General features: G+C 41.3%; 1 protein-coding gene and 1 long non-coding RNA gene across 3 annotated transcripts; one reads left to right on the forward strand and one right to left on the reverse strand.

Annotated features, from left to right (window-relative positions):
- Window positions 1-7,242: 7,242 nt before the first annotated feature.
- Window positions 7,243-13,467, reverse strand: spry2 (sprouty RTK signaling antagonist 2). Of its 2 annotated transcripts, none has more exons than XM_048533399.2 (2): window positions 13,279-13,467; window positions 7,243-9,212 (listed from the first exon to the last, which is right to left on the reverse strand). In XM_048533399.2, the coding sequence occupies exons 1-2, from the start codon at window positions 13,422-13,424 to the stop codon at window positions 8,240-8,242; spliced, it is 1,119 nt and encodes a 372-aa protein (XP_048389356.2). In that variant the 5' UTR covers window positions 13,425-13,467; the 3' UTR covers window positions 7,243-8,239. The 2 variants fall into 2 exon arrangements, with proteins under 2 accessions (XP_048389356.2, XP_048389357.2); XM_048533400.2 differs by having other exon boundaries at window positions 7,243-9,256; window positions 13,279-13,392.
- LOC132209764 (uncharacterized) lies at window positions 10,232-110,973 on the forward strand. Its single transcript, XR_009445827.1, has 3 exons — window positions 10,232-10,337; window positions 98,166-98,273; window positions 110,825-110,973. It is a non-coding gene; the product is annotated as an uncharacterized LOC132209764 (long non-coding RNA).
- Window positions 110,974-144,179: the final 33,206 nt, after the last annotated feature.

Below are 144,179 nucleotides of genomic sequence, written 5' to 3' on the forward strand. Positions count from 1 at the left end.
GTGGTCAGACAATAGGAACAGAAAGAATGGCTGTTTCCTTCCTTCCTTCCTGTTCAATGTTCTGCCTCAGTGAGCAGATTCAATGCCACTCCTGCTCCACGGCAACACGGGACTCCACCACGGCTAAGATCAACAAAGAGACTTTCTAGGGTATTTCCAATTGCACCTCGGGCAAATTGTTCAACGCGGGAGGGAGAGAAACAGGAAATCTGAGCACTTCTTGTGGGTGGGTAGGAGAGACTCTGAACAGCTGTGTTTTTTTTGTGAAAAGGAGACAGCATTTTAGAGGAGGGTTAAATTCAAGCAAGGCAGAATTGTTAAGGAATTTCACCCAAATAACAGGACCCGCGGGGGCAATAAAACATTTGCTTACCCTGGAAACAATTGGAATACCAAATAGTTAAGACAACAGAAGGGATCAAAGTGATAAAGAGACTGTTTAAATAAACTTAAGGTTTTCTTTTGTGAAACACCAGTTGTGATCATTCTCGCCAGTTCTTTTGAATGGGTGCTTGCTGCTGGTATTAATAAATTCTTGCTGTACGGTTAGTAGCTAATGGAGTTAGGAGAGGGGGTACATTTGCACATGCTGGACTTTATTTTGCATGTAGTTGAGAGAGGCAGAAAGTTAACAAACGCGCCAACCCTGCATTGATGCCAAAACTCTTCTTCCTTACTTCCTCTGTGTGCTCCCACTCTCCCACATCTTTCACAGTTCTTGGCATAATCATGTAAGCTGTCCGGAGCCCTGGCTTTCAGAGATTTGCTAATTCTGTTTGCTCAAAGGTGTGTATAAACAGGCAGCCATTCACAGGGAGTCATTTTCCCATATAATCAGGAGGGCTTTGTGAAAAAAAAGCTGCATGAAGGCATTCATCACTGAAATGCAGCGCGACTCCCTCCCCATTCACAGCTTCCTGTTCCCTTCAGCAGGCAACTCATCCCCTATTAACACACAAATACGAAACATACAAACTAAGGCAGCTTCTTGGGAATACTAATTAGAGGCATGTAGCTTGAGGAAAGCTTAAGAAAATAAAAGCAAAAAAACAGAAAAGACAACCCAAAAAAATGCTTGCAGCTTAACAAAAAAATGCGAGGGGGGAAATCACTTTAGGACCTTGGGTTTTCAGAGTCGAAAAGTTTCTTGCGGTAAATACAGTCCCTCCCAATTTTATCAGCTTACATGGTGCTGGTACATTAAGGATTGGTTAATTCGTGCTCAGCAATGTTTTCAAACTCGCAGTGGGTTCATGTGGGAATTATTATTCTAATTTCCTGAATGTAACCTCAAACTAATATGGTTTTACAGATTCGAATGTCCTATTTATGTTATGTGTAAACTAATTGTCCCCCATGCAAATTGCGGTTGTCCGGCTGTGATGGAAACCGAAAGCCTACGCGTTCTCGTACACGTCTGGCCTCCAAAAGCATTCCCGCGAACCATCCAACGCCTTCCTGATCTAATGGAGGTTTTCTTGCGAGTGTGCAGAAATAATGTACTTCACGACCCACATTCGCTCTCATTGAGAATCTGTGCATTGAAATAAACTTCAAAGAATCTGAGAGGGTGTTGCAGTTGTTTACATTTTGCAGAAGCTACTGTCATTTCAGCGAGTTATCAGTAACCTGGAATTAATGTTCAGAAACTCAGATCTTCAGATTCTCTTCCACTCGCTTTTAATGGCTTGCTCTTTATTGAAATCTGAAGACACATCATTTCTTATCTGTGGAGACATTTGAAAACATAGTTGCTTCGTAGCCCATTTCCAACAGTTAACTTGTTGCAAGCAATTTGTACGTTGAAATTTAGTATTGATTTCCCTGCCAGAGCTGACGAGTGCTCTGAGACAACGAAGAGTTTGAGTTCAATCAATGAATCTCTTGCCATTTTTCATTTGATCTTGTAGAGATTACAAGAGACCACGATAAAGGGGTTTTCCATACGGTGCAAGCTTCAGTCAAGTACACTGTCATTGAATGCTGTCACAGTGGCATCTTTCAAAGGGCTTATTTCCAATTAAGCTAATGGAGCCAATACCAGAAGGAAAAGCCAGCATGAATTAACGACACAAATCAACAAGTCCAACCAGTTGGGAATTACTACCTGTACTGTAACTGCCAAGTAACATCAGAGGAGCAGGAAAGCTGACGTTTTGGAAAGGTCTAGGCCCGAAAGGTCAGCCTTCCTGCTCCTCTGATGCTGCTTGGCCTGCTGTGTTCCTCCAGCTCTACACCTTGTTATATCACATTCTCGGGCATCTGCAGTTCCTACTATCCCTGGATGACAATTCTGCTAGTTTAACATTCTTCCCAGCTATGGAGAGTCAAGGACTAATAGAACTAGACAGGGTAAGTGAAGGAACGATGTTCCTGATGACTGGGCAGTCCAGACCAGGGCTCACAGCCTAAGGATAGAGTGTAGGCTTTGTGAAAAGAGAAATTTCTTTACCCAGATGCTGCTGAGCCTTTGGAATTCTCTGCCACAGAAAGTGTTAGGGTTAAAACATTGAAATGTTTTCAAGAAGGAATTAGATATGATACATAGGGCTAAAGGGAGCAAAAGGTATGAAGAGAGCAGAAATGGATGATCAGTCATGATCATACTGAATAGTGGAGCAGGCTCTACCAGCTGAGTGGCCTCCTCTGACATTTATTTTCTATGTTCCTAGAAACAGCAAAAGGTTTCATCATTTTGGACTTTAAATAAATGCTACTTTTTTTCCTTGTATATATGCACACAAATCTTAACTTTCCCACAGGCAAATGATGCTAGAATATGAAAATATGGAAACTCTTAAGCTGTTTTGTGTGATGGCTAGAATTTGGGGTAAACACATTTTTGCACCTTCTTGAGCTCCTATCCCCTCATGTCATATTTGCAGTGGGATCTAGCAAGGATGTCAGGCTTCACTCGGGAATTCCCATTAGTTCTGCAGAATGACTGGGATATCTCACTGAGTTCATCGATTCAAAGGTGGCACACTTTCTGCAACTGGGTCCCACAACAGCACATCAAATAATGATCAATCTGAAAGAGGCAGAGCATCACAAGCAAAATAAAATTACTCAACTTTACAAGAGAGACCACACCAGCCTGCCATGAACACAATATGTAACTGCAGTAGGCTATTCAATCTAGAGTTTCAGCTCCATTTTCCTGCCTGCCTTCCACCATGGCCTCAAACATCCTCAATGACAGACCATTTGCAGTCAAGAATTCCAAATATTCACAACTCAAGTGGAAAAGTTTCACCTTTAAAAGGCCCATGTAAACAGTCTGGACCCTCTCTGCATCATACAAATGATCCTGAGATTTGGAATGAGATTAGGGTAAAAGCAGATGGCAAAATGGAATTTCCTTCCACCTGCACTTGCAGCAACACAAGCAAACTCTTGGAAGTTATTAGCAAAGGTTTTTCAACAGTTGAAACAATGTTGGAGACCTCAGTATCTCACTCTACGGAGCCACTTAGTACGCAATGGTTATGTAGCAATTGATACACGTCAAATTGCATAGGAAACACTGACTGATTATATGGGTGTTGATGCAAATAACTAGCCAAAACATATTATAATCCAATGCAAGGATTGTGGACAGGAAGTGAATTTTCAATGAAAAAAATTGCATCTAAAGATATGCACTCGATTATGAAAGCAAAGTGCAGCAGTTACAGTAGCACTTAATTTCCCAGAGGATTGCCTCTGTTCCTTCACAAGCAGCCATGTGGAAATACTGCTAAAATTAAAAGTCATGGAGAAGTACACAGCCTATAAATAAATAAAAGATGATTTGAGAGATATTAGTAATAATGAATTATAATTGCCAAAATTCATGCAAGATACAGTGGGGGAAAAAATGTATGAAGTATATCAGAGAATGACAGCCAGATTGTGTTAACATAAAACATTCCAACTTCAGTGACATATATCTGGTTAAGCTCACATTGCTGGGATAAGCTACAATGCTTGGCATACCATGACACTTCCAGATTATCTTTTGGTTTCATAACTTGAAAAATGGCTTTAAAAGAAAAACTGCCATTACGTGCAAAGATTTTCAGACAATGATGATTTGTGGTAGTGCAGCATTCCAGAATGAACTTGTCGGGTTTGCCTGTGTGCAGAAGGAACATCTGGTATACAGTACTGCGAGTTCAGTCATGGCACACAATCCAAGTGAAACATATGGTGCCCCTGTATTCAAATCTATTCCATGCAAGCCTGCAAAATCATTCAGCATTCTACAACTTCCAGATGTGAGGCTGGCTGTTTTTTTCCAGAGATTTATGCAATTCACCGGAGTGCGAGAGGGAGGGAGGGAGGAAAGTGACTTTGGTTCAGTAATCGCACAAGGCATAAAGAAACCTTACAATTCCAAACTGCCAAAACAAAAAGCTGACAAGAGCATCCATCACAAGGTTAAAACTCATTCTAAAATGGTGAGCATCCACATTCTTTTGTAATACTTTACTATCACACTCACTAGATCAGATAGTTGGCAGTGTAAAAATTATAATAAATATTCTACGCATATTAATACAGGACATTTGTTTTTAAAAAGTTACAAGGAGCTCTGCTTGACCAGTCTGAAAGTAAACAAACTTCTCGTCGAAATGCAGAATTAGATCCTTAATTAAACAAGGAGTTTCAACAACGGGACCCTTGTGCACTGATCAAAATAGTGCAGAAGAATTTTTCGTTCAGTTTAAGCAGCGAGGACAAGTAACACCATCAGCTGACTGGCTTATAAAATTAGGAGCTTGAACACATGAAACAGCTACATTTTAACATTTATATTGTCTCTGATTTAATGAAGTTGCCACTGGACAGTGGGAACTGCTTATGCCCACTTCCCCAGTTAGTTATGTAGAAAACAAAAAAATACTTCAGAAGTTGGAAATGTGATCCTGCAATTGCAGAGGAGCTTAGTAACATCTTTCATGAAAAAATAAAGGTTGATGTTTTGTGCAGAACTTAAGCAATTCCAGTACTGCTCAAAACATTAACATGTATTTTCTTTTTACAGCTGTTCACGGACCAATTGTATCATTCTGCATGTTCATTTTCTGCTCTCCACAAGGCTATTAGTTGCTAAAGCATAATATCTGATCTCTCCAAATTATTAAAGTAACATTCATTATAAATTGTAACACATTGATATGCACTCTTTACTGAAAACTGCACTATTTCAAATTGTAGACACAGTCTGATGATTCCAATTAAATTCTTTTTAGTGTACAGTTTATCTAAAATCTAAGGAGACATTCATTTATTGCAAATAAAGAATTATCAGCAGCAACTGTTACTTCAGCATGAGTTGATTATTCCAACTGGAGGTCACAACATCCAATATTTTGATTTTACCACCAAAGAGTATTTCCTGTCACATTACCATATATGTTTAATGAAGGAAAGTTTGCATCTGTAAATTGAAAATATTTGATCGATGCACATATTTAGCAGTGATAACAGTTAGAGATTTGAAAACAGCTTTATCCAAAGGGCATTTGTTCAGTAGTAATTGCAACAGTCTACCCATTTTAAATCATTTTCTACCATCACATTGAAACACAAATCGTGTCCCCCACCACTTGATAATCAGGAAAACGCACAATGGTGACTGTGATTCCAATACCCAGGTCTAATTATTCATCTTCCTGTGCTGGAACTGTGGTAAGCAGTGTCTTGAAGGACAGGTCTGAAATGTTTCAGAAATGTTTTCAGCGCAGTACTTTACAGATAAAGACCATTGCTAGAACTTTATACAGAAGACTATACCTAAAATTTCCTTTATGTTACACATATATGCTATGACTATATGAACATCACATTAGTTCAGCCAGTTCTGGAGGTTAAAATTCAAAGTTATAATGAAGGCTACTAATTTTTGATACTTGATATTTTTGGTATTTCAATTTCACTAATAGCTTTCACATTAATGAAAACATTCATTGAGATAGGGGTTTAACTAATATTTTAGGAAATGTACTAACCACTGGAAAGTTGACAACTTGAAATAGAGCCAACAGCTGGACTTACTTTAAACACAAAAATCTAAAACTCATGATTTTACTTATCCTTTTATATAAAAAAGTGTAGAGAATATATCATAGTTGGTAGTGAGGTATAATAGGTTTCAACACATGCAACTGTGAATAGATGCCACAGCAAACAAATCAGTGGGATTTAAAGTTCATCTCAAGTGCTGATTTTTAAAAAAAATGTCTTATTATTGACTGATTTACTGGATGAATGCTACAATATTAAAATAATATTTCAAACATAGTTTTAAATGTGGGATTGTGAAGCATTTTGTCAGATACCATATGACCTAATGTGGCATGAGGAAATATCCAAAACTATTAATTAAATTTCAGTAAAATTCAAAATATATTTTGTAAAAATTCAGCTAGCAACAGTATCAATTAGAAAATAAGTGAATTCTCTTTTTTAGCATTTTACTTATGATGATCCAGTGATGCTGAGTTACATAGGTACAGTCTGATTCTGAATCGCAGGTCAGGTAGCACAGGTCAGTCTCTCAACTGTGGATCATGCAAAGTTAACTCAATCATCTTCCTGACCCATATTCATTGTTCAGTGATGAATTTTGGAATATGCACATACCTATGTGAGGGCTGGAATCCCACAGCTGTGATGTAATCCTACAGTGAAAGACAGCACTGACACTTATAGTTCATCAGCTCACTAAGTATAGTCACAAGCAAAGTACCAGAAGGCAGTTGATTCTGGAACAGTAACCAGCATAGGTCACCTTTTCAGGAAAGGAGTAAGAAGAAAAACAACAGCAAGATAAAAAAATAAAATTGGGGGTTGGTAGAGGTGAGGTGTTAAAGAGGATGCCAGTTTTACAATTTCAATGTCATGGAATTCCTCATGTTCTGCTGTTAAGGAGTTATGGTATCCAACCTTGTCATATCTCATCTAGCCAAAGAAACTCCGTGCAACTTTTCTTAGACAAAATAGTTTATGTATCACAGTAGATGGAGCATGGCAATTGAAACACCCTATAAAGTAATGCAGCTTTTCCTTAATGTACCGACATATACCAAGGACATGCCTGAAAAGTCTTTTCGTTATTGATTACCCGAATTGGAAACCTACTCAAACTAAGGGGAATTAACTTGATTATGGCAGAGGATCTGAATACATTTAAGAACAATTTTCGCTGGTACCATGGGAATAAAAGAAGACCAGAAAAGACAAAATAGAACACAGTTTGATTTCAAAACGTTAATATATTTTCTATTTTATAGTGAACATATGCATCTGATTTGTATCACCCTTATTTTCAGTATCTATGATGTTCCCATTTTTATATATAAAAAAAGGTGAACTTGTAAGATGCTTTTTAAAATAAATATTTTATAAAATAATAAAACTTCAAATAAATATTCTTTACACTAAACAATATGTTGAAAAATTAGAAAATAAAGACTGAATTTATGGTAACTGTACAATATACATGATGTCAGGGAATATCAAGCGTGACATAATGGTGAACTTTAAGGTGGAATATAACCTAAACATATTGATTGACTGATTCACATTTGTCTGAATGTACAACATATTAGTATAATATTTGTAAATCTGCCATTTATATGGCACCATTTTCACAGTCTTAATATTATTGTATATACAAAAATATAACAAATTAACTCTGGCAGCAAAAAAAGTGAGCAATTTGCTAATGTACATATTCTGCAAGAAGTATTCACATACAATACAGAGAAGCCAAGGAGTGTCATTGTGTTACCTGTAGGTCTAGCTTATGCTGTTTCAAAAATAATGGTTATTGTGCATCCTGTTTGATCTCACTGAGTGAATGGTTTCCATCCTCATGTGTAATTAGAGAGAGATGGAGAATACAGGGTCAACAGCATTATCACCGCAAGCCTCAAGTCCTCCCAAACTCTAGGCAATTGCAGTGCCACTATTACACAAACATAGATGGGGTATACCACGCTGGTCAACCAGAAGCCAACGTAACCACAATGGGAGACACCTTTTCTCTTCGTTTCTGAAAAAAAAGACCATCTGAATGGCCGTCGATTGTGTGGTTTTTGTGTATTAAGGTTGTCAGAAATAAAGGTGTCCTGCATTGTGCTCAGTTGCTAGTGTCGTAAATACATTTCTTCTTCCACAATATGAAAATGTACAGAATAACAGTGTTGAGAACTAACACTGAAAACAATGGTGCCCCATTCCTTTCCAGCTAGGAAGCCTTCTCAAGGTTCCGAGGTGGTAAACTGGGAACCTTGCAGCAGACCGTATTTGAATTTTTGCAACGGCACCCAGGACGGTTAATCCTATTGTAGCACCCCTGACACAACTTGAGGCAGCCCTTGGCAGGCAGGTAACACCACAGGCAGGGCATAAAGAGCGACATGAAGCCAATGGCTGACCATCGGACACAGCAATGTGACTGGCTGCAGGAGCACGGATTATCTGCGCAGTTGTCTTCATCATCATAATTTGAGCAGTGGTAAAAGACACCTTTCACAAAGCAGAAGCAAGTCCCATACTCCACCGCATTCTGTGCAGAGCAGAGACACCGTTTATCACAGAGCCAACAGGAAGGTAGAGTCCTTGGATGAGTGCATTCCTCACACTTACACTTCCCACAGTCTTCACATCGGTAGATGTGTTTGCCCAATTCTTCTTTTCCCAGAGGCTTCAGCTCATCAGATTTCAATTCCGATTTGGGCTGTACCCTGATGATGTGAGCAGAGACACGGTCCACGGGAGACCATGAAGGTCCCAGAAGCCTCTGTTCGGAAGATGTACTGCTTGTACTTGTCCTTGTGCTATTCCGAGAACCAGTACTCACAGTGCTAGTTGACCGAGTTAAATGCATCCTCGATGAAGAATGTATATGGGATTGCTGACTGTGGCTGTTAAGCCACTGATGCTCATGGTCGTTACTTAATCCAGACATTCTCTCATTTTTGTGCTGTGAAGGTGGCCGGTGCACAGATTTGCTCCCAGGCCTTGGAGCAACAGTAGGTCCCTCTGTGTACTCATTAGTGGCCCTTATAATTCGGATCTGATCGAGTGACAACACTTGAACCCGTTGTGGCTGTACATCCCTGGAGTCAAGTTCCACATGTTGTCTTCCACTGTCACGCAGCAACTGTAGCAGGGCTGCTGAACCACTGCCATTTTGAGTTCGCGTATCCATCTGTACACTGGAAAGTGATCACCCCACAAGGCTTAGAACACATCTGAAATCCTGTTACAAAACAGGAAAAATATTCACACTGTTACGCTAAAATATTCAAAACTTTATGCAAACATGAAAAGCAAAGTATGAAATAACCTCCTTGGTTTTAATCTTACTGCACGATAATAAGCAAGTGGTGTTTTCATCCTTGCATGCAGCAGAGTCAAATGTACGAGGCTGGGCATGTCCTGACATTTATGCATATTCCCTTTAGCAAGTTCAAAATTCTGTGTTCCCTCCTCTTCTGAGCAACAAGTCCCATTGAATTACAAGGTTTTGGGTTCTTAAAAATTATTGACATTCACTAATGAAGGCAGGGAGAAACAGATAGAAACAAGCAAATCAAATTCAGATAATAAATGTCAAAAAATGAGGTGGTGCCCTTCCAACTTAAAAGATATTACAAATTATCGGTTTACACTTTTATAAGTTTCAAATGGGTAGTTGATGACGTGTATTTTGAGATGGAGTGCAACTACCGAAAAAACAAATTTCACGTGCTTTGCAACTTTTCATTTTGATTTTTGATAGGTTGTTGGACAATTCTCACTCTGAAGTGCCAAACAGGGTAGCAATTTGGCTTCTCACTCGCAAAGCAACTGACCAAAATATTTTTTCATGCCTAATGCAATTTCAGTGTGCAGTATCTGGAACTCTACCAGAACTAATTAAAAACAACTCCTACACAGAACAAAAACTTGACAGTACCACTGTAGTGCAGGATCCAGCATAACATATCTCTATTTAATAGTTTGGAGAATTTATTTTAGAAAGGTAGAATCTAGCTTACAATGCAGAATAACCTGAGGAAAGCAAGTGAAGTTATTTATCCTAGGAGTCGCACGATTATTGAAAAGAAACAGTGTCTCTGTCTTTAAGATTTTAATAATGCTGAAAAATTCTGCCTTCTTCTTAGCGCCTCCTCCTGTCAAAATGGTTACAATGAACAGCCAAGCTCCAACCTCATACTTGCTCTGTGCCTCACTGCAAACTTCAGGAGTTCCTCTGCAGGCGTCAAACTATATAATGGATTATGTGAAGTTATCCCCAGACAAAATCACCACTACCATCTGGATGTTGTCCTTTACAGGTATGTGCACCAGTTTCCAGTTCAAAATACAGGAAAACCATCTCAAAGGGGCAGTATGCATGCTCAATCAAACATTTAGGGGAATAAAATCCACAAAGGAAACAAACAGTTTCCTTTCATAGATACATCAAGTTAAACAACTGGGGAAATTAGGTATAACTGGAGTTAAATGTAACTGCTAAGATCTTCATGTTGTCATTGATAAAGCCACTGCTTCATTTTCTTGGGAAGTTAGTGCACATTTTACTGCTCATTAGAATATCAGTTTCTAGTTTCTATCAAGAATTTACAGTCACTCTATTAAAATTACAATGTTTAGCTTCATACTCTCCGTAAGTAAATAATTTGAAATGGGTGCCTTAAAACTTCTAAAGGAGTAAAAAAAGTGCAAGAAAAACTGAATTCCATTCAAGTTAAGCGACAAAATAAACTACAAGGGGGTGAAATGGCAAAATAAGCTTGGACTGGGCTCCTTATACTAAATGTTAATTGTGACTTTCAGAAATCTGGGAAACTGTGGACTCTTAAAGCACTTGGCCACGTCCAAAAAAGCTGGGAGAGCCACAGGCACAATTCACATTGTGCTGCTTTTTGCTGAATGTTTTATTCCAAATGACTACATTCAGAAATGGCACTTTTTCAAAATATTCAAGTGCTGTTTGGTTTAACAATACCCTCACTTTAGGGATTAGCAGTGGGGGCACAAGGAACAAGTTTCGTGTCTCCAGATTTAACTTGGGAGACCGTCCCCAAGTAATGCATGCTTATCACCCTCATCTTTATCAAAATCTGCCAGCAATGTCAAACTCAGAACAATATACATATTGTGGGTGAGGTTTTATGCACGGATCATTCACCATGAAAAGAAAATCGTGACAACTTCCATATGCAACTACTGCAGAGAGGAGGCTGCAAATGGGATTACAATCCACCACTTGCGCCAATTCAATTCAGTTCTCTTGACTTGAAGTGAAGTTTTTGCGAAAAAGGCTCTTGAAACAAGGTTTTTTTTTGGTTCTGCCCGACTTCCTTTCCTCTTCATAATAAATAACATCAAACACGTGGAAAGTTGGAGCAGGACCCACTCCTTTCACAAACAAGCAACCGGATAAGGGTCTGGTTAAAGGGGTGGGGGTAATGAGGGAAAGACTGTGGTATGGAACCGGGCTCCAGTCCTCAGCGAAACCGCTGAGGGAGCCCCTTACATCACACCCAGTGACTAATGGTCTGGAGGAGGCTAACAGAGACGGGGTAGGCATAAAAGCGCAAAGCAAGACAGAGGAAGAGTGCAAGGCAAGGCAAGGAAGGGACACAATACGGAGCAAAACAAGGGTGGTTGGGGGGGGGGGGGGGAAGAGGCGTCATAAAAAAGACAAGCAAAGACCAGGGGACAGAAAGAGGGCTAGGAAATGGGGGGGCACGGGGGGGGGGGGGTAAAAGAGGGCTAGGAAATGGGGGGCGGGGGGTAACAGAGGGCTAGCAAACCCGGGGTGGGGGGGGGTGCTAACAGAGAGCTAGCAAACCCGGGGGGGGGGGGGGGGGGGGCTAACAGAGGGCTAGCAAACCCGGGGGGGGGGGGGGGCTAACAGAGGGCTAGCAAACCCGGGGGGGGGGGGGGGGGGGCTAACAGAGGGCTAGCAAACCCGGGGGGGGGGGGGGGGGGCTAACAGAGGGCTAGCAAACCCGGGGGGGGGGGGGGTGGCTAACAGAGGGCTAGCAAACCCGGGGGGGGGGGGGTGGCTAACAGAGGGCTAGCAAACCCGGGGGGGGGGGGTGGCTAACAGAGGGCTAGCAAACCCGGGGGGGGGGGGGGGTGGCTAACAGAGGGCTAGCAAACCCGGGGGGGGGGGGGGTGGCTAACAGAGGGCTAGCAAACCCGGGGGGGGGGGGGGGGGGGGGTGGCTAACAGAGGGCTAGCAAACCCGGGGGGGGGGGGGTGGCTAACAGAGGGCTAGCAAACCCGGGGGGCTAACAGAGGGCTAGCAAACCCGGGGTGGGGGGCTAACAGAGGGCTAGCAAACCCGGGGGACTAACAGAGGTCAGACGGGGTGGCAGAAAATTGCGCGGTGAACGGGCAGAAGTGGGCAAGGAAGACGGGCTAAAACGAGGACGCCTTACGACAGCATAGAGGGGTCGGTGCAATATTCACTCTCCCTCTCAATATCATCTCCGGGCGGAATGTCGCATATCCAAAACCGCTTCCTAAACCAGTTTTTGTTAATGAATCCCTTATTAAAACAGAACACGAACTCGACTTTTTCCAGACATTTGCACCCGTAGCCAAACCCTGTCTAAATGCAGTAGCATCAACTCAGAGCGCCTTTCCCAACTTCACCAGCCCCACAACCCACCCACTCACCTAGAGAGGCGCATCGTCCCGTCAAAAGGTTATTATTCGAACAAACCTGGAACTCACCTAAGTGGGCTGAATCCCAATATCCCACCTGGTCAAGGTTTTCAGCGTATTTCCTTTGCAGCTTCCCCTCCAGTACAGCTCAACCAAACGGATTGCAAAGTTGAGTCAAGTATGTTTTCAAAGTGAGGACTGAGTTTTTTTTAAAGCCCTTCCTAACATAATCCGGCTCTACGCTTGCCTGACCTATTCGGTACAACTGCGAGGGGTCGGTGCTATCATTCAGAATGTTTCTTATTTTACATTGTTGTCCCGGAATTTTAAAAAAATGTTGACGCGTTAAACAATCTAACTCACTCAATGCTTTAAGTGTGTATTTGCCTTTGACATGCAGGCAAAAAGATTAAAATGATTGCCTGCAAATGCATTTTTGTTTAAAAAAAGCCCCAAACGCCTATTAAAAACTTCTCCAAATGCCTTTCGAGAGTTCTACTTCCAATTTTGTTGAAAATTTATCCCAGCGCTATTTGAAAAGTGAGCTGAGTTTACTCCATGCAAGTTAAAAGATGTTTTTTAAAAAAAACTTACCGTGGTTGCGGCGCTCCACGAACTCCTCTCCGTCGGTTTATGACTGCGGATAGAAGCACATATGCTCCGCCAGAAGCAAAGGAGAGAGACAGCCGCCGATACAGACTCCAGCGAAGATCTGCCCCGGCCACTATCTGTAAAAGCATCCAACAGAGGCGGGGAGAGGGTTGGGGGGAAATGGGAGAAGAGACGGTTGGGGGGGGGGGGGGAGAGAGAGAGAGAGAGAGAGAGAGAGAGGATAATGCAGGGGGAAAGGCAACAGGACCTGTCCGATCGCTGATCACAGCCAGCGACCGATCGATCACCGCTTGTTGTGTGTGTGTGCGCTTTTTTTTAACAAGCAGAGAGCGAGAGAGCAAGCAAAATCCTTTTTTTTCCTGAATGAAGCCAGCAGAAGCAGACACGAGGGCGGACGCGCGCACACACGCACTCACTCCACTCAGCTTTTTGGGAAAAAAAATTGTCAATGTTGCAACTTTGCAGAAGGGAATTCTAGGCGCTCGGACTTCATTCACAAGTGGCTGTTTCCTTTACAAGCGGTTTACAGTTGTTCCCCCTGCTACTCCGGCGCCCCGATCCTTCCCACAGATGTGAAGTTTGCAAAGTGCTTTAAAGAAGCAGATTTACGCGAACTGCTATTAAGTTTTCCAAAGGTAGCTGATGGGTAAATGGCGTCATGGGATCGAATAGAGCATTTGTTGTCCCAGAGGATATATTGCATCCGGTCTCTGCTGATTGGTTCTGGGCTCAAATTCATTAGAGTTGAGTGAGTGAGAAATGGGGCGGGGGATGGGGAGGAGACGGAGAGAATATTCAATTTGTGCCAGTAATAAAAGTCTAGTGCTGCTTGAACATGCAGTGCAAAACAGACGTCTTTTAAACTGCAATCTGCATATCAGACTCCAGCTTTTCGACCGGCTCACACACCGCCCCCCCCCCCCCCCCCACCCCGCACGACCCCGGTTATTGTTGAAGCTTTCGATTTTTTTAAAAAGGTTCACTGTCTCTGAATATCAATAATCTGTTGCAGAAACCAGATCGGATCTAAAAATTAATAAACACACGGTAGAATTTTCCAGCAATCAATCCGTACATTTGATCTTCTGTGCCCTTGCAATTGTTAACCCTTCAAGTGTTAGTCAAAACAGTTCCCCAATAAACGTGCCCACACTTATCACTGCAATAAACTGAGCAAACTGTGCAAATTCATTGATATTGATCCCTTTACATGCCAAGGTTTCTAAACTGCCATTAAATATCCCTGTTACTGGAAACCATGCGTGAAACCCACGATCATTTATTTGGGTTCAAAAAAACACGCATTAAAATCCCTTCTCAGGTAAAAGAGAAAATATACACAACAAGAGGAAATGAGCAGATAAAATGAGGCGAATTCAGTTTTGGAGGCTGGTGGAGAGAGAAACGTGGAGACGGTCAAAGAAGAAGGGGTTTTAATAGGGCTTTTCGAGGAGGCTAGAAAACAACTGACAAATAGTTTTGTAGAAAACCCTAAAATATAGGTGTATACTATTGAGTCACAGCACTCTGAGGGTGGAGTGGATGGAATGGAAAACAACCAGCAATCTGGAGTGACAATTCTGGATTCTGGAAAGCAAATAGTTTGCTAAATGACTGGAAACCATCGTGAAGGTTAAGGTAGACAAAGACATATAGATGACATACCGGAGTGAATCCTGTTTTGGATGTCAATCAAGCAGTTTGATCATTTAGCAATAGTGTAGGAAATGAGCAGGGTAATGGTGAGATAGTGCTGGATGTTATCAGCACACATGTGAAAAATAAGAGATATGTTTTCAGATGATGCCACCAAGGGGTAGCATGTAGATAAGAAATAGGAGAGAAGCAAGAATAGTTCCATGGGAGCAAAAGCAGGGGTCATGGAGCAGAAGCAGGAAGAGAGGCCATTACAAGTGATCCTTTGTTGACAATGAACTAGCAAAGTTTGGAACAGATGAGTAGAGCTGGATGATCACAGAGAGTTCTTGAAGATGTAGCCAACTATGTTAAAACCTACTGACAGGTCAAAAAAAGATGAGAATGCTAGTTGACCTTTGCTGCAGTTACATAGGATGTCATTTGTGATTTTATGGTGAAAAAAGCAGCAGTGAATTACTGCTAAGTCAGTGGAAGCCATTTACCGCATATATAACCATAAAAATAACAATTGGTTTAAACAAATAGCTTCCATTATTATAAAGTGTGAAGCTGTATGAACACAGCAGGCCAAGCAGCATCTCAGGAGCACAAGATGCTGCTGGGCCTGCTGTGTTCATCCAGCTTCACACTTTATTATCTTGGATTCTCCAGCATCTGCAGTTCCCATTATCACAGCTTCCATTATTATTTTGGTTTGACAAGGGCAAATGAACGGTTATAAGCCATTTGTTCAGATTTTATTGAGGAACTTCCCTCTTTCACTCTTAGCACTTAACAAAATGCTGTTTCCTGCAGCCAGGAGCTAAACAGGACATATCGATTATCAATAATCAGTAGAGGATTTCCTTAACAGGGTGAGCCAAATAGGTCAGTTCTGTCTGCGAGATGAATCATCACATGTTAATAATAGGCCATTCACTATTGATCCTAAAAATAATGAAAAAAGTAATTTAGTTTCCCGAATACTTGTGGATGTTTTGTTCTCAACAAATTCAATGTTGATCTTTTGATTTAATATTAACAAACCTCATTGTATGTAGGATATGCAGTATAATATGTAATACTTAGCAAGATACTATGAACATATAGACTAATTTAAGGCAACCAATCATGATGCCAAATTCCTAAAATACATTCCTAATGAGACTTGAAGTGAAAACAATATATGTAGCTATGTAACATGGGAAAACAAGCTTAAATTGAGGAGATAACAAGGTGTAGAGTTGGATGAACACAGCAGGCCAAGCAGCATCAGAGGAGCAGGAGTTCCATATTTATGCTTGAGACCTACATCATTTAAGTTGACTAATGGCATTGGTTATTTATTCCAGTGCCTCTGTTAAAATGCCCTAACTAAAAAAATAAACTTCTCTTCCTGTATACTACAGGATATACTGATGCTGCTTGGCCTGCTGTGTTCATCCAGTTCTACACCTTGTTATCTCATATTCTCCAGCATCGGCAGTTCCTACCATCTCTTAAATTGAGGAGAGCTGACAGAAGTAGGACAAGTCATGGCCAAAAATAAAAGATGACAGACAATTTCACGTTAAAGGTTGACTACAACCCATTAAGGTCTCCATCAATATCTACTGTTAGTCATCATAACTGTATTTAGATCCATTTCAAATGTAACCAATTCATTATCTAAATGCTCTCAATTGCTGTCTTAAAGTTTTTGTGGATTGGTGGATTTAGTTTTTATTAGTAATAATTTTAATTCTTCTGTGGAGTACATTAAGTATTGCTAAATAAACTGTGAGCATAAAATATAAGACATTGATTTTTTAAATGTTGTTGCAGTATGTCAATTCTGCTGCCCATCATTAAAATTGATGACAACTATTGTATGTAGATTGGAATGACAAACATACCGAAGACTGATATATACTAACCAGTGTTGTAGATAGGCATGTACTTGGCTGCCTGTACTTGCAGGCTGTTCGTAATTTGAGATCTTTGGTTTATATTTTTGTTTGAGGGAAATGTGTACAGCATGCGCTCTGGTCATGACATTTGCACAAATACATTACTTGGATGACCCATGCATAATTAATGTAATATCTAATGTAATATCTGATTGAAATGGTCAATCAGTTTTAGGATTTGTAACCTTACTTTTGATTGAATCTGCCCGACTCAACCAAATGATACTTTCAATTCAAAGGAGAAGCTAATTTACATTTGGCCCAGATTCAGTGCCACTTGCAATAATTCCATATTTATGCTTGAGACCGAGATCATTTAAGATGACTAATGGTATTGGTTATTTATTCCAGTGCCTCTTGTAAAATGTTCAAACTAAAATAATAAACTTCTCTTCCTGTATACTACAGATGGGCATATTATACTATATATTGTCTGCTGTGGAGATTTCAAAACAGATTTTTTTTGGGCAATGGTGAGCCGAAAAATTAAGATGCAAGTCAAGGACATTTTTATGGGGGTGTTAAACATTTATGAAGAGTATAACTCGTTTGATAAGTTGGGTTGTGATTAGTCCTCAGCTGGTTTATATGATATCATGGAGTACAGTTGTGAACATAACTGATACAGATATTGCACTTGGAAGTTTATAAATACTAGAAAGGATAGTAAAACCTCTGAAAGGTTTTGACCAAGTGGATACAGAGAGAGTATTTCCCTTTGTTGGCACGGGCATGACTATAAGCCATTAATAAAAGATCATTAAGCTGACAGACCAATTATGGTTCAAAGAGTGCAGGAGGGCTTGACAGGAGCAACGCCAAACGTATCTGAAAATAAAATTTCAGCCTGGTGAAGCTACAATGCAGGACCACTTGTATGCCAAGTAGTACAAGCACTATAAAATAGACAGGATTAAACAATTCCATAACAAACACATCAGATCTAGGATCTGAAGTACTGTCACACCCAGTCATTAACAGTGGCGGGCAACTAAACAATTAACAGAGAGGTAAGGGTCCAAAAATATCCCAGTTTCATTTACGGGTGAACCCAACGCATCAGGGAATAAAGACAAAACTAATGCACTTGCAATAAACTTCGTACTGATGTCCAGTCGATGATCCATCTGAGTCATCGCTGCAGGAATTCTTCAGAGCAGTGTGTTAGATCCAACCATTCTCAGCTGTGTCATCAGTGACATTTCCTCTGTCATAACCTTTCACGTGGGAATGTTCACTGATAATTATCACATGTTCATGTTCTACCACTCGTGGCTTCTTAGGTACTGAAGCTGTATGTGTATATATGCAGCAAGGTCTGGATATGATCTAGGCTTGAGCAAACAAATTAAGATTAACACTTGCTCCACACCAGTGCTAGCCAATGACTATCTCCAACAGGACAAGATGTAACAATCTGACCATTATATTCAACGACATTACCTTCAATGAATCCACGACTACTAATACTCTGGCAATTACTATTGACCAGAAGCTGAGCTGGGCAGCTACAAAAATACTGTGGCCGCAAGAGCATGCCAGAGACTGGCAACTGTCAGATGAGTAACTTGCTTACAGAATTCCCAAAGCCTGTCTATGAATCACAAATCAAGAACATCATGGAATACCAAGATAATAAAGTGTGAAGCTAGATGAACACAGCAGGCCAAGCAGCATCTCAGGAGCACAAAAGCTGACGTTTCGGGCCTAGACCCTTCATCAGAGAGGGGGATGGGGTGAGGGTTCTGGAATAAATAGGGAGAGAGGGGGAGGCGGACCGAAGATGGAGAGAAAAGAAGATAGGTGGAGAGGAGAGTGTACGTGGGGAGGTAGGAAGGGGATAGGTCAGTGCAGGGAAGACGGACAGGTCAAGAAGGTGGGATGAGGTTAGTGGGTAGGAAATGGAGGTGCAGCTTGGGGTGGGAGGAAGGGATGGGTGAGAGGAAGAACAGGTTAGGGAGGCAGAGACAGGCTGGGCTGGTTTTGGGATCCAGTGAGTGGAGGGGAAGAGCTGGGCTGGTCGTGTGGTGCAGTGGTGGGAAGGGACGAAATGGGCTGGTTTTGGGATGCGGTGGGGGAAGGGGAGATTTTGAAGCTGGTGAAGTCCACATTGATACCATTGGGCTGCAGGGTTCCCAAGTGGAATATGAGTTGCTGTTCCTGCAACCTTCGGGTGGCATCATTGTGGCACTGCAGGAGGCCCATGATGGACATGTCGTCTGAGGAATGGGAGGGGGAGTTGAAATGGTTCACGACTGGGAGGTGCAGTTGTTTAGTGTGAACCAAGCGGAGGTGTTCTGCAAAGCGGTCCCCAAGCCTCTGCTTGGTTTCCCCAATGTAGAGACCACTCTCTCTGTGACTCCCTTGTTCGCTCCACACTGCCCTCCAACCCCACCACACCCGGCACCTTCCCCTGCAACCACAGGAAATGCTACACTTGCCCCCACACCTCCTCCCTCACCTCTATCCCAGGCCCCGAGATGACTTTCCAAATTGAGCAGAGGTTCACCTGCACATCTGCCAATGTGGTATACTGTATCCATTGTACCCGGTGTGGCTTCCTCTACATTGGGGAGACCAAGCGGAGGCTTAGGGACCGCTTTTGCAGAACACCTCCGCTCGGTTCGCAATAAACAACTGCACCTCCCAGTCGCGAACCATTTCAATGCCCCCTCCCATTCTTTAGATGACATGTCCATCTTGGGCCTCCTGCAGTGCCACAATGATGCCACCTGAAGGTTGCAGGAACAGCAACTCATATTCCGCTTGGGAACCCTGCAGCCCATTGGAATCAATGTGGACTTCACCAGCTTCAAAATCTTCCCTTCCTCCACTGCATCCCAAAACCAGCCCAGTTTGTCCTCTCCCCCCACTGCATCCCAAAACCAGCCCAGCCTGTCTCTGCCTCCCTAACCTGTTCTTCCTCTCACCCATCCCTTCCTCCCACCCCAGGCCGCACCTCCATTTCCTACCCACTAACCTCATCCCACCTTCTTGACCTGTCCGTCTTCCCTGGACTGACCTATCCCCTCCCTACCTCCCCACCTATACTCTCCTCTCCACCTATCTTCTTTTCTCTCCATCTTCGGTCCGCTTCCCCCTCTCTCCCTATTTATTCCAGAACCCTCTCCCCATCCCCCTCTCTGATGAAGGGTCTAGGCCCGAAACGTCAGATTTTGTGCTCCTGAGATGCTGCTTGGCCTGCTGTGTTCATCCAGCTTCTCACTTTATTATCTTGGATTCTCCAGCATCTGCAGTTCCCGTTATCACATAATGGAATGCCCCTCACTTGCCTGGGTGAATGCAACTCCACCAACAGTCAAGAAGCTCGACACCCTTTAGAACAAAGAGTCACATTTGACTGGCGCCCATCCACCACCTTAGACATTCGCTCATTCACCACCGACATTAATGGAAAAGTGCGTAACCTCAAAAGATGCACAATAGCAATTCTCTAAGGCTCCTTCAATGGTTCCTTCCAAATCCTTGACTTGTACCACTTAGAAAAACAAGAGCAGCAAATGCCTGGGAAAACTGCCCAAAAACATCCCCTCACTTTATTTGAACTAAGCTTTATTTTAACCATTGCTGGGTCTAAGTCTTGGAACTCCCTTCTTAACAGCACTTTGGATGCACTTCTACATAACAGTTTAAGAAGTCATTTCAAGGCCTGTTAGGAATGGGCAAAAAATCCTGGCTTGGTCAGCAATGCCCACATTTTATGAATGAATATATTTAAATTAATATATGCCTGAGCAAGTCACCATGAAATGCAAATGGCTATTCAGAAGAAGTCTCTTTCGCCAAAGAATGTGGAGCTTTCTACAACAGGAGGTGCTTGAAGGGATTAATATGGAAGTACTTAGAGGGAAGGTAGATAATGATGCTAAACGTGATGCCATTTTTTTTGATACAGATAAAGTGAGAACTGGATCAGAGTCAAATAAGGTATGAAGCACATTCCTATAACTTACATTGTTTACTTATTTCAGAAAATCTTTGATGGAAGCTCCTAACAATTTAGTTAATTATTAAGTTATCCGAAAGACAGAGTTGGAAGATACTACAAGATTGTCCCTTGCTCTGATTGAGGCAATAGATTTCATTTGAAGCAGTAATGGCGATACTATAACTTCAGAAGCCTGTTGGTGATTGGAAAATAAAATGCATTTACTTTCCAGTGACCCTGTTAATTTTAGAATGTCTGTGAGATAATTGGAAGTTACTTTCCTTATTGGGAGAAAAGAAACTTCCAAAGCTAACATTTCTTTGTAGGTTCATTGAGTTGCAATGCAAGTATACACATGCAAAATTAAATTTACATGAACAAGGAAATTGATGACTAAGTAAAACCACAATAAACAAACTCTAGCTTTAGTTCTAAAAGTAATTATGTGCACAATTTTTATATAACTACCTGAAATTGACTTGAATAAATCATAACTCATGTTATGAAGATTTTTGTATCTTTCACAATTAAAAAAATACCTGATTAAATCTCTTAGTCGCCTTTTCTGCTGTAGTGGAAATAATCCTACCATATCAGCTCTCTCCTTATAACTATACTTTGCACCATTTTGTTTATTTGTGTGGTCTTCTTTATAATTGGTATTCCAATGCTATAACAGTTCTTTAATTGCAACTTAACCATTGCGTTACGTTAATTCCTAATTTCATTTTTTTTTGCAATCTATAGTCCTAATGTTAAACTCCAAATAATATTTAGGGCTTTATCTCTCAGTACTTTCAGGAAATTATAAGACCATAAGACCATAAGACATAGGAGTGGAAGTAAGGCCATTCGGCCCATCAAGTCCACTCTGCCATTTAAATCATGGCTGATGGGCATTTCAGCACCACTTCCCTGCACTCTGTCCGTAGCCCTTGATTCCTTTTGAGATCAAGAATTTGCCGATCTCTGCCTTGAAGGCATCCAACGTCCCGGCCTCCACTGCACTCTGTGGCAATGAATTCCACAAGCCCACCACTCTCTGGCTGAAGAAATGTCATCTTATTTCAGTTTTAAATTTAACTCCTCTAATTTTAAGGCCGTGCCCATTTGAACTATTATGTTTCTCTGTTCATTGACAGTTTCACTGTGTTTTACATGAGTTGCTTAACTTCAAAAAATGTATTACATCACAACATACCACTTTAAGTAGCATCTGGCTTGGACTGCCCATTCCAGAATCCTGTCAAAGAATTTCTGAAGTATATATTTCTTCATGTTGTTTGCCAAAACTCTTATGTTTATTTTAAAATCAAAACATGTATATTCGTTATGAATAAAAGTGTTTGATGACTGGGGTACAAAATTTCAAATTTCTTTCTAATATAAGCAACATGCATCTTATCCTAAAACATTGAAGTTAACTTAAAATTGTGTGTTAGTCCTAAACAGGTGACATCAGATCAGCCACTCAATGTACACCTTCCAGAGAAATGAAAATCATTGGTCTCTTTAAACCTAATGGTTAAAGATATAATGGCCTCCTTTGTTTCCCATTTGTCAGCCAACTTTCCATTAATTTTGCCTCACTTCCTCTTCGAACCTGAGCTTTTCTATTCTGTCTCTTGTGGAAGACCTTATGGAATGCTTTCTTATAGTCTGTGAATTTATCAGATTTTCTTTACCTATCCAACTGATTACTTCGTCAGGAGAACTCTATTAGCTTGCCAGATGCAACTCCAGAAATGCATGCTGTCTGGCCCTAACAGACTTATGTATATCTAAATAAAAACCAGAAGAACTGTGGATGCTGTAAGTCAGAAACAAAAATAGAAATTGCTGGGGAAGCTCGGCAGGTCTAGCAGCATCTATGGAGAGAAATTTCTGCCAGACCTGCTGACCTTTTCCAGCATTTCCTATTTTTGTTTCTTGCATTTCTCAATGTTTACTGATTTTCTGTCAGTGTATCAGTTCCTGCTAATCTGCACTACGTTTGGTGAAAGAGACATGTAAACTTTGAAAATTTCCAATGTTTCTGCAGAGTTTGTGCTGAATCTATAGTGATTGAGCAGGTGACAAGCCATGGAAATTCACACCTTTAAAAGTTTATCTACATCTGACAGAACAGATAAAATTACCTTGGGTTTCTCCCTATGTATGATGGTAGTTTCAGTGAAAATGTCATTTGTGCAATAAAGTTCTCAATGCACATCATTTTTAGTGTTGCCATGATAAATAAAATTTAATGTTTGCAGTTCTGAACTATTTCAGAAATCAAGAAGCTTGGGGTTAAGTAATTTACAATCATCATAGTGGTTTTAAATCATCATGTTACATCAATTGCAGTTCATAATCTGGCCAAAGGTATTGCAAACATTACAAAAGTTACACCATTATAGCGAGAAAACTCCTTGTATAATGAGAAATCTGAGCATTTACAATTAAATGGAATGACATTGCTCCTGTTTTATGGTCTTAAAATGGCAACCCTAAAGGGTTCACTGTGGTAGGAGGCATGCACATGTTCCTTCTGTGCTGGAAATGCATTGACATGAATTGGGAATATTCATTTGGACTGAGTTTTGCAGTAGGTACCTCGTGTATTTGAAAGAAATCACCAATAGAATCCAGCTCCAGGTATTGTAATGGGGGGAAACATTTCCCTTTAAGAACAAACAAACTTTAATACGCACAACTTACCATCTTGCTACCTTCATTTAGATGAGTAGGTCTACCAAAATATTAGCCCAGAATTAAATTTTAGCTGGCATTGCAGTAAGGCCATTTCTCTTCTAGTTTGAAGAGTACATTTATACACCATTTTTAGCAGTACAGCAGTTCTCAATTTGCCACAATGATATAGATGATACAAGAATAGGTTTGATGTAATTGAGTTGTAGAATCAAAACCTAAACACTGTGGATTTTGTACCCCTGTCCACGATAACACTGAAAAGGTTCAGATTTTAGAAGGCAATGTTGAGATGAGTTAGTGGGGGTAGAAAAAAGAAATTATATCTGAAATCTTCTCTCAATTGATCATCCTTCTTAGGATTAATGGGTATGTATAGTTTTCTTGAATCCAAAAATAACAAATTTTTGCACATGTATTGATATCCTTATTATGTGATGCTGTGGTCTTCAAAGCTTGGGAGTAGAGTTGCAGTCTTAGGAAGCACATGTGCACATTGATCCTCTAAACCTGAACAAAACTTGCGAATAATTTATGCCCAATTCATTAAGTGGAATGTAAATTCCCAGCGATAAACATGAACCAATCCTCAATCCCCAAACCTGCCTTGATTAATAATAAATTGATACAAAACTTCCTAATTTTAGAGGATCACTTGAAATGTTTCTTTTACACATTAGACAACACACTTCCATTTTACTAGACCCGAGTAATGATGCAAAATATAAAAGTACTTTTTTCAGTTGTTCATAAAAATATTAATCACCCAGTCAATCAAACCACCAAATTAAAATAGAGTTTTTAAATAGTGCACTCGACAAACTTGCTAAACTGGATTCTATGCACTGTTTAAAGGTGTCTGATCTTATTTGAAAGAAGGAAATATGCAACAGGAACAAAAGAATCCAACAAAATATAAAGCTGTAATATCCCTTCCAGCATGGCCCCAAAGCTGAAATGCACCCTGCATCCTGCACACATAAATCTTTCAAGTTTCAAACAGTGTTTAAAATACTTTTTTTAATAAAGTAATTTTTCATCCCCCAGGACAAAAACAAGCATTGCGAAGGTCACATGTTTTGGAATTTGTTCTTGCTGTCATCAGGATTTCATTTACAATGAATTATGTGGAGCATTGCATGTGGGAGGTGGAGTTTCAGCTCAACGTGTTTGAGAGACAATGCAGTATTAAAACATCAATTGATGTTGTTAAAATAACAAGTAGGAATTGGACTGCAGGGGACAGAGAATAATTTAAAAGTATATGCACATAATTCGTTGTGAGGCTTGCTTTGTACTTGATAAAAAGCCCACTTGATAACTTAACCAATAAATGTAGACTGAATGTTGTAGACTCACATTGTCCAGTGGTACCATTTTGTTAGTTGTCACTGGCACATGTTTTAAACTAGAGTCTTCTTTTAACATAAGTTTTAATAGTTTTTTTTTCTATGACATATCCTTACTATTTCCACATACATTTGTTGGTGGTTCAAACCAGAAATTTATCAAATGCTGAATCTTTGCAGCATGTTATGTTTACATGAAGATTTATCAACAAATCAACTTACTGGCCAGATTCAGTGCAACTGTGACGCAGGACTGGCAGTTCTTGAGTTCTTATATGTAATGATCTGACTGTGATGCATTGAGTTCTTTACACTGTGAATTGCTAAGTTGTTATTATACACATGTCCATGGGATGGAGCCCAATCTGCCCCTGTAATTCTTCTGTTTATTAATGGCTAACTAAGTCAGGAGCAGAAATATTCACAAGCCTACTAGCATATGGCTGGAAAGTAAAAGGAAATGCATTACTTACGACATTGTGTATTAGAGGGCTACTAGTTGGCAAAGGACTAATAACATAAATTAGATAATGAATCCAATTATAATACATTACAAGACCATAAGACTATAGTAAAAAAGGAAATTCAATTTGGCCAATGTAAGTCCTTCCTAGGCCTGTAGAGATGACTTGGTGTGTGAATGGGTGACACTATAATCCCCTTTTTCCTCCCCTCCAATCTTCCATTGAAATTATTAATTCTTCCTAGATTCATCTCTGCCACTCTATCTTTAAAACCATTCCAAGAGATCATTGCTGTCAGTTTGAACAATTACTCTTGTCATCAGTGCTAAGGTTACAACTAACTTATGAGCTTGCCTACATTACCTTGTTCTACTTTCATAATCTGACTGAAAGTAATATCTTTGGTTCATTTTTCTATTCATTTAGTCACTTTTAAAGGTAATTTCAGGGTAATTTTAAAAAGACAATTATGTCAAAAGGAGTAAATTGCAAGTGAAAAAGCTGGGATATGGGAACAGCTCCTTGATAGAGCAAATGGTCTCCTTTATGTGTGTAATTTTCTATTAATGTATGATCAACTTTCCTTTGTGTTACCTTAATCATTTCCCGACTGAAATCCCATAGTTACTCAAATCTTTTCTCAAAACTTAGACATAAAGAACAAGAGAAGAACAAAGAAAATTATGGCGCAGGAACAGGCCCTTCAGCCCGCCAAACTTTCATCAATCCAGATACTCTATCTAAGCCTGTCACCTATTTTCCAAGGATCTGTATCCCTCTGCTCCCTGCCCATTCATGTATCTGCCTAGATACATCTTAAATGATGCTACTTTGTCTGCCTCTACCACCTCTGCTGGCAGCGTGTTCCAGGCACCCAACACCCTCTGCATAAAGAACTTTCCATGCATATCTCCCTTAAACCTTTCCCCTCTTACCTTGAAATCATGACCCCTAGTAATTGAGTCCCCCACTCTGGGTAAAAGCTTCTTGCTATCTAGCCTGTCTATGTCTCTCATGATTTTGCAGACCTCAATCAGGTCTCCCCTCAACCTCTGCCTTTCTAATCTAAATAATCCTAATCTACTCAACCTCTCTTTGTAGCTAGCACCCTCCATACCAGGCAACATCCTGGTGAACTTCCTCTGCACCCTCTCCAAAGCATCCACATCCTTTTGGTAATGTGTTGACCAGAACCGTACACATTCTCTAAATGTGGCCGAACCAAAGTCCTATACAACTATAACATGACATGCCAACTCTTGTACTCAATACCCCATCCGATGGATGAAAACATGCTGTATGCCTTCTTGAACACCCTATTGTCTTGCGTTGCAACCTTCAAGGTATAATGAACCTGAACACCCAGATCTCTCTGTGCATCAATTTTCCCCAGGTCTTTTCCATTTAACACATATTTTGCTCTTGAATTGGATCTTCCAAAATGCATCACCTCGCATTTGCCCAGATTGAACTCCATCTGCTATTTCTCCGCCCAACTCTCCAATCTATCTATATTCTGCACTAATCTCTTCACTATCTGCTACTCCACCAATCTTAGTGTCATCTGCAAACTTGCTAATCAGACCATCTATACCTTCCTCCAGATCATTTATGTATATCACAAACAACAGTGGTCCCAACATGGATCCCTGTGGAACACCATTGTTCACAGTTCTCCATCTGACATCTGACATCTTCCCTCACTGTCTCCAGCAATCCAGTATTTTTCTTTAATTTCAGTACGCACATGGGATGAAACATTCAAGCAACAGGCTGACGACTCAACAACTTCACCATGATTATCTATGATTATCTAAACATTCCCTTGTTTTGGTTCCATGATTCAACATGCTCTTGACATTAGCTACTGCTCCACATTGGTTAGCCATTTTGTGACTAACTTTGACTTTTGAGAATCTGACTGGTCACTGTAACCCATATAAAGAGGTGACCATGATTTTGCTTAAGGCTGATAATTTGAGGGAATCTCAAACAGTACTGATCTGTCCTAACTGACAACAAAGAAATTGTGGGGTTGAAGGTCAGGGGATTGGATGCCAATTCATTATCCCTTCTGAAGTCATTTCTTAGTATAGAGATACATCTTCAGTTAGTCCTGATGACCAATTCCATTTTACAATTTAAGTGAGAGGTATGTTTTTGCCTGTGTCTTTCTTTGAATATAAGCACCGCATTAGGTCATTCTGAATCTATTGGTACTTTTACCACTAGGTAAGAGGGGTGAGTTGCTTCTCCTTTTTACAACACCCCTTGCTGCCTGCAACAAAGATTTTTAATTCATTTTAGCATGCAGATACGTCACATTTCAATTAACATGTAGCACAAGTTAAAATTAAGCAACTATCTGCAAAGATTTGAGTGAAAGAAAGATAAAATGTATTAACTATTAACCTCAGAAAAATATAAAATCCAACGTAATTACACGTACTCAAACACATTTGTAACGAAAGGGTCATGTGTCTAGTACAAATATACAGTGCAGTTTAAAATAATTTGGCGTCCTTCAGGTGTTAGATTTTAATTTGACACAATCTCTGATTGATGTCTTGCATTTTCAGCAGTCGCAAAATCTTGAGTTATTAGTAACTGGCTGTTTCTCTAATTTGTCTTTAGATACTGATTTTCAAGGATCTGAGGGTAAACAGGGAGAAAGGGAAACTAAATATTCTCGCTCTATTGTGATGAAGCTATTTTCTTTTCTGGGCTATGACTCAAATGCTGTTGCCTAAAATGTCATTCATTTGTGTTTTCCATTGTCTGGTTTCATTGATTATCATAAACTGGGTAATCTGCGGGTTATTAAGATATTCATCTCAACATGTGATACTTCCACCAAGGTGTAAATCCAGCAGGAGATATGGATCTGACAGGCTGGTTTCAGATGTTTTGATGATATTTTAATTTCAGCTCAGACTGTGTCTTATTATTGGGATAACAAGGTGCGGAGCTGGATGAACACAGCAGGCCAGCAGAATCAGAGGAGCAGGATGGCTGACGTTTCAGGCATAGACCCTTCTTCAGAAAATGAAGGGTCTTTTCCCGAGAAGAGTCTAGGCCAGAAACATCAGCCATCCTGCTCCTCTGGTGCTGCTTGGCCTGCTGTGTTCATCCAGCTCCACACCTTTTTTTCTCAGATTCTCCAGCATCTGCAGTTCCTGCTATCTCTGGGTCTTATTATTGATGTTTGCATAATCTTGTTTGAACCTAGTGAGGTTCCCATTGTAGCCATTGGAAGTCAATGTTTTAATTTTATTAAAAACAATTTTACCATGAACTTAAAGGTCCAATTTTAACAGGCAAAAAATTAATATAGTAGGATGTTTGCAACTGTAGAAGGTGCTACAACGTCAGAGCAGAGATCAGATACTGTACCGTGAACCGTGTTTGTCACCTGGAAACCAGAGTGCTCTAGGCACAATCGCAAAGGCACGATCACATGGGCAAGCCTGCATCAAAGAACATATGCAAGTACAGCCAAGGTGGTATAGAACCCCACAACATATGCAACTCCACACAGACATTACGGCAAAGTAGTATCACAAATTGATATTTTTCTTCCACAACGATAGTTCAATATGGTTTCATTTTAAAAGACTATAAGTTTTTAAAAAATCAAATAAATTAACCAACTGATTTTGCCTAGTCATATTTCAACTGGTCATATTTTACTTCTGAGGAATGGCTCCATCATGTTAGGTAAGGTTACTTCTTAGTTTATTAAGAGGCTGATCTACAAATTCAGAACCCTCACCCCATCCTCCTCTCTGATGAAGAGTCTAGGCCCGAAACGTCAGCTTTTGTGCTCCTGAGATGCTGCTTGGCCTGCTGTGTTCATCCAGCTTCACACTTTGTCAGCTTAGTCCTGAAAGATCCCACTTATAAAAAGTTAAATGATGGAAGTCAAAATTTTGTTGTCCAGTTTTACCACAATCACAACCCACTCCTAACAAAGGTATTTCAATGACTCACAAATCTCTTCCCTATCTTCTTTCAAAATTCTGGAATAAATTGTAGTTTTCAAAAAGTGAGCACTTTTTAATCTGTTTTGTCCCTCTGTTACATTGTTGAAACCCTCAATTCTATTTTGGCTACCACTATTATGAGAAATCAAATTACTCAAGGTTTCCCCTTATGAATTCTTTGAGGAAGTAATCTTTTAGAATATTGATAATCTTGTCTTTATCCTCAATGTTGGTTCTATTTGTATTTATTATGGTTTTACCATCTTCTACGCCCTTAACATTATAGGAATGACTAATTTTCTTTTCAATTGTACTTATTGCCTGGGTCAAAAATTTTTTTATAGGCTTCTCATTTCACACTGATAACCTTTTTAAACATATATAATACTTATATTCCTCCACAGACACTCCATTGACTTTGCAGAATTTCCTCTTCATATTAATATTAATTTTTTCTGTCAGCTCATTTTACTAGGTTTGCTGAGCTTTATTTTCCCTTGAGCTTAGGTTGTGTTTTCAATGACAGGGGATAGAATTTCCAAGAAGTGGAAGAGAGCTAGGAGCAGTTCTCAATTATCCAATGTAACATCAACATGTCTACTCCATTTCTCCAGGGTGACTCTTTTTTCCAAAGTTGCTATTGAATTTGGGAAATAAGTGATCTGTTCTCCACATGACCCACACTGAAATGCTGGTGAACAAATTTTGTTGGTTTAGTTGTTGCCTAATTTCAATAAATAGTCCTATTTTAGAGTTTGCATCAGTTAAAACAGTAAAATAAATATATCTTCACAACTTCCAATGAAATAGAGCTCCTTTTGTCTAAAGATCTCTCAGAGCACAACAGAGGACAATGAAAAATGTAATCAAAGGGAAAATGGTGTGAGGTGGATCAGGCTGAGAGCAAAAATGCAGTTTGGGAAGGGGATCTTCAAAAAAAATTGAATGAAATGGTGAAAGGTAAATGGGTTACAAGATAAACCTCCAGAAAGTAGGAGCTTGGTGACTGTAACCTCAGCTGCTAAGTAGAGGGAGCAATGAATATAAAGTCAGCCAATGTTGTTGTTGTGGAAGATTGTTCAGAAATATGTGGTGGGTGGTGATGCTCAAAATGTGTGGAGGTGCCGAATATATTCATGACCTGAAGTCCCTGGAATAACCTGGAAAATTCAGTCTTGGGTTGTGAACAATTGGAGAAAAGTTGAATTGATGAGGTGCTGCCCCTCCAATCACGGATTGGTTCTTTCCCATGGTTGTAGTTGACAGGTTCACTGGTAGATCAAATGTGACAAAAAAAAACATGATTAGAGGAGCAATGGGTAGTTAGGAAATTGAGTGCCGGCAGCCTGGCTGTGAGCAGATCACCCGGTAAGTCATTTTCTGGGAGCCAGAGGCTAGTTGCAAGGGCCAGTGTCCTTTTGCCAAGTTCCAGGAGTGGGGAGTTTTTATCTTCCTTGGGTCTGTGAGGTGGGAGAAGTGAGCAGGAACATGGAGCAGGGGCCAGAAATCTTTTCTTGGTGTTGGGGAGGAGGAACAGAGAGCTAGCCACCTTTAGCTGATGACAGAATAGTACCGCCTTTTGTCAAAGCTTGAGGTACATCTTGTGGTTCTGGGGCTTCCCTCTGCTGGAGTGCAGAGGTAGGGGCTGTTAGAAGAGAAGGGGGAGAAGGCTGGAAGAGGGATGGAAAAAGAAAGGTGAGTGCATTGATTGATGATTGGAGAAAATAGTAGCTACAAGAGTGCAGGATAGGTGAGAATATGGCTATAAGGGCTGAATTAGCAGCCTGGAAGAGTAATGAGCAGAGGGAGACATTAAGGGGAGAGAGGAACACTGCAAGGGGTGGGAGATGGAGAGTCTACAAATAAGAGGGAACAGTTATAAACTTGTTGACGTTGAAATACTCAGCTCAGAGAAAGCCTGAAAAACTTGAAATCACTGAAGGAATGAATTCCTTGCAAATGAATGTGACATCCTTAGGTTAAGGGGACATGAGTTCAAGAGCTACTATATTGGGAAAAATGTAGCAGACAATATTTTAATAAACACTATGTCAATTATTAATTTTAAAGAATGTAGTAAAAAGTGCAGTAACCCTCGGATTAAACTGTTCCAGCATATTTATATGTGTTGGAAACCTCACTGGTCTGTGAATGCTGAATTTCCAGTGATTCCTGTTGGTGCGCAAAAGTGTCCATCAGTTGCTTTGGAAAATGAATATTATTGCTAACCTACGCTTGTTGTCCAGGGCTGGTTTGCATACGGCTTTCCTTGTATCTCGTAGTTTGAAGTTGAACAAAGGCTTGGTAATTATTAAGAATATTAGTGAAACCTTCAACTTTCTGCTTCCGTGCGATTTCAAGTACCCCATATGTAACATAAATATGTAAGATATGTGACACCATCCCAGAATGAATGGCTTAGTGAGACTGGGAAAGGATCCCCAAAATGTAGCCCCAAAAAAATCTCAAGAACAGCCTTCAGACAAAATGAAATATTTCAACTCCCGATGAGAAGGATTCATGAGCAAAGGTGAGGGTAAACCCATGGAAAGTTTTAAAACTAAGATGAGCATCTTTGAAATTAGTTCCCCGCAGATACAGTGGAGCATGATCAAGATGGGCCATGTTGCATGTGAGGCCACAAACTTTCTTCAGTTAATTCATTACCTGAAAAGGTTATTCCAATAAATCTAGTTAACTCTATGATTTTTGTCATAAATAGATATATCTATTATTCTGAGACAGGAAGTCAGCCATGTTGAAGTAACTGCAGTTGTGGGCACAAAGTGAATTTTTTTTTATTTAGCCATATTTGCAGGGTCTAAATTTTTATGGATTTCTTTACCCAGTGGGATTTATATTTGAACTGTTGCATTGTTTATGTACAAGTAGGATTTCTTCTTCTTCAATATTTAAAAGAGATTCTTATGATTACACACTGAAATTTGGGTTGTGACCTTGAAACCTGAATTCCAGGCTAGCACAGGCACATCGGAATACTGGCAGCGTAGTTGGGCATTGGGTAGGTTTGTATATTTGTTCTGTCCAGGCTAGTCTGGTAGGGAAGTAACCAGGATATCCATTTTATGGTGTGAGAAAAGCACAGAGGTGAAACCCTCGAGTAAGTGCTGATGAACCCACAAGAATTTGTAAGATTAAGTGCTCCATTCCTAAACTGCTCTGTTAGTGGGACTTATCTGATCCATCCATCAGTCATTTGACAAGTTGTAGAAAATCCACCAATTGCATGCCATGTGCTGCACCCCCGAAAGGATTTTCTTTCGGACATTGTTGATGCATGAGTCTGTTATTAATGTCCTTCAAAAGCCATTAGTAATCTTTTTAGAACTCATTTATCGCCAATGCTTGTTAGTTGTCACTTAAGAAAACTAGCTTTCTCAGATTAAGCTAACTGTTGATATATAATTCGTTTGCTTTCTTAATGATCTTGCATCCTTTTTTAATAATTTTTATATGAACATTGAACCAGGTTAATACATCGGTTATCATTTAATTCTGCTAAATGTGCCATGAAGATTTTATTGCAGAGCTAGTTGTGTCGCATGTTTTCCGTAACCTGAGGGCTGTGCTTGATCTGGGCCTGTCACCTCTTTTTGTACGGGATATGTTATTAAGCAGGAAACTTGTGTGCAGCAACATTTATCAACAGGAATTTGTTGCTTCCAGCAATGACCTCCTGTTGCCACGCTGTCTTTGAATGGGGTGTTAGACAGGAAGCAGGGAGGTGTGAATGATATCGGGAGGGTGAGCAGGAACTGTAAGGGACTCAGGTGGGAGGAACACATTACAAGTCAGCTGACTCCTTCCTGAATGCAGCTCAGAACTTGCTCTTAAATGTGATATTCTGATAACACAGGTTTAAGTTTCTTTTCAGCCCCATGTTTTCTTGAAATAAGAAAACTTGTAAATGGAAGCTGGACAATTTTATTCATTTCAGCAGGTAAACTACAATGCATTGTGGGCTGGCCTCCTACTTTCACATCTCCTCATCCCTCCCATAAATTCATGTCATTTGAAACTCTGCTGCATTTCCACCCAGCCTGGTTCACTCGTCAACATTCTGCTCACTGACCGACATTAGCTCCTGGTTGTGCAAAGCCTGGATTTTAAATGTTTTTGATTGATGTCATAGCCTGTAGCTAAAGACAAGGTGCTCTACTCAGCTTTTGGAGGGAGTAGGTGTTTCTGTACCTGCTCTCTGAAAATTCTTGTAATTATACCTGACCAAATATATTTATTGCTAACCTGCAATAAACCGTCTTCTGTGTATACTCTACAGAGGTATATCCTTTACCACCAATCACTAGCTAGATCCAAGACAAAAGAGAATTGGTGGCAGTGAATTAACTCAAACAGTCATTATATCGTGCCACATACTGGTAGATGTGACAAATACAAATACTGCATGGTACAAGGAGAGGCCATACCACATACCACATACCTTTTATTTGACAAGATTATCAAAATCAGATCTGACTCACATGATAATTGGCCTTGCTTTAGTACCATTTTCTAACAAATCCATCGGGTTGAAGCAAAAAGGTTTTATGTCATTACTGTGCCCCTAAATATTGCTATTAAACTGTGCTTTGACAATCATATAAATGTATATTTATGGAAGCATTGTTTTGCCAGTTTGATTTGGTTGCTGGAAGTACCGTTCTGTGAAGCCAAACTAAAACAAATTTTTTGTTTGCATCGTTTTCCAGCACATTTCTTTTGTTTCAAAAGCATCAAAATTTTATTCAGAAATTAAAGGAGGAAATGGCTTCCCAATGAATTGCAAGTGCAATTTAAGAGGCTGTTTTCTAACTGTGGATGAAAGGACTTGGAACAATGACATTAGAATAGCATGAAAATGTTGAAATAATATCACCTACAGATTGGGCAGTAAATGGGATGAGTTTTCAATTGCTGCCTGTCAGAAATACAGACAGTCAATGTTTGACAATCAGGAGAAAGGTGACCCTTGAAACCAAGCCCGCATGATGCAATTTTCAACTAGGCCAACATGGCATAAAAGTCTCTGTTTGAAAATATGGGCCCTTTTGTATCAGGTAATGGACGGCCTAAATAATCATTTTTAAAGGGGCCCCGGGAGGTCTTTGTACAAAACAGCCAATAACATTTATGTTTGCAGAGCTACCAGGATCTCAAGTCCTCTTTTTTTACTCCCTCAACATTCACTGGTCCCACCTGACTCGCATTCACCACCTGTTTTCACTACATTTTCACCTTCCCAAAAATGGTGAGTTGCAACTATACATTATCTGGCAACATTTCACTGCACCTGAGAATGGTTTGGATCTCCAACCACACCACATTCAGCTGTGCATCACTATTATTCAACCAACATCATGCCCAATTTGGGCAGAAAACAAAAAAATCCCCAATATATTTTGATGCATTTTTTAAAAAAAAGACATAAGTTGTGAGCATTGCTGAAGTAGGCAGCACTGTTACCCATCCCCATTTCCTCAAGAAGATGGTGGGCCTTCTACAGATGCTACAACTTGTGAGGTCATGATACTCCCACAATGTTGTCAGGTAAGGAGTTCGAGGACTTCAAGACATCAATGATACAGGAATGGTGATAGATGTCCAAGTCAAGATTGTGAGTGATTCGAAGAGGAACCCAGGGATGACAATTTGCCTGAGGTCTTTGTTGTTTTAAGTGGTAGAGGTCACAGGTATTGTAGAAGGTCCTTCATTGTTAGCTGCATCAGATTGTCAGTGGCAAGAGTGAGAATTCAAATTAGTAATTGGGCTACCCATCAAACTGGCTTAACAAGAACTATACATGCTGGAATCAGAGATAACAAAGTGTGGAGCTGGAGGAACACAGCTTTCCTGCATCTGTGATGCTGCCTGGCCTGCTGTGTTCCTCCATCAAGCTGACTGCTTTGTCCTGGATGGTATGTTGGGGAGTCCAAAACTCAAGGGCACAGGTCCAAGGTGAGAGGGGAACAATTTAACAGGGACCTAAGGGGCAACTTTTTTATGCAGAGGGTTGTACATATATGGAATGAACTAACAGAGGGCATAGTGGAGACTGATACAACCACAACATTTAAAAGGCATCTAGATGGGTATATGAATAAGATAGGTTTAGAAAGATATGGTCCAAATGCCGGTAAATGGGATTAGATTAATTTAGAATATTGGCGTGGACAAGTGGAAGCGAAGGGTTTATTTCCATGCTGTATATTTCTATGAATCTGTGTTTTGCTTTCTGTCTTATAGATGATGGAGAGGCTTTAGGGAAGTCATGCGTCATTCATTGAATATTCAACCTTTAACCTCCTGCAGTAACCATCTCATGCATATGGATTGCCTTGCTGAGATTTTGGTTCACGTTAATGTTTTGGACACAGTGGGATTTGATGATGTTAATGTTTTGGGTATCAAAGGAAAGTGGTTTGGCTCTGTCTCTTGGAGATGTTATTTGGCACAGTGTAAATGCCACTTCCTAGTCTGAAAATGGATATTGTCCAGCTGCAAGGAAGTAATCAAATCCCATTTTCAGTATGTTGTCTTGAAGATGGTACTGTGCCATGAAATCCTCAGAGTCATTCAAGTTCAATATGGCAAAAGTGAAAGTGAGGCACTGTGATGAGATTCATAATATCTTTTGAAGGCCAGAGACAAAGTAATATGTCTGGATTTAATTCTTATCTGCAGATGTTTTCAAAACATGCAAGGATTTCCATTTGTCTGATTCCTGCACAATGATTAACTCCAAATTTTCCTGTTCACTCGGAATTTTCTTTATTTTTGTTTTATGGCTTTCGTATCACTGCTTGTACCTAGAATCAGCTGCCCTTGTTGAATTTCATCTTGCCTTGCACATTTAAGGAATCTATTAAGAGATTGCTGTTGCAGTATTGTTAGAATGTGCAAGTGGACCTAAGAGAAACATGTTAATGGATTTCGCTAAAACACTATTCTCTTTCTTTGCTTTTGTGTATCTGCTTTTAGGTAGCTGGTTTAATTATTCTGCGGTAGTTTGGTGTGAATGGAGTTTAATTTTTTGCAACATCAACATCACTGCATTTAACGAAATGTGAAAGAAACTTTAACAATGTGTGAATTTAACAGCAGCCAGCCCCTTAAGGTGGTGAAACATAAGAACATAAAAACTAAGAGCAGGAGTAGGCCATCTGGCCTCTCGAGCCTGCCTTGCCATTTAATAAGATCATGGCTGACCTTTTTGAGACTCAGCTCCACTTACCCACCCACTCACCATAATCCTTAATTCCTTTACTGTTCAAAAATTTATCTAGCCTGGCCTTAAAAACATTCAGTGCGGTAGCTTCAGCTGCTTCACTGGGCAGGAATTCCACAGATTCACAACCCTTCAGGTGAAGAAATTCCTCCTGACTTCAGTCCTACATCTGCTTCCCTTTATTTTGAGGCTATGCCCCCAGCCCTAGTTTCACCTTCTAGTGGAAACAACCTCCCTGCCTCCACTTTATCTGTTCCCTTCATAATCTTATATGTTTCTATAAGATCTCCCCATATTCTTCTGAATTCCAATGGGTCTAATCCCAATCTACTCAGTCTCTCCTCATAATCCAACACTCTCAACTCTGGAATCAATCGAGTGAATCTCCTCTGCACCCCCTCCAGTGCTAGTATATCCCTTCTCATGTAAAGAGACCAAAACGGCACACAGTACTCTAGGTGTGGCCTCACCAGGACCCTATACAGCTGTGGCATAGCCTCACTGTTTTTAAACTCCGTCCCTCTAGCAATGACAGACAAAATTCCATTTGTCTTTTTAATTATTTGCTGCACCTGCGATTCTACTTTTAGTGATTCATGCACAAGGACACCCAAGTCGCTCTGTACAGCAGCATGCTGCAATTTTTTACCATTTAAAACAGTCCAGATTTTGCTGTTATTCCTACCAAAATGGATGACCTCACACTTCTCGACAATGTACTCCATCTGTCAGTCCTTTGCCCACTTACTTAGACTATCAATATCCCTCTGCAGACTTTCAGTGTCTTCTGCACACTTTGCTCGACTACTCACCTTAGTGTTTAGTCCCCAACTCCAAATCATCTGTGTAAATTATAAACAGTTTCGGTCCCAACACTGATCCCTGAGACACACCACTAGCCACTGACCGCCAACCAGAAAAACACACATTTACCCCTGCTCTTTGCTTTCTACTGGTCAACCAATCCTCTATCCATGCCAATGTATTACGTGTAATATTGAGCAACTTTATCTTAGGTAGCAGCCTTTGGTGCGGCACCTTGTCAAATGCGTTTTGGAAATCTAGATACACCACATCCACAGGTTCCCCATTGTCCACCATGCAAGTAATGTCCTCAAAGAGTTCCACCAAATTCATTAATCATGACCTACCCTTCACGAACCAATGCTGGGTGTTCCCAATGGGACAATTTATATTCAGATGTCTTGCTATTTCTTCCTTAATGATCGATTCAATCATTTTCCCAATACCAAAGTTAAGCCAACTGGCCGATAGTTACATGCTTTTTGTCTACTTCCTTTTATAAACAGTGGTGTCATATTGGCTGTTTTCCAATCTCGGGGAACCACCCTGAAGTGCAGTGAATTTTGGTAAATAATTACTAGTGCATTTGCTATTTCCCCCATCACCTCTTTTAGTACCCTGGAATGCATTTCATCAGGGCCAGGAGACATGTCTACCTGTAGCCCCATGAGCTTGCTCAGCACAGCCTCCTTAGTGATGATGATAGTTTCTAGGTCCTCACCTGCTATAACCTTCTTGCCATCAGTTTTCGGCATGTTACATGTGCCTTCCACAGTGGAGACCGACATGAAATAATTGTTTAATGTCTTGGCTATTTCCTTATTCCCAGTTATTAAATTGGCCTTCTGATCCTCTAAAGGACCAATGTTTACCATTGCCACTCTTTTACGATTTACATATTTATGGAAACTTTTGCTGCCTGTTTTTACATTCTGAGCTAGTTTACTCTCATAATCTATCATCCTTTTCTTTTTAACTTTTTTTGTGGCTTTCAGTTGGCCTTTAATGATTTCCCAGGCTATGAGTTTCTCACTACTCTTTGCTTTTATTTATGTGGTTTTTTTTCAATCTGATACTTTCCATTATTTCCTTAGACATCCATAGCTGGCTCTCTCTTTTCCTACAGTTCTTCCTTATCACTGGAGTATACCTCTGCTAAGCACTCTGAAAAATTGTTTTGAAAGTCCTCCACTGTTCCTCAATTGACCCACCATAAAGTTTTTGCTCCCATTCTACCTGAGCTAACTCCTTCCTCATTACTTCAAGTCTCCTTTGTTTAAACACAGAACATAGTTACTGGATTTAACCTTCCCACGCTCCATCTGTATTTTAAATTCGACCATATCATGATCACTGCAACAGAAACAGCTGCAGCAAACTGTTATGAGCTGCTCTAACATGGACACGTAACGTTAGTGTAACTGATTAATAATCCAGAACACCAGGCTAATATTCAGAGGACAAGAGTTCAAATCCCAGGGGTAACATGGTGGCTCAGTAGTTGGCACTGCTGCCTTATAGCATCAAGGAGCAGTGTTCAATTCCACCCTCAGATGACTGTCTGTGTGGAGTTTGTGTATTCTCCCTGTGCCTGCGTGGGTTTCCACTCACAGTCCAAAGATTTGCAGGTTAGGTGGATTAGCCGTGGGAAATGCAGGGATACAGTAGGTGGGTGAGTCTGGGTGGGATGCTGTTTGGGTGTCACTGTGGGCTTGTTGGGCTGAGTGGCCTGTTTCCACCATGTAGGGGTTCTATGAATTCAATATAAATCTGGGAAGATTCCTAATGACATCAATGTAAACATTGTCATTTATGATTCAGTAGTATCCTTTAGAGAAGGAAATCTGCCATCTTTACCTGATTTGGCCTATGTGTGACCACCGTGATGTCCACATTCAATGAGTGAAAATAATTTTTATTTGACAAAAAATACTATTTTGAGGCACAGTTTGAATAGCTACTAATGTTTACTTAAATGAAATTGGATTTTGGGAATTTTCTGACAGGGACTGTTGAAAGGATTTTTTTACTGAGAAAATTCAGTAGGGAAGCTTTTTTACCTCCACGTCTCCTTCCCCTCACACACATCTCTCACTCTGTGTCCATCTGCCTCACACCTACCTGATAAGCTAACAGTTTGAGGTAATTTTAGTCATTAAAAAAGTACAGAATTCATGACATTTATATAATTTATTCTGCACCTAAAACATATCAAAATTATACAGTAATATAACTTACAGGTATAGAATTTTACAATTGATATTTAATCGTTAACAAGTAAAACGTTGCATTAGTTCTGATGTATATTTTCTTTTGTAGGTTTGCAATTTGAATCCAGCATACTTGAAATAGTTTTCCAATGTTTCTCAAGTTGCTATATCCAAGAAAACACATTTAAAAAACAAAATAAGATTCTTAAAATCCGGAAATAGCTGATATGAATCAGGTAGGTGGAAAAGCTTTTATACCTAACTGTCCCAGTTAAATCTGAATTGTTGCCAGGTGTGCTGTGTGGATCAGACAAATGAATTCCAGAGACACTCCAGCAGATTTTTTTTCCACACAGCTGGGCAAGATTTTTCTTTTGCAAAAAGAATTTGTGCATAATTATCGCTCTGAAAACAGAGGCAGGGTATGTGTTTAATATAAGGATGCATTAAGGGACACATTTTACCATCTTGTAAAGTAATCTAAGTTTGGAATTGTTGCATGAAGAGGTAATCAACTGTAAAATAATCTAAATTTCACAACATATAAATTGTTCCCATTTTTCTGGATCCAAGAATCATGATTTTGCACATAGATCGACCCTCTTCTCAGATACACCTTGCTATATTTGCATTAGTGGTCAACCTTAATTTTTCACACACACGTTTTACATATTGGTGCCTTAGAACTGGGGGCAAGAAACTAAGAAACCTGGCTACATTGTGAAGATGTGAGGGAGTTGAAGATAAGCCCATTGTTTATTTTAAGAGATAATGGGAACTGCAGATGCTGGAGATTCCAAGATAATAAAATGTGAGGCTGGACGAACACAGCAGGCCAAGCAGCATCTCAGGAGCACAAAAGCTGACGTTTCGGGCCTAGACCCTTCGAAGGGTCTAGGCCCGAAACGTCAGCTTTTGTGCTCCTGAGATGCTGCTTGGCCTGCTGTGTTCGTCCAGCCTCACATTTTATTATCTTGTTTATTTTAAGTGCTGATGAAATTTCAAAACAATGAAAGGCTACACTGGTTGATACTTGCGTGCATGTCATTTTGGGAGAGATGTTGAAGCTTCAACAGCTTATGTGCTGACCATTCACAGTAGCACTGGAACTTTCCCATGAATGTCTCTCAACCACTTGAACATCAAGCGCATCTTTAATTCTGCCCGCAGTTATGGTCAGAATGGACATTGGGAAGATGTTTCCATAAGCAGGAGAGACTATGACCCGAGGGCACAGCTTTAGAGTGAAGGAAAGACCCTTCAGGATAGAGACGAAGAGAAACTTCTTCAGCATCTGAGTGGTGAATCTATGGAATTCATTGCCACAGAAGGCTGTGGAGGCCAGGTTATTGAGAGTATTTAAGACAGAGATGGATAGGTTCTTAATTGTGAAGGGGATCAAAAGTGACCAGGAGAAGGCGGGAGAATGGGATTGAGAAACTTACAAACCATGATTGAACGGTGGGGCAGACTCATTGGACCGAATGGCTTAATTTCTGCTCCTATGTCTTATGGTGACAGAACAACTGGAACTGGACAGGTCTCTAAACTGTTCTTGTGAGATCTCCTCTTGTGACATTTATGATGCAAGGGCATTTTGAGGTAAAATAGAATGGTTGAGCCTCATTTTCACGTCATCTGCGTGAGTCTCTCCATGAGTTTACAAGTGTGTTTCGTGCTGACATTTGCAGGGCTTCCACAATTCTAAACAGTCTCCTGCACAATGTGGCTACAGATTTCATTCATTCTCAGGTTTTCTTACAGAGTCAGCTACATGCATGCCTTTGTTACCTTTAAATCATGTCAATGCTCTCCTAACTATCCTCCCATTTTTCGAGGCCCATAGGCTTGAACTCTTCCAAACCCTAGTGCCTTTATTCAAACTATTCTATGTTCCTTTCACTTCTGATTCCTTTGATTTGATTTATTGTTGACATATGTACCTAACTACAGTGAAACTTCTTGTTTTGTGAGCAATACAGGAAGATCATAGCAAACAAGGTCCTACAGACCATAGATTGCTTGGACAAAGTAGAACGTACAAGTGTGCGACTGCACAGGAGGTGCACAAAAGCAAGATGAACATTAGACTTGAAATTAGAGAGGTCCATTCGGTGGCCTAATAACAGGAGGGAAGAAGCTGTTCTTGAATCTGTTGGTGCATGTGTTCAAGCTTCTGTTTCTTCTGCCTGATGGAAGAGGTTAGAACAAAGTATTACCAGGGTGGGAGAGATCTTTGACGATGTTGGCAGTCTTACCATGGCAACAAGACATGTAAATGAAGTCCATGGATGGGAGGTTGGCTTACGTGATGGTCTGGACTGTGCACGCAACTTTCTGTGGTTTCTTATGCTCCTGAGCAGAGCGGCTGTATTACCAAGACATGATGCACCCAGATAGAATGCTTTCCATGGTGCACCTGTACAAGTTGGTGAGGGTCCTTATGGACATGCCAAATTTCCTAAGCCTCCTAAGGAAGAAGAGGCATTGTGCTTTCTTGATTATCGCATCTGCATGGGAGGTCCAGGACAGATTGTTGGTTATTGTCACTCCTAGGAACTTGACACTCTTGACCCTCTCTACCTCAGCTCTTTGATGTATATAGGGGAGTGTCCTTCTCCTTTCTTCCTGAAGTCAATGATCAGTTCCTTTGTTTTCCTGACATTGTCAGAGAGAGACTGCTATCATTGTATCTTGACACCAAACATTCCATCTCCTCCCTGTATTCTGACTCATCATTGTTTGATATCCAGTCCACAACGGTAGTGTCATCAGCAGGCTTATGTATAGCATTGGTGTTTACTTTTGGGAAGACCACTCTGATGTCTGCAGCGTTGACAGGGGGAACAGGTGGGCCCAGGGCTGTCAGGGCAGGTGACAGCACGTTACGAACATTCTGCTCAAATTGAGCATAGAAAGCATCGAGTGTATCAGGTAGGGATGTGTTCCTGTCTTCTATTTCGTTCTGCTTCATTTTGTATCCCATTACGTCGCGTAGGCCTTGGCACAGACAGCAGGTGTCCACGTAGTTAGTTTGGGCCTCTAACTTGGTGCGGTACTCTTTCTTGGCATCTCTCCAGGTCGTATCTGCATTTCCTGTATAGGTCTGGGCCGTCTGACTTTAATACCACACGCCTGGTCTTCAGTAGGCAGTGGATTTCACAGTTCATCCAAGGTTTCCGGTTGGGGAACACACGGATTGACTTCTTGGACAGAGTCCCCTATGCATGTGCAAATGAAGTCCATGACGGTGGTGGCGTACTTGTCTAGTTTGTCCTTTGAATTCTTGAATATGGACCAGTCCACTGATTCCAAGCAGTCCCAGAGAAGCTCTTCCGCTGCCTCTGCCCTTTCCAAAACTCTGCTGCCTTTATCCAAGTCATTCTATGTTCCTTTCATCCTGATTCCTTTGATTTGATTTATTGTTGTCACATTTACCGAGTTACAGTGAAAAGTTTTGTTTTGTACTACTTTCCTCTTGTTTCAACTCCTGCTCGTAAGCTGGGAGGAGGAATACAGCTCTGTGATCTGATTTTCCAAAGTGCGGAAGAGGGATCGAGCAGTAGGTATCTTTGGTGGTTGTGTAGCAGAGGTCAAGGATGTTCGGACCTCTGCTGGAGACAGGAGATGTGTTGGTATTATTTCGGTAGCACCCTCTTGAGGTTGGCCTGGTTGATGCGTCGGCCACAATGGATAAGGCTTCAGGGAATTTTGACCCCAGAGAATTCGTAGCGGTGTAAATTTCATTCAGAGCATTTTTTACTTTGGTCTGGGCTGGTATGCAGAATGCTGTCAGGATAGGAGATGTGAACTCACTTGACAGGTAGCAGGGACAGCATTACACGGTAAGATATTCTAGATCGGGGGAAGCAATAGGTCACCAGGGTCACCATGTCTGAGCACCAGAAGGTGTTGGATAGGAGGCGGACCCCACCAACCTTTGTCTCACCCAAGGGTGCAGTGCAGTCCACGCGATGTACAGAGAACTCTTCAACTTGCAAGGCGCAGTCAGGTATAGCAGGAGTGCCATGGAAAATGCAGGGATACAGGCATAGTTCCGGGGGTGGGTCTTGTTGGGATACTGCTTGGATTGCCTGTGTGGACTCAATGGGCTGAATAGCCTGCTTCCACGCTGTGGGGATTCTGTGAGTGAGCCATGTCTCTGTAAAACAGAGCACACAGCAGTCTCTCAGTTCCCTCTGGAAGGTAAGTGTAGATCTCAGTTCATTTATTTTGGTTTCAATAGCTTAGACATTTGCCAGGAGTATACTGGGGATGAGGGGACCAGAAACTGCATTGTCAGCATATCTTCCCATTTTCTGGTATGTTTCCTGCTTCTGGACGGTGCCAGGTGACGCTGCTGCGAGTCTGCTGCTCTGGAAAGTAAGTGAGTCGGGTCGGGATGGAGGGTGTTGGGGTAGTGGGAGGTGTGTGCGAGCTGCCACAAGGCAAGGGCTCAGAACTGGGCTGGTCAGGCCCTCTTAGTGTTGTGTCGTTGTGTCAGTGCAGGTTCGGAGTTTGGTCCTGGGTTGATTGCTGTTGGGGCCGGTTTCATTCTGGGTCAGTTCACCACGGGGTCAGTTTGCTGTGGGGTCAGCCTTCGGGCCTTAGTTCAGGGTTTCCTCTTGGAGCGTGTGGGAAGCCGGTAGATTTGTCCTGGACCAGTGAATCCAGTGTAGCTAATTCTCGGCTCTGGATGTTCATCAGATCTTCTCTCGTTGAGTTAAATGAACTTGTCTGCTCCACATGTGGTTCTGTCTGGATATTTTCTAAGGAACTTGTTTAGAAATGGTTTGAACACACCTCTGGAGGAGTTGGTATTTGAACTTTGGTCTTCTACCTCTGAGGTAGGGACACTACCACTGTCTTGCAAAGCAATTGCAGCAAGGTTCAAAACTGTAATGTTCTGATAAAGTCACAGACCACAAGACACCTTTATGCCATGCAACCATCCAAACGCCTATGTTTGCTGACTTTCATTAGCTCCCCGTCAACACGCCAAACTTAAAGTAGGCCAATTTGGAGACTTCTGGTTTCATTGTTTATTTGAGATGTCTCCTGGGAGCTCCCACCTCTTGTTTTCCTTCCACAATATCCTAAAATCATGCTAATCTGGTAAATGTATATTAAGCAAATGAAGAAGCAGAAACTAGTCTGTCTTCCACATAGCTTAATCACAATGCAGCATCCTTTTTTCCACTATAGGCACTAACACCCTTCTAGGTGGAAACTACTTATAAACATACCCGGATCTTTCCTTCAATTGGTATCAGATGCTCTTAATCACAGCTAGAAGATACACATATACACATTAGGGGTGCAGTGTTAGTGTCCTTGTCCTGTAACAGGAAGCCCACGGCAGCACTTAGGTTAGAAGCAAAGGGATTCGCGGAATAGATCCTTAGAGAGCAAGGATGTGTGGGACCTGAATAGTTCCTTGGACAGAACAACAGTGGACAGGACTGGCGCATGGCAGGCAGGAGTAGGATTTTTCTTGATCGAAGTCTGAGGATCAAAGCACTGATCCCCAAAATAGAGTCAGTGTGTGAGTAGTGGATGCAATCAGAGGAGGACAGCTCAAAATGTCTTCATGTGACTTCAGCACTTTTCTGTTCTAGACCACAAAACATTCAATGAATTGATATAAGCCTAATTGGGCCTTCTTTGATTACAAAAGTACCAGGTTTTTCTGGCAGCCCCTACATTGAGTATTCATAGCCACAATCAGCAAAGAAGGTGGCATTGATGAAGATTTCACAATGCAGGAAATGTAGTATCCATAATGGCAGCAGGCACAAATACAGTTGGGAATGCAATGTGAAGTACTTGACCATCATTTTCAACATACATCTGCCTCTCTTTCCTGTGAGGTGAGCAGGGTTAAAGTCAAGCCCACAACTCTGATCTCAGGAGAACCTCATTGACCCAACCACGCCAATTTCTTTCTTGATGGTGCCATTTGATTCCAGTCTTTATGATTTAGAAATCAGACACTCACTATACTATGCATCCATGACATGTCATAACACATCCGGGTAAAGGGCTACATCTGGCAATTTGATGCTGAGCAATACTCCTGGGAGTGAAGAGGGAATTGATCAGTTTGTTCCTTCTTGACCCCTACTGTTTCACAATAGTCTTAAGGAAGCAGTAAGCATAGTGATGCACGGAACTAGATAAACAAGTTTTTGTCGATCTCAAGAGCCATCAAACAGTTTGCTACTCTCTAAGTAATGTCAATAACGTAAACAGTGCATTTACAGATATACACAACTTTTTCTACAACCAATGACTACAAATTCCTGCTATGAAAATGAATCATAGTGAGAAAGGACAAATATCATCAACAGCAATACTGCAGAGGTAGAAAGACCTCATTAAAACAGCACTGAATTGATTTTTTTTGAGTTAGGATAGGCATACATTAATGGATCAAGACTTTGAAGTATTTCCTGTTACAAGAATGTATTGTATTTATGAAGAGCAAAGGAAGTGAATGAAATATGATTCGCAGTGTGATTATCATTGAATCAATGCCCAAGCTGCAGGTGTCGAATTGTATTTTATGTTGCTAGAAAAACTGAATTCTGCACAAGTCAGGCATAAATTTCAGTGCCAGATAGTATACCAGAATGCAACAAAAACAATTTGTGTTTATATAGAGCCTTTCATGGACAAAAACATCAGAGAGGTGTTATCAAAGAAACGTGGGCACCAAGCCAAAGTAGAAGATGTTACATTATATCATAGTTACACAGAAAATAAAATTGACCTTTCCTCCAGCAAACTGCAAGGGCAAAGGAATTAAGGTTTATGTTAGCTTGGAGCTGGATTCAGATGGGTGCAATGCGAAACAAAGGGTTTATCAAAATTCCACTTTCTGGGTATTTTAAGACATGTCTTATTAATATTTTATAGGTGGGCTTCTTGTTTGATCATATTGGGAACAAAAAGCCCACATTTTCTCTGTATAATAGATGGTGGCTATCCAGTTTAAAGTACTATTAAAGGCAGACTGCATTTCTAATCTCTAAGAGTTGTGCAAGACAGATATTTGGCAGAAAATTAAGAGGGGAGAGGATATAAAATGCTCGCCCCAAGTCAGTAAAGTCAATGTGAAACTGACCAATGAAGAAACTGTCAGTCCTATGGTGATAACATGCCATGGGTGATATTAATACAGACTTTTTATGTTTTTTCTTGGGATGTGGACATTGCTGGCTGTGCCAACACTTATTACCTTTCCCTAACTGCCCTGGAGAAGGTGGCAGTAAGCTGCCTTCTTGAACCACTGTAGTGCCTGGTGTGTAGTGACACGTACAGTGCTGATAGGATGGGAGTTCCAGGATATTGACATGGTGACAGTGTTGGGGCAATGGTGATATTGTTCCAAGTCAGGATACTGTGTGGCTTGGAGAGGAACTTGCAGGTAGTAGTGCTCCCATGAAAGAAGGAAAGAACAGTAAAACTTACAAATGTGATACACTAATGCAACTCAAGTTGTGTACAATCATTACATCCATTTCTAGGTACTACTGCCCTTACACTTTTTTCAATCCTTTGGGTATGTGGCCCTTGACCTCCTAGGTAGTCGAGGTTATGGGTTTGGAAAGTGCTGTTAAATGATGTTTGTTGATAGTCAGCAGTGTAGCTTGTGAATGGGACACATTGCTGCCTCATTGTATGGTCATGAAGGGAATGAACATTGACGGTGGTGGATGTTGTGCCAGTCAATTGGATTGCTTTCTCCTGGATGGTGTTGAGCTTCTTTAGTGTTGTTGGGGCTGCAGTCATCCAGGCAAGTGGAGTATATTCCATTGCATTCCTGTATTGTGCCTGTGGATAGTGGACAGCTTTTGGGGAGACAGGAAGTGAGTTACTCACTGCAAAATTCCTAGCCTCTGACTTGGTTTTGTAGTTGGTCGAGTTCAGTTTCTGGTCAATTATAATCCTTAGAATTTTGAGAATATGTGATTCAGTGATGGTAAAGCCAGTGAATATCTGGGGCAATAGTGAAACTCTCTCTTGTTGAAGATTGCAATTGCTTGGTACTTCTGTGGTGTGACTATGACTTGCCACTGGCAGTCCAAACCTGAATGTTGTCCAAGTCTTGTTGTGTATGGATATTGGATGCTGTCATATCTGATGAAGGATAAATGGTGCTTAACATTGTGCAATCAACAATGAACATCTCCACTTCTGCACCTTTGGTGGATGGTAGGTAGTTGATGAAGCAATTGAAGATTGTTGGGCCCAGGGCGCTATCCTGCAAGTAGGAAAGTTGAAAGTTGTTGGAATGGTGGTGTGATGGTCATCCATCCTATATTTGTGATCCCTCCAGCAGGAGGCAGCTAATTTCTGGTCCATTGTTACTGACAGAATGAGGGAGGATTTGGTCTTCAATGTTTGAGGAACAAAGCTCTTCCCCAATCCAATTCCATATCACATTACCGAATTTTCGATTGTGCTTAATGCACTCTTTATCTTAACCCTTTCAGATTCTTGTGGCCTTGCTTAACAGCTCCCCAAAGCTTTTGTACACATAATTAACTTATCATTTACTAGTACCCCATCTCGCTTCCCGTCTCTGCCTTCACCAATTCAGCCTTCAGTATTTTCCTAAAATGCATTTTCCTCAGACTTTGAAGATTGATAGTTCTCTGGGTTGAAGAACATGGACTTTGATTCTGTTCTTGACAGGATGAGGTCTTAAAACAACCTCTGAACTAAAACATTTTTCTTTTGGCGTGATCTCTGTCACTGGCACGGATATTTCTTTCTGGAAACATACAAGAGTAACTGGAAACGTAACTTACCTTTAACTTTCTCTTGGAGTGCATGTATAATATTTTTAACTGTGAGGTCCCTTTAAATCATACTTCACGGCTGCTGATGAGCAGTAGCCCAAGGGGACCAACTTGCGCACACAGTCTCCATAAATGGTTGTGCTACTCAGAACGAACATTGTGTCAAACTTTAATGCCTACATCACTTATAATTTATTTTTAAAGTAATATTGTAGGAGTTTATTCTAAATCAGGACATAAAGGTCTGTTGATATATGTGTGAAGTACATCCATACTTATGGGAACATGCATTGTAATACCAGTAGCCCTGGGACTTCATGTGATCCTCAATAAGATAAAGTTTGCCTTCATGACTGATTAACCCGGATGGTATACCAGTGATCAACGCCCAAGGAAGGAGGTAATCTTGTTACTCTTTCCACTTCATTTTGTTGTAGCAAAATCAGACTCATTCACTTTGCCTTGTATAAAGTGTTAGAACTCTGACCATTGTATCATCTGTTCCTACTGTATGAGGGGTTGTCATAAATCTGCAAAACGGTTTCACTGGGAGGAGAGTTGGTGGCTACAAGATTCATTTTTGAGATAATTTGTAAGACAACCTGAAGGTAATGAGTAAACTAAAATTGCAGCAAATTGCTATGACTGGAATGCATTGACTATAAGGGTGATGAAATATATTCAGTATGAGTTTTCAGAAGTGAATTGAATAAATGCTGGTTGGACAAATAGTTGCAGGACTTGGGAGGAATAATATGATTAATTTGATGGCTCTGTCAAGAACTGGCATGAGCACAATGGGCCAAGTGGCCTCAGTGCTGTGTCATTGTGCAGAGTTGCTCTTTGTTTTCATGTCCAAAGTGTAATCCTGTACTCCATCCATTGTATCTCTGGTTATTTGGAAGCAAACTTTGGAAGCCTAAGAACCAGAACTTTATGATCGATTCCTGTTTGAGGTCTCAGTGGCCATGGAAGTTGTATTAATAACATAATCAAATAGGTTGATTGTTGACGCATAATTTCCTTTCAAAATACCATGTGCAGCTCCAGTCACAGTTCTGTCATGGGCTGCACTTTGAGAAAAATAACCTCCTTGCTTACTGTGGATAATGTTCACACAAGTATTTATGCAGCCTGGGAGAAAATTAGTACACCACTCAGAAACCCAGGCAAAATTGAGTCATTGTGCATTTTTAACAGCCACAATGCTGCTCTCCCACATTGCCCACTGCCCTCCCCAAAAGATACAGGTTTTATCAAATGTTTCTTTCCCCCTTGGAAGACTATTCTTCGTGAAGGTTTTCCAAGTGAATTGAGAAGATCACTATCTTGTAGTTTGCATACTTATACTGGTGACCTCCACGTTTCACCCCTCCTTTCTGGTTTAGTGATTGGCATTCAGCAAGAACAAAGGGCAGAGGTCAGGAGTATGAGTACAGAGCCTGGACGTCATTGAAATTAATCTCCGTGGCAAAACTTAAATTACCTTAAAGTTGGATTTTCGGCGTTGCATTATGTAATCATTTTACATCCCAAACCGGTCTGCTTTTATTTAAATTTATATTTTAAAATGCTTCTCTCACTGTTTTCAATTCGGGCTGAATTAAAGAGAGAAATTGCTGCACGCAGACATGCAAAACATACTTAAAATATTACAATACAACTGTGGGTCATTTCAGCTGTAATTCGATGCCGGAAGGAAACGGAAGGAGAGAAACAGCAATAAACCAACAATTAAAGCACTTCTGCTACTGCCAGCTATTAACTAGTTTAACAACTCACTGAATTGAGGACAAAATTAAATACAGAGGCAGATTAAATGTTTGCAAAGTATCACACTGCTCCAGCATTTCTTCATTCTGCTCCTCCCACTTTTAATCCAAGATAGTCTTGCACCTTTCTGAGAACATGGTTGATATCTGTATATATGCATGGTCCCTTTGTCAGTATGTTTGCTCACACCATCACTTTCACTGACTTCTCCCATTTGGCAGTCTGTTGGACTTCTTCCTGCCTTGAATGCCAGATTCTCCAGTATTCATGCCTAGTCATTAGCACTCTGTTCCCGACTGAAATTATGAATGAAAAGGCTTGTTGTTCATTACAAATAATGCAGGCTCCCTTAGTCAGTCAAACTGAAATGGGACTGGCCACAAGACAAAGCGCATGAATGATGGACAGGCTTCTTAGCTAGTGATCAATACACAGGATGTTGTCTCTTGATTAGCACAATATAGGTAGAGCTAGTTCACCCATGTCCACATTTGGTGAGGACTTGTTAAGAGACGGCAGGAAGGGAACGCAAAGCCAGTTCTGCCTGAGCAGCCCTTAAAAACATTTTTTCTATTCAGATCCGCATACACCTTTAGCAATGCTACTCAGGGAAAGAAAAGGGCAGGCACCATTTATTCGGTTTTGAATGCTGTGCTAAGAAGAGAGTGGGTCGCTTACTCAGGAGCAGCACAGATCCCAGCTGGGAAGCGCATTGTTCTTGGGACTCTTTTCAAATTGGGGAGGGAAGAGGAGGGGGTGAAGAGGCAATTGACAAGTCCATTGTTCGGTCTGGAGTCCTGCTGCTTTAAAATACTCCGTGGTCCCAGTCACATGTTGTCAATAAAAAGCTGTCAGAACTGACGAGTGAAGAAGGAAGCAGCTTTTACCCTTCAAGTGGACAGTCCTCAGTGACTTCTCCAGTGGTCCGTCTACTACATCCATCCCAGCCAAAAATAACCTCAGAGACATAATTTATGCCTGTTTTCTGAAGCATACAAGTAACAGCTGGTGATTTTCCCTCTTTTTACTTTCTCTAAGTGAAACAGTCACATTTACTTTGGCATTGCAGACCAGAGCATGCTGAATTCTGGCATCTTACCTGTGTGACACTATTTAATTCTCTAACTTGAGTTTAAATAAAATTTTTTTTGCTTTAATTAATATTCAGGATGATCTAAGATTTGCTTCAATCATACAAGACACATATAACGTGGAACAGTGATACTCCAGATTCCTGTTTATATAACGGACATTTGATCTCAAATGTGCAGTTGGTAAATAATAAGTAAATGTATATTCAGGTTCTGAGGCTAGTGCATGACTTCAGCTTGTCAATACTCTTCCACCGGGACTCACTCGAGTTTGACAACATCTTTCGTGTTCATTCCATTGGAACAGATTAATTAATTTTAAGTAACTATTCTTGGACACACATTTCTATAGTTGTCATTATCTACTTAGTATATTTGTAACTTGTGCTTTCGTCATGGCTTTGCGCTTGAAAGCCAAATAATAATGTGTATTAAGCAAAGTTTGTGCATACTATTAATGCTCTACTGTATTGTTACTACTCAGCCAGACAAACAATAACTCTCCCATCTCCACCATACTACCGAGCCCACAGGATAACCCCTCCCAGGTCAACTCAATAACTTTTCTATTATCAAAAATTAATTTGCACTAATGTTCCATCTTTCACATCCAATTTCCCAAATAGCCTTTGAATCAGTGTATAATGTTTGGTGTTATGTTGGCATATGTCGGATTGTTTTACTTAAAGACAGATGCCCTCATCATTGTACTTTCAACACATAATCTAAACACTGCTCCCCATCCTGCACAGCTTTCTGTCTCATCACTGTACTATCAAAACGCAGTTTTGATGGATGCATATTGCAATCTTAAACAGTTTAAACTTTGCTGAATGCAACAACAAGTGTAATCACTTGCTGTCTTGGCCCAATTAGCATCATCAGCGATGAAGGGGATGAAATCATTTGCTTGCCTGTACATTTCATCTATGACTACTTTCATGCAGTGCTGAGCTGAATTTTGAGAAATACCCCCAATGTCATAAAAGCTCAAAGCCACAGTCATCTTGATAGTGACAGACATAGAGTCACCACGAAGACAATCATCATTTGATGTACCCAGTCAGCAATTCATGAAGAGCTGTCACCATCTCACTGGAGAGATGCAGGCTAGCACTTTGAGGGTGAAAGATAATTCATTTGTTGTTTGTAGACGCTTTGTGCAGGATAGAGTCTTCTTCTACCATGGACTGGTTGCTGTTTTCTGTCTTGTTCTGGTCTTTGCACAGCAGCATGTCCCTCACATGCCTGGACCTCAGGATGCCCTGTCTTTGGACACCTGACTTCCTCCATCTCCGTCTCCTCATTTCCTTCACAATGGAAAAGCCTCCTCCAGGCTGTACAGTCTACATGGAGACGGTGAATGCAGGTTCCTCATCGCAAGCCCTCAGCCTCCAAGATGGCCCTTTCTGCAGCCTCCTTAACCTCTTGTTCTTTGCATAGTTGTGATGTCAGCCTACAGAAATTGAAGAAATATGACAATAACAGCCAAACACTGCCACTTTCAACAGTAGACTGCTGCTACTTGTAGTCATGGGCCCATTTGCAGAATGTTTGATTTAACTTTATGTCACTTCGTCACATCTGTGTAAATCACTTTCAATTTTTTTCCTAAGCAACTACCGAGGAATGGAGTGGATAACATAAAATTGTAAACAATTGGCTCTTTAAAGAGCTCAGCAGTCTGCTCATGTTTAGTTCAAAATGGCCGATGTTATGATTTGTCCCTGGTTGACGTCTCTTGATTTGTTGCAATTCCAGATGGGAAATCTCAAATTTTGAAGCTTGCAGTAGAGGAGGGGTGAACTGATGTTCTTGGTTATTCATTTGCCACATTGGTTGGTCACAGCAAGGGCAATCTTAAAATGATACCTTCTCCTCTGGATACCAGTGATAGCTCATTTAACCAGAATTAGTTGAATTAACATGAAGAGTAAGTTTATTAATTACTAAATATAAGAATAATTCCTAATGCAACACACACACAAACACAATCTCACACACACACACACACACACACACACACAAACACAATCACACACACACACACATACAAACACAATCTCACACACACACACACACACACACACACACACACACACAAAAAATAAGAGGTCAATCCAAAAAGATAAAAAGTTAACAAAAAGATACTTGGACCAGTGTCTGAATTGTTCACAAAGAGCAGATAGTTGAACATAATGCCTGCTGCACTGGATATTGCTGGTCGTATTAATGTTGGTAGTTAAATAGTCAATTTCAAGATTTTTGAATTTATAGATTGATATGAATTATTTTGTCCTGATACTTTCAGGATACTTGTCTGATACTTGTCCTGATAGGCAACACATAGAAACAGCCCTTTTTCTTTTTCCGCAGTGTAGGGGTGTTTAAATGGCTATTCTCTGTTCCTCTCCAGCTCAACAGTCCACTCAGTAGGATGTTAGGCACCTAATGCACATAGACCAGGGTGAATCTCACATTTACTCCTTGCCCCTGTGTGTCCTCAGAAGGGGCAATCACAAATATAACTCTCTCTCAGGTGGCTGCCTTTTAAAACATATGTTCACAGTCTGAGATACTCCTAGGAGATTACAAATTCAACTTGCACTGCATTTTCTCTCTGCTTGCTTTTTGAACTTCATGCCTCATGTCATTAAGCCCCGCATCCTATCTAGTTTGTAATTACCTTGTTTAGCAGTCCTATCATCTTCAAAGTCTTGTGCATAACCAACCCAAATCTTTCTCTTTTCTTACAAACCCTTTAAAATTTTAACGTTATATCTATCTGTAAAGAAAAATCCCATCCAGATCTGATATCTACCTCAGACCAGTTGTGCTAGAGCTAAGTGACAAAAGGGGGAAAATTATTCTTATCACTACGACTAATGTCTTTATGCAGATATTGGCCTATAAATTGGGCACACCTAATTTTGGACATGTTACACATAACATTGACCCTATGCTGAAATAGACAAGTTCAAGAAGGCCTGAATTTAGGGTCTGGGGTTACTTAAAATGTAGATGGTCCTGCAGTAGGAGCCCCACCTAGGTTAGTTCTCTAATTTGCACCTCAACTAAACAGATTGATATAAGCAGGTTTGGAGAACAAACAAGTAGGCCTTGGAGTCTGTAGTTAGGATTAGTAAAAGATCAGGTAGAAACTTTGGATCACTGCTGGCATTGTATGTCATCTATCAGAGGGCTGTAGACTGGGAAAATTGGACCTAGAGTTGGAGGGAGATTGGGAAAATCAGAAATAAGTTAGATATCTCAACATAAGAACCAAAAGAACTGCGGATGCTGTAAATCAGGAACGAAAACAAAGTTGCTGGAAAAGGTCGGCAGGTCTAGCAGCATCTGGAGAAAACAGAGTTAATGTTTCGTGTCCGGTGACCCTTCCTCAGATATCTCTACACCAGGAATAGTGGTGATTATGGTAAGCGCTTACTCTTTTTAAATTACCAAGCATTTAGCATTGATTCTCCTCAAAGCTGCCTCAGTCCAAATCAAAGTTAAAAGAGGAAGCAAAAGCAGGCAGTGTGCCACTATTTCCATAACCATATAGATGAATACCAACTTCAGATATGGGTGCAGAGTGATTCCTTTTTGATCTTTATCAAGATGGCATCAGATGTGATTCATGGGTCATGCATGTTAGATTCCATTTATCTCTCTGATTTGCACCCAAAGAACAAAATTACCAATCCCAGTTTTGTTCCGATTCTATTTGAATATATTAATGAGTTGTCGACAAACCAGCCATAGAAATTTAAAACAGATTTAAAACTTTGTCAAGGAAATTTAATGCTCATATTAATTTTAATTTTCATTGTGATTTAAATATAAAGTATGTTCACACTTTGTTAGAAAGCTTCTTAAACCATTTTCCATCTGCCATTTGACAGAAGTAATTCCATTTTAAAGCTATTCCGTAAAAGTATTTTAATGTTAGAATGAGAAATTTAAATACCCCATGTGGGTGTTGAACTGATAAGCTTAGAGCGCAAAATTGCCAGTATTCACCTGATGATCACATACAAGAAAGTCCTGTTGCTTGTGTAGTTGTGTACTATTATATATTGGAGACAAAATATCTGGCATATTTTCCAGTCATTACACTTAGTTTTGAATTATCCTTTTTTTTCTGTGTTCAAGGCAAGTTAAATCCAGGCGTATTTTGAATTGCGCCAACGGAGATAGTAGGATTCTACACCTGTTTTGTAGCTGAGCTCTTTATTACCTTTTGTCCCTTTTGTTCCGTTTTGTCCCTTGTTCTGATCAGCAATGAAATTTGAAAACACACCAGTGAAGGGAACACATTCAATTTGTTTTAATGCATAAACGCAAACTCAGTTCTGCCAGAGTAACACGTAACTGGCATTACATAATTGTTGCAATGACCCTTTTCACACATATCATTAATTTGAATTTATTTGCGGTTACCACTTCATTTAAATAAAACAAAGTTGTGTGCTTGGTATTCACAATTAAATTCAGTTGTGAAATGCAATCTTGGAGAGGGTGCTGAATATTGCTTTGGTTCCAGTTTAACTTGAGCCTTCTCCCTGTAACAGGCAGTGGAGTTGTTAGAGCTGTAACATGAGCTGTACACTGAGTACATTCTGACCATAAATCTTGGAACAAGCAAACATTAGAAAAAAGACATGGATTCCAGTATGTTGATGTCACTGTGTCATAAGTTTGGATGCAAAACCTTACTTAATGAAGACCCTACAAAATACATCTGCACGAGCTCATGTTGGTTAAAAATAATGTATCTTTGGGAGAGAGCAGAAATCTGGTTCAGATTAATGCAGATACAGTCAACAAATTAAAACATTGGTTTTTAATGCCTTCTGGTCACTGCGATTTTGGCTGGTTTTGGTTCTTTTCCTATTGCACAAACACTGGGTTTCATTACTCCTGCCCTCTTTCACACAGCTACCATGAGAACTGCTTTCAGTAGGGGGAGCTGTAAAGGCACTGCACCTGTCTTCAGCAGTCCACCCCCCAACTCCACACTGGCATTTTCAAGTTATGGGCATTAGGAGAAGACAACGTGGACCCTACTGCACTGTGTTAACAGGATCAAAAAGTGCATTTACACACACAAATTATAGCTGCACAGGTGAAGAATGATCATTTGTATGAGGCAATAGAATACCATTATTCCCAGTGGAGCTGTTCCGTAGCATATTGCTTTTGGAGAGGATGGAGAAAAGAAGGAATTCCCCCAAATGCACAGTGGTGGCACTGAGTTATTTACTGGTGTAACATAGAATGCTCAATGTGAAACTAAACGTCATGCCAGTGCACTGTAGCTGGATGCCTGAAATATTGAAAGGTTGACTCTGTTCCAAATGCCAGCAATTTTGGTTGGGTCATATTGCACATCAATGGTTTGAATTTCATTTTAACTCAGGGCTGTTCAAGTTGACAATGTGCAGTGTAAATGGGTTATTAAAAATCTGTTTTAGGGGTCTGACAGGCACATTACGGTACCAACATTTCAGTCATAGCGTTATCGGCTTAAAAACACACAAGGATGCAATTCAGTGCAAATACTGTGATATTTCCAGTCTTGATTGCCAGCACTGAACCTGGCATAGTTCACAAGACCAGAGAGTATCATTACATAGGTGGGCATTTGGCACTTGAGGGAGATGTAGCTGTGGTGTCACTGCTAGAAAAGTCTATAAGTATAAAGGTGATGCTGAAGCAGAGTTGGTAGCATCCCTGCTTCTAAGCCAGAAACTATGGGTTCAAACTCCACTCCAGGACTTGAATGCCAAGAACAGTGTTTTCATAAAGTAGCTATCCAGGTTAAGTAACAAAGCCCTACAAACATGGCAGATGGAAAGAATGAGAGAGATTTCTAGCCAACGATAGAATTTCAGAGCCTGTACCATCCCTGTATATAAATCAAGTGCAACATGCATGTAAAAAGTACATCAGAGATAATGGGAACTGCAGATGCTGGAGAATCCAAGATAACAAAGTGTGGAGCTGGATGAACACAGCAGGCCAAGCAGCATCTTAGGAGCACAAAATCTGACATTTCGGGCCTAGACCCTTCATCGGAAAAGGGGGATGGGGACAGGGTTCTGAAATAAACAGGGAGCGAGGGGGAGGCGGACCGAAAATGGATAGAGGAGAAGATAGGTGGAGAGGAGAGTATAGGTGGGAGGGTAGGGAGGGGATTGGTCAGTCTGGGGAGAACGGCCATGTTGTTTCAGCAAATCAAGACTCCCCTAGTGAAATATAATGCACCAGACCGCAAGACAAAATTAAACTAACCTATCAGATTAAAGCATGAGAGTCCTCTGTTGCCCTTTCAGGTGACTTATTCTAGGTTTTAAGAAAAATAGTACCCTTTCATTTTGAGGGATCCATGTCCAGTTTGGTTCCAGGCTGGATCCTTCCACATTTGTGATGGAATTGAATTAGGAATCTTTTTCTCTTCAGCCTATTAGTATCCAATACAGCAATAGGAACTCCCATCCTTGACCCTGCTCCTTCTAACTGAGATTGCCTAAACATGAGATAGATGGTGACTCTTCTTTTACAAGATTATTTACCAAATGGCTAAAACAACAAGAGCACAGTACATTCGAAGGAGTCTAGTCTACGTGAATACTACTCATGAAGATGGTATGCTAATTTTCTGTAACTAATAACTGTTACGGCTGCTAAGTGAAACGCATTCATACAGTTTTAATACAATTCACATTGTATTGTACAAAGTTGTCCATCAGTGTCAAGGAAAGGGACTTATAGGTGAGGATTGAAGTCAGTGAGGTACGCCCAGTGACATCCATCACCTCAATGACCATATAATTCACAAAAATAATTAGCTGTGAAAAGCCTACTCCTGAGTTGAATCTATGACAGATACATTCTAGACTTAGAAGCCTTAAGTAAACAGGGCTTTGGTATTTGATTGTGTTAATGACATGCCTTTTTCTTCTATATCACTTTAGCATCATGATTGATTTTAAGTTTAATTCCAATTTCCGATGTATGAGTAGGTTAAACAAAACCTGCATAATATACTGAACAGAAAGCGGGAAGCTGAAGAGCAAAGGTTAATCTGTCTTGCTGATGTGGTAGAGCAGGACTGCTGAGCTTGCATTCTGAAATATCATCTGGAAAAGTATAACAAAAAAGTAGTAAATGAACAACTAATATCATTAGGCACAAGATATGTTAGAGTTACATATCCCAACCAAACATTCTTTGATAGAGGTCTAATAGAAAACAATATTGCTCATAACCTCGGGACATGCAGATTCTGTGCTAAATGAAAATTAAATCATGAGGCAATTGTTGAATGTGTTACACCCCACTGGGGTAGTGCACAGGAAATCAATCCTGTCCTTCCTGGAGTCATGACAAAAGTTAAAGATTTTAAAAAGTATTCCAAATTCTCCAACCTCTTAGACTGAGATTGACAGAAAGTGAAGACCAGGTTTTTGCACTTAACAAGCTTACTATTTATTAGAAGAAAGTAGACTGTAGCTACACGTAAACAAATATGAACCATCGGCATATAACTCTAAGTGTTAAAACTCTAACTGACTTCTTCTTATACACATGTGCACACATGCATACGTAGATACACACAGGAAAAACAACATGGGTATTATGGATGGAGAGAAAACAGGACAAGCAGTTCAAGGTCTTTTTCACAGGATCTGTTCTTTGGTCTTCATTTTCCAGATGCTTTCACCAGTTTTTAAGAGATACTGAGTGGCTGGTTCACATATAGAAGATCTCTAACTGACTAAAAGTCACAGCCTACTGCATCTGCCGAAGGAAAGATACATTAGTTTTCTTCAGAGCTACAGCAGTTTTTGTTGCAGGGGATGGTGAGTTCTCTGACGTCATAGAGATTGGATGGATTCTCACTATCTTGATCACAGGTCTAAGCCGTTCAACTACTCAGAAACCAATCATAGTTGTTGTCAGGCAGAGAGCATTTGTCACAAGTCCACAGAACAATCTCCACACTGCCCTCCAACCCCACCACACCCGGCACCTTCCCCTGCAACCGCAGGAAATGCTACACTTGCCCCCACACCTCCTCCCTCACCCCTATCCCAGGCCCCAAGATGACTTTCCACATTAAGCAGAGGTTCACCTGCACATCTGCCAATGTGGTATACTGCATCCACTGTACCCGGTGTGGCTTCCTCTACATTGGGGAAACCAAGCGGAGGCTTGGGGACCGCTTTGCAGAACACCTCCGCTCGGTTCGCAATAAACAACTGCACCTCCCAGTTGCAAACCATTTCCACTCCCCCTCCCATTCTTTAGATGACATGTCCATCATGGGCCTCCTGCAGTGCCACAATGATGCCACCCGAAGGTTGCAGGAACAGCAACTCATATTCCGCTTGGGAACCCTGCAGCCCAATAGTATCAATATGGACTTCACCAGTTTCAAAATCTCCCCTTGCCCCACCACATCCCAAAACCAGCCCAGTTCGTCCCCCTCCCCCCACTGCACCACACAACCAGCCCAGCGCTTCCCCTCCACCCATTGCATTCCAAAACCAGTCCAACCTGTCTCTGCCTCCCTAACTTGTTCTTCCTCCCACCCATCCCTTCCTCCCACCCCAAGCCGCACCTCCATCTCCTACCTACTAACCTCATCCCACCTCCTTGACCTGTCTGTCTTCCCTGGACTGACCTATCCCCTCCCTACCTCCCCACCCATACTCTCCTCTCCACCTATCTTCTTTTCTCTCCATCTTCGGTCCGCCTCCCCCTCTCTCCCTATTTATTCCAGAACCCTCACCCCATCCCCCTCTCTGATGAAGGGTCTAGGCCCGAAATGTCAGCTTTTGTGCTCCTGAGATGCTGCTGGGCCTGCTGTGTTCATCCAGCCTCACATTTCATTATCTTATACCAGGCAGTGTCCTTTACTCAAGTAACTGTTGCATTCAATTATACACCAGTATGAATGAAACCTGGGACATATAAGCAATTTGCCATGCTAAGTACAATTTTGTTGCAAATTTATTTAACAAATATTACACTTCCTGATATATAAAAGGGATCACATAGATTAAATAGAAATAATCTATTTTTGCTGGCTGAGAACTCTTGAAGTAGTGGGCTTAATCATAGTACTAAAGCCAGAATTTTCAGGATGAAAGTTGGAAAGCATTACCACCTAGAATCCCTAGAGTGTAGAAATAGGCCTATCAGCACAACAAGTCCACACTGCTTCTCTGAACAGTGTCCCACCCAAACCCATGAATCACCCCCCTGCAACCCTGCATCACCCATGTCTAATCCACCTAATTTACACACCCCTGGATGCTATGGGCAATGCATCTAACCTACACATCTTTGGACTGTGGGAGGAAACCAGAACACCCAGCCGAAACCTATATGGATGTGGGAAGAATATGCAAACTCCACATAGGCAGTTGCTCAAGGGTGGAATTGAACCCATGTCTCTGGCAATGTGGGGCAGCAGTGCTAACTACTGAGCCACCATGTCATCCCAAATTGATTTGGTCAGCTAGAATACTTGTTTTGCAGCCAACATGTGAATGGTGACTCAAGCATCAGTGGGAAGCACAATTGCTTCTTAGTAAAATGTTATGGTTCAAGCCCTGCTCCAGAGTTTCAACTGAAAAGTCAAGGCTGATATTTCAGTGCAACTCTTGATATGCCATCTTTCAAACAAAATATTAGTCTGAGACCCTGTCTGCCTTTTACATGGATGTAAGAGGTTGTATAGCACTTTTTCAAAGTAGAGTAGCAGAGCTATCAACAGTGTTGTGGTTGATATTATCCCTGAATCAACACCAGCAATACAGATCATGCAGTCATTATTACATTGCTGTTTATGGGAACTAAATGTACGTAAATTGGTTCTGGAATTTCTTACATTCAAACAGTGACTACTTTAAAAAGTGCTTCATTAGCTGTAATTTATTTTAAGACCATTTTAGTGCAAGGTACTAAATTACTTCAAGACCATTATTTCCACAACTGAAAGATCTGTCGCTATCTTAAAATCTGAGATGTATAGATATTTGTGTACCAAAGACATTAAGAAAATTAGGCCAAAGGTGAGTCATGGCAGGAGCAGGGATGGAAGTCATGGGCTATGGTATTTTTTTTCCTGTTTTTGGGCTCTTTAATTGCCCCCATTATGCTTTAAGCCTCAACAACTTCTGTCAAGTGCTATCTCAATGCATTTGGGTCCAATGCATATCAGGGGATTTGGTGGCATAATGGTAACGTTACAGGTCTAGTAATCCAGGGATTGAGCCTAATGCTTCAGTGACATGAGCTCAAATTCCACCATAACAGCTGGTGAAATTTGGATTCAATAGAAGTCTAGGGTTAAAAGCTAGCATTTGTCATAAAATCCCGTTTGGGTCACTAAAGGAAATCTGCCACCCTTAACTAGTCAACATTCAATTCCAACGCCACAGCAATACAGTTAACTCTAAACTGCCCTTGGAAATGTCCTTGAGTGCCAATAAAATCTAAGGATGGGTGAAAAATACCAGCTTTGCTCATGATGCCATGTTCTGTACAATAAAAGGCACAGAAACAAAAAAGCCACTCAGCACATTCCTTTATTCTGATTACTTTCAAAGAAAATTCATTCACTCTGGGCACTGACCTCCATTTCCCCACATGCACACACAGCCACCCATACTTTCCTTTTATCGCTCCACGTACTTATTCAATTTTCAACTGAAGATTAGTTTCAATCTATATTTATCTCAATACTGGGGAGGGAATGCATGCCAAATCCTAACCACACTTTGTGTAAAAGCTCCTTATAATGCCACTTCTGTTTCTTTTGCTACTCAACTCAAAGGAAGTTAGATTCGTGCTATCCGATTATTGATCTCTTAGCCTTTGAAAATTGTTTTTATTTGTTCTATTTATAACCCTTAATAATTATTTATGTCTCCATCAAATCCTCTCAGGTTTGGCTCTTACAGAGTGACTGCAAACTGCCTTCTCTTTTGTACTCTGTGCCTCTATTTATAAAGACCATCTGGTGATCAGTTTTCAGCACAATACACTTTATAACCATAGGTTTGCAAAACAAATGCACACAACTTAGTCATTCATATTCTGCAATCAGCTCAATTTTTTTGAACCTCACTCAATGTCAAAATAATTATTCTTGAGGGGGGTCTTCTTCAAATTTTATTGGGAGCTACTTAATTTTTGGAAGCTACTTTCTCTTTTTCCTTTCTCATTCTCACCGACTAATTTACATAATATTATCATACAGTAAATACCTTCTGTGTTTGAATTGACGGAAGGGGTATTCTACTCACACAGAAGCAGAATTAGAAGAATTTATCCGTGTCCTCATTTGTCAATACTCCCTTAAATTTGTAGCAACAATGCATGTGCATTAATTTTGTAGACACTGTATGCTTTAAATTAGCACAAGACAATAGTTAGCAATAAAAGCTTTTTTTCAAAATGACTGAGAAATGCCTCGAGACATACCTATGGCAGATTGGTGCAGTCACAGTTAATGCATTCCCATCACACAGACAAAAACCTAGAATATTTTAACAAAACAAAAGGCCTTTCTAATGTGTAACTGATTGTCTGTCCGCAGGCCAATGCTCTATTTACAAGCATCACTTAGCTCCAGCTCATCTGCAATCAGACTCTGACTACTGCTTGAACATGTAGCTATATAAACAATTCTTAGAATAAGCGCCAGGTTCCATTTTTTTCAAAGAAAGTACAGCGATTCTTTAACAATCCTTAACTTTAAACATGTCCTCTTTTAGTTCACAATCAAAAATACTGAAACAATTTTTGAAAAAGTCTTTATAGTGAAGAAATGTTAATTACTAAGAAAGCTTTTTTTTGTTGCTAGTTTAGATCTTAAAATGGATAGTTTTGTCCAAAATGTTTGACTACCAGTGAGGACAACTATTAGTGATGCAGAATGGCAGTCAGGTCAGAATCTCTCTGGAGATAAAGGAGAAATTGCAATGAGTGTCCCACCATAGTAGAGGATAAGGACTCAGCAGTACACAACTGAGGAGGTTTTAGATCCCAATGGATATTCCTAGACATTAGTGACAAACAATTACTCAGGAATTTTTGTTTGAACAGTTGGCCATCAAAGAATTATGCCATATTTTGTACTGGCCTTGAAAATACAATATCCAAAGTCACCATATAGATTGTGCCACTAAAGATCAACTCCTTTATCACTGGAGTATTTAAGGGGGCCGACTGCAGGAATATGTTTATAAACCAGTCATCAGGGCATTGTCCAGGGTCTAAGTCTTGTTTAATGGTGAAAATCAAAACATTATGCTTTCTATAGCTACCCAGCACATGCCTTTAACCAATTTGTTGTCTTACCCTGAGTGCAGGAAATTATTGACAATGCGGGGCCAATATTGGCTTTTGGCCCCTTTGAGAGGAATGCCCTTGACAAGATTCAAAGGAGAGGTTACTCTGTTATTGTCATTCTTGTGTGCGATCACTGACACAATATATAGCAGTTGAATTCCACATTCCTTGGCAACTGGAACAATACTGGCAACCTCAGACAAGCCAGACGGTTCTATCGTTGTTTGAAAAAGGGTAAAAAATGACTGGTTGTCAGGGACCTATATTACCTGTTGCTTTCATGGTTAACAACACCCCTGTTGGGTCTATTACATTTAATCCCATTGTCTTCTACTTTAAACAACATTTTCCCCAAGATTGCAAATCTCCAGAACTACTGACCTTTCTCCAACTGTTTTCCTTTACTTTTACTGTCTCAGGCCTTTACCTGAGAATGACATTCACCAATTCAGACTCTAATGAGAGTGTATTGATTCTGACTTCAAGGCCAATTTTTCACTATTGTAGCAATGGATATAAGACTTCATCATTTGTTATTTGCAAATGCAAAATAGTGGCGAATTTATCAGTGAACATGGTTTACTGTCAAAACCCATAACTGTAGCTAATTGGTTTACCTGAATTTTGAGCACATGCCTATAACAGTTAATTTCTGTTTTATTAATTGGGCATTGACCATGGAAATTCTTCTTGATATGTCAAGTAAGTAAGAAACCAGAAAAAAAAATGTCATATTAATACCACGTGTTATTTCTTATTTATCAACTATTACTTAGCATTTGATAAACTTGGACTGAGCAGTAGCACCTATGATGATTGATATGATCATATGTTAGGAAGTGGGAGCATATAAGACACTGAACAGCTTTTTAAACGTCTAAGTATGAAAAAAGAATTCAAAATGGAATTAAACACTTTCATAAAAAAACAGCATATTTCCTCAAAATGATTTGAAGATTGGAAACCCAACTTGAATTGAGATTATCTCTGCAGTGTACATTATCACATGAACCATCTAATAGAATCCAATAATTTCTGTTTGGTTTCTGTTAACTTCCAGATATCAATAACAGAAGGAAAATGATAATTATAGATACTTTTAAACTACCTCCCTTTTTGATCCAAGATTTTTGATAATCTGTCACATTATCTCTTTATATGGTTCAGTATCATGGTTTCTTTATACTACCCCACTAATAACAGTTGCTGTTTTTGATCAAATTAGATTTAAACAAACTGCAAAGAGTTGAAATGATGGGGTAACTAAACTGTATTGTTTTAATATACATGTATATGTACATGTACATAGAAAATGCATAAAATTACACCATTAGTGTACATCTAAAAAAAGACATGTTAATACTTCTGGTGGGTTTGGTTACTTGTAGTCTTTACAGTGATTCGAATGCACAATCCAAATTGGGACGTGACTACAATCCTGTGAATATGCCTTCCTACATGAACACATAAGATTCACTTTGAGGGAGAGTGAGGGATTTCTCCCAATTCTCTCAATATTTAACTATTGATTATCGACTAAAAACAAATGAAGATCCTTTTTCTTAGGCAATCACTGGGAATTGAGGATGTTGTGCTTCCAGTCCAGTTAGATGAACTCTGAAATGGCTGACAAGTCCAATGTATGATCTGTGGGCTCTGCCACATATTGGGTAGGTGATGCTTGAAGGGTTAGATTAATGGGGGTTTGAAGGTTTGTATGCTTTTTCTAACACCTCAACTTTGCCTTGGAGTGTTCCTAATGAAGTTTTTTATTGTGTCCAGCTCCCTCCTAAATGAACTTTTTCCACTTTGCTCAGTCACAAGTCAGGGTCTCCCATGAGTTTCTTAACGTGCTTGAATTCTTCAGATGACATTTCAAAAGAGTTTTTGCAGTCCTCCTGGGAGTTTCCCAATACAACAGAGCTTCCAATGGAGTAATTGCTTTGGAGGCCCAGTGATAGGCATATGATAGCCTAGCTATTATCATATTGCCATTTGTGGGACTTTGTAAGGTGCTGCTGAAATTACCTATGTTACTTATGTGACTATGGGGAAAATTTGAACTAGCTCATGGAGTGGAAGCCCACATGATCAAGTAGAAAACTGGTTTTACATCCTCCCAGTAAGTGTTTTTTTAATATACCCTCAGATGGGAAATTGATGGGATTGGGTGCAATGTGGTTTTGACAAAATGCACGATTTTACTTTCCACTGGTGTTGAGTAATATTGGATGGAGTGTGATCTTCTTAACCTTAGATGCCAAAGTGTGGAGCTTGAGAAACTCAGCAGGCCAGGCAGCATCAGAGGAACAGGAAAGCTAATGTTTCAGGCCGGGATCCTTCTTCTTCAGGTGATGCTACCTGGCCTGCTGTGTTCCTGCAGCTCCATATTTTGCTTTTCTGGCTCCAGCATCTGCAGTTCTTGCTATCTCAGTCTTTTTCTCCTTAACCTTGTGGATTTATCACCCGCCAAGCTAGGTCAAAATTGATACAGGTACTTCTAAAGTACTTCATCAGCTACAATGTCTGTTTTGAGATGCTTAAGATCTTGTCAGATGTTGACTAAATGCATGTTCTATCTGTTACCCATCTGTTATATGCTAGAGCATAAAAAACATTGCTCATTGATCAATGGGCATTGGCTAAAAACTTTTTTTCTGCCTGCACATTCAATCAGTGGCACTAGCGTTGTTTTTGAGTTATTTTACTTTCTATGAGATCCCCTTATCCCATCATTGGTATTTCTCTTTCTTTCCACTTCTTTTCACTTGATGGTCTGATGGAGAAGAGGAAGGACTTCTTTTTCCGAGAAGTTTGTGTAGGCTGTGGTGGAGGCAGGGCCATTGAATACTTTTAAGGCTGAGCTAGACAGATTTTTGATAAACAGGAGGAGTCATTACTTGATGGGGGGAGGTGAAATGTGGAATTAATGTCACAGTCAGATCAACCTTGAATCTATTGAATGGCAGAGCAGGCCAGAAGGATCCCTACTGCAACCAGTGGAGCCCAGTTGCTGTAATTTTCAGTGATTCTCATTTGATTATATAGGTCTTTTTAATATTGATGCTCACTGCACTTAATTAGCGAAGCCTGGCTTTAGACTCAGAAAAAAAAAGCAAGCTAAAGCTGTAAGCAAGGGGATGACAATTAGAAACACTGTGATGAAACTAGTTACATATATTGAAACTAGGATCACCCCTCCGTAGCTCTGAGGCTACAAAACGTACAATAGTCATGAGTCATGAGCTCTGCACCAAATTTTCAGTGTTGTCCAATTTATAGCCCAGTGTCTCTTCGAAGGCAGTAAGGCTCCACATAGTTAGCACTTAAGCTGTTGCTGCAATAAATGTTTTTCTTGTAATTTTTTGCACTTTCGTATTTGTGGTCTAACATTTCAAACTTATCCATAATCTTTTGTTACTTTACGGACAGTTTTGAAAAATGATTTTGGTTATCCATCATGTTTGCTACATATTCTAACTAATTGAGGACAGAATGGAATCTATCGCTGTTATAATTTGTCTGTTGCTTTGAAGGTACCTATAATATTTTCTTTAAAATATACCTTTTTGGAATGAAAATTTGGCATACATATGAGTTACTTGAGGTACTTAAAAGAAACTGACTTCATGTTAACTTGTTAAAGGAAAACAATCTATTAGGGCTTGCAGCTTCTGTGTCAGTTTTAGTGCACAGCCTCTGTGGAATGTGAACTGGTTTTGTGTAAAAATGAGTGTTTTTCCAGAAAGCATTTTTGCACACTTGACATGATGTTCTTATCCAGATCTGATGAAGAGAGAAATCATTACTTAACAGCTGTTTTTGATTGTAGTTTCAGGGAAATAGACAGTGGACACATTGCATTAGGAATGGAGATGATTGGTTATGCTCACATGAGTCGCAAATCAAATTGAAAATAGAAAGTGGCCAAACTACAGAAGTTTGATACATCGCTTCACAAGCAACCTCATTTCTCCCATTTCCACATGCATTTTAAATCAGAATACCATCTGCACCTAAAAATGTAATATATTATTGTTGCCTTTATTTTTCATATTTTAATGATCGCTTCTGCAGTAGATAGAGCCATAGTGATGAATCACTCAGCAAGTTGACTCAATGAATAGATGAGATAAACATAGCCAGGAGGTCGCAGATTCCATTTCCAGTCTGTGCTGTGACCTGAGCTTAGATAGAATGGTGGTGAGAGTATTACAGTTGGACTGGTATCTCTGGGCCAAGCAAGGTGAAATTGGGCAAGGTCCTTGTTCCCAACTGCTAATCAGCAACCCATACTCAATATATGGGCCTCCATGCATGAGTGAAAATAACATAGGGAATATAATGAGAAGACAAAACATGTGAAAAATAACACTTGAAGCTTCTTATATACCATTGACTCATGTGCCTGGAGTTTTCATGAGTGTTGTCTGGCAGGAGTTTGTTGAAACCTGCAAAGAGACAGAGTAAATAACTAGAAGCAAACATCAAGGATTCTGGGTATTGCAAGTTGGAGGACAGTTAAAAAAAAAGAGGTTGTAGGAACTGCTCCTTTTTTGAGATAGCAGGAACTGCTGATGCTGGAGAATCTGAGATGACAAGTTGTAACAAGGCTGCTCTTTTTTGAGATGTTTTTCAGTGTTGGAGCTGATTTCCTGGAATTTTAGGAGCAGTAATTACTGGTTTGTATGCTGTTGCATTGTTTTGGAGCTTTGGGATTAAAAACAATCAAAATAACTGTACTTTAAGAAAGGAGGGAGGGAGACAAAGGTAGTGACCACACAGTATGAAGTGAATCAATGGAGAAAGAAATCTACACTGCTGTCTGACCCAGCAGTGAACATGCACACCTACTGCCTCTGCTGTTCGATTTCTAGTACCTCTGGACATCAGCGTTTGTCTAAGAAAAATAAACAAACAGTGACCTCAGGGGCAATCTTTTCACCCAGAGGGTGGTGCAAGTCTGGAATGAGCTGCCAGAGGAATTGATGGAGGCTGATATCATTATAACATTTAAGAGCCATCTGGATGGGTAAATGAGTAGGAAGGGTTTATATGGGCCAAATGCTGGCAAATGGAACTGGATTTATTTTGGATATCTGGTCAGCAGGGTTGAGTTGGACTGAAAGATCTGTTTCCATGCTCTATATCCCTACGATTCTATTTGCCCATTTCCTCAGAAAAATCATCTACCACAGACTGAGATCATGACATGAGAATTAAAGAAATCCATGGCCAATTCAATCCTCACTACATCACATTGAAGTATAGGAAATAATGCTTTAAAAAGAGAAGGGAAAGAAAATTGAGTGAAAAACATGGGATAAAATAAGCTCTTGTTGAAACAATGTAGCATACGGCCCCTGCCCCCAAACAGGCCCTTCATTATAGGGAGTAGAGAGCCAGATTCAAGGTAATGTACCTGATCCTTAATAGTTAGACTTGAGAGAGGCATGTGTTTGGAACAAGTTTCTATCTATTTGATCACTGCCATTCACACATGGCATAGAAGAAGCACCTGATTCTTGATAAGGCTTGAATTTAATTTCTGGTAGTTAGTGGAATGGGTGACAGATGTATCTGATTTCCAGTCAATTCTGCATCTGAGATTTGAAAATTCATGATTCCTGACAAAGTATTGGTCTGATCCCCATTAGTTGACACCTGATTGTATTTATGTTTATCATGACAGTTTACTTTTTTTTTCATTTCATAGTGATGAATTAACTTAACTCATGATAAACAAATCACAAAAATACTAATATCTAAGGATTTGACTGTGGGGATATTAAATGTAGGTACTGAGGTCCTGATTTGGCTTCAAATGCTAGCTGTGGCAAACTGGGTGGGACAGTGAATTCTAATCTAGTTCAGACTGAGTGAATTAAAATTTCCTTAGTCTGTTGGCTGCGACAAATAAAATAGTACTGTGCTATTTGTGTACTGAGTACATATGGGTTTAGAGCATAAAACTATCCTTAATTTTGCAACTATTGGTAATCTCATTCAGAGACATCCCAAATTGATACAGAAAACCAAAAAAGGCTACTGTTCATGCAGTAGAGAAAGATAGGAATTCTTGTAGTGCAGTGTGTAGCCTAAGCCAGAAGCTCAAGTTTCAAGTCCCACTTCGGGATGGGTGAGAAAGGGAACATCAGTAATGTGGCCAAAAAGACCGGGCAGCAACTTGTGAATCTTTCCAACTGCTAAAAGCAGAAAGAAAGAGCAGGAGAGATTTCTGATCAGCAACAAGATGAGAAAAATCCAGAGTCTCCACCATCACAAATTGTCCTTTGGGTTTCAGAATTCATGTAAAAGTGTACATTGCTACAGAAGCTCAGACTCTTTGAAAGGGCCAGCCATCTTGGTGGCCAGTTTGCAAACAGCATAGGGTAGTTGGACGGCTCTGTATCCCCTGTCACTCGTGGAGACATTTGTGAAAAAAAACCCACCTTTGACCACAAGTCTGTGAGGCTGTGGTCAGCAGATAGCATCCTTGAGACATTTTGGAAAAAGGAGAGGGTTAACCGTGTTGGGTTGTTCCCTGAGCAGACTGTCATAGTCATTCGGCAAGATGCCTCATAACCAGAACTTTCTAATGAGCACCAAGACATTGCTTGGCTGGTGGCGAGAAGGCATTACCTGTGAGATACTTTATGTCTGTTCTGACTTATTGCACTTAGAAGTCTGGAGAGAGATGCAATAGTACTTGTTGAGGTTTGTCCCAAGCAGCTCCATGATGCAGAACTCCACGCGCTATGATCTGTTCCCTGGGACACGCTCTGAGAAAAATATTAATTGTGCTTGGAAGATCACCAACTCAGTAACACACACTCTTTGGTCTGTCCGAGACTTGCTGGTCTTCCAAGTGAAATACTTGACCCTGATCAAATGTTGCAAATGATCACCGTCCGAGGTCCAGGACTATGTGCTGAAGGATGCAGTAAAGCTTGGGGCAGCTGCCACTAAGGCACAGTGGGGAAAGATCACTGTATAATATCTTTTGACAAAGTACAACAAGGGTCTATTCATTTATTGGACCCTCCCAGTGCTCCAGGTACATGCAAATAGTTCCTAGTACCTAGCATAATTAAAAAATGCCTTTCGATTAGTTGTAATTATCTAGAAAATCAAACCCAATGTTTGTTTTCTTCCCTGTGTGCAAAAACATTGAAATCTTAACTGCTTCAGTAACTGTATGTACATACAGATTTTCTTTTTTATGAATAAAGTATATTTTTGCAAAAGAAAAGAGATACAATCTCTGTTCAGGTTGAGTGAAGTCGGCATCGGCCTCAGTGCCCTATTTGTGGTGGAGGTTACAGCACTGTGGGACTCACCTGCTTTCTTTCAGAAAACGGAAGAAGTAAAAGAAAGAAAGGAAGAAAAGGTGGATTGAAGCATGTTCTTGGACAGAATAGTGGGAATTTCACTTTGTCCCTGAGATGCTGGGAATACCAGGCACACACACAGACAAGCACACTCAAAACACACACACGCATTACACACACACGCATAGCGCACACACACAAATACACACAGACAGACAGACACACACACACACACACACACACACACACCCACTTTATTCTCTGCAGCCTTACAAATCACCTTGCTCAAGTAACTATTATCTATGTGTGAACTTTGACAGGGAATGCCTGGAGACTGTTTGCCTGCGGTCCTTGTTCTCATCTGATTCCCGGATTTAGCCATCTCCCACAAGGTCATCGGATACTGCTCGGGGAATTACGGCCGTTTTTCCCACTCATAATTAAAGTGATTATGACAATAAGTTCCACCTAAGATTAGCTAAATCATTGCAAGGCAGGAAATAAATGTGAAAACCTCCAGATCTCCACATGCCTTAGAGGTGGAAATGTCAGCCTCTGATTCAAAATGGGAATCCACAGCAACTGTTTCCACATGTAAGGCTGGATGTCACATTTTCAGAGGCTATTTAATCAAGCAGGGCATTGCAGTCAAGCTAAAATGCACGTATACCTTCTGAATAAAAAAAAGACTTTATTACATGTATTGCTGAATAGAAACAGATACCTCATTGAACATTTCCTTCTAGCCAATTCTTTCTACATGCTGCTATCGCTATTAGAGTGAATGAATAATTATTTAAGTATTTCTACTCGTAGTTGCTGCTTTATTTTTCCCTTATGTTATTTGCAGGTGATAGGAACAATTGAGGATGCATGTCAAAGTTCCATTTGCTGAACTTGCAATTCTGTTTGTTTTTCAGTTGGAGTCCAGGGGTTGACTGCCAACCTAACTAATGCCAAGGAGGGGTGGAGTAGACCTGATGATATACCACAAAACCCTTTTCCTTCAAAAACAAAGCTGAAGTGTTTTCATACAAAAGAATTTCTGCCCTTCATGGGATAAAAGCAATTACTAAAACATATTTACTTCCCAAAACACATATGAAAACAATGCACAATGGAAATAGAAGCTTCTGTCTTGAATGAAAACTCCCAGTGGGTCAGGCTTGGTATTGAACTCATTTGCAAATACAAAACGATGGTTGTAATTCAGAGAGCTGTAGAACAAGAATTCCACATTGAAATATTATGCAAGTACAACTGACTTCGTTGTGGGTAAATTGTTGGAGATGATTTTAAAAGGTTGGATTTTTGGACATTTCAAATGGCAAAATTGAGTAGGGATAGTCAGCATGGTTTTGTATGAAGAAACTCATGTCTCACAAACCTGATTGAGTTTTTTGAGGAAGTTACCAAAAAGATTGAGGGCAGAGCAGTTGACATCATTTACTTGCACTTGGATAAAGCTTTCAACAAGGTTCCACATGGTAGACTAATTAGTATGGTTAGGTCATGTGGGATTCAGGGTGAGCTTGCCAATTGGATGCATAGTTGTCTTCACGGCAGGAGACAGATTGGTGGTGGAGGGTTGCTTTTCAGTCTGGAGTGTTTTGGGAAGTGACTGCTCGGTTTGCAAAAAACAACTGCACCTCCCATTCGCAAACCATTTCAACTCCCCCTCCCATTCCTTAGACAACATGTCCATCCTGGGCCTCCTGCAGTCCCGAAGGTTGCAGGAACAGCAACTCATATTCTGCTTGGGAACCCTGCAGCCCAATGGCATCAATGTGGATTTCACAAGCTTCAAAATCTCCCCTTTCCCCACTACATCCCAAAACCAGCCCAGCTCGTCCCCACCTCCCTAACCTGTTCTTCCTCTCACCTATCCCCTCCTCCCACCTCAAGCTACACCTCCATTTCCTACCTTCTAACCTCATCCTGCCTCCTTGACCTGTCCGTCTTCCCTGGACTGACCTATCCCCTCCCTATCTCCCCACCTACACTCTCCTCTCTACCTATCTTCTCCTCTATCCATCTTTGATCCGCCTCCCCCTCTCTCCATATTTATTCCAGTTCTCTCTCCCCATCCCCCTCTCTGATGAAGGGTCTAGGCCCGAAACATCAGCTTTTGTGCTCCTGAGATGCTGCTTGGCCTGCTGTGTTCGTCCAGCTCCACACTTTGTTATCTTGGATTCTCCAGCACCTGCAGTTCCCAATATCTCTGATCCCATCGTTCTACTTATTGTTCCACCATTGCTGGCTATTCCTCCAGTTGCTTTTAGAGGTAACTTGTACATGGTGAATATGCTCATTATTATACTCTTCAGTGCTCTCTCCCTCCAAAAGAGTTATGGATTGATCACTCCATTATCAAATATTGTCTGATTTTTAAAAAATTTCTAATTATTTTATTTTCTCCTCCAGGCTTCAATCAGTGGTGACAATTTTGAATCTGCTTCATCAGGTCACTGCGGAAATGTTTTGTGTGATCTAAGCTGACATTTCAGTGTAGCACTGAGCGTTCCTCACTGCCAGAAGTACCATCTTTGAAATGACAAATTAAATTGAAGTACCATCTCATGTCCTCTCCCATGCCTGCCCAATTAATTGCACAACCATTAGTGACTGAGCTGCGCCAACCTTCCTCTGTGGAAAGCTTTCCCTTTCTTCATCTGTGCCCACACTTTCCTCTCAATATGGAACAATTTAATCAAGGCTCCTTTTCTTCAACCAAGCTTTCAGTTCTCTCTCATTATCTCTTCCTTCAGGAATTAATGTTTGTTTCATTAATTCACCTTTCTCTGCAAGTGATCTGCTTTTTAATATGGTAAAGGCTTGATAAAAGTACGGCAGTTGTTATTGTAGAATAGTGTCAGGCCTTTAATATACTGCCTTTGTAGATTAAATCAAGTAGATTTCCTTTGCCCCGCATATGGGATACCGCAAAAAACTTTGAATAGTTCTCCCTATCACTTTGGATCTAGAATATTCCATTCATCTTGTTTATAATTTCCTTCAATACCTTTGTTTATCTCCACTTGCACTCAAGTCAGGAATGGTGAATAGACATTTAGTGGTGATTACACTTTGTGATGTGGTTTTATACAAAGCAAATTTCTCTCAGCCGTTTTGTTTCTGTCATTGATTCATCATTGAACATGATTCTGCTGGTGAAAAGGATGTTAAGACATCAAGATGAATTCATAAATGCCTGAAAAACAGGATGTTTGCATGGTTTTGTTAAAGAATTATATGTGAATGAAGATCAGTTTATACTTTGATATTTATATAAATATCCCCTATGACAGAAATTTGGCTGTAACACCACTGATTTTGCAATATTGGAAATGCTGAAGAAGTGAAAAATGAAGACAAGTAGACATGAGGAAGTCAGAAACCAGAAAATTGAATTGTGTTCATTTTTTTAATGATGCAGCAGAAGTCTGCTGGAAGTCTCCATATATGCTGTGGACTGCTGGCCATTTCCTGCATGGTTTGTGTGGCAAAACTGGAGATTTGCATTGTGAGGCATCCAACATGCACCCAAAAGCCTTTGGCTGCATCCTACCTTTTATTTTGGCTGATTACAAGTTCTGTTGAGTTTTTTGGAGGGGATATTGCTACGAAGCCTAGCACAATTTCTTGCCCTATCTTTTCAACCTGCCTCATTCCCCTTCTCTATGCTACGGCATCCCTCATGCTCAATTTTTTCCCCATTTTAACAAGCATCTGTTCCAGAACATTTCATTGTTCTGTAGCTATCCACCAAAAGACCAATGGTCCTGACGCGGGTGCTTTATTTAAAGGCTATTGTCAATCCAGATAAGCACTGGCATTTTGAAACTGCCCAGCAGAGTGAAGATGCCTGTTGTGTGTCACCTTTTCAGGCGAGTGAGTGGGCAGATGTTCATGACTTTGTGTCAATGTACTTGGCTGATGTGTTGCTGCAGCTGAATAACAGTACATATACAGAAGCATGGCAAGGTATGTGGTTAGCAACATGATCAGATGGTGTGTGGGTGAGATGGAGTGTGAGGATATGAGGAGCCGAATGCCAAGACCCATGGTGTGCTCCTGGTTGAGTGATCTGGTGTGGTTCTTTGGGCCTAGTAAAAGTTGGGTACATAACGGTATGAGGAGTGATGCACACATCCATTCACTCATTCTGATCACTGTCTCAGTGTAGTCAGATTAAACTTCTTTTGGCACTGCTGTCCAGACAATGACTTTGGCAATAACCACTTCTCAAGGGTACCCAATTCCCTTCTGAAATTCTGTATGGAAGATTTCCTGCACTCCTGTATATTTGGCAATTACCTGGTCACCAGCTGTCTGAACAGTGCCTCCAGGATCCCAGCACTGATCTTAAATAGCATTGACTTTGACTCTGATTGTTTCAAAATGATCATCCAACATCCTGCAGGACATTGTTGCATCTTCCCTTTTTTGAAGACTGTATCTCTTATAAGAGAAGGCTGTCTGTAGAATAAGGTTTGTACAGAATGCTACTGGATCCCAACAGTTTGCAAATGCCACTAGTGGCTGAACAGAGAGGAATGTACTGTGGAAGCCATGCAGAGCCATGCCACGGTCATAGCATCAATTATAAGTCAATTTTACCCATTACAATCATGACCCAATGTCCAGATAATTGGGCTATCCACTTTGTAGTGCAAACTGCAGAAATTGTCACCACTGTTTACTTATTGTATTCACTGACAGTATAAGCAGACAAAATGACATACTCAGAAACATGAACATAGCACATTGACAATGAAGAAACAGGTTCAGCATTGTACAAGGTTAATGTGAACAAAGGAAAGGAATCAAAGCTTAGAACAGAAGACGTTTGTGTTGTGTTACATGTTTTTTGACATAATTCGTTTTACACAGAATATCCATCATGTTTATGATATTGGAGCCCTGTAAATTGGAACGAGAGACTTTGTCATTATTTCCAAACTATCATCTTCCCAAAGCATTGGATATGTAACTACCATCCCATTAATTGCATGCAGCTTGATTGTTGGGGAAAAAAATACAAGTGTTGGGAGCGAAATAACAATGACCCTCTCAGGAACCAGCAGAGAGGAAGGAAACAAGAATCTCCCTGTAATTAGACAGCTATAAATGTCCTCATGTCCTTTGAAACTATGGTCTGAGGTACGTTTTCAAACCATAATAGTTGTTTCTGGAGCCTATTTGGCCAATTAAGCTAGGTTATTTTCACTCATAATGTGGGGTCAGACAGATCGAAGAGGAAGTGAAGTTTCTTATACAACCCACTGGAGCCAAGTCAAGGATTGTTTATTTCAGTTCTTCTGCATCAGGCCAAAAGTATTTATCAATACCAGATTTTTTGCTAACAACTTTTCAGGATTAAGCCTGTGGTCTGAGGTCGGAACGTACCACATCCAAAAATATGACAGGGTCATTTCATACATAAAATGATAATAACAAGGAAATTCACTCATCAAACCCACCCTAAAGACTACCTATGAAACATTGCCTCAAAAAACTATCATTTTCCTGAAGTTTATTTTTATTGTGGCTGTCTAACTGATATCATCCGGTGAAAGTCTTCCGTAAATGATGTTAACAGGCATCTGAAACAAAAGCTATATCCCACAGCTGCTGTAGAGCACAGTGTATAGTTTGTGCATTCTGAAAATGCCTTCAAATCTTTTCAAGTTTTCTTCTCATATCTTTGGCTGAAGTTGTCCTTGTTTTCTCTGCTATGTTTTACTGCTGACTAATAATTCCTCAATATTTAATCCCATTGACATTTCTTACTGTGCAAGCTATTGTTACAATTACCCTCGATATATAGCAGATACTCAGAACGAAGGGAACAATGACTGTTCAGATATTTATAATTGGAATGTGCAGATTTTTTGCAGCACCTCAAAGACAATTCCTATGATAACCCAAAACAAATTTTGCGGCAGGGAAATATAGATTTTGTGGCAAGTCTGCTCAGGGGTCTGTCGACATTCAATCTTAATATGATAACTAGTTTAAAATATTGTGTAACATCTATACAAGCCTGCTGATCATTATTTAGAAAGTTGTGCATTTTAAGCTGTTTAGTGCCTTGCCTTTAAGTCTCACAAACTGTTTAACCTTTATAATAATAGTTAAAACTCAATAACCCAGATTTCACATCTGATTCATTATTCAACCAAGACAAGACTGTGTAGAAGATTGTTGAGGTCTGACATGATTTCAAATCAGAACATCAGATATGAGAGTTTGTGACATTCCATCACATGTATCAAGGCTTCCTAGAATATCTCACATCTACTGAATTATCTTTTTAAGTGTGTAGTCACTCTTACGGTGCAACTGTACAACTACAACTGTACAAAATGCTAGTGTGGCCTCATTTGGAATACTGCATGCAGTTCTGGTCCCCACTTTACAGGAAGGATGTGGAAGCATTGGAAAAGGTGCAGAGGAGATTTACCAGGATGTTGCCTGGTGTGGAGCGCAGGCCCTATGAAGAAAGGCTGAGGGACTTGGGTCTGTTCTCATTGGAGAGAAGGAGGCTAAGAGGGGATTTAATAGAGACACACAAGATGATCAGAGGATTAGATAGGGTGGACAGTGACAGTCTTTTTCCGAGGATGATGATGTCAGCTTGTACAAGGGGGCAGAGCTACAAATTGAGGGGCGATAGATTTAAGACAGATGTCAGAGGCAGGTTCTTTACTCAGAGAGTGGTAAGGGCATGGAACGCCCTGCCTGCCAATGTGGTTAACTCAACCACATGTAAACAGTCCTTGGATAAGCACATGGATAGTGATGGGATAGTGTAGGGGGTGGGGCTTAGATTAGTTCACAGGTTGGCGCAATATCGAGGGCCGAAGGGCCTGTTCTGCACTGTATTGTTCTATATTCTATGTTCTATGTACATCATAGCTCAACTATGCTGGACTTCTAATTACAGTGGCAAGAACTGTTTAGAGGAAGAAACATGGAGATTGAGAAATCCTTCAACCTTTACTGAATTATGAAATGAAAGAATTATGGAACATTGATTACAACCAAGCAAGTCCTTACCCTAATACTCCAATGTTGCAAATTGATCAGCAGGTTCTGGAGATATGCTATACACTGTGTATCTATTAAATCCCTCATCATGCTGTTTATTGTCTACAATAATAATTCAAAGTTTTTGTACTGTTTTGTATGACTTCTTTTGAAGTGACCTCTGACATTTTATTATGTTCAAGGTGCTATATCAATTTAAGCTGTTATTGATGTTGCTTGAAGGCCATCATGGCTGGGTCTGATCTGGTCTTTGCTCAAATGCCTTTGAGTCATTGCATTGTGACTAGGAGTCAAATTTATTTTGGGTTTTTATATCCCTCTTCAAAGCAAGGGGTCCTGAGATCAGTTGTAGCATCCACTGGAAACTCAAAACAATTAATATTACCTTTCTTTATCCTTACATTTATATATTATGATGATATAAAATGCTATTACTGTTATTTTAACAAGGAAAATGCCAAAAGAGACTTGCATTTACATAGTGGTTTTATGTCCACAGGACATTTTCAAAAGCTCTTTCCAGTGATGAAGTACTTTTGAAGTATTGTACTATTGTAACATAGGAAATTCAACAGCTAATTTACATATAAAAAACTTCATGCAAACAAAAATATGATGATCATAAAATCTCTTCCTCCGATATCAATTGAGGAATGAATGAACAGCTAAGGGAAGTGGTGGAGGCTGATAAAATTACAACATTTAAAAGGCATCTGGATGAGTATATGTGTAGAAAAGGTTGAGAGGGATATGGGCCAAATGCTGGCAAATGGGACTAGGCTTATTTAGGATATCTGATGGGCATGTACGAGTTGGACCGAAGGGTCTGTTTCCACACTATCTATGATTCTATGAATGTTGGCTGAGACACCATGCATAATTCCACTTTTCTCTTTAAAGTAGCACCACACGATTTATATTAGTTCTGAAGAAGAGCCATACTGGACATGAAACAGTAACCCTGATTGTCTTCTACTGATACTGCCAGTCCTATGAGTTTGTCCAGTACTTTTTGGTTTTATTCCAGATACTCTATAGAATATATAGAATATACCTGCAAGGAACAAGGTTGAAGGATTTCTCAATCTCCATGTTTCTTCCTCTAAACAGTTCTTGCCACTGTAATTAGAAGTCCAGAATAGTTGAGTTATACACTGTCAGGCAGCCACAGACAAATGCTCCAAGCTCTACATGAATGGATATTTAGATTAGGTTTCAACCTCCTAAGTCAGAGTCTTCTTTGATTCTCTTGATCTTTCTTCTCTTCCTGATCAATAAATATCAAATGTAGAAGAATATCTCGAGATATTGTCATGTTCTCCAGCTTCCTAAAGGGAAATTCCCTATAAGTGATGTAGAGCCTTTTACATTTCCATCCTCACTCTGAATTTACAGCTTCAATATCCCATCATATTAAGCCTTATTTAGAATGTTACATTTAAAGAGCTAAATCCAGCTCAAATGATGATGGGCTGGAAATAGCTTACTTTTCTGCTGTAGTTTCCTTGCTTCTATTGGGATATAATTTACATTTGAAGTAGGGAGCAGTGCATTGGCTACACTTTATACACCTAGCCCTATTCCTTGTCAACTGAAGACAGTGTAAAGGAGAATAAGAAAGCTCAGTGGGTAACAAGAACTAGCATTACACATTGCTGCTGTTGTTGAACTTTTCTACCTTGCAGCTCAATTTCTCTCCCTGCTATTTTAATTGAGGAATTACACTGTTTAAGTATCAATACCTAAAATAGTTGAAAGAAGAAATTTGATGCAAACCCTCTGAAATGTTCATTACATAATATTGCTGCAGTAATTTCCAACAGACTAGCGTTTAGCATGATTGTGACTTCCACAAAATTTCTGGGCCACTAAAAATGGCAGTAATGTGGCAAGAAGTGTATTGGTTCTTGGTTCGTAGTATGTGGAAGTTTTATTGTTGTTAAATGTATACCTCGGGTGAATTCTTTTATTGTTTTTCACTGCTGTGTGTCATCCATTTCTGCTGCTACTGGAGTGATAAAACGTACCCCTGTGGGTAGAGTGGTGCCAATAACGACAGTAATATCATCTGGCACTTCTTCCTGCTTCAATTCATTTGGAGCTCTTCTAGATGTTATCATTGCAGTACTTCAGCCTTCATAAATAACATCCCATTTACAAGGACAATTCAGCACGGCATTGCTCCAATGTAGCTGGAAATGATTCCAGGTTTCCCCTAAAGCTTATTTCTACCATTCATATGGGAATTAAGTCAAACTTGCTGGCTAGACTCAACCTGCTGTAAAAGAAATGCTTTCCATTGTTATTAACTTAGTTGAACAGTTAAAGCAAAAGATGTGTGCATTTTAAACTTTGCTTCTGTCAAAAAGTTCATCGCTTGCTCTGTTATCGAAAGCCCAATATTTGCAATTAACATAATATTTCTTTCCTTCATCAGCTCTCAAAGAACTATTCTGAGCTTTGGTATGGGGATAAGTTGTGGTAGGCAATCGACATAGTGACAGACACCATATTTTTGCAACTACCATTATACTGAATGTTGTTCATACTCGTTATTAGCCTTTTTTTCTATGTTAGTGCCAACACCTCATTGATTCTCTTCCACATTTTATTTTGTTGAAATTATTCATGAAAGTCAACTTAAAGATATGTCTGAAAATGTTTCTTGCTTGTTAAGTTATTCTTAATGATTTATTCAAAGAAGACATTGTAATTTTATTCAGATTTATTTCACTTTACACATGATGTTAACTGCATCCAATTGAAGCCGGGGGTTAATGCATTGGAAGAAGCTGAAAAAAAATTATGAGATATGTAGAACAGGAGATCAATCATTGAACTACTTGAGCAAGTGTAAAGACTGCAACAAACACATAAGGTGAGTCTGAGAGGAGGAAATGGAAGAAGAGGAGATTCCAAGAATTTGAGGGCCCAGGTAATGGAGCCTTTTCATTGCATGGATTTTAATGTCAAGACTTGGAACGCTGCAAAGAATAGTGCTTGCACCAATTATAGGGTCAGAGAAGGCATGGGATCTCCTAAACCAGACCAAGAAACAAGAAGATCAGGGCATGGATGCACTGTAGATGCCTCCAGATCAGTAAAGCTTGCTACCTGTGGGATCCCAGTGAAAAAACCAACGAACCGGATCAGTCGACAGAGAGATCCATGGGGGAGTGGGCAAAGAAGGAGTTGAATTACATCCCTCAGGAGGGCTCCTGTCCGGGGATGACAGGTATGATCAAGCCATCATAGAATGAGTGGATGCCAGATTTATCAGCTGCACTCACAAGGTAGCGTAAAACATCACCCAGGCACAACACAATGCCATCTGTGCTCTCAAGACCAATCACAACACTGTCATCAAACCAGCAAACAAAGGAGGAGCCATCATCACACAGAATAGAATGGACTTTAGAAGGAAGTATACTAACAACCTGGAACACTACAGATAACTACCTGCCTATCTGACCAAATAGCACACCTGTCAACTAAACAGACCGGTCAAGACTTTTGATCCAGTCCTTCAGCGTACCCGACACACTCTCTTCCAATGTACTTCCAGCGTAGGGGACTTCTGCTGCCTTCCTAAGAAACTCAAAGCCAACATACCTGGATGTCCCATCATATCAGGCGATGGGTTGCTCTGTGAGAACCTCTCTGGCTATGTTGAGGGCATCTTGAAATGCATTGTACAGGGAATCCCTAAGTTCTGCAGACATAACAGATTTCTTACAGAAACTCAGCACCCATGGACCAATTGAACCTGGAATATTTGTCGTCATAATGGATGTTTCAGCACTCTACGCCAGCTTATCCCATGATAATAGCATCGTTACAGCAGCCTCATTACTCAATATCACCAACTGCCAATTTCCAGGCGCTATCATATAATGTATCCGCTTCATCCTCGACCACAACGTCTTTACATTCAACAACCAGTTCTTCATCCAGGTGCATGGAACAGCCACGGGGTCCGGATTTGCTCCCCAATGTGCCAACATTTTCATACACAGATTTGAACTAGACTTCTTTGCTGCACAGAACCTCTAACCAATGTTATACACCAGATATATTGATGACATTTTCTTCCTTTGGACTCGTGATGAGGAATCACTGAAACAACTGCACAGTCATCTCAACAAGTTTAATCCCACTGTCAGACTTACTATGAATGACTCTTTTGAATCAATCTCATTCTTGGACACACTCATCTCCATCAGGGACTGACACCTCAACACTTCATTCTACCGCAAGCCTATGGACAAGCTCAACATTCTGCATTTCTCTAGCTTCCACCCTAAGCATATTAAAACAGCCATTTCCTATGGACAAGCACACAGAGGATTGTTTGGATGAGGAGGAACAAGACAGATACCTGAAGGTGTTGAAGGATGTCCTTGTAGGAACAGGATATGATGGTCACCTCATCAAGTGCCAATTCCAAGTGACGCAGCAAAAAACCATAATGACCTCCTTAGAAGACAGACATGGGATAGGTTCAACAGAGTACCCTTTGTAATCCAGTACTTCCCGGGAGTGGAGAAACTGTGCCATGTTCTTCACAGCCTTTAACACATTATCAATGATGATGAGCATCTCGCCAAGATCATCCCTATGCCTCCACTTCTTGGCTTCAGACAACTGCCAAACCTCAAACAAACCATTGTTAGCAGCAAACTACCCAGCCTTCAGGATAACATTGACTACACCACTATATAGCTCTGTCATGGCAACCTCTGCAAGGCATGTCAGATCTTAGACGTGTACACTACCATCACACATGGGAACACCACCCACCACATGCATGGCAGATACTCATGGCTTGGTCAACATTGTCCACCACAAATGCTGCAGGCAAGGATGACCCAAGGCATGGTGCTTTGATGAAACTATGCAGACGCTATGACAACGAATGAATGGGCGCTGCACAATAGTAGCCAAACAGAGATGTTCCCTCCCGTTGGGGTAATGCTTCAGCGGTTCATGACATTTGGCCTTGGATCTTCGGATAAACACCCTCCAAGGCAGACTTCAGGATACACAACAACTCAAAGTCACCAAGCTGAGGCTGATAGCCAAGTTCAGTACCCATGAGGACAGCCTCAACTGGGATCTTGGGTTCATGTCTCACTACAGATGACACTGCCACACTTACACTCTCACACCCATAGCCACACACACACACACACACGAATCTGTATTAGCAGATACATTCTATTTTGTTGAAAAAGCTCACAATTTATATAGTCAGTGTCATTTTATAAACTCCTACTTTAGAAATAAAACCAGTTTGACTCCAAACCAAAACACAAACAGATCTTAAGTACATCGAACATGCATTGTCTGCCTAAAATGTCACCTCTTCTTTACATTGATATACCTTTAGTTCCCTTAGGACAGCGACTTCAAAGGAATTTGGAAATTTACATATAGATATTAATGAATTAAAACCTTCTAACTGGTTATAGGTTTAAAAGCATCGTAGCTTTGCTTAGTACATTTTCATCAGTGGTGTGACCCTTTGATCTTTTACTCATAAATTCTGTGTTTGATACTACCTCTGTCACTAACACTTGAAGAAGGAGTAAGACTTCGAAAGCTTGTGCTTTCAAATAAACCTGTTGGATGATAGCTTGGTGTTGCTTGATTTCTGACCTGTGGGGTTAACAAGAAAAAAAAAATTCATGAACACACAAGATTGGAGCAGAAGTAGGCCATATGGCCCCTTGAGCCTGCTCCACCTTTCCATATGATCACAGCAGATCTGTTTATTTCCTACTTATCACTGATAACTGCTGCCTAACAAGAGTTACCCATCTTTATCTTTAAAAAAAATCTAATGCCTCCACTGCCTTCTGAGGCAGAGAGTTTCAAAATCATATAACTCAGAGAAAATAATTCACCTCATCTCTGTACAGAGATTTTAAAATAGCTCCTCCTACTTCTGGACTGATCTACAAGATGAAACATCCTTTCCAACTCATCAAGACCATTTAGGATTACATAGTCTTTAACCAAACTATCCCTCATTCTCCTAAACCCCAATGGAAACAAAATCAGTCTGTCCAACCTTTCCTCATAAAATAATCTACTCATTCCAGAGGTCAATCTAGGAAAAATTGTTTTAAGTGTCTTCAATGCTTTTATATCCTTCCTTAAATAATAAAGATACCAAAACTGCACACAATATGAAATATGTGGCCTCAACAATGCCCATATAACTGAGCAACAGCATCCTTACTTTAGCGTGCAATTCCTCTTGTGTTAAAGGATAGCATTCCATCAGCCTTCTTGATGACACATTGTAGCTGCATACTGATTTATTGTGACTCAAATAGCAAAATATCTAAATCCCTCTGCACCATGGAATATTGCAGTTGTTTCCCATTAAGTAATACTTGGCATTTTTATTTTTTATCCCAAAATGAACAAGTTCACATTTTCCCACATTATTATACTCTATTTGCCATTTCTTTTGTCCACTGGCTCAAACTATTTTAATTGGTCTGCAATGTCCTGATTTCTTCTTCATGTCATATGTTCTTATCTTGGTGTCATCTGTGAACTTAATGGCCATGTCTTTGCTCCCCTCAAATCAATTGATGTTAATTGTAAAACAATGAGGCCCTAGCACAGACCCCTGTGGGGACTTGTCAAAACTATTTATGCATCCTCTCTGTTTTCTACCAGCCAGGCTTTCTTCTATTCATGCTGATATGTTAACCATTTCACCATGAACTTATACTTCCCTCAATAATCTTTGATGTGATAACCTATCAAATGCCTTCTGTAAATCCAAGCATGTACATCAACAGGCTTCCCTTTTATCCACTGAGCTTGTTACTCCTTCTAGAACTCTGCTAAATTGGTAAAACACGATTTCCTTTTGAAAAATCCATTCCGACTCTTTCCAATTACCTGGTGTCTTTCTCATTTTGCAGCTATAACTTGTTTAAGGATCCGTTCCAACACCTTCTCAATGATGAACTTCAAGCCACATGATTTACAACTTCTTGCACCCTGCCTTTCTCCAGTCTTGAATAGAGGGGTTAAGTTGCTTCTGTCCAGTTCAATGAGCCGTTTCCTGAGACTAGCAAATTTTTAAAGAGTAACACCAACACCTTTAACAAAAATCTACTACACCAGCAACCTCTCTTTTAAAACGTGAGGGCAAAGTTCTTCAAGACCCTAAGGCTTGTCAAGTCCGCAGTTCCACCACTTTCCTCACAACTGCAATTTTGCTGATTTGCTCTTTCCCTTCCATCTTTTGATGTACAGCTATTAATGGAATGTACTTTGTGTTCTCTATAGTGAAGACAAAAGCAAAATATTTAAAAACCAAAACAACTGCGGATGCTGTAAATCAGGAAAAAAAACCGAAGCTGCTGGAAAAGCTCAACTAGTCTGACAGCATCTGTGAACAGAAAATGGGAGTTAACGTTTTGGGTCCAGGGACCCTTCCTCAGTTCCAAGTCACTGGAGCCGAAACAAATTTTTTTCTTCTCAGATGCTGCCAGACCTGTAGGGCTTTTCCAGCAACTTCTGCCTTTGTTCTCGAAGCAAAATATTTGCTCATTACATCTGCCATTTTCTCAGTATCTACCATTAACTCCCAATTTATCTTTCATGGTACTGGGGAAGAAGTGAGCCATTCCAAAAGAACAGGCTCCACCTGAATCTGTCCTCTCAAATGGCACAACTAGGCTGGAGATAAGGCTTTGAGCAAAATAGTCGGGGTATGGGTTCAGTTGCATGGAAAATTATAAATTCAAAGGTAAAGGAGATAGCAAGAACTGCAGATACTGGAGTCAGAGGTAACAGTGTGGATTTGGAGGAACACAGCAGGCCAAACAGCGCCAGAGGAGCAGGAAAGCTGATGTTTTGGGTTGGGATCCTTCTTCTTTCTGAAGAAGCATCCTGACTTGAAACATCAACTTTCTTGCTCCTTTTCTGCTGCCTGGCCTGCTGTGTTCCTTCAGCTCCACACTGTGTTGTCAAAATCCAAGGTAAAGGTTGGTTAGTGATGGAATTGATAGTGACCAGAAAATAAAAGGAAGGGATGGAATATATGAATGTCATATTGCACCAAGGAATCATAAAAGTGTATGGAAACTTGATAATAGAACAAACTTATCTTAGTGCATGAAGCATTCAGAATAAGGGAGGGTAACTGAGGCACAAATCGAGGTAAATTGAGTTCTCAAGGACTTTAAACTCATTAAAGGTGGAGTGGGGGAGGTGTTCAGGAAGAATTATAAACATTTCCAGGAAAGACAGTACGAAAAGGGTCAGGAATCTTAACTTCAGGCACAGTAGAGATTGGGACAACTATGAGAAGGCTAGGGGGTACTTGCAGCACTGAGGGCATTATGCTTAAATGCACGCAGTATATTAAACAAGGTAAATGAGCTTGGAGTGCAGATTAAAATTGACAGGTATGATGTTGTGGGCATTGCAGAGACATGGCTGCAATAGGATCAGTCATGGCAATGACATATCCAAGGATAAGCATCCTATGGAAAGGACAGCGGGGTGGGTTGCCTTGTTCATAAGAAATGGGATTAAATTGTTGGCAAGAAGCGATACTAGGTTGAAGGTGTAGAATCTGTGGGGGTAGAGTTGAGGAATGACAATGGGAAAAAGGCCCTGACATGAGTTTTATACTGGCCTCCTCGCAATAATCAAGATGTGGGGGAGAAAATTAATTAGGAGATAGAAAAGGCATGTAAGGGGAATGCTATGACATTCATTGTGGTGGACTGGAAGAATCAAATTGGGAGTAAATTACAAGAAAAGGATCTTGTGGGAAGTGCATGAGATTTGCCTACTAGGGAAGAGTCAATTCTGAATTTGGCGATGTGTAATGAGGCAGACTTGATTAGGGCAACTTAAGGTTAAGGAACCCCAATGGGGCAATGCCATAATATGATAGAATTTACTCTCATTTCACATAATACTATATTTCCTCTCTTACTTGTCTCAACTCCATGATATACAATGTTTTCACATATGTTCCCTTGATGTCAGTATTTAGTTTAAAACTTTTCTACTTTCTGAGTTATGCAGTTGACAAGGACAATGGCCCCAGCACAGTTCTGTAGACTGTCCAATGATACAACCCCAGCTGGTGTCAAGGGCCCATGAATTGGAACCCACATTTCCCACACCTGTCTTTCAGCCATTTATTTATTTCTAAAGTGCTAATACCATGTCAATGTGCATTCAGCTCAGGTAGATTAGATTAGATTCCCTACAGTGTGGAAACAGGCCCTTCGGCCCAACAAGTCCACACTGCCCCTTGAAGCATCCATCCAGACCCATCCCCCGATAATCCACACACCCGTGAACACAACGGGCAATTTAGCATGGCCGATCCACCTAGCCTGCGCATCTTTGGACTATGGGAGGAAACCCACGCAGACACGAGGAGAATGTGCAAACTCCACACAGACCGAGGCTGGAATTGAACCTGGGTCCCTGGCGCTGTGGGGCTGCACTGCTAGCCACTGAGCCACCATGTCACCCTAATTGGTAAGAATCCAATTATTACAAACTTGGGATTACTGCTTTTCAATTTAATGCAGTGCCCCTTATACTTTGGATGCAGAATTTCTTTCCTATTCTTACCTATTTCATTGTTATAACTATATCTATTAGATCCTCCCCCTCTCGCTGCTAGATTTTTTACAGCAGTGAGCAAATATTCCAAACACAGGATCATAGGTGTCTCTATGAGGTATAATGCTCCTCAGGCATCTGTTCGCACTGTATCCCACGATGTACACTCAGTATCATGCACCAACATATGCAAACTCTTGACCTCTCTCTCCATCAGCTCTGCTGCTGTGAAGAAGGGTCACTGGACTCAAAACGTTAACTCTGTTTTCTCTGCACAGATGCTGCCAGACCCGCTGAGTTTCTCCGGCAATTTCTGAGTTTGTTTGTTCAAAATACTGACACTAGGCAGACTGTATAGACTCCTATACTCTGGATATTTGCTTCAGAGTAAAGAGCCAAAGCCACTCTCTGTGATATGATCCACTACTGTGATAATCCTTTGCTGCTCAGCCGACTTGAATGTCCTCCTGTTCCATAGTGTTGTGGTCAGTTTGCACATCCATCCTGCAGCCTCTGCTCACACCCAAACAAGCCAAAAAAAACACTTGAAACCGTGTTGGAAAACTGCAGAAATTGTTGCTCTGCTCTTTGGGTTCCTTATTTGTCACATGTTCATGACCCCTGGCTGTAGTGACTGTAATGAGGTCAGCCAGTTAGACCTCAAAGAATATAAATTCCCTGACTGGGGCTGTTAACCTGGTCCAATCAGGAAGTCCTGGGCTCAGATAAAAACAGGAGTAGCAGATGTTCTGACACTCTGAGAACTGGCTCAAAGCAAGCTGGAACAGTGTCATGGACTTTCCATGTGTAAATGAAGGAGTGACTTTCTGATGGAATACCTGTCTCTGTAGAGTTATTCCATGGCGACGAGAGCAAGCATGCTCCTGAAGAAATTCACTCACAACAGTTGTCTTTGAGTTGGGTAAGAATCTCTGGCATCATGCTGATATTTGGGAAGCTTGATTTGTTCAATCCTGCCATCAAAGACTGGACCCAATATGTGGAAAGAATGTGTTTTTTTTTCTGGGCAAATGATTTTGGAGCAGATGGAAAGCAACAAGTAATTCTCCTGATAGTTTGTGTACCTGCAGTATTTTTGGCTATTAGGAGCCTACCTTTCTCTGAGGCACCAGATACCAAAACCTTTCGAGTGTTGAATAATTTAGTGAAGGAATATTACAACCCCAATTCTCCTTGAATTTATATTCTTTGAGGTCTACCTGGCTGACCTCATTACAGTCACTATAGCCAGTGGTCATGGACATGTGACAAATAAGGAACCCAAAGAGCAGAGCGACAATTTCTGCAGTTTTCCAACTGGTTTCAAGTGTTTTATGGCTTGTTTGGGTGTGAGCATAGGCTGCAGGATGGATGTGCAAACTGACCACAACACTATGGAACAGGAGGACACTCAAGTGGGCTGAGCAGCAAAAGATTATCACAGTAGTGGATCATATCACAGAGAGTGGCTTTGGCTCTTTACTCTGAAGCTATTAGCTTTACTCAGCAAACTGAGAACCAAGGGAATTTGTATCAGGATTTTTGACAAGGTTAAGATGACTGGCAGAAGCATGTGACTTTGGTTTAACCCTCAATAAGATGCTAAGAGGACGTTTAGTCTGTGGGATGAATGATGTAGCCATGCAAAAGTGCCTAATAAGTGAAGCCCATCTAGATTTCAAACAGGCACTACAGCTGGCTTTGTCATTGGAAAATGCAGCAAGTGGAGCATAAGAGTAGCAGGGTATTCCAATGGAAATGGACAGCCTTGACAGTCCGACTGAGCTAGGGGATCACCACTTGAGTGACAGCAACCTCACACAGACTATCTCCGGAACAGATGGACTCTAGATCAGCCCACAGCAAAACTTCAAAACAAAGTTAAGCTTCTGCCAAAAAGTTAAAATTTTCTTCAGGATCCGGGCCAACAAACCATTGTAGTTTCTGCTGGTTTATGGACTCGAGTCAGCAAAAGAATCCCACCTGACCTGAATTGATTAAAAAAACACATAGGCCGGTATCGAGGAGAGTGTGTATCCTGGAAAGTCTACCTATGTCTGGCTTGGAACAGTTAAATTGCTGAGCAACATCTAAATAAAGCCAATCAAAATAAACGTCTGGTTAAATAGTCACCTGGTTCTAATGGAGGTTAATAGCAACACGGCTGTATCAGTGAACTTTGCTCTGGATTGTAGTCCTTAAGTTTGTGTAAGACCTTGGCGAGACTGAGAGCATATAACAGGGAACCTTTACAGATTAAGGGTATGTCTTCGGGTTCTGGTCTCTTACAAGAAGCAGCTGGTTCAGTTACCGCTGATTGTAGTAAAAGTCCCAGGCCCAAGCTTAATCAATTTGGTTGAAAACAATTCAGCTAGATTGGCTAAACATTTCTCAATTAGAAAATCAGAAATTCTGAAGAAGGGTCCTGACCCAAAACATCAACTTTCCTGCTCCTGTGATGCTACCTGGACCACTGTGTTCCTCCAGCTCCACACTGTAATGTCATGATTAGAAAATGGCTGCCTGAGGGAAGTCCTAATTAAATACCTAGATGTTTTCAAGGAAGGTTTAGGGACTATCAAAGGAGCCAAAGCCACCGTGCATGTTAACCAGGAAGCAATTCCACAATTCTGCAAAGCCCACCCAATGCCATTTGCCTTATGGGTAACAGCAGAGGCAGAAATCAGAAAGCTGGAAAATGAAGGAATCATCAAACCAGTGCAGTTTGTGGAATGGGCACACCATTTGTACCGATTATGAAGCCTGACTGGCTGGTTCGGAGGGATTTAAAACAGGTAAACTGGATAAATATCCAGTTCCTCACATAGAGGATTTAAATACAGAGCTGGCAAGGACACTGTCCTTCACGAAGCTGGACATGAGCCATGCATACCTAGTAATACAGATCAATGATTCCCAGGCATATGCTATAATTAAGATCCTTAAGGGTTTGCACCAATATACCATTTGGGGTATTGTCAACCTGTGCAATTTTTCAGTGGATGATGGCGAACATTTTATAAGGTCTACCTCAGGTCACCATTTATCTCAGTTATGTACTAATAACAAGGAAGACCAATAAGGACTACTTAGAGAACTTGGACATAGTCCTTAGATGTTTCTCTCAAGCAGGTGTATGCTTTTGAAGAGAAAAAAAAGTGTTCCAGCCACCCAAGTGACTTACACGGGCTACAGAGTCAACAAGGCCAGATTTAACCCATTGGAAGATAAAGTGAAGGTGATCAAAGGTGCCCCAGCTCCCACATTTGTACCGGACCTTAGGTCTTTCTTTGGGCTGACAAATTATTATGGAAAGCTCATACAAAACCTGACCTCCATCCTGGCACCTTTTACATCAGTTCCTAAAAATGGGTCAGCCTTGGGAATGGTCATGTAGCTAAGCCATAGCTTTCAGGAAAGTGAAGAAACAGCTATCATCCTCTAATATGTTGGTATATAGTGATCCCAAGCGAGATGTGATATTGACATGCAATGCCCCCCTGACGGCATCCACATGGTATTATCTCATAGGTGGTCAAATGGAAAGGAATGCCCAATAACGTATGTATCCAGGACTTTGGCTAATGCAGAGAGTAAATATGCCTAGACAGAAAAGGAAGGTTTGGTGGTCATATTTGGAGTCAGGAAGTTCCACCAATACCTTTATGGGTGTAAATTTGAATAATAACAGACCACAAACTCCTGCTCGGTCTACTTTAAGAGGACAAGGTAGTACTGCCCATAGTTTCAGGTTGAGTTCAGTGGCGGCCTTTGAGGAACAAGAGTGATTGCACCAAGCAAAGCTCACCACCAAATTTTGACTGAACTCCACTAGGGTCATCCAGAGGCTTCTAAAATGAAGATATTTGCATGAAGTTATGCCTGGTGGCTAGGACTGGATATCAATATTGATGTATTGGTGGGCCAGTGCCCAGAGTGACAAGGACAAAGGTTACCACCAGCAGCTCCCCCACATTCATGGAAATAACTGGGTAAACCCTGGACTTGGTTCCATGTCAATGATGCAGGCTCTTTCATGGGCTCAATTTTCTTAGTCATTGTGGACGCCCAGCCAAAGTTGTTGGATGGTCACAGAGTTCATTCATCAAACAGAGGGTTGGTGATAGAAAAACTACTCGTGTCTTTTACAATACACAGACTCCCCAAAATGTTGATTGCAGATTATGGGTGGTCATTTACCAGCAGGGAATTTGAGTCTTTCTGAAAGCAGAATGGCATTCGATATATAAGGACAGTTCCATTCCATCCATCGTCCAATGGTCTGGTGGAAAGAACGGTCTAAACATTGAAGGCAGGCTTAAAGAAACAGCCTGCAGCTTCATTAGGTACTAAGCTATCCCAGTACCCATTTGATTACAAGACTATCCTTTATACAACTACAGGGATAGCTCCAGCAGAGTTGCTAATGGGGAGAGGACTCTACAAAGGTTGAATCTAAACTTGCCAGACCTGGAGGTGAGGGTGAAATGGCATCAGGAATGCCAATGCCGGACACAAGATACCACTAAGCGGAGGAGGCAGTTAACTTCAGGGGACAAAGTTTGGTGTCAGAACGAGGGGATAGTCTTGCATGGGTAAGAGGCATGTCAACATGAGGTCAGGTCCAATGACCTATAAAATGTAGGTAAGGTGCAATGGTCTTGAACATGCACATGGACCATATGAAAGCTTCAAATTCACAAGCAGGGCAGGAGCAAAATGTGCCCCAGCATCTCGGACCAGTTGGTAAGGCTGGTGGAACGTGTGCATTTTCCTGCTCCATCAAACATTGAAGAAACTTGGAATCTGAGATGGACACTGTGCATCGTGCTGCCTCAACATCTTTTCCTCCTGAAGAAGAGAATGAATTTCTTCCAAGACTCCAGGTGAAAGAGGCAAACTAAAGTCTGTTATACGCTGCTTGTTTTTGACGCAGAATTGGACCGGCTGCTAAAACACTCTAGGAGGATCTACAAGAGAAAGAATTGGACTCAGAGGGGGCAGAAATATAATGAGTGTAACAAGGTCAGCCAGGAGGACATCATAGAATATGAGTTCCCTGATTGGGGTTGTTAATCTGGTCCAATCAGGGAGCCCCAGCTGACAGATATAACAGGAGTGTTAGAGTCTGAAGAAGCTGGATTAGCGTCAAGGATGCTCCACATGTAAATGAAAGGTAACTTGACGATGGGATATGGGCCTCTGCAGGGTAATTTTAGTGCGACTGCCTCCTGGTACAAAGAATTGAAATAACTTTTCTCCTCCCAAACTCTGAACTAAAGCTGCTCAAACTGCAAACACTTTTACTGCAGAGGGTTTTGCCCTGGTTCATAATGGTATCTAGAAACTTCCAAATGCTGTAGCCTTGCCACATTACCTGAAATGCCACCCTAATTGAAGTTCAATTATATTATCCATTTACTTATACTGTCTTTTAAATATTTCATTAACTTTACGACCCAGGTGTTTGCTATGTCAAAGTTTAAGAATAGAATAGGCCTTAACCACTTACCAGGGACTCAACAAACAACAAGATCCTTCTCTGTTGTAGACCAAGAAAAAATGCCCATCAAGTCCGATGAATCTGGCTCTGTCTTCAACTACTACTCAGTCTTCAATTAACCTGCTCCTCTTGTTGATGTTATGAAATATGATGTTACACAATTTGGCAAAAATAATTAATGAGCTGAATGCGATTTAAATTGATGAAGGCTGCTGGCAGCTGCAAAACCGAGGGATTTGGGACTCCTCATACGTAAATTGCAAAAGGGTTAATACAAGTAAATTCACTACAAGTTCAGCAGGAAGTGGGGCAGGCAAATACAACATTAGCCTTTGTTTCAAAAAGAACAGAGTGTAAAAACAAGGAGGTCTTGCTAAATTCTACAAAACACTCTGTCCTTTTTAGATGAATTTGCAAATAAAAATACCTTTGACCACAAGCCCATCAGGAAGCGGTCAGCACGCAGCATCCTCAAGACCCTGAGGGAAAAGAAGAGGCTGGATCCTGTCACATGTTTCCCTTAGCAGACTGTCAAAGTGATTTGACAGAATGCTTCATCTCCAGAACTTTCCAGCAAGCACATCTCTTGGCCAGTGGTGAGAAGGGCACTACCTGTGAGATCCTTTATGAACAACTGGTTGGCCTGCACCCCACACGCTAACCTCAAAGTAGCTGTGGAGGTGTAGCTACTCTCACATCTCCTTCTGTTGGAACGTGCCTTTGCAAAGGAGGTCTGGAGAGAGATGCAGTGGTTGTTGTCATGGTTCAACCCGAGCAGCTGTGTGATGCGGGACTCTGTGCTCTACGGTCTGTTCGTGAGACAAACATGAACTGTGCTTGGAGGACCATCAACTCAGTGAAAGACACTGCTCGTAGAATTCCTATAGTGTGGAAGAAGGCCATTCAGCCCATCAAGTTCACACCGCCTCTTCAAAGGGCATTCCATCCAGACCCAATCCCTACTCTATAACCCTGCATTTAGATGGCTGATCCACATAGCCCGCACATGCCTGGAAGCTACGGACAATTTAGCATTGACAATCTGCATAACCTGCACATCTTTGGATTGTGGGAGGAAACCGGAGCACCTGGAGGAAACCCATGCAGACACAGGGAGAATGTGCAAACTCTACACAAACAGTTGCCCAAGGCTGGAATTAAAGCCAGGTCCCCGGCACTGTGAGGGTGTTATCCACTAAGTCACCAAGCTGCTCTTCGGGGTTTGCCTGAGATTTGTTGGTCTTCCAGAACAAGGAAGTTGATCCCAAACAAGCATGGTAAACTGGCACATTCTAAGGTTCAGGGCTATATGCTGAGGGATGCATTAAAGCTTGGAGCAAGAACTGCCAAGGCACAGTGAGCAAAGGCTACACCAGAGGTTTTTCTGCCAAAGCTAAAGTTATTGGGCCTTCCCAGTGCCCCACATAAACATAAATATTATTATTGCATGTATAAGTGAGGTCTTTGGTTTTTTTGTGCAGTGTCAAATTCCAATGTTTTGTCAGTTTACTTGATACGGAACTGTACACAACTAAACTATTTCCGTGACAATGTGTACATACAAAGAATTTTTTTGTGAATAAGGTATATTTTGAAATTAAAGAAATGTCAGAGCACTCACGCACTGTGAGCCTAGTTCAATGATCAAAGCATCCCTGTCTTGCATTGCTTTGACAATGCTGACAGTGTCCATCGCAAACTACATTTCCCTTCTATCACTTCCCTGTCTCTAGATCTGAAGTTCTCCTAGAAGGTGGTTGGGGCAATGCCCAGGGCAGTGGGCAGAGTTAGTGTCAATTTGATGGGTGAAAGTGCAAGATCCACATTTGCTGGACACCATTGTAGCGACAAAAAACATAAAGCTATTTGCGAAGTGCAGCTGTATTTAATTTGCAACCATTTCATAACCCAGTTGCTACTCAAGTAGAGCAAAGGTGTTTAGGGGGTGAGATGTCAAAGCTGATTTGCTACTTGCCAGTGATGCTTACAAATTAAATTTGGGTATCTCAGTAATGCTGAATTTCTCAGCCATTTCTCAGGTCACTTCTGGCTGGAAGGGAATCACGAAATGCATAACTTCCAAGGTTTCTGTGTGAGCGACACAACTTCAAGACCACCTTATCATGTTAAGTGTTACCATGGTCTGTGTTGAATGCAGCATTTGATGCGGGTGCAGGGTTGGAAGGGTGATCTTGCGCTGTAGCAACTCCGTCCTCGATGAGTGGCTGCCACGTGTCAAACAGCACAGCCCCTTCACCAGGCTGCTGTACGTGTTGATGCTGAATATAGACCTATGATGGAGACCTATTCTCTGTTAAGTTTGTACAGCATACCTATTGTGTTGTGAAACATGCTGAATCCCTATCAACAGCGTACACTTCCAATGACTGTTCCGAGGTCTAAAAATCTCTTCTGCTCCTTCCTTCCCCTATTTAGGCCCTTTCCACCATGCTCAGGTGACATGTTGTTCACTGTGGCTACCTGGCAAGAAGGCAAAGACAGATGCAGGATAATGTTGGCCAATAGTAAAACCAGGAGCAGCAACAAGCCACTGCAGAGAATGAGGAGCACTAATCTCAGCGAGAGCTCACTGCCACAGGATCCCTCTCAGGGTGCAAGGGGTACACAGGAGACCCAGAACTTTCTGGCAACAACTGACCAAAGCAAGCTGCCAACACAGGCTCTGTATGACCCAGGACATGGTGCTGGAGCATTATTGCCAGATGCCGAGGCAGGACGTGAGGGTTAACTCTAACCCATCCTCTCCCAGTGGCTGTGAAGGTAATAGCCACTTTGATCTTCTCTGTGACTGGCTCCTTCTCGGGAGTGCCTGGTGACCTGTATTGGATCTCTCAGTTATCCAGCCACAAATATATCAGGACAGTGACCGAAGCCAAGGTTGCATTGGTTCATTTGTTTTTTGATGTTAAAGCCAGTGCTGCAGTCCAGGTTAGTAGAATTTGGGAATATGCCAGGCGTCCCCATGGTGCAGTGCGCTAAAGACTGTACATATGTGGCACAGGAATAACCAGAAAACAACCCTAAAGAATTCATCAACAAGAATGGACTCCATTATATTAATAGTCAGGTGATCTGTGATTAATGTTGGCAATTCCTGGAGTGTGTGCTGGTACCTGGCAGCTGCCATGGCATGTAATCCTGCAGCACTTTTGGATACCTGGTGTTTTTGAGGGTCCAGGCTCTCAATAACATGGGTTATTGGTCGGGGCGGGGACTCAAGGGCTACCCACTGCAATTATGGTTGATGATACCTTTTTGCAGCTCCTTGACTGATGGAGAGTACAGGTTTAATGCAGCCCATACTTCGGTAAGGCAGTGGTGGAGCAGACAATGAGGCCACTGAAGATGTGGTTCTGCTGCTTGGACTGATCTGAGGTTACTCTGCAGCATAGATTGCGCTGCATCTTCCTGCCATGCTATGCTCTGCACAATTGGAGTAGACAAGAAGCAATGGGATAGATGGTGAGGACCTGGGTCACAGGGACAGTCTGTGATGGAGGAGAATGAGGACATGGAGGAGGAAGTCGTCTTTGTCCGTGAAAGAGTCCAGTTGCATTGGGCATTACAATTCAGACAGAATCTCACTGATACCCAGTTAGAATAGAAGAGAACTGGGTGCAGCAGGCAGTCATTGACTGTAAAATAGCCTTCATTATAGATACTGAAATCTGGTTGGCATTTTGGGGGCAAAGTTTAACTTCTGTACCTTTGTTTGTGTTCCCTTTTGCTTTCAGTGAATAAAAGCTGACATTTTACATGTATGCAAGCAATTTGACAGATACTTGAGTTGTTCCCCTACTGGACAAAGACTGTGGATCTACAGTCAGGCCAGGGTAACACTGACATAAAAAGGTTCGGATGGGATGTAGCTAAAGGTGTGTAAAATGTGTGATGTGGTAGTTAAACAATGACAAGGGGGGAGAGAATGGTGTTGTACAAGTGAGGGAGAGTCAGCCATTCTAGTTATGTGCGATGGACAGCATGGTTTTGTGACCACTGTGCAATTATTATTGCTGTTTGAGGGCAATGCTGGATTGCCAACACCACCTTGCTGGACTATTCAGTTTTCCTCTATCATTTTAGACTGAGTGTGCCTTTTGGTGCTAGTCAGGAGAAGAGGATTTTGGTAATGGTTGGCATCACATGCACAAATGACAACTATCAGATTCATAGGGTTAAAACAATTGAGAGAAACAGATGGTCACACTATGATTACATTAGAGACTTTGTTTTTCTAGAAATATCTTGATTTCTCACACTACCATGTCCTGATAATGCTGATCTATTATTGTGTAAAATAAATTCAAACATATACCAATCATGTAAAAGGTTAACTAAAAGCTTGGCCATTTTTGAACTGCAAATATTATCTGTTTTTCACTGACAAACTTTCCACTAGCAGATCTTTAACAGATGGTTCTTCAATTGTACAACGGGAAAAGGCATCAGCTATGGTAACACTGTAGCACAGATGAACATTCGATTCCTGCTCTGTGACATGTTACCTGACTTTGGTTGAGGAAACAGTTGGAGTGTTGCAGTTAGTGCTAGTGGCCTGAGATGAGGAAATGGAAAAATAAATCAGCCAAAGGTTCCACCTCAGAACACATGTCAAAATTAGATGATAACATGATTGGCCCAGGCTATGGTAGACTCGAGACAACTAAACTGCTTCCTGACATTCACGGTTCATCATAAAGATTGCCACTTCAGTGAGGTACCAGGGACTGGCCAGTTCAGAATGTCTTCAGCCAAGTTCAAAGTGGTTGCCCCTGGTATCCCACCAGTTTTCTTTTAAGTGTGCTTGCGGGTCCCAAAACCTCAGGCAGATTGGACTGTGTAAAGCTGATAATATTATGGCTACCCCATGGGAATTCGCACAAACCAACAAAAAAAAATCTTGTTAGTTGAGCACCAGTGCCCAATGATGTGCTGAATCTTCTGAAGAGGATTTTCTGCATTCCGAAGAAGGGTTACTGGACCTGAAACATTAAACTCTGATTTCTCTCCACAGATGCTGCCAAACCCGTTGCGTCTTTCAGGCAATTTCTGTTTTGATTTCTTTTCTCAACAGAAGTACCTTGACAAAGCCTCTTCCCCACTAGCTGCTAAGTAATCAACTGTGAGTATTGAGTCTATTTTTACAGTATGTCCATGAATTTTAATCTTAATTTTCAGTTGCGATCGTGAACTCAACCTGGTTTTATTGATAAGTTTCAGGAGTGAGAGGGGGACGGAACTCACAGAGACAGAAAGAAAGAAAACATGAGCAGAAGTAGTTGGTTCAGCCCTTTCAAGTTGCTCAGCTATTCAAGTGACCATCCAACTCGAGACCCTACTCCTGCTTTCACCTCATACCTTTTGATCCTTATAGCCCTAAGAACTACATGTAACTCTTGAAAACATTTAATGTTTCTGCCTTAACTGCTTTCTGTGGGACAGAATACCGCAGAGAATTCCACACTATTACACATTGAACTGCCAATGCAGTTACCTCTTCTGAACGGTTAGCACACAGGCAGTCGAACGTGCTTGAGTTAAATATGCAAGTTGATAGAATAGAGCTGGCTTCTTGATTTACTCGCACGTTTGTTGATTTTAAGCTTCCAGTGTGCACATCCAAGCCCATGGGCTCCTCCAGCTTAAATTTCTTCCTCGTGTTATCACATCCTTGCTGTCTCATTTGGAGACAACCAAATAGAAAAATGAATGAATGCATCCTTCTGTCATCATAAATTATGGTGCTAAGAAAAGAGCTGCCTCCAACAGTTAATCCTGATCAGAGAATCGAGTTCAGGAAGTCTGTAAAGAACCTATATAAAGTCTATAGTATTGGAATCATCGTTTGATCATTTCCAGGTTCAACTATGATTCTAGTTTGTATAAGTCATGCTGAACTTGTCAAAATTAATTGCTGAAACATCCTTTATCTGACAACATTCTAAGATGCACTTACAATATTGCCCTTAGTCAGCTTATTACTTGTGCAAAAGTAATAAGATGGTCTATTTTATCCTCATGATCCAAGCACTGAGTGTCTGCAAGCCAGATTGAAGGCTCGTTGTACACTCTCAGGAAGAAAAAAACATCAAGTGAGAGCCAGCAAGTCTGTTTCAACATCTGGAGTAGTGTGGATTTTATGAGTAGTTCAAAGGTTACAGCTTTTTCCCTTGGAAGATTATGGGATACTTTGGCATTCCTTTCTTTTCTAAAGAATTATGAAATAATCCCCACTTTGAGCGAAATCTTTGTGCCTTCACATAAAGAATCTTGTAGGTATTATTAATAAGTAAAAAGAACACTAGACAGGAAGATATTTGTGAGAATATGAACTAAGAAGACTATCAAATCTATCCTGTCTCTCTCAACTGCCAGCAAAAAGTTTCTGGAATTTAAAAAAAAGTATGTGTTGTTACCCTAAAAGTTGAATGAAAAGGTGTGGCATCTACACATTAAATGGCTTACCTTAAAGGACCATAAATACCCCAGAAAAGGGAATGGTTGGACAATGCTTTGTCTACAATGGATGAATACACAGAATGAAATTTACTTCAAAAATGACATTAGAATGCATGCGTGGCTAATAATCTGAATACTTTCCATTGTATAGGCAGGAGTGTCATATTCAGGGCATTCATATTGAGCATCATAAATAAGTGCAGAATTATTTTATTCAAGAAAAGATTCCAGCTTTATATCTGTTATAAATGTTTGACTTACAGTTTTTTTGATTTGATGAGAGTTGAATTTGTCATGGATTTGGGTCACTTTTGATATAAATAACACTATAAATAGACTAAGCACCATTCCCATTTAGTGAAACAATTTTTACTACTTTTTAAACATCCATTACTCATTTGTTTTTGTTATTGCAGGTTACATTCAAACTAAACCCAGTCCAGCAAGCTGCGGCACTATCTTCATACCAGATGTTGTAATAGTTTCTTAGCTCAATAGTGATTCCATATATGAATTTTTCTTTCCCTAACCCAACTCCACAAATGGAAGTTTTCTCTGTCTGATTCTGCAGCACTCTGCCAAGGAACAAAGCTGAGCCAAGGAACATCATTCAGTTAATTTATAGGACACAGATGAGTGGGAAGTCTGTCCTCTTCCCAACATCCAGGGATGTTTCAAATCAATGTAGATTGGCCTTGTTCACATGGAAAGTCAAACTCTGCCAGAAAATGCAGCCAATAATCATTTCAAATTGTTGAACTAAAGCATTCCTTCACTAGTCAAATTGCCGTAGGTTTTTTTTATACGTAGGTTCTTCTTTTTTTGTCAATGAAACAGGATGACTTGTTTGGTCTCATCAGACACAACAACTATGTCATATTCATCTAACAATAAGGTGATCGGAGTGTTGCATGTTTTATGATTTCCGTTTTTCAGTCTTGCCTCTCTGTACAATTCCTTGGAGGCAAAGACAAATATTCTTTGGCAAAGGAAAAGGTTTTTTTTAAATGCTGTGTCTTCCTAATTTATGGTTGTAAATAACTGAGCATTCCCCAGGGCAGAACTCAGAAAATGTCGGGCTTATAAGCAGAGTTTACAAAATATTTTTGAATGATGCACTCAAACTGATTTGAGCATCTTGCATTATAGTGAAAACTATTGCGTATGGAAAAGGCTTAAAATATTTAAAATATCCACTGTGTACATTTCTGAGGAAACCAGATCCATGCAGTGATGAAGAAAATTACTGATCGCTGTTACTGCATACCCAGTTCTGATGAAAGCCATCGCCCTGGAATTTTAACTCTTTCTCATCACAGATGCTGCTTGACCTGCTCGGCATTTCTTACACTTTTTGTTTATGCTTCAGATTTCCAGTGAGTTCAATATTGTGCTTTTCTTTGTGCTATGACCTCAGCTATATTGTTACAAAATAAATCTGTGTGTTTCAGGTTTTAAAGAAATGTCACCTTTTAACAATTTATATCGTCTGGACATTATATTAAAATAATGGAATAATACTATATAGAAAGAGGTAATTCAGCCCACCATGACAATTCTGGCTCTTTTATAATGTTCTCCCATTGATCCTACTCCCTCCTCTTATTCCAGAGTTCCTTCAATTATTTATCTCGTTTCCGTTTGAATGTTGCATTGAAGCTGCTTCTGTCACACTTTCAAACAGTATACTCCAACTCCTAGTAATTTCTTGTGTAAGAAAAAGATGTTTCTTCCTGTTGCCTGAGGTTCCTTCATCAGTCACCTTAAATTTGTGCATTCTGGCTGCTAGTGCTTCTGCCTCATTAGCTCTATCATAACCATTCACAATTTCAATCATCTCTATTAAATCTTTATTTAAGCTTCCTTCTCTATTTCCCAACCATACCCAACTCCATTCCCAGAACTCTTACATTTCCCATGGCTAATTCACCTAGCCTGGACATCCATGGACACAATGGGGCAGTTTAGCATGGCCAATCCACCTAATCTCCACATCTCTGGACTGTGAGAGGAAACCAGAGCAACCCACTGAAACCAACGCTGACACAGGGAGGATATGAAAACTTCACACAGACAGTTGCCCGAGGATGGAATTGAACCTGTGTCCCTGGCACCGTGAGGCAGCAGTGCTAACTACTGTGCCATCATACCACCTTACCTGTACGAGGGGGTGAAAATCTTACTGAGCAATAGCACTTGGTAGCATTATGGAGAAGGCTGCGGCAACTGCTGGAAGGACAATTGAGATTGTGAGCACCACACTGTCAGGAAAGTGCTTTGCAAGGTGAGTATTACTGGAGTGGGGTGACAAAGGAGGGTTGAAGGTAGGGGTAGAGGGTTGGAAGCAAGGACAAAGTGGGTGGCTCTCAGTGGCTGCCCCCTTCCCTTTGTCCAGTCCCTTGACTGTGCATAAATTAGTGCACACCAAGGGTTAACAGCCCCCACCCACCCCTTACCTAACTAAAAGGGTGCCCAGAGATAGTAGGAACTGCAGATGCTGGAGAATCTGAGATAACAAGGTGTAGAGCTGGATGAACACAGCAGGCCAAGCAGCATCAGAGGAGCAGGAAAGCTGACGTTTCGGACCTAGACCCTTCTTCAGAAATGGGGGAGATGAAGGGGATTCTGAAATAAATAGGGAGAGAGGGGAAGGCTGATAAAAGATGGAGAGAGGAGAAGATGGGTGGAGAGGAGACAGACAGGTCAAACAGGCAGGGGTGGAGCCAGTAAAGGTGAGTGTAGGTGGGGAGTTAGGGACGGGATAGGTCAGTCCAGTGAGGATGGACAGGTCAAGGGGGTGGGATGAGGCTTGTAGGGAGGAGATGGGAGTGGGGCTTGAGGTGGAATGAGGGGATAGGTGGGAGGAAGGAGAGGTTAGGGAGGTGAGGACAAGCTGGGCTGGTTTTGGGATGCAGTTGGGGGAGGGGAGATTTTGAAGCTTGTGAAGTCCACATTGATACCATTGTGCTGCAGTGTTCCCAAGCAAAATGTGGTGCTGTTCCTGCAACCTTCAGGTAGCATCGTTGTGTCACTGCAGGAGGCCCAGGATGGACATGTCGTCTAACAAGTGGGAGGGGGAATTGAAATGGTTCGCCACTGGGAGGTGCAGTTGTTTGTTGCAAAACGAGTGTTGGTATTCTGCAAAGCAGCCCCCAAGCCTCCGCTTGGTTTCCCCGATATAGAGGAGGCCACAACGGGAACAGCGGATACAGTAAACCACATTGGCAGATGTGCAGGTGAACACTTGCTTAGTGTGGAAGGTTGTCTTGATGCCGAGGATGGGGGTGAGGGGGGTGGTGCAAGGGCAGGTGTCGCACTTCCTGCAGTTGCAGGGGAAAGTGTCAGGTGTGTGGGGTTGGAGGGGAGTGTGGAGAGGACAAGGAAGTCCTGGAGAGCGTGGTCCCTCCAGAAAGCAGACAAGGGTGGGGAGGGAAGAATGTTTTTGGTAGTGGGGTCGGATTGCAGATGGTAGAAGTGTCAGAGGATGATGTGTTGGATCCAGAAGTTGGTGGGGTGGTGTTTGAGGATGTGGGGGATTTCGTTTTGGATGTTATTGCAGAGAGGGGTTGTGAGGGATGAGTTTTCCTGGGCCCAAGCTATGCCTGCCTCTTTGTAGGTTACTTGGAACAATCCTTCTTCCGTAGCTACATTGGTGCTAAACCCCACCTCTTCCTCCGTTACATCAACGACTATATTGGCGGCATCTCGTGCTCCCACGAGGAGCTTGCACATATCGCCCACTTCACCAACACCTTCCACCCCAACCTTATGTTCACTGGGATCATCTCTGATACCTCTCTCTCCTTCCTGGACCTCTCTATCTCCATCTCTGGCAACCACCTGGAAACTGATATCCATTTCAAGCCTACCGAATCCCACAGCTACCTAGAATACACCTCCTCCCACCCACCTTACTGTAAAAATGCCATCCCCTATTCCCAATTCCTTCGCTTCCATTGCATCTGTTCCCAGGATGAGGCATTCCACTCTCGAACATCTCAGATGTCCTCATTTTTCAAGGATCGCAAATTCCCCCCTGCAGCAGTCAAGAATGCCCTCGACCGTGTATCCCACATTTCGCACAACTCATCCCTCACACCCTATCCCCGCAATAACCACCAAAACAGAATCCCCCTCATCCTCACATACCACCCCACCAGCCTCCAAATTGAACGCATCATCCTCTGACAATTCCGCCATCTGCAATCCGACCCCACCACCAAAGACATTTTTCCCTCCCCACCTTTATCTGCTTTCCAGAGGGACCACACTCTCTGTGACTCCCTTGTCCGATCCACACTTTCCTCCAGCCCCGCCACAACCGGCACTTTTCCTTGCAACCACAAGAAGTGCTACACCTGCCCCCACACCTCCTCCCTCACCCCCATCCCTGGCCCCAAGAAGACCTTCCACATCAAGCAAGTGTTCACCTGCACATCTGCTCATGTGGTATACTGTATCCGCTGTTCCAGATGTGGACTCCTCTACATCGGGGAAACCAAACAGAGGCGTGGGGACCACTTTACGGAACACCTATGCTCAGTTTGCAACAAACAACTGCACCTCCCAGTCACGAACCATTTCAACTCCCCCTTCCACTTCTTAGACGACATGTCCATCCTGGGCCTCCTGCAGTGCCACAACGATGCAACACGAAGGTTGCAGGAAGCGCAACTCATCTTTTGCTTGGGAACCTTGTTGCCCAATGGTATCAATGTAGACTTCACAAGCTTCAAAACCTCCCCTCCCCCAACTGCATCCCAAATGCAGCCCAGCTTGTTCCCACCTCCCTAACCTGTCCTTCCTTCCACCTCAAGCCCCATCCCCATCTCCTCCCTACTAGCCTCATCCCGCCCCCTTGACTTGTCCGTCCTCCCTGATCTGACCGATCGCCTCCCTACCTCCCCACATACACTCACCTTTACTGGCTCCATCCCTGCCTCTTTGACCTGTCTGTCTCCTCTCCACCTATCTTCTCCTCTATCCATCTTCTATCTGCCTCCCCCTCTCTCCCTATTTATTTCAGAACCCACTTCCCCTCCCCCATTTCTGAAGAAGGGTCTAGCCCCAAACGTCAGCTTTCCTGCTCCTCTGATGCTGCTTGGCCTGCTGTGTTCATCCAGCTCTAAACCTTGTTATCTCTAAAAGGGTGCCCTTTTTGATTTGTAAGTTGGCAGGGCCAATTCTAATATGTCCCACCTGAAGTTGAGATTAAACACAACACTGGTTGGAATAGACCCTTAAGTATTCCATCAGTGGTCCAAACCCTCAACTGGCAGTAGGCAGGCTTTCTGACCAGAACTTAATTCAGGTTACAGTGAGAAGGATTTGAGGTCCTAGTACGTCAACATCTCCCTAATAAAGAGAGCTAAAACTTGGCAGATGGAATACAGTGAGGTTTTGAATATTGACAAAGTTTAAAAAAAGACTTTGGAGAAGCTGAATATTGTGCAATGAAGAAAGACTATGGAAAATTGTAATACAAAGGGTTTTGGAAGCACTCCTGCATAAATAACAATAAAAAAAAGCTAGCACATAAGTTCAGCAAGTAATAGGGAAGGCAAATAGAATGTTGCCCTGTGTTACAAATGGAATGGAGTTTTAAAAATAGGGATTTCACACTAAATCCGTGCAAGGCACTATTCAAACCTCAGCTAGAACACAATGAACAGTTTTTGCCAACTTATCTAAGAAAAGACAGACAAATATTGGAGGCAGTCTAGAGAAGATTCATTGCGTTGATCCAGGTAAAGGAGACATTGCCTTTTGAGGAGAATTTGACAGGGTTAGGCATGTACTTATAGAAATTTAGAAGAATGAAAGGCAATTATAATGAAACATACAAGATTGTTAAGGGATTTGGCAGGGTAGATGCGGCAATGGGTTGTTTCCACTTGTGGGAAAGTCCAGAGTACAGAGGGCACAATCTCTCAGTAAGAGGTCACCAATTTACGACAGAGATAAGGAGGAATTTTTTCAATCAGAGGGCAGTGAATTGATAGAATTCTTTGCCAGGAGGACCGTTGAAGTTTGATCATTTTGTATCTTGAAGGCTGAGATAGATAAATTCTTTTTCATTCAGGAAATAGAATATTGCAGGGTAAAATCTGCAAGTTCAAATTGAGGATTATCAGATCAGGCATGACTTCATTGTATGATAGAGCAAACTTGATTGTTTGAACAGCCTACTTTTGCTGCTATGTCTTATCGTTGCCCTGCCTCCAGGCGCACACATCCAGGACTGGAAGTTTCTGCCCATAGCCCCTGTTCTAACTACTTAATCAGAAAGGAAGATAAAAGTTTATTGATGGATTTTTTTTTGGAAAGCAATGAGTTAGCAAAAAGATGAATGGAAAGAAGTAAAATTTTCTTGATGTACAAGAGACTAAATGGATGACCAGAGTTTGTGGCTGGTTGAGGCCGAATGGAGAGTACAGAGATGGTAAGAGGGAAGGCATTGCACTTTCTAATCAGTTCATTGTGTGTGAAGCATTTGTAACTTTTGCTATAAGTATGATAAAATGTAATATCATAAAACATTATTATTATTTTTATGGAGGGAAAGGCTGAATCATCAGAGAAAACTGGACTTGCCATGGGTATCCTACAGCTATGTTATAACATATATTTGAATGATAACGTGCTAGAAGTCTATTCCAAAATAGGATACAAAAATTATAGCTTCAGTTGCGATATTTTATCCCCTTACACAGAAGATAAAATTACGAAGAACATACAGCACAACAGCAGGCCATTTGGCCCATCTGGTATATGCTCATTTGTATCCTCCCTCGGACATTTCTAAGCCACATCATGATATCCCATCGTAAAAAAGTTTATACTATTTGAACGGATCAAAGCAAGTCATATTATAAATGATGTAAACATTAAGTAAAGGATGGATTGATGTTCAATGTGAGAAAATCTATTAACCAGAACTGGACCAACACTGAAGTTTGATAGTGACATCAGCTCTTTGATCATGAAATGTGAGGCTTGGATGAATGAAATGCGATCATACACACAACTGATCAAAGGCAAAGACCACACAAGGAAGGAAATTTAAAGAAATGTTTACCCTGTATGCTTCAGGATAAAACAAAATGACCAGTTGACATCCGTAAAATGTACGTATGCTAACAAGTAGTAGTCACTGGAAAGCTCGGGATCAGTGTCTCAGTTTTGAAATTTGGAGATGGGTCATATATCTGAAGACAAGGAAACAGTCAAACAATTGTGGCTTTGACTGAATCAACCACAGGAGTCCTCCTCTTGCCTGACTTGTTTCTTTTCTCCCCCTTCAACATAAAAGAAAGGGCAGGGAATAATTTACTCAAACTTTGTTAAAAATGCAAGGCAGCAATCGGCAAGCTTGAGGCAGGAGGGAAACAGAGCTCCAAAAGCACAGCTGGAAAGAAGGGTGGGAACGATGATTCACTCTTTTAGATCCAAAATGTGTGCCTTTAAACCTGGCAATCATCCCTAAAAAGAGCTGAGCATTCAAATACCACTTAACAACTCAAAACTCAAACCTGAATATATCCCTAGAAGATCAAGGCTATTTCCTTTTTGGGGAAATAATAAGGTGAAATTCTGCATTGGTACAGACATAGGTTTTGGGGTCATATTTCATAATTCAGACCCTCACTGTGAGAAAAAAACTCAATTTAGGAATCTGTCAATAATATAATAATCCTATAAGAACACTGGGACCTGACTGGGCTATAACCTAAACATTGAGGATGGCAAATATTTTCAAAACTTGTACCAGAGAGAAAAAAATTAAATTGCATAAAATCCTTTGCTTACAATGTACACTGAGAGGTTTTCTGCAGGATACAGGGGCTCTAACAACTCAAGCTTGGATTTTGCTGCAGGAAGTTTATCATTTTAGTGCTTGTGCACCTTGCAAAGCAAAACAAAAATCGTAATTACTGCTGAAAGAGAAGAAATTTCTTTCATTGCTGGTTTACTACAGGCGTCAGAAAATCTCTACAAGAGGGGATTAGGGCAATTTCACATTACAATGATGGCACCCAAGGTGTCAACTCTGGGAAGGAAAGCAAACATCCAGTTGGAAAGTGTATCTCTTGGCATTAAGTAGCAACAGATTGAGTTTAGCTGTGATGCCTTCATAATGACCAACTCATGAAATCCACTTGTGAAAGACAGATGATAGTGAAACACCAGAAAAAAAAATTGTAATCCATCTGGCTGATCCCAAAACAAATACTTAAGTATAGATCAAATTCTTTCTTACTTCACACTATCAGCCTTCAGTTGTCTCCTTGGGCAATCTGATTAACATGTTGCTCAAAGGAATTCCTTTTCAAAATGTATACCTCCTCCTCATTTCTCAGAAGAACCCATGTTTCTTGGAATAAGGGTTTAGAGCAATCATCAATGCATTATTAGGTTTCAATTTATCTATTACCCGCAGAATCATGAATAGTTATTACTCTTCATTCTTGGGATGTGTGAGTGACTGGTTGGCACTTATGGTCCATTCCCTGTTTCACTCCTGCTATAGGAAAGATACTGTTAAATTTCTAAGGGTGCAGAAAAGATTTAAAAGGATGTTACCAGATTGGAGGGTTTGAGCTGCAGGGAGAGGTTGAAAACACTGAGGCTATTTTTCTCTGGAACATTGGAGGCTGAGGAGGGTCATGGATAGGTGAATTGCCAAAGTCTCTTTCGCAGGGTAGGGGAGTCCAAAACGAGAGGACATGGGTTTAACATAAGAGGAGAAAGACATAAAATGGATCTAAGGGGCATCTTTTTCACTCAGAGTGTGATGCGCATATGGAATGAGCTGCCAGGGGATGTGATGGAGGCTGGTACAATTAGAACATTTAAAAGGCATCTGGATGGGTGCATGAATATGAAGCGTTTGGAGGGAGGCTAAATGCCAGATCAATTCAGGATATCTAGTTGACATTAATGAGTTAGGCTGAAGGGTCTATTTATCTGTGCTGTAAAACTCTATGAAGTCTGTGAATGTATGGTGATGAACCTTCTTGGACAGCTAGAGTCCATATGATCAATGTGCTCAAACAATGTTCAGGAAAGTATTTCAGGGTTTGGCTGAATAAACATTTCACTGAGCTTTTTGCAGGGCACATGCTAAGTAACAATTCAGATTGCCCCATCAGAGCTACTTAAAGGAATCATTAACTATTTTCAAGTTATTACAGTAACAATATTCTTACCTCAGTGTATTTGCTGTTGGAAACTTCTAGACATATCTGTGTTACTTCTAAATTTGATTTTTCCAAAACAGCACCACATTCTACCCCCTGTAAGCTTGAGGCCAATGAAGTTCAGTTGAAATTGTTGGAGTGTAATGCATTATTGGAGTCTGTCACAACTGGTGCTCACCTTGATTAATCCACTCAGTTTGGGTGTGGACTCAGAAAAGTAAACATGCTGAAAGTGCTGGAAGCTAGAGCTGAAGCACGGGTAGACATTTTAAAATAATATAAATAAAGCCTGTTGCACAAATACAGAGGCATCTTATAGGGGTCTGAGTGACTTGAACTACAATGAATTTTTTGAGAGAATCAAATAGGAAGTCTGACAAGGCCTATCTCAACATTATAAGTCTTTCACTATATCTTTTATGCTTTTGCTGAGCGGCAAAGAAAGTTTCTCGCTAAGCAGTGGTGAATTTCCCATTTAGGGATTACAGTTTGTTAAGTGCTGCAAGTTGTTTCATTAATATTCAACTTCCAATCTTATTAATTGCTATTTCATAGATTAGATTCATAGATTCTCTACAGTGTGGAAACAGACCCTTCATCCCAACAAGCCCACACTGACCCTTGGAACATCCCACCCTGACCCATCCCCTTTAACCCACCTAAGCTACACAACCTACGGGCAATTTAACATGACCAATCCGCCTAGCCTGCACATCATTGGATTGTGGGAGGAAACTGGAGCACCCAGAGGAAACCCACGCAGACACTGGGAGAATGTGCAAACTCCACACAGAGAGTTGCCTGAGGGTGGAATCAAACTTGGGTCCCTGGCACTATGAGGCAGCCGTGCTAACCACTGAGCCACCGTGTCACCATTGGTCAGGGAGTCCCAGTACTGTCAGTCACAGGTACAGTCTGCGCACAGTTCAGGGGCTTTGCCATGGACAGTCATTGACTTTGACTGCTCACAGTCAGTCTCAGTCCAGTCTGGGAAGTGGGAGTCAGTCAGTCCTTTAGGGTGAGCACAGCCTGTCAGTGGAATTGCGCGTCATGAGTCACGAAGCTACAAACACAGCGATCTGGGGTGTGATCAGTTACAATTAACTTTACTCATTAAAAGCAGTTACAGTACTGGGTCAAACAGTTCTGTAAGTCAGGCTGTGGATTGTTCAGGTGGGTGCAAGGGAAACTATAGGGGCATTGGCAGGATCTCCTGTGGAACAACATTGAAGGTGGGTAGAGCAGAAAAAGGGTGAGTTATTGGCAGTGACCACCACTGTGGCCGCCACAGACAGCTGTATAGAGGAACAGGGTGGGCCTCATTAATGTGTAATGACAGGGTCGGGTCAGGGAGGATGGAGGTAAAATACAACATAGTGGGGGTGGATTGAAATGGGTTGTTGAGATAGTGTGGGGTAAAAGGGAAAAGCGAGGCTCTGGGTGTGGGGTAGGTGGGAGGCAGCTTCAGTGTAGAGTGGGTGATCTACCTGGCATCCAAGTTTGCATTGTGGAGTCAAACTGCAGCCTTCATTCATTTTGTTTGTGTTTGTTTTCTTTTGGTGCAAGTAAAAGCTCACATTTGGAATTGTTCAGTTGGTTACCTCAACGTGATGTTCATCTATTGGACAATGACATGATGCCATTGGGCACTGGCATCAGAGTACTGGTGATATACTGAAGGTGTTTAGATGGGATGTCGTTATAGGTGGGTAAAGTGTGTGTTACGACTATTAAGCAGTGAGTGGGGTCAGAGAATGGCATTGTAAGATTTCTGAGGAAGGATTACCAGACCCAAAATGTTAACTCTGATTTCTCTTCATAGATTCCGTTAGATCTGCTGAGCTTTTCCAGCAAATTTTTTTTCTGATTTACAGCATCCGCAGTTCTTTTGGTTTTTGGCATTGTGTGTTTGATGGATTGTTAACGATAACAGCTATTTGATGATATCAGCTTGGTTTTTGGGTATTTCTGAAGACAGGTCACTGGACTTGAATTTTTAACTTTCTCCTTACAGATGCCAGACCTGCTGATTTTCTCCAACAATCTCTGTGCCTGCTGTGCCATTCTGTTGCTGGTGAAGGGCATTGCTGGTTTGCTAGAATTCATCCAGGTGTACAGCAGCCTTTCAAAGATGGTGTGGTAGGTCTTTCAGTGGATATCCAGTGACTGGTGAGTATTTCGGGAATGGTATGTGGTAAAATGGAGGTAGGATTGAGCATTAGGGATAACAATGGGGTGGGACAGGTAGTTATAAGGGTATTTGGTTAGATACGGCAAGAAAACCTGCTGGCCCTTGCAGTGAGAATCTCTCCAAAAAGCTCGCTGCAACTCATACTTCGCCAAAAAAAGTAAGATTCAGCCCATTGAAACTAGTTTCATTTCTATGTGTATTCATGATATCAAATATACAACAAGGCCATCAAAACTCTAAACTGAAATCAGTTCTGACAAAGGGTTACTGGACTCAAAATGTTCACCCTGTTTTCTCTCCACAGCTGCTGCCACACATGCTGAGCTTCACCAGAAATTTCTGTCTTTGTTTCATCCAAACCTCTGCTGCCCATGCACACCAATTTCCATTCATTCATCACCCTGCACTAGCTGACCGCATTGGCTCCTGGTTCAATAACAAAATTAAAATTTTGCTCCTCATTTTGAAATCCTTTCATGCCCTCATTCTTCCCTGCCTTTATAAACACCTCCAACCCCACCGCCCTCAAAGATACTAGTGTTCATCTATTTCTGGTCTTTTGAGCATCCCCAACTTAACTGTTCCACTATTGCTGGCCAGACCTTCAGTTACCTGAACCCTAAGCCCTCTAATACCTGTATAAACCTCATTTCTCTCAGTCGCCGTTTTCCTACTTGCTTTAAGTGTCAAAATTCTGTGAAGCATGGTATTCCAGGTTCTGAATTACATTTTTGCTGGTGTTCAGTCTTCTGGACAAACTAATTTCTCATAAAGATGGATACTAAGCTGATGGACCTTCCTCGTGGAATTGAGCATGACTGAGAGAATGAGCACAGGCCACTTGGAGCAGGACAAGCTGCTGGAAGGAAAAGATTGGAATTATAATTCAAGCTAGAATTAGAATTAGAAGTAGAAATAGAATTAGGTTTATGGTCACATGCACTCACATGGGTGCAGTGGAAAATTTATAAAGTCACCATTTATAGGTGTAAAAGTACATGCAGGACGGCTCTCAGTTGGGTATTCAGAGAGCAATTCTCTCACTTAGGCCTACGACAAGGAATAATTTGTGAGACATCTTCATTCTTACAAATCGTCGCTAAAACTCAACAACGGCTGCAATGTAATCTCTGCGCAGAACAAGTATTACATTGTTAGTTATCATGAAGGTGGTTGTGATGTTGAATGCTTATGATCCTGCCTTCCTCTGTGACGGTGCTGGGGGTATGAGTGATATTGTTCAGTTTGCCAGCCATTGTCGAGTAAGGGAAGTTACTGAGCCTTTCTATTCAAGAATATAAGGCTCTAGTCAACAGACAAAATGGAGTCAATGTCAATGTTTGCAGGATTCCTCCTGCTGACTGTATGGAAAGTGTGGGCTTTAGGCTTATAACAGCATTAAGTGTGCAAGTATGAGATGAAGCATGTGAATATTAAATGTGAGTCTTGGAATTTTGAGATTATTGGTACATGAGTAGTGTAGAAGAGCTGACTTATATAGTTGCTGATGGTGCAGTTAACAATGCATTCACTCCCATTTACCCTTCAGGTTAGTTTATTAAATTTCTCGTGGCACAATATCTCAGCCTATATTTAGACTATATCTAGACTTTGAACTCCCACTGCCTTTTCACAACAAACTGCAGGGTCCTCCAGGCCCTCTGTGGATGTATACCATGTGACACAACGTTCACCTCCACCAAGACCTTCACTGAAGCAAGAAGAAACTTTGGAGATATTGTCTGTCATGCTGAGCTATTCTTCACTTTTACTCAGGTCAGGTTCACTTGCAGAAAATCTTTTTCCAGCAAAAGAGTGTGTTTCATTTAAAAGATGCGCTCTAGCTTTAAGCAATGTAGTGTAGATTTAAATACTGTTTGCAAATAATCTTTGTCCCCCTCTGATGCATACAGTCTATTGGTAGCACAGTGAGCGTTCACCACATGTAACAATGAATTACATAAACAAACATCACCAAGATGTCACATCATTTTCAGCAGCCATTTAATATCGCTATCCTTTTGATTCTTTCCTTTCTCATGTTAACAGCAAGTATTAGAATTGAAATCAATCATTTGGTATGTCTTGACCATTGATCATCACCCTGGATTAGCAATGGACATATAAAACTTTAATTACAACATTATATTTAAATGACATGCAGCCAAAGGCAGCCTGCGGATGCCAATTTAGTGACTGCCAGGACAGAGAGAGACTCTGGCATATCTCATCTACCAGAGTGTGACAGAAGCTTAATAGGGGGAAATGCATAACAAAATAACAATCTGTACTTGTAATCCTCAGGAAGTATCTTAGATGATGGATATTATTGCATAAAAAGAAGACTGTGAGACACGTATTTGTATTTCCATTTCACCACCAAACTCTGTGTGTGTGTGTGTGTGTGTGTGTGTGTGTGTGTGTGTGTGTGTGTGTGTGTGTGTGTGTGTGTGTATCATTTGTGCACACGTGAAACTACCTTACGTTTGTTTCCACCATTGGGCAGGAAACATAGAAGACAGCAATCTTCCGAGCCTCTGAATGATGTGGACCATGGTAAAAAGTTTCAGAAATTTTGGTGTTAAAACAAGGCTCTTCACAAAGTTGAGGCCAAAGAGTTTATTTTCTCAGACATTGAGTTGAGATTTTCACTAATGAACAATGAGACACTTATTAATGGTCTGATTATCCCTCGTTACTATCGAGCCATGTGTCTCTAACGGGCTCTCTTTCCTTCCATCCACTACATAGAAATTAGATGCTGAGAATTCCTGATATGAAAGTCTAAGCGAGTCCTGGTGCCTCTATCTTACTGCTTTCTCCTCGAGACCTCCACCTTAGACACAGTGCACCAACATCTCAGGCTATGCTCCTTGGGTAGTAACCATTAGGAGTCCACATCCACAGACATTGGCATCTGACAAGTACCAGCCCCACTACATCACCGTGATACATCTCCAATCAACCAACAGTACAACTCTGCACTTCAAAGCTGTACCTTGGAGTTGACCAGCACCATTCTTTGCTCGCCCTGCAGGGGCAGGCAGCCACCACATGGAACAGACCAAGGAGCATCTCAAAACTGCTCCCTCATTCTCTTAGTGCACACAGACATTGTATCCACCTGAATGCTCACAGCATCCCTGCCTTGTCTTCTTGTGCTTTGTCCTCTCACTCAAAAGCCTAAATGTTTTTTAAAAGTACTTCTGGCTTGCCTTGCTGTTCAATGTCACAAGAAGAAAGTTTGTCATGTTCTTCAGAAGTCATACAACACCAGGTTATAGTCCAACAGGTTTATTAGGTTCATTGGTAGTCTCATTGGGCTTGTTGCTGACATCTTGGGGTCTGTGGAAGAATTGGCAGTGTTTCATTCACCCGATGAATTCCTCTGTGTCTGCAGCTAGACCAATGGGGCCTATTTTGGCAGTGGGGGAGAAATTGAGCCCTCGGCTGAGAACTTTGATTTTGTCTGGTTGAGGGGTGTGATCAGACAAGTTGATGATGGACTTCCTCTTGGTCGTACCAGTTCTAACTGCGGTACTGGTTGATATCACCTGACAAAGGAGCTGTGCTGTGAAAGCTTGTGGTTTCAAATAAACCTGTTGGATTGTAACCTGTTGTTGAGTGACTTCTGACTTTGTGCACCCCAGTCCAAGACTGGCACCTCCACATCTTGTCAGAAGTCAATAATTAAGCAGGTGGACAGTTTGTTATATGACACCCCCCTGTCTCAATCTCACACTTGCAGCATGTGCCAGCAATCTACACATCCAAACACACAAGTCCATCAAACAAATTGCCATGTCTCATACTCAAAAGGGAGTGATCGTCAGTCAAGTCCAGGGGTGCTGACAACAGTCATGGTGTTCCTATACAGACAGTCAAGGGTTTCGTCTGATATCAATCCAGGGGCATAGGCAGGATCATTTGGCTCCTTGAGGTGGTCGCTGTCAGGATCCTCTTCTCAGACGTGGTAACAAGCTAAATATTAGGCTCACCATACCTTCTTGTTTCTTGCTGCCTACTATGGGCTTTTTTCTTCTATAATGAGACAAAAAAGAGGATTAAGTGGGATGGTACTGGCTAGCATAGTTGTTACTGCCAGTGCAGGTGGAGGAAATGTGGTCTGGTGAGTCACTGGGAGATGTGATGCAGGGTTAGTTGTCTGGGGTGGGGGGGCGGGGGGGGGGGGGGTGGTGGTGAGATTGTGTGAAGGAAGATGCTGTGGGAACAGTGGGAGTTGGGCCTTGGTGGACAGCCAGTGCGGTAGTGGAGATAGTGAGTGTGACACAATAAAATGAAGATGATGGCGCTTACCCTGTCAGAGCAGAGAAGGTCATTAAGTTTTTGTGGCAATGCTGTGCATCCCTTTGAAAAATTGACTCTTCACTGGCCTGAACAACAAGCTGGGATAAAGTTGGCATGATATGCTGTTGTCCCTTCTCTGCCAATCCTGGGAAAGTGAACAGCTCTCTTCTGCATCACCTGTCCACCATCACTACAGGTCCCTGTCCACTGTCCCAGGGATGCACCAATTTCCACTTCTGTACCATTTTGGACCATGCAGGACAACTCAATTTGATTGGGTGCACAAAAGCCTTTTAAAAATATCCCATCGATGGTTAGTATTTCCGCTTATGGAAAATGGAAAAGTCGAGCCAGTATTGGACGAGAGGGGCATCATCGACATGTGGTGGTTAACTATTGCGGCAGTTTTGAGAAACAAAAAACAAACAGACATTCATGAAACTCAACAAAACTGCCACTTAGCCACTTTCTGGGAAGAGTGAAGTCCCTTTTTAAGGCCTCTGAGCACCTTATTTGTATAACATATCTGTATTTTAGCAGACTGCAGTTCATACTCTATGTCACATCTGCCAAATAAATTAATGAAAACAGTTTTCTGACTAAAGTGATCAAAAATCCAGTATTCCCTCACACCAAGAGGCTACATAAACATTTTGGATATTGCATTAAGTTCTATGTCCACATGGGATGGAAGAATGTTTTGGTGAGGTTCAGACCCTGTGCAGAAGGACAGTAAGTTCTATGCAGCTCCAATCCTGCAAAATGGTTGTCGTTCCAAAATCCTTCGCTCAAACCTTGAAAAGGCTTCGTTGAACTTGAGGTGGCATAACAACAGAGCACAAACAAATTGCAATAAAGGAGGAGATAATGGGAACTGCAGATGCTGGAGAATTCCAAGATAATAAAGTGTGAGGCTGGATGAACACAGCAGGCCAAGCAGCATCTCAGGAGCACAAAAGCTGATGTTTCGGGCTTTTTCACAAAAGCTGACGTTTCGGGCTTTCACAAAAGCTGACGTTAAGTTTGACACATTGGGTTTACATAGATTACAGGCATTGTATTCATACATCAAGTACCTCAGAGAGATTTGCTGCTTTCTCATTTGTCTCCAAATTATCAATACAGAAAATGCTGAAAAAGATTCAGCAGGTCTGGCGGCATCTGCAGAGGGAGATTGGTTCAGACTTATTACCCTCCTCTTAGTAGCCTTGTTTCAGTTAGCTATGCATTCAAATACAGGAGGTTCTGCTATAACACAATAATTGTGTTCCTTGCACAACATTGTGTTATAGAAAATCTCACTATAGAAATAACGGGGCCTATGGGAAACACAGGGTATGGGGCAGACCACCAAAAAAAATCACTCAAAATCACTCAAAAGCCTAACACAAAGGATAGTTCAGTTTGAATAAATATTTAATGCATATCTAATAATGAAATAGAAGTAGATTTAACACCTTACCTTGAAGAAACGTCACGATGACTTGATGGGGGAGGAGGTTTTGAGGTTCCACTGTTGTTAATACAGGGGCTGAGAGTCATCATCATCGTCATCACCTGCAAGTGTAGTTGTGGTTGCTGGGTTAGGGTGAAAAGTAGTTAATCCAGAAGCGGATAGCTGTGGTTCATTGTATTCTAACTGTTTCTTGGGGGTTTGGCTTAAAAAAGCCATCTAGTTTTTGTTGCTTTGCCCTTTTTCCTCTTTCATGAAGAAGCTGGTCATAGGTATCAAATAAAATTTTATTCCACGAACTGCTACATCCAGAGTTATATTTCCTTTATTCATTCACAGGATGAGGGCATCTCTGGCCAGACAGCATTTATTACCCATCCCTAATTGCCCAGAGGGCATTTAATTGTCAATCACATTGCTGTGAGTCTGGAGTCACATGTAGGTAAGGATGGCAGCTTCCTTCTCTAAAGGATGTTAATGAGCCAGATGGGTTTTTCCCAACATACAGCAATGGATTTATGGTCACCTTTAGACTCTTAATGCCAGATATTTATTGATTTCAAAAATTCCATCATTTGCCATGGTGGGATTTGAACCCAGGTCCCCAGAACATTATCCGGGTCTCTGGATGAACAGTCCAGTGATAATACCACTAGACCAACTCCTCCCCATTGTAATTGATGTCTGCTGAGGGCTGCAACTCCTTCGCCGTTTCCTTCAGGATAGAAGACAAAAGAGAAGAGGAAAGTTGCATGTTGCTGCATCCTGGACTTCATCTTCTTCATCTCCAGCTTCCACTTCCCCCTCAGCGACAAGTTGTTGTAGACCAGCTGTTGACAGGTCTTCACAGTGAGACTCAAGCAGCTCTTCAACATCCCCACTCTTCACTTCTTCAAATTCAAATTGCGTTACAAGATCAGCACAATGTTCTTTGATTCTTGGGAGCTCTTTTGCTGGATCAAAGGTTTTAAAATCTTTAAAAATTTCTGGGAGAAGCTTCTGCCAAACTGCGTGCAAGCATTCCTTACAGACATCATCCCAGGCCTCCACGATAGTGTCAAATGCATTCTTGATATTAAGGGTCTTCCAAAAATTGAAGAACATTGTCCTTTTCCCCTTCAGTGTCTACAATCAGCCTCTTAAATGTGCACCTTAAAAAAACAAGCTTTAAAAGCTGCTATTGCACCCTGGTCTATGAGTTGAGGAGAGAGACTGTGTTTGAGGGTAGAAATAGCACTTTGATGTTTTCAGAAAGCTCACCAATGGTGGGAGGATGGCTTGGCACATTGTTTTCATAGGTATATTTAGATTATTAACCAGTTTTATTGAAAAAGGTCATTCACCTCTTTGCACTGATGGCATTGTGTTATAGCCAACACAAATTCACATTTTAGAAATAGTGATCCCCTATTTATCAGTCACATTATAGGCAATTCGCATTGCTGGAACATGCATTATAACAGAACCCCCTGTATGTTTGTCAGTAATAGTGATCAAAATCTTGCGTCATCTGTACCTTTCATATTTCAGGGAGGAATGATTTGTATTTGCAGAGCTCCTTCCACAATTGCAGGATCTGTATTTTTTCGCCAGTCGAATACTTCTTGAAATGTTGCTTCTTGTCTACTAGAGGACCCAGTTTGCCCAAAGAAAGGTTTTAAAAACAGTAATGCAATAACAATCAGATGATCTGCTTTTGTGATTTAACTGAAGGGCAATACTGGCCATGACGACACATGGATCTTCATTGCTCTTCCATGGTAAAGTCTATCAAAGTGACATGTTGAAAACTGCGTTGTGAAGGTAATTTTCTATGCAGCCATTACAATGATCATTGAAAAACTAAATGATTTTTAATCTTGTCTTTCATGCATAGAGCCTTCACAAATAACTATTTTTTTTCAATACCAGATTTTCTTTATGTCCCAAGACATTTTAAAGTGCATTGAACAAGCAAGTACAACAACATGAGGAGATATTATGTCAGATGACGAAAGGCTGATAAATGGACCCTAAGCCAGTTGATGAAGAATGAAACAAACATGAATACTTTCCTTGATAATTCCTTTATTTACAAAATACTACATTCCATGTGCCTGCTACCTGCTGATGCAGGTTTATTTTTAAGGGTTCAAAGTATTTCATTAAACGATGTCCTTCCCTGGTGCCCTATGTTACCACATGTTATCTCCGAACAACTCACTACTCAGCAATTTCCACGGAAAGTCTGGCATCATTTGTCCTCGCACCATCAACAAAAGGCCATTGAGCTTCCAACCAAGCACTGCCAAACTATGAATGCTCTTCACTGGCACTGTATCCTCAAAGCCACACAGCATATGGCACACAGTTGGCTTGGATGACACTTCATTGCATGTAAAATGCCATGTACTCGTCCTAGTCACGTTTAACAACTGGACCACGCAAGTGTACCTGCACTTAGCTACTTCACAGCTAAACATTTTCACCTGGTCACCATTACTCTGTCCCCAATGGCTATATCCCATCATTATCCAGAAGGAAATACAACATACAGACAAGCACCGACCAATGCCGAAGTTGAGCTTTTATTTACTGCCATCAAAAGCAAACACAAATGAAATGAATCGAAGCTCGAGTTTCCCCACAATGGCAACCTAATCATAATACTTTACATTCCACGATTGCCTGCAACATCAGTTCGTTTACTGGAACTGGGTACCAATCTGGCCTGGAGCACTTGATGCAGGCAAAATCTGTCATTCACAAGGAGAGCTTTCACATCCCCAGTAACTTCATTCTCCTCCTCTGAAGGTTGTTGCCACTCTCCCAGTTCCTCAGTATCTTTCAAATTACCTCATTGCCTGCTCTAATTGTGCAGAGCACATTGCCACATTGTGCTAGCACATTCTCTGTGCAGACAAAACTGGAGAGACTCTGAAAACCAGTCTTCAATCATCAGCACGGCCTCAGCAGCCCCAATGCTTGCTCCACAATGACCCTGGTAGCACCATATGCATCAAATTGGTGAAGATGCCATGCCAGCTGAGTGGCTAAGGCATTTACATCAGAGTGCCTACTGCACTCCAAGTCTCTTCCCATCCCAGACCCACATCAATCATTTAGCTATTCATTGTCTTGTAGAGCCCATTGTCATACTTATTTGACATATGAGGAGGCACAGCTCCCTTATCCCACAGAAGACTTGGAAGTTTCAGCATTCATCTCTTTTAAGTCATTCCCACAAATACCTGCATCAATGAAATGTCAATGTTGGATCTGCAGCTAATGGCCTGGTGCAAATTGTCTTTGACTAGTATTTGAACCTTGAACTTATTCCACATACATTGCAAAGGAGTGAAGAAATGATTATCAGTTAAATGTAGCTGGAGTTTGCAAGTGCATGCTTCTATGTTTACCTCTTCAATCTTTTGATCTTTTCCCCATCAACCTCACGTGACTCTTTCTGCCCTGAGTATTGTCCCAGCCATCTTGCAATCCAGTTCACATCTACAGAATGGCAAGTCATGTCATGGGACACAACGTAATGGACACCATTAGCACTGGCCTCTATTTGGTCACCAGGTACATCCCCCAGGGCCTCCGAGCCCCCTTGTACCTTGAATTATCCTGACAGCATTTTTCCCCCTCATATCCCAACACATGAAGACCAACCACATTGAACTTTGCCTCTAAATATTCTCCCTGCCTCTTGAGATTTGGCATTACATCTTTGTAATCCCAACCTGGTCTTCTATGTTTCACCTGTGGAGGCTGCGGTGGTGGTCATTGCTAATAACATCCTCTTCTTAGTGTCTAACAAACCCTCTGACGCTGCTCCACCTAATCCTCACATACCTACAATTTCCCATTGTCACTGTCTTTGTCCCCACATTTACACACGCTTCTGCATCCTTCCTCTCAGCCTAGATTTCCCCTGCCCCTTTTGGTAGTGATCCCACCACTGCCCTACGATGCGCTGTCATTTTTCTCTCTCCTTAAAAATCTGCAAATGGACTCCCGCCAGAACTACACTCAACTCTGATCTCCAACCAACTTCAACACACAGACCTGCGCTGTGACTGACCGTACCCCTGACCTCTGTGTTTGCAGCCACTTGGACAGAACTGACAACTGACCAATTCCCATTCTGTCGTTAAACGTACCCCCTGACAATGTTAAGCCCGAGTTGATGACTGACCCAGGCTCCTGGGCTGTGTGTGTACAATGCCCAAGACTGATGCTAACTGGGCCCTGTGACAGACACTAACACCTCCTGCCCTCTTGATTGGACATAGGATCATTCCATATGCACTTTCCAAACTAGCTGCTGGTTGAATACACATGCAGTGTAATTGTTGGATAGGCAGCTGGCACATGCTGTAGCTGTTAAACTGATGTTTCGGTGTGCCATACAGTGATGCGATACACCCATCGCAAACCATACACCCCAAGCCCCACAGACAGATTCTGAATAACAAGCACCCTTTGAGCATTTGGGCAGAACACATCAATAGAGTCTTGTCATTAGCCATTGGCACTTGCAACAGAGTTGGTACACACGATAAGGAAGGGATGCTTCAAGCACGTAGACAGATGTTAAATGAGCTCAAACTAGCAGCCCTAAGGTCAGCCTACTCCAATGAGTGAGCTGGGTGCCTGCCCAGGCATACAATGCTAGTTAAGAGGCTAATCCAGGGGGATGGGGTTACTGCCACTTACATGTTGTCATTCAAGCCACTCATCATTCTGAGTGAAGCAATATTGCTGTTTGATTTAGAGATAATGGGAACTGCAGATGCTGGAGAATTCCAAGATAATAAAATGTGAGGCAGGCCTCTCTGATGAAGGGTCTAGGCCCGAAACGTCAGCTTTTGTGCTCCTGAGATGCTGCTTGGCCTGCTGTGTTCATCCAGCCTCACATTTTATTATCTTGCTGTTTGATTTAATTTGGTTTGATTTGATTTATTGTTGTCACATGTACCGAGATCAAATGAAAAGTATTGTTTTGTGTGCTGTCTGACAAATCATACCTAATATAAGTACAGCAGGGTAATAGAATAGAATGCATAATAGTGTTACAGCTGCAAAGAAGGTATAGAGAAAGATAAAATCTAATAGAATCCCTACAGTGTGGAGGCTGGTCCTTTGGCCCAACAAGTCTACACTGATCCTCAACAGCATCCCATCCAGACCCATTCCCCTATAACCCACCTAACCTACACATCCCTGAACACTATGGGCAATTTAACATGGTTAATCCACTCAGCTTGCACATCTTTGGACTGTGGGAGGAAACCTGAACACCCAGAGGAAACCCACGCCGACACAGGGAGAATGTCTGTGTGGAGTTGCACAGTCAACTGAGGGTGGATGTGAACCCGGGTTCCTGGCGCTGTGAGGCAGCAATGTTAACTCTGATTTTTTTCTTCACAGATGCTGCCAGACCTGCTGAGCTTTTGTAACAAGTTCTGTTTTTGCTCCTGATTTTGTTCCTGCAGTTCTTTTGGCTTTTATTATTTGGTCTCTGGATGAACAGTCCAGCGATAATCCCACTAGAACGTCTCCTCCACTCTTGCAATATTCCTGCATATCAATGAACTAGAAAGCAAATTTAATAACACATATTAATGAGGTAGAAAGCAAACTTAATAGGTACTTAACAAGTAACAATCCCACTTAAGAGGCAACTCACCTGTGTACCCAACAGGTACTTATGAGATGCACCAAGTTGTTCAAGATATCACGATACTGGATGTCTGGTAGGATCCTGCCTCAAATCTCGCATAAACTTCGTCCTACTATCCTCATACAAGTTTTGTTGGTGCTACAGTATTAGTGCTAATCAGCACTAATTTGCAAAATCAATTTATCCATCTACTCGCCTCCTCAGGCACATTTGTGCAAGGAAACTCATATCACTTAGAATTGCACTGTAGATGGGATAGATTGTGCATGTTCATAGATAATCCTGCTCTAGTCAAAGTGGTACAAATTTCATCCAAATCTTTCTGCTTATGTAAGCAGGGTTTCTACCGTAATTCTGACAATATTCCTATCATGAAGCCTCAGAAAGTCCAAGGGAATTCAGGCCCTTTCTTCTCCTTCTGAAATAATTTGTCCTGGAAAATGGATTGCACCCAAATGTAGGGTGACCCTAGTGTAGTGTATTTGCAAGTACCTAAGGAGGCTGGCAGAAACCTGTGGCAATTTAGTTAGTGGCCTCATTGATCTATAAACGACTCTTCTGTCGCTATTGAAGGATCTGAAGGTAGCTCAGTAGTCATGGATGGGCAATGAGCTTATCCAGCTCAGACGCCAATCCAAGTCCTCAACATAATGTAGGTGATGGATATTCAGGAGAATGAGTGAATGGCGATTGGTGAAGACATGTGCAGTGATTGGCTAATCAAGAGCTGCTCATGGCTCAATAGTACAGGCCTATCTTGCAGGATGCAGCTGGAAGGGGAGGGGGGTGCTGCAGGTGGGGTGGCACAAGTGCCTGCAGACTACCCTTGATATTGGCTATTATTAGCTGCAGAAGAACCTGATCGCAGAATCAGAAATGTGTGTAGCAGTCAGTCCAGTCTGCAAAGGGTGTCTCGAACAGATGTAGGCCAGTGTTGCACATGCCAAAAAGCTAACATCTATTTAAATGCCTGTTGGTGGCCTCAAGGAAGCCAATATGCCAGGCTTTCTGATTTTTTGTTTGCTTCATGCAAAATTAGCTAGTTTTTCCCTCCTTCCAATCGCTTGTCCTCTTTTGATTAAAGCGTATGTTATTAAACTGGAAAGAGCACAGAGGATTTACAAGGATGTTGCCAGAATTAGAACGTTTGAGTTATAGGAACAGGCTAGATAGGCTGGGACTTTGTTTCCCTGGAGTGTAGAAGGCTAAGGGGTGACCTTATAGACGTTTATAACATCATGAGAGACATAGATGAGGTGAATAGCCAGAGTATTTTCCCCAGGGTAAGGAAGGCTACAAGTGAGGAAAGATTTAAAAAGTATCTGAGGAGCAACTTTTTCACACAATAGGTGATGCTTATGTGGAACAAACTGCCAACGGAAGTGGAAGACATGAGTACAACTACAACATTTAAAAGACATTTGGTCAGGTACACGAATAGGAAGGGTTGAAGAGGTATCCAGGTCAAATGCAGGCAAATAGGACTCGTTCAGTTTACGAAACCTGGTCAGCATGGCTGAGTTGGGCCGAAGGGCCTCTTCCTGTGCTGTATGACTCTGACTCTTTCACTCTGTGACTCTGGTTCTGGGGATCCAGTTATAAGCACACTGAAAGCTTCCTGCTCCCTTGTCAAAGTGGATACTTCTGAGCTTGTATAAGAATTAAGTGTGGTCCTATCTTTATTTAACTTTGTGTGCATATGATCAAATAATCAAGGATGAGTTTCCAGTGGGGTATCTACTGATTAAATCCTCAAGCTGCACTACTGAACACAGCTGAAGTTATTCTGGCTCATGAAGTTAGATCTGCAGGAGATCCCAGACCAAAAATTTCTGAAAGTGTGACGCTTTGCTTCAAACCTGATGCATTCTTCCCTCTAGGCACATTTGCTGGAGGCCTGGTAACTGTGGCTTTTAACTTCCTGATATGATTCTGCCCCCAGATGTGCATAACCCATGTCATTCAACACCCAATAAGATTCCCATTGTCTTATTGGTGTGTAGTTACTTGAGGGATCACTTTGGGGCAGGTTGTGAGAACTTCCAGGATGTTCCTGGCCTTCCATCATAAACGCTTCTCCGATTCCCTACCTAGGATTGGGAGCAAGGTAAGGAAATCACAATCCAGCCCGCAACATCCCATTCAGAGCTTCAGAATTTCTATTTGCAGTACCGAACAACTTTTAACCTCTTTAGAATGAGAGATAACTAATTAATAAAACTACTAAAACAAAAAGCATCTACATTTGCTAAGAAATGGAACAAGATTTTCTGAATTTTTTTGACATGATGGATTTGATTTTGATGCTCTAGGGAATGAACCGAAGAATGTCTGAACCCAGTGAGATACTACTAATGTAGGCTGCATGCCACATAGGCTTGGCAGATCATATCAAATCTTCCTTTGACTGTTCATATCCAACCAGCCTGTGCTTGCAAAACTCAGCAGGTAGTGTTTAATGTTACATGTGATTCTGTCATTGGAAAACATTTGCTACATAACTCTGAGCGTGCTAGGAATTATGCTGAGAGCAAACAGAGTCTACATACCAACCAATCAGCTCTCTGTCTGAGACAGTGTGAAATACTGATTTGCCCTTACCTTGGTGGTCTTGCAAATATCCTGATGAATACAAGACACAAAACCTCAATAAAATGTGCCTTTTCTAGCAATAAATTAAAAGTAACTACCATATTTTTGTTTAACCACTCCAGCTGGAATAAACTCATTCAGGATTAATTTGGATATAGCACTGGACATTTTAAGATTTAACCTGTCCAACTCAATGCCAGACAGCAGCAAAAAGCAATCAATCAATCATTCAAGAAGCAACAATGTCTATAGACAGCCTAGATAATAAAATGTGAGGCTGGATGAACACAGCAGGCCAAGCAGCATCTCAGGAGCACAAAAGCTGACGTTTCGGGCCTAGACCCTTCATCAGAGCCCTTCATCAGCCCTCTGATGAAGGGTCTAGGCCCGAAACGTCAGCTTTTGTGCTCCTGAGATGCTGCTTGGCCTGCTGTGTTCATCCAGCCTCACATTTTATTATCTTGGAATCTCCAGCATCTGCAGTTCCCATTATCTCTATAGACAGCCTGTTTTTTGCAGCAATAAAATGAAAAATACTTGAAAAGTATTGACACATTTTTTTATCTATCCAACCCAAAACAAGCAGAAACCTATTCTTTACATTAAATTGAAAGTCTTGTGATCCAATAAGGATAAACAAATGCATTCTCAACTCAACAATGCTGCTATTACAATGTCCTCACTCTGTTCATGAATCATGGATTATATTAATTGCGAGGTGACCATTTTAGTGGTGCTTAAAAAGGATCTCACATTGTAGTTGGATCTAGTTAGGATAAGGTCCCATAATAGTGTTTACGTCATTATGTTTAAGACTGCAAAGCTTTAATTAAAAAAAAATTTCTTGATGTATTTTTAAAATTTCGGTTTAATCTGCTTCTCCATTAATTCACTTGCCTCCAACCATCTGAATCCTTCTTTCCTGTCTATAAGCAGAAAGATTAATGTTACATGACAAGATGCTATATGAATTCAAAATCAATTCCAATTAAGAAAGTCAGTTGGGCCTTTTGTTGATGTTATTGAGTGACCAGAGGTAGTAGCCATCCCACTGGTTTATGTCAATAAACAAAATTGACATCAACATCTGTAAATTCGAAAACCTCCTTTGGACTTTGCTTGTTCCTCTTCTCTCCTGGACTTAAAAAAAAGTTTAGCAAGAGCACGGAGAGAAGGATAAATCAGTTGGGGCAATATTGGGAGGAGCAGAAAGGTTTGAATCATTTTATGTCTCTGTCCCTGAATTCAATTCAACATGAGCTGCTTAGAGAGATGATTAGCTGAGGCAGAAATTCTATCTGGTTGCTGGAAAAATTGTTGCATCTTGTGCAACGTACTCGGGAGAAACAGGAAGAAAGCCATTTCTTCAGCTAGCTCCTGTCCACTCTTATAAATGAAACATCATATCACAGATGCAGCATGAAATTTCCCTGAGTTTGTACTACGTTTCTAGACCACTGGAAATAAAGGATCACTTAATTCCAACTACAAAGCTATGAAGCCAACTTAGAAAATGCAGAAAAATCCAAAACATTTCTGAGTCCATTCAAGTTTGTGTAATTTTCCAACCATTTTAAATAACACCCTTTAAAACTATGCCAAGCTCAGGTTTTAAATGTTGATGTTAACATCTGGCAGGTGAAACTCTCTGCTGGAGTTGCCAACTTTCTCTTATTTCCCAATCTCCAGAGGATCGTTCATTATAGTTTATCTTGTCCTGGGATCAGCTTCACCTGAAAAGAAAAAAAAAGTGATGAATCAGAACATTCTAATACCAGATGAGGAATAATGCTAGGGCTGGAGTGTAAATGAGAGGCAGTGGCCTTCGATCCTGGATTAAGGTTGCTTTGATGCAGTTACAAATATAAATCAAAAACATTTGTAAAGCAAAGTCAGTGAACCAAAGGTGTCCAAAGATGATTGGAAGGGCTGGGTTTCATTAATATGATTTTTGTTACATTGCGCTCAACATGTAAATGAGTCACCATGTGTGTACTAAGACCCTGGGACTTTGTACTAAAAGCACATGTGTTACAGCTGTGACATATCAATTATTATTTAAAGAGTGTAACTAACACCCCAGAACTCCTGCACTTTGGCTTAATTTGTTTCACTTGGTTGTGGTGTTTTTCTGGACCAGTTAATATAAAAAGCTTGACCTCTACATTACGTTCCATGAAGCTAGAGGGTGAATCTTACCAGGAATTGGCTAAGTGTCAGTTTCATTGAGTTTCATGGAGTCATCCTCTCTGCAAGACCTAAATGAATTTTCTCTTTCGATGCCAGTCCAATCCACCCACTCACAGTGCGTGGTAATACTCGCCACTGCAAGGGTATCATGAAATATTAAAGGTGCCATCTTTAAAAGGCTATTGTACACTTAGCCAAGTGCTGGCAGTCTGGAGCTACCCTGGATGTTTGGTTGCGTTTTTCTTGGATTTGGAATACAGGGGGAAGTTGGCATCCTGCTTTGTGGGCAATTGCCTGCTCCTTGTGGGTGTGATGGTGCAGAGGAGGGACATCCTCTTCCCACAGGATTGGCAGAGAAGGCTGTGGCATCATACTCTGCTAGCCAGTACAGAGGTTGCAAACCTTGGTCAGTGCTGACTCTATGGTCATGAGAAATCGGTGCTACAAACAGGTCATTGACCTACTTTGCTCCACCAAGTTAAGTGCCATTGTCTTCACTCTACTATCTGACACTCACTTTGTCACTGCTACTGTACCTACTTTCCACCAAGAATTATGCCCTACTACTGTCACTATTGCATGCAACATCTTCCATCACTTGCTCTCACCCACTCCAGCCCCCAACCCTACTGCCTCTGCAAGGCCTACACGCTGACAGCTGGAGAGGTTTGGCACTCAGTGGAAAAATGCAACTTTTAAGTCTCATCATTGAAATGGGGCACGATCACACAATCTCAACTGATATTAATTTCTTACCATAGCCAATATTGTTCCAGGGCTGGGAATATTCTGCCCAACAATTTTGTAAAGTTTGATGATTCATAATTATTGAATCCTGAGCCCTTGCTAAAGCTAGAACATGTGGGATTCATCTAATATTATTTCTTTCATATATGTACATCTGTTGGCTCACAGACGATGGTTTTTGTTTTTAGTATCTGAAGAGTTGTCAGATTTTTGGCACAGAAGTTGCTTGAAAGAAGTTGAGATTTTCCAGGTTTTGTTCTATTTACATTTTAAACACTTTTATAAAGTTATGGCTCCCCACCTCTTGACCAAGACAGTTTAACCAGCTAAAGGTCACCACCAAATTAAAAAATAAACAGTGGAGAGTAATATTGAATGGAAGTAAACAACAAACTTTTGAATAATTACTGTATGTGGAATTTCAGCCCTTGAACATTGTGGGCAATGGCAAGAAATGTCAAAGGATATGATGAGAATGAAATAAAAACTCCAAATTTTCCTTTAAGCTTTTGCTGGCTAGATGGGAATCTCACCAGTAATCTGTTACCATCTTATTTTTATTTTATATATGCACATATAAATACACCTCATATTTCCTTTCCTAAAAGATATTAGTGAATCAGATGGGTTTTTCCTGATAACTGACTCTTGATTCCAGATTTTTTTAAAAAAATTGAATTCAAATTCCACCATCTGCTACAGCAAGATTCAAATCTGTGTCACCAGAACATTTCCTAGGTTTTTGGATTAATAATCTAGTGACAATATTACAAGACCATATCTTCTTCCTAAAATTATTGCCCATCTCTCATTGCTATTGTGAATTAGAGTTGAGTTGCCTTCTTGAACTGCTGACTTAACTCATGACATTATGTCAAAAAATCTTAATCCCCAGCACATTTTCAGAATTGAACTGAAAATCCATTGTCTGCCATGGCAGGATTCAAACCTAACTCCCCAGGATATTACCTGGGCCTCTTGGATTAAGAGTCAAGTGATCATACCAATGCTCCCTCTCAGTTGCGTGGCTGTGTGCAACCACTCTGAAGTTCTGTTAGTGGCAGATTGCTTTGGCACACTGATCGTGGCATTGGCTTCTGGTCTGGAAGGAACTACTGCACATGCAACTCAGAGTCCAACACAACCAGTTCATGATTCACCCATGCCCTTGTGAGAAACTAGGCAGTGCAAATTCCTTATTTGAAGTCACAGCAGTAACCACGCAGATGAAGCTCATCACTTGCTTCTCTGAGCCTCCGACTTAAGACCCACTGGCCAAAATCTCACGTCAAGCTCCATGGGCAGCAACCACTGCACGCTTCATCCATGGAAGCTGACACTGGTAGAACACCAGCCTCACCACCATCATCACGGCCATCTCAGGATTACGCACAATATCCTTTAGCACGTTGCTACACTCTGGAGCTCAATGACAGTTTACATTGCAATGGTCTCTGTCAGCATCTTTGCCTAGGCTTTTAACATACTGGTGCTGTGCTGAGAACCTACTAGCTTATTGCATTTCTGTCTTAACTTGATTTTTAGTAAAAGCATAAGAGCAGGCAGCTTGTCATGGTTGTCAGCATTGCTCAGTCAAAGGGCCAGACACGTTGTTGTACTGCTCCATGTTAAGCGAATATCACGCTAATAGTATGCACCAGCAGCTAATGTGGCAAACACACCAAGTGTGCTTCAGCCAAATGGCCATGTCTCAAAGTCAAAGGGGAACAGTACTTTGTAGGATAAAAGGAGACTTTGGTCAGGCATTGGGTACCACCATAGTCTCTTAAGGGCATTGCCAATCCAAGCTCAGGGGTTAAACACATTCACTCCTCACAAGTCAGTCCAGGGAAGTCAATCACAATCAGACTTAGGCAGGAAATAACAAGTGTGGTCATTAGGAGACAGGTCGAAAGTGGGTGATGCAAATGTAGAGATGGGATGCATTATACTGGGATGCAGAGAGGATAACGACAGAGAAATGGTGGGATCTGAATCAGCATAGGTGGGCATTCGGGTACTGCAGAAGGGGCTTTTGCAATTCACTGATGCCATTGATTACTTAGCAATAATATGTTTCTGCAATCCAGTTTGGGTTCTGACAGGGCCACCTTATTATTGTTTAGGTTCACACATGGATCAATGAGCTGAACGCACTGACATCAAGGCTGCATTTGATCATATGGAGCATCAGTGAATCCAAACAAAACTGGAGTCAATGTGAGTCAGGGGAAAACTCTCCAGTTGAGTATTACTTAGCATCAAGGAAGATGGTTGTGATTCTTGGGGTCAGTCCTCTCAACTCCAGGTACCAGCTCTAGCATATCTCTGCAGCAGTTTCTCAGGGTAATGTCCTAGTCCCAGCCATCTTTAGCAATTTCAATGATCTTCTTCCATCAAAAGGTCAAGAAAAGAAAAGAGAAAAAAAAAATACAGGCATGGACTATTTTCTAAACGGTGAAAAAAATTGTAAAGCAGTAGTACAAAGGGATCTGGGAGTGTTGGTCCAGGATTCTCTAAAAGTTAACTTGCAGGTAGAGTCCATGATTAAGAAAGTGAATGTAATGTTGTCGTTTATCTCAAGAGGGTTGAAATATAAAAGCAGCAATGTGCTTCTGAGACTTTATAAAGCTCTAGTTAGGCCCCATTTAGAATACTGTGTCCAATTTTGGGCCCCACACCTCAGGAAGGCCATGCTGGCCCTGGAGCGTGTCCAGCGGAGATTCACACGGATGATGCCTGGAATGGTAGGTTTAACGTAGGATGAATGGCTAAGGATCCTGGGATTGTATTCATTAGAGTCTAGAAGGTTGAGTGGAGATCTAATAGAAACTTACAAGATAATGTATGGCATAGAAAGGGTGGACGCTGGGAAGTTGTTTCCGTTAGGCGGGGAGACTAGGACCTGTGGGCACAGCCTTAGAATTAGAGGGGGTAAATTTAAAACAGAAATGAGGAGACATTTCTTCAGCCAGAGAGTGGTGGGCTTGTGGAATTCATTGCCACAGAGTGCATTGGAGGCCGGGACGTTAGATGCCTTCAAGGCAGAGATTGACAAATTCTTGATCTCACGAGGAATCAAGGGCTATGGGGAGAGTGCAGAGAAGTGGAGATGAAATGCCCATCAGCCATGATTTAAATGGCGGAGAGGACTCAATGGACCAAATGGCCTCACTTCCACTCCTATGTCTTATGGTCTTATGGTCAGAAATAGGGATGCTCCCTCAATGTTTGTGCAATGTTCAGGATCATTCACAACTCATCAGATACTGAAGCTGTCCACTACAAAATCCAGGTTTGGGACTAACAAGTACAAGTAATAATTTTTGGAAACAAGTAATGAGGGATGACCATCACCAACTAGAGAGAACCTTAATTAACATTCAATGACATTGCCATCACTAAATCCCCCACTATCAATATCCTGCAAACTACCACTGACATGGACCTGAATCAGACTGGTCATACAAATATTGTGACTACAAGAATAGGTCAGAGAGTAGGAATCCTTCACTAAGTAGTTTATCTCTCGACTCCCCAAAGCCTGTCCATCATATCCAAAACAACAGACAAGTGTACGATAGAATATTTCACTGGATTGGTGCAGCTCCAAACACGCAAGTAGCTTGACACCATCCAGGATAAAGTAGTGCAGTTGACTGTCACCACATCCACACAAATTTCTCCCTCCATCACTGATGTAGTGTAATAGCACTGTACACCATCTACAAGATGCATGGCAGAAATTCACCAAGGCTTCTTAGACAGCAATTTCCAAACCCACAACTACAACCATCTGGAATGACAGGGCAAGCAGATGCATGGGAACACCACCACCTGCAAGTGCCCAATATATCATCGTTCCTTCATTCCTGCTGGGTCAAAATCCTAGAACTCCGTCCCCAACAGCATTCTGAGTGTACATTGTGAGTGCATAGTAATGGTTCAAGAAGGCAGCTCACCTCAAACTTTTCAAAGCCTAATAGTGATGGTAAATAAATGCTGACCCAGTTAGTAATATCCGCGTCCAATGAATGATTAAAAGTACGTAAAATACTGAAGAATTCAATAAACTTTTATCACAATCCTGATATCTGCAGTTGTTACAATCACAGGCACTTGTGTGTCTGGGCTCAGGTACTTGAGTAGCATGATGGCTCAGGGGTCAACACTGCTATCTCACAGCACTAGGGACCTGGGCTTGATTCCACCATCGGGTGACTGTCTGTGTGGAGTTTGTATATTCACCCCATGTCTGCACAGGTTTCCTCCTACTGTCCAAAGATGCGTCAGCTAGGTGGATTTGTCATGGGAAATGCAGAGTTACAGGGATAGGGTAGGGGGGTGGGCCTGTGTGAGCGGCTCTTCAGAGGGTCAGCGTGGGCTCAATGGGCTGAATGGCAAGCTTCCACATTGTAGGGATTCTATAATTTTCTAAGTGATAGCAATTCAGAAGTAAATTGTAGCATGCTTCCCTCAATGTCTTTTCCAGCTAGCTTCCTCTCATACCTTAAATCCTTTCTCCTGACGCACCTTATTGGAGATTAGCTCAGTTGGGAAGGCAGCGTATAATGCAGTGATGCCACCAACATGGCTTCAATTTCTGCACTAGCTGAGGTTACCATTAACATTTTCATTTTCAACTTCTTCCCTCATTTGAGGTGTAGAGACTCTTAGTTAAGCCACTACTAGTAATCGCTCTCTCTCTCTCTAATGAGAGAACAGGACTGTGACGATTTTACCCTTTATTGATCAATCCCCTTGCCTATAGTCCCAGTTCATTTCAGCGAGCTCAGCTTTCATGCTCGCATAGTTGCACTTATTTAAGTCAAAATATTTGTCCTAGACTCAATGTTTCCACCCCCCCTTGAAATTGAATATAAAATTCAATCATATTCTACTTACTGCAATCTTGCAGGGACTTTATTCTGAAAGAGAGATGGTTATACAGAACATCGCAGGCCAAGCAATAGAGGAGCAGGACAGCTGACATTTTGGGCCTGGACCCATCTTCAGAAATAAGGGAGGGGAAGGGGGTTCTGAAATAAATAGGGAAAGATGGGGAGACAGATAGAAGAAGGACAGAGTAGAAGATAGGTGGAGAGGAGACAGACTGGTCAAAGAGGTGGGGATAGAGCCATCAAAGGTGAGTGTAGATGGGGAGGAAGGGAGGAGATAGGTCAGTCTAGGGAGGACAGACAGGTCAAGGGGGCAGGATGAGGTTAGTGAGTAAGAGATTGGGGTGGGGCTTGAGTTGTCAGGAGGGGATAGGTCGGAGGAAGGACAGGTTAGGAGGCGGGGACAAGCTGGGCCTAGTTTTGGGGTGCGGTGTGGGGAGGGAAGATTTTGAAGCTTGTGAAGTCCACATTGATATCATTGTGCTGCAGGGATACCAAGTGGAAGATGAGTTGCTGTTTCTGAAACCTTCGTGTAACTTCATTGTGGCGCTGCAGGAGGCCCAGGATGGACATGTCATCTGCGGAATGGGAGGTGTAGTTGTTTAGTGCAAACCCAGTGTAGGTGTTCTGCAAAGCAGTCCCCAAGCCTCTGCTTGGTTTCCCCAGTGTAGAGGAGGCCACAACAGGAACAGCAGATGCAGTATACCACATTAGCAGATGTGCAGGTGAACATCTGATGTGAAAGGTCTTCTTGGGGCCTGGGATAGGGGTGAGGGGGAAGGTGTAGCACTTCCTGCAGTTGCAGGGAAAAGTGCCAGGTGTGGTGGGCTGGACCAGAGTGTGGAGTGGACAAGGGAATCACAGAGAGAGTGGTCCCTCTAGAAGACAGATAAGGGTGGGTAGGGATAAACGTCTTTGGTGGTGGGGTCGGATTGCAGATGGCGGAAGTGTCAGAGGATAATGCGTTGGATCTGGAGGTTGGTGGGGTGGTACATGAGGACATCCCTCACGCAGCCTCCCTGCAATAAAAACCAAAACAGAATCTCCCTCGTCCTCACGTATCATCCCACCAAACTCCAGCCCCAGCACATTTCCCTGCAACTGCAGGAAGTGTTATACTTGCCCCTACACCTCCCCCCTCACCCCATCCCAGGCCCCAAGAAGTCTTTCCACATCAAGCAGATGTTCACTTGTACATCTGTTAATGTGGTGTACTGCATCCACTGTTCCCATTGTGGCCTCCTCGATCAGGAAAACCAAGCAAACCGTTTTGCGGAACACCTACACTCGGTTTGCACTATCCTGGTGCTAATCTACCTATTCTGCACATCCCTGGGCATTGTGGGTAATTTAGCATGGCCAATTCGCTTAACTTTCTTTGGACTGTGGGAAGAAACAGAGCACCCAGAGGGAACCCACATTGACATGGGAGAATGTGTAAACTGCACACAAAATGTCACCTAAGGCTGGAATCAAACTGGAATCTTGGGTGGCTTGAGGCAGCAGTGCTAACCGTGCCTCCCCGTTTAGAAAGTGCTGGAAATATTCAGCAATTCTCATTAGTGGAGAAGAAAGAATTAGTTCCTGGGCTGAGTTAAAGGTGCTTAATAAACGTAGGTTGTTGCAGTTTTCAGTCCAGTGTTAAGAACACAAATTCAGGACCAGTTATGGCTTATTACCCTGCATGGCCTATTTCACGATACAAATAAAAGCAAAATACTGGAAATCTGAAACAAACACAGAGAATGCTGGCAAAATACAGCCAGTCTGGCAGTCTCTGGGGTGGAAGAAAGAGAGTTAGCTTTTTGAGTTCAATATGACACTTTTGTTCTGATGAATCATCCTGGACTCGAAGTATTCACTCTCTTTCTCTTTTCACAGATGTTGCCAGACCTACTGGTTCCTTGTGTTTTCAGACATGCCCCTCTGATTTTTAAAGGGCCAGGCCAAATAAGACCAGTAAGTCGGTTTTCTCAAGGTTATCATGCCAGTCAGAGGTTCTTCTGGCCTGACAAATTGGCAATGCCATAAGCTGGGGCACAAAGAGCTAACCTGTGATGGAGAGCGCGAGGGGGCCACACCATGAAGGAGCCATTTGAAGCAAATACCAGCATTCGTCATATTTCAAAATGCCACTGCTGCCAGGCTACAATTGCAGAAGGAAACTCGCCCCAAGTCTCCACTTGCTGCATCTGTGGAAAGAGGTCATGATTTGAGAGAGTGGTGGTGACGGCAAGGTGGAGGAGTAGTGTGCATTTCTCATGGGCTGGAATGTCCCCTCCCTCTCTTATCCGTGTAGTGTGAGGGGTTAAGTCTGACTGTGTGAAATGCTAATTTGACATATGGTTGCCTGATTGCATTCCAGGCTGATGTCTCTTGGTCCATGGTGCTGACTGGGAATGGGTCTTAATAGACCCTGTAATTCGCTCTAATTTCCCTCATTTGGCTTGCCACTGATTGCAGGTGTGATGTCATTCAGATCCTGGCCTGACCTTTCCACAAATAGCTCACAATTCAGAGTGTGCTGTAACACAAAAGTGTGGACTTGGCTCTCTCCAATCCTCCTGACCTGTTTTCTAAGTCAATTACAATATGTTCAGTGCTGACAAAAAGGTCACAGGCCTGAAATGTTAACTCTGTTTCTCAATCCTCAGGTGCTGCCAAGTACTAACCACATTTTCTGTTTTTTATCACTGCACAAAGGGCCAATTTCAATGTGAAAACTCTCTTAATTCCAACAAACTGCACCACAGCAAATCAAGCTAGAATACATAGTGTATTATGACCAGCTCATATCCTCTGTGCCTAAGGTGCCATTTTACAGCTTTCATGGGGTCAAATGGCAGATGGGAAGAGGCCGTTATATTGGGTGCCATGACATGATACTGCCATGTGTTTGCTCCTGGTGATGGTGTTGGGGGATCTGGTGGAGACTTGGGTCACCCATCTGACCAACTGAAGCCTTCACCATTTAAAATTGCTTCAGCAACTTCTCCAAGGATTGGTGGGACTTACTCTGTGGTGCAAGAGGCCTAGTCCAAGTCTGCAATACAGCAGCATTTGCTACTCAGGCTTCTGGCTGGGCAATTTCAAATGTAGTTCGTTTACAGATTTTTTGTGCTTGTCAGAGGTGCCCTCGAACCTCTTCCAGGCCCCACACCCCAACTCACCTGGGTTTCCTCTCCCTCCTTGTCCTGTCTGCCCCAGCCCTCTCCCCTATTGCCCTAGTATTGCCAGCTACAGCCCTTCTCCCCTTCCCTGATCCTCACATTATAGCCCGTTGACAGTCACAGTCTCTCCCCAATTGTTCAGCAGCCCTTAGAGGAGGCAGAACTTATTCTTAAGACACTTGGGGCAGGGTGTGTTAGGGAGACTCCCATCTCAAGGCAACTATTGGCCCAACAATTATTCAATGGTTGCAGAGTGAGCTGGCAAGGAGTAGACAAGCTCAACAATGACTATGCCAGCAGCATAATAGTCAAGTCCTTCATGTGTCCATTGATGTATAGATCAAATGCCAAATTGATAAAGAAGGAATTCTGTTACTTTGTTCAATATTACCTGTCATTTGTCTGGCCTCATGATTGAATCCTATACTCCAAATGATGGGTGAATCAACCTCACTGAACCTTAAATATGTCATTGCTAAATCACAAAATATACTACATTCTTTCTACAACAGAGAAACAGAACAGGAAAAAAAAATGGTTTGACAATTTGGTCATTTTAAAAGGTGCTTCAACATTTGTCAGAAAAACTCTGTTACAACAGAGAGACTGATAATGTATGCATATGCTTCAGTTTATAAAATATTTTAAAAAGCCCTATTTTTCTATTATATATAAATATCTACAAGGCTGGCAAGCCTGGATGGTTAGCATGTAGTTCAGAATAATGCCAACAGTGCAAGTTTGAAATCCATTCTAATTGATGTAGATTTGGGGTGTGATTCCACACCCTGCTACTGAAAATGAAAGGCAATGGCAAGCTGTGACTAAGATAACAAAGTGTGAAGCTGGATGAACACAGCAGGCCAAGCAGCATCTCAGGAGCACAAAAGCTGACGTTTCGGGCCTAGATCCTTCATCATCTAGGCCCGAAACGTCAGCTTTTGTGCTCCTGAGATGCTGCTTGGCCTGCTGTGTTCATCTAGCTTCACACTTTGTTATCTTGGATTCTCCAGCATCTGCAGTTCCCATTATCTCTGAGGCAAACTGTGACTGACAGGATGAAAAGGCAGCAAATGTTACCATTATACACACCACCTTGGAGCTAATTTCATCTATGGACAAGAAGATTATTTCAATTTCATCCAGCTGGCTTCTGTGCCTAATTATAAAACAAAAACTGAGATACAGTGGGAACAGGACATGTACATATGTAAATACCAAAGATAACTACATAGAAAGACAACGGAAAGCAAACGTGAGTGGATAAATCCTTATCACCATAATGCAAAATGAAATTCTTTTCTCCTTCTACAATGTATGCTGATTTATTTATTTAATTAACTATGGCATGGGAAGCAAACAAATGCATTTATCTGTTAATGTCTAACCTATTTTAATTAGGGGCCACAGGACTCAAAACATTAACTCTGCTTTCTTCCCACTACTACCAGACTTGCGAAGTTGCTCCAGAATTTCTATTTTGTTTTAGATCTTCAGCATGCACACTTCCTTATTGTGTTTAATTCGGTACATGGAATCACAAGAAAAAAGCTTTAAAATAAGATGCAATAATTTAATGCTTTTTACATACAGATTTCCAAAATTCAGGTTTGAAAACTATTGAGTCCAATTTATTTCAAAGTACAGAACAAGATTATAACTTGAAAAACTTTTAATTTTTTGTCCTCTTCGTATGTAATTCTTTACCATCCTACTATTGGTGGCAGAGCCATCATGTCTCAACACTTTGAAACATTCATCACACCAAATACTTTCACTCACTGACAGTATTCTATCTTTCTTGGGCTGACATGGAAATGAAACATAATGGCTCGGAATTTCTGATCACTGGTGCTAGCTTCTTCAGCAAAAAAAACAAAACTGCCCCAAAAATGGACAGAACTGTCAGTTTTGAAATTTGTAAAGATCCAACAACTTCTGCGAGATTGACATTAGGTGATGGTCATGAGTCTGTGTTTTTGGCAGTCCTCTCCCTTTACATCAGGGATCTAGAGTGGGGGCTGTTGCATGCAGGGGTCCTGTGCAATTGGGTAGATTACAGACTTCCAGTTTAATGTCTATTCACCATAGAGTCCACGGATCATGCCTATGTATACTGTATACCTTGCTCTACCTATTCATTTTAAATAACTTATTAGATATAACATGGTGTAGAGCTGGATGAACACAGTAGGCCAAGCAGAATCAGAGGAGCAGGAAAGCTGACGATTCAGGTCGAGACCTTTCTTCAGAAATGGGGGAGGGGAAGGGGGTTCTGAAATAAATAGGCAGATAGAAGATGGATAAAGGAGAAGATAAGTGGAGAGGAGACAGATAGGTCAAAGAGGCGGGGTTGGAGCCAGTAAAGGTGAATGTAGGTGGGGAGTTAGGGAGGGGACGGTCTGGTCAAGGAGGCAGGATGAGGCTAGTGGGTGGGAAGGATGGTTAGGGAGGCAGGGACGAGCTTGTTTTTTTTTCCACTTCAGCCCCAAGGAGTTGGGCAAGTTGGATGACATCCTCATGGGCCTGGCTAAAGTTGCCATTGATAGGTTCGGGCAGCATGCAGTGGCAGGGGTTATAAATCCTAACTGACTGCCTCTTTTTTGCAGTATGTTTGAGCCTGGGCTTCCTTGGTGTGGTGTCCACCAATAGCCTCAAAACTTTGAGAAGTTACTAAAGTGTATTATCTCCCCCAATGTTACTTTGATTTTGTTCCCTCACCTTTTATTAGTGCTACACTACCACTGGTGGACAGTGTTAGTTATTTGTTTACTTTTTAGGTGACTGGATGATGAGGTGGTGAGTTCATAACTTAAAACAAAAATCTGAGTTCTTCCCCACTGGGAGATGTCTTCTGGACAAGTAACAGTTCCAGGAGGGAAATGTGGAAACTGGTGTTTGTGCTAAACTGATATGTACAACTAAATGCCTACAAATCTCTGAAAGTCTCTTGTTGCCCTATTCAATGTATGGTCAATAGTCTATCTAACAAGAAACAGTACAAAAAAAACCCAACATAATTTAAAGTCCAATTTGCATTCAGTACAACCAAGTTTCCATAAGCCTTTGTGTTAGAGTACCATAAAAGTGTCTGGAATTTAGTCCCATGCACAAAGTTGTGGTTAGGTCAGTTAGCTGCTTTAATGGTTTTCAATGCAAAGTGACAAACCTCATGAGTTCAGTTCCCCCACTAGCAGATGTTGCCATGAAGCACTCTGTTGCTCAACCACTCCCCTCATGTGAGGCATGGTGGTCCTCAGGTTAGACCACCGCCAGTTATCACTGTCTAAAAAGAGAGCAGCCCTATGATCAGATAAGAAAATGGCATGCTTTATAATTATAGCTTTTATGATAAACTCATTTCCAGCCATATTAGTCAAACTGCATTAACTGCAAATGGCTATTTAAATATACTCTGGTACATTTGTAATACAATTTTTCTTTAAAATAATTATGCTCTGAGAGATTGCCCTATTGAGCCAATTCATGGCAAGGTTCGCATTGGTGTATACACAACAAAAACAAATTTTCAAAACTATTGCAATTTTGGGTGCAACTTGCACCTGGATTAGCCAATTGCACCTAAACAGAAAAAAAAACTATCCCGACATGCTTAAAATGATGGAAAAGGCATCCATTGATCAGGTTCGGAATTTGCACAAATTAAGCAGGAAGTTTTTCTGTTGAGATTGCGATAGGTTGTGTCAGTGAAAAGGGCACATACACACTATTTCACTACGAAATGTTGTTTTGAATTGGTCTGACTTCAATGCACAAAAACCGATCGGACACACATACAAATTCCCGAGTCTAACAAACCTGGGTCGTCATGCTTTGACTGCAGCTGACACTTATTGCGAAATTACACTGTATCATTACACACAAGACATTCCAATTCCTCTAATTAAAGGAGAAAAACCTTGTTGTTCTTCTGCAGACTTTTCCGATTTGCTGCAAATAAGCATGAGTTCCTGCCTTGGAGCATTATCTGCAAACTGCAGTCATATGTAGGATCTGTCTAATCAGCCATGGGAACTGAGCCTTAATTAGACCGCTAGAACAAACAGGGCAGCACAGCGAATGAAAATTATTAGCCATCATGCCGAGTCCTGTTTCTAATTTTAAAGAGGAAATTAAATCATGCATTAATCAATCTCTAGCCTTGAGCGCAGCCAGGTTTTTTTTAAAATTAGAAAGTCCACCAACACAAAGAGGAAATCAACAGTGTATTTAGGGAAAACACATCCCCTCATGGATAAGCGCAGCACAATGCAGCTGTATTGCAATGCTTTTTTTTCTTAGAGGAAAATCCAAGATAAATAGTCTGCACCAGTTAAGGCACAGAATCGATACACATGAAAGTAATCATGGTTAAGCTTGGCTTAAGGCAGAGGAGACATAAACACATGTTACAGAAAAATGCCAGCTGAAGAGGTAGCAGAGAACAAAAAGATTTGAGTAGCAAAGAATGGCTTGCTGAAAAGAAAATGCAGTCTGTGTTCCATTCCTGCCAATAGTGAGTGCGTTATATATCTGGTCATCTTCAAGGCATTGCTGTAGCAGAATTTGTAATTGACACAGAGTAGTCAGGTAATAACTGAACAGGTCAAATGTTAAGCAATGAAGCATTTTCCATGCCATTCCTCCACAGATGATGAATGGTTCTGAGATGGGTGATAGATATCAGTACTATGAATTTAACCACAATACACCATCCATATCTCATAGATGTAACTTCTGCAATGTTAACTCACATTTGGAAAGCATTACAAAAAAATCACAGATGAAACTGTTCAAATGAGACAGACGGTTCTATTGAACAGGAAAAAAAATCCTTCAGCAACATTTTACAAGTTTGATCAGCCTTGTCAAGAATTGATAAAATTTTCTGGAAATGTGTCAACTTTTTTTTTAAATGAGGAGACTTGTCAAATTAGATTATAATGCATTCATGCTGGAAAAATAATATTCAGAAAATAAATAAATCTGTACAGGCAACATACTTTAAGCTAAAATAAAACCACGAACTGCAGCTGGAGGTCTTAAAAAAACGCAGATATTACAGGCAAAACTCAATAAGCTTGGCACCATCCGTTGGGTGAAAGCAGAGTTAATGTTTCGAGTCTGGTTGTTTTTCATAAGAACTATTAGTAGCTAGGAAAGCTGATATTTGTACTGAAGATACGATTGGAGGCTTGAGTGGATAGTTAGAGCTCAGAGAAAGTGGGGTATGAAAGGAGTAGGGAAATGAGAGGATTATAGATGTCAGGGCATGACAAAAGAGAAGCTGAATAATTCATAATGAGAGCTGACGGTGGCAGAGAACGGGTAGTCTGAGCTCAAAGCAAACCAGGTAATGTGATAATAGGCCTGAGAATGGGGAAAATGTGTATTTGTGCTCACAGCAAGCCATGTCATAACAGGGGGAAAAATGTTGATGTTGAGTCTCAGTAACTGCAGGGTCCCCACGCAGAAAATGAGATGTTGTTCTTTGAGCTTATGCCGAGGCTTGCTGGAATACTATAACAGGCCTATGACAGAAATGTTGGTGTGGGAACACGGTGGTGTGTAAAAGTGACAAGCAACTGGAAGCTCTGGGATATTTTATGGACAGAGTGTAGGTGTTTAACAAAGCAGTCACCTAGTCTGTGTTTCATGTCCCCAGTGTAGAAGGGGCCACACTGTGAACAGCAAAGACAGTAGAATAGAAAGAATGAAGTATAGGTAAATTGCAGTTTCACCTTGGATAGTGAGGAGCGAAGAAGTAAACAGGTAGGCAGGTATTCCACCTTCTGAAATTCCATGGGAAGATGTTGTGCATGTGTGGAGAGGTGTTGGGAATGGAGGAGGAGTGAACTAAAGTGTCCTGAAGGGAACAGTCCCTACAGAATACTGACAAAGGAGGGGAGGAGAATAGACATCTAGTCATGGCATCCTTTTGGAGATGATAGAAATGGCAGCTTATAATCCTTTGGATGGAGTGGCTGTTGGGGTGGCAAGTGAGAGCTGGAGAAGTAGTAATGGGAACAAATAAAGAAATAGTAGATGAACTGAAAGGGCACTTTGCATCAGCCTTGATTGTGAAAGATATCAACAACATACCAGAACTACAAGAGTGTCAGGAGGCAGAGATGAGTGTAGTGACCATCACTACGGAGAGGGTGCTGGGGCAGCTGAAAGGTCTGAAGGTGAATAATCACCCAGAAAGGATGGACTACACCCCAGAGTTCTGAAGGAGCTAGCTGAGGCGATTATGGAGGCATTGGTGGTGATCTTTTAGGAATCACTGGAGAAAGGGTCAGGGAGAGTTCCAGACGACTGGAAAATGGGTCATGTAATCACCTGCTTAAGAAGGGAGAGAAGCAGAAATTAGTAAATTGTAGGCAAGTTAGCTTAACTTTGGACATTGGTAAGGCTTTAGAGTCCATTAGTAAGGTCAAGATTGTGGGCTACTTGGCAGTGCATTGAGTCAGTGTGGCTTTGTCAAAGGGAGGGCATGCCTGACAAATCTGTTAGAGTTCTCTGAGGAAATAATGAGCAGGTTACACAAAAGAGAACCAATGGATGAAATAGATTTGGATTTCCAGAAAGCCTTTAACAAGGTGCCACACAGCAGGCTGCTAAGTAAAACAAGAGGCCATGATGTTAGGGGCAAGGTACTGGCATGTATAGAAGATTGGCTGTTTGGCAGAAGGCAGAGATCGGGGATAAAGGGTCTTTTTCAGGATGGTAGATAGTGATTAGTGGAGTTCAACATGGGTCAGTATTGGGACTGCAACTACTCCCGTTAAACTTTAACGATCTGGATGAAGGAACCAAGAGCATTGTTGCTCAGTTTGCAGATGATACAAAGATAGGTGGAGGGCAGCTACAGTTAAGGAAGTAGAGGGGATGCTGTGAAAGGACTTGGAGAGGCTAAGGAAGTGGGCAAAGAAGTGGCAGATAGAATACAATGTGGGAAAGTGTGAGGTTATGCATGTTGGTAGGAAGAATAGAGGTGTAGACTATTTTTTAAATGGAGGAAGGTTTTAGAAATCTGAAGCACAAATGGGCTTAGGAGTCTGAGTTCAGGGCTGTCTTAAGGTTAACAAGTGGATTCAGCTCGTGATTTGGAAGTAATGTTGAATGTTAGCATTCATGCCAAGAGGGCTAGAATACACCAGCAGGGATGTATTGGTGAGGCTGTATATGGCTGTGGTCAGATTGTACTTGCAATATCGTGAGCAATTTTGGCTTTGGAGGGGGTTCAGCAGAGGCTTACAAGGATGATTCTGGGGATGAAGGGCTTGTCATATCAGGAATGGTTGACAGCTCCAGATCTGTACTCAGTGGAGTTTAGAAGGATGAGGGTGATCTATTTGAAACATACAGAATACTGAGAGGCGCTGATAGAGTAGACATGGAGAAGATGTTTCCACTAGTAGAAAAGACTACAACCTGAAAGCCCAGCCTTAGGGTAAAGGGGAGAGCCTTTAGAACTGAAATGAGGAGGGATTTCTTCAGCCAGAGGGTGGTTAATCTGAGGAACCCATCGCCACAGAAGGCAGTTGAAGCCAAGTTATTGAGTACATTTAAGACAGAGATAGACTCATGATTAATAAGGTGATCAAGAGTTACGGCGAGACGGCAGAAGGATGGTGTTGAGAAAGATATCGTCATGATCAAATGGTGGAGTAGGTTGGATGGACAAATAGCATAAGTCTACTCCTATATCTTATGAACTTACGAACCAGAGGGATTCTATTATTGCTGCGTGAAGGAAAAGAAGGGGTTAGGGCAGGAGTACAAGAGATGGGCCAAACATGGCTAAGGGCCCTGTCACAACGGTACAGAGAATCCATGGTTGAGGAAACAGGTAGACGTTTCTGATGCCTGCCTGTGGAAGGTGGCATCATATGAAAAGATATGATAGAGACAAAGAAGCTGGAGATTGGGATGGAATCCTTACAGGAAGCAGCATGTGAGGATGCATAGTCCTGGGAACCGTGGGAGTCAGTGAGTTTGTAAATGGATATCACTTGCCAGCCTATCCATTGAGATGGAAACAGAGATGCTGAGAAAGGGTAAGGAGGTGTCAGAGATGAAGTATGTGAAGGTAAGGGTAGGGTGGAAATTCGAATTGATAATTTTTTCCAGTTCCGAATGAGAGAAG

The sequence above is a fragment of the Stegostoma tigrinum genome, chromosome 6, assembly GCF_030684315.1.
Source record: "Stegostoma tigrinum isolate sSteTig4 chromosome 6, sSteTig4.hap1, whole genome shotgun sequence".
Classification (NCBI taxonomy): domain Eukaryota; kingdom Metazoa; phylum Chordata; class Chondrichthyes; order Orectolobiformes; family Stegostomatidae; genus Stegostoma; species Stegostoma tigrinum.

Bases quoted from the DNA above. Each gene is read 5' to 3' on its own strand.
- spry2 (XM_048533399.2), bottom strand. From the start codon at position 13,424: ATGCTTTTACAGATAGTGGCCGGGGCAGATCTTCGCTGGAGTCTGTAT. The intron at 9,213-13,278 runs GTAAGTTTTTTT...ATCACTTTCCAG, and splicing joins CGTGGAGCGCCGCAACCACG to TGTACAGATGGATACGCGAA.